General features: G+C 39.3%; 1 protein-coding gene, 1 long non-coding RNA gene and 1 pseudogene across 14 annotated transcripts; 2 read left to right on the top strand and 1 right to left on the bottom strand.

The window, feature by feature from the left end:
- The first annotated feature begins 23,309 nt into the window (after nucleotides 1-23,309).
- Nucleotides 23,310-23,805, top strand: LOC132357685 (N-alpha-acetyltransferase 50-like; annotated as a pseudogene).
- Nucleotides 23,806-65,128: 41,323 nt separating this feature from the next.
- Nucleotides 65,129-65,635, bottom strand: ZCCHC13 (zinc finger CCHC-type containing 13). Its single transcript, XM_059911417.1, is given in 3 exon segments — nucleotides 65,129-65,181; nucleotides 65,184-65,232; nucleotides 65,234-65,635. Coding segments are annotated over 3 exon segments (504 nt in total).
- A 5,834-nt stretch (nucleotides 65,636-71,469) lies between these two features.
- LOC132357813 (uncharacterized) lies at nucleotides 71,470-133,771 on the top strand. Of its 13 annotated transcripts, none has more exons than XR_009500339.1 (7): nucleotides 71,470-71,689; nucleotides 81,602-81,742; nucleotides 82,175-82,329; nucleotides 82,753-82,855; nucleotides 122,560-122,688; nucleotides 129,602-129,737; nucleotides 131,700-133,771. It is a non-coding gene; the product is annotated as an uncharacterized LOC132357813 (long non-coding RNA). The 13 variants fall into 13 exon arrangements; XR_009500338.1 differs by lacking the exons at nucleotides 122,560-122,688; nucleotides 129,602-129,737 and adding exons at nucleotides 108,910-109,004; nucleotides 109,654-109,773 and having other exon boundaries at nucleotides 131,700-133,770; XR_009500336.1 differs by lacking the exons at nucleotides 71,470-71,689; nucleotides 122,560-122,688; nucleotides 129,602-129,737; nucleotides 131,700-133,771 and adding exons at nucleotides 72,744-72,791; nucleotides 77,974-78,072; nucleotides 108,910-109,004; nucleotides 109,654-110,619.
- The last annotated feature ends 10,408 nt before the right edge of the window (nucleotides 133,772-144,179 follow it).

The following is a 144,179-nucleotide window of genomic DNA, read 5'->3' as shown; positions in this document are numbered from 1 at the left end:
ATTATATAATAACTATAAATGGAGTACAACCTTTAAAAATTATGAATTGTTTTATTGTACACCTGTAACATATAATATTTTACAGCAACTATACTTCAATAAAAACTTTTTATAAATTTTTTTAAATTGTTAAAAATAAAGTTTATGGAAAACTATGACCACCCAATTCAGGCCCAAACCCTCCATGAGTGAATGTTTGGGACATACCACCAGGCAAAGAATTATAATTAACAGAGGAAAAAAGAACTATGGAATGGGTAGTAGAAGAAGTTAGTTATAAATACCAGCTATGACCATGTGACCAGTTACAGAAATGAGAACTACTATAGTTAGGAATATTTTTCCTTCATAACCTCCCAGGTTAGCTTCACTATGAGGCTTCTCATTATTGTCTCTATGTGCTGCGAGCGTAGGTGCTTACCTTTTTAAAGGAGTGGTCAGAGAAGTAGCACTGCATGGCAATTTCTCTCAAATTTCTTTCCCAAGTCTTTACTAATGGTGGTCTTTGTGGGTCTGGCAAATTGTGTAATAGCTATAAGCAAGTAGTTGTCAATTTGGGTGGAGAAAGTCCCATGCGAAAAGAGGTTAGATTTCTCCATAAGATCAAATGTGTTTTTTATATGAACTGTCTTTTCTTTAACACTCAAGAGCTATGATTGTTTATTGTGAGCAACCAGTGTTGTAACTGTTGTAGAGCCCACTTCCACTGAATGTTATATAAAGCTTGCAGTTGGTATTGTGAGTGGTTAGGTTAGGGAAGAACTTGCAAACTGGTTGCAATCTCTGATTTTTTAGACATGTCTTGGTACAGGAAACATCATGTAGTATACATTGCCTTCCTTATATATATTGGTGGCCAGGGAGAGTGTATTAGCCAGGGTTCTCCAGAGAAGCAGAACCAACAGGAGATAGATAGAGATACAGAAGAGAGAGAGAGAGAGAGAGAGAAAATTATTTTAAGGTATTGGCTCACTTAATTATGGAGGCTTGGCAAGTCCAAAACCTAATGGGGTAGGATGGAAGGCTGGAGACTCAGGGAAGAGTTGCAGCTCTACTCCAGACAGTCTGCTGGCAGAATTCTTCCTTGCCCAAGGGAAGATCAGTCTTTGTTGTGTTAAGGTCTTCAACCGATTGGATGTGACTCACATTGTGGAGGGTAATCTACTTTACTTGATGTTCACTGTTAAATGTCAATGTCATCCCCCAAAATACACCTTCGTAGAAACACCTAAAATGTTTGAGAAAATATCCGGGTGCTGTGGCTCAGTCAAGTTGACACATAAAATGAACCATCACAGAGGAGGTTCATGGTAAGGTGCCAATTTCTTTCCACCTCAATAAGTGGGGCTTGCATTAGAGGAGGAAAGAGATCATTATAATTAAAAGGAAAAGAAACCAATAGCTGCAAGAGTATACATTGTTAGCAGAGTTTATACTTATCATTATCCCAGATATTACTAGAAGCTATAATTTTATCTCTGTAATCCCATAGGGTGTGTTAGTGTTGGTTCTTGATTACAACATCTCTAATTTAATTGTACAATCATGAGCATCCTAGTTGTAATATTGGGTACATACTGTTTCTGTGCATTCTTTTTTTTTTTATAAACCACTTTATTGAGATAATATATCAAACAATTCTCCCATTTAAAGTACACAATTCAATGGTTTTTAGTATATTCACAGACTTGTGCAACCAACACCAGAACCAATTTTAGAACATTTTCATCAACACAAGAGATAATCCCACCCCCCCATAAGCAGTTATTCCTCATTCCTGTCACCCCAGTCCCTGGTCACCACTGCTCTACTTTCTGTCTCCATGGATTTACCTCTTTGGGTCATTTCATAGAAATTGAATCATTCAATATGTGGCCTGTCATGTCTGGCTTCTTTCAGTGAGACCATGTTTTCAAGGTTCAGCCATGCTGTAGTGTGTGTCAGTATTTCATTCCTTTTTTTTTTTTTTAGTATTAGTTGTTTTTTTATTTGTTTGTTTGTTTGTTTGTACTGCAGGTTCTTATCAGTCATCAATTTTATACATATCAGTGTACACATGTCGATCCCAATCGCCCAATTCAGCACACCACCATCCCCACCCCACCGCAGTTTTCCCCCCTTGGTGTCCATACGTTTGTTCTCTACATCTGTGTCTCAACTTCTGCCCTGCAAACCGGTTCATCTGTATCATTTTTCTGGGTTCCACATACATGCGTTAATGTACGATATTTGTTTTTCTCTTTCTGACTTACTTCACTCTGTATGACAGTCTCTAGATCCATCCACGTCTCAACAAATGACTCAATTTCGTTCCTTTTTATGGCTGAGTAATATTCCATTGTATATATGTACCACATCTTCTTTATCCATTCGTCTGTCGATGGGCATTTAGGTTGCTTCCATGACCTGGCTATTGTAAATAGTGCTGCAGTGAACATTGGGGTGCATGTGTCTTTTTGAATTACGGTTTTCTCTGGGTATATGCCCAGTAGTGGGATTGCTGGATCATATGGTAATTCTATTTTTAATTTTTGAAGGAACCTCCATATTGTTCTCCACAGTGGCTGTATCAATTTACATTCCGATCAACAGTGCAAGAGGGTTCCCTTTTCTCCACACCCTCTCCAGCATTTCTTGTTTGTAGATTTTCTGATGATGCCCATTCTAACTGGTGTGAGGTGATACCTCATTGTAGTTTTGATTTGCATTTCTCTAATAATTAGTGATGTTGAGAATCTTTTCATGTGCTTCTTGGCCATCTGTATGTCTTCTTTGGAGAAATGTCTATTTAGGTCTTCTGCCCATTTTTGGATTGGGTTTTTTGTTTCTTTAATATTGAGCTGAATGAGCTGTTTATATACTTTGGAGATTAATCCTTTGTCCGTTGACTCGCTTGCAAATATTTTCTCCCATTCTGAGGGTTGTCTTTTCGTCTTGTTTATGGTTTCCTTTGCTGTGCAAAAGCTTTGAAGGTTCATTAGGTCCCATTTGTTTATTTTTGTTCTTATTTCCATTACTCTAGGAGGTGGATCAAAAAAGATCTTGCTGTGATTTAGGTCAAAGAGTGTTCTTCCTATGTTTTCCTCTAAGAGTTTTATAGTGTCCAGTCTTACATTTAGGTCTCGAATCCATTTTGAGTTTATTTTTGTGTATGGTGTCAGGGAGTATTCTAATTTCATTCTTTTACATGTAGCTGTCCAGTTTTCCCAGCACCACTTATTGACGAGACTGTCTTTTCTCCATTGTATATCTTTGCCTCCTTTGTCACAGATTAGTTGACCATAGGTGCGTGGGTTTATCTCTGGGCTTTCTATCTTGTTCCATTGATCTATGTTTCTGTTTTTGTGCCAGTACCATATTGTCTTGATTACTGTAGCTTTATAGTATAGTCTGAAGTCAGGGAGTCTGATTCCTCCAGCTCTGTTTTTTTCCCTCAAGAGTGCTTTGGCTATTCAGGGTCTTTTGTGTCTCCATACAAATTTTTAGATGATTTGCTCTAGTTCCGTAAAAAATGCCATTGGTAATTTTATAGGGATTGCACTGAATCTGTAGATTGCTTTGGGTAGTATAGTCATTTTCACAATATTGATTCTTCCAATCCAAGAACATGGTATATCTCTCCATCTGTTGGTATCATCTTTAATTTCTTTCATCAGTGTCTTATAGTTTTCTGCATACAGGTCTTTTGTCTCCCTAGGTAGGTTTATTCCTAGGTATTTTATTCTTTTTGTTGCCATGGTAAATGGGAGTTTTTCCATAATTTCTCTTTCAGATTTTTCATCATTAGTGTATAGGAATGCAAGAGATTTCTGTGCATTAATTTTGTGTCCTGCCACTTTACCAAAATCATTGATTAGCTCTAGTAGTTTTCTCGTGGCATTTTTAGGATTCTCTATGTATAGTATCACGTCATCTGCAAACAGTGACAGTTTTACTTCTTCTTTTCCAATTTGTATTCCCTTTATTTCTTTTTCTTCTCTGATTACCATGGCGAGGACTTCCAAAACTATGTTGAATAATATTGGTGAGAGTGGACATCCTTGTCTCGTTCCTGATCTTAGAGGAAATGCTTTCAGTTTTTCACCGTTGAGAATGATGTTTGCTGTGGGTTTGTCATATATGGACTTTATTATGTTGAGGTAGGTTCCCTCTATGCCCACTTTCTGGAGAGTTTTTATCATAAATGGGTGTTGAATTTTGTCAAAAGCTTTTTCTGCATCTATTGAGATGATCATATGGTTTTTATTCTTCAATTTGTTAATATGGTGTATCACATTGATTGATTTGCATATATTGAAGAATCCTTGCATCCCTGGGATAAATCCCACTTGACCATGGTGTATGATCCTTTTAATGAGTTGTTGGATTCTGTTTGCTAGTATTTTGTTGAGGATTTTTGCATCTATATTTATCAGAGATATTGGTCTGTAATTTTCTTTTTTTTGTAGTATCTTTGTCTGGTTTTGGTATCAGGGTGATGGTGGCCTCATAGAATGAGTTTGGGAGTGATCCTTCCTCTGCAATTTTCTGGAAGAGTTTGAGAAGGATGGGTGTTAGCTCTTCTCTAAATGTTTGATAGAATTCACCTGTGAAGCCATCTGGTCCTGGACTTTTGTTTGTTGGAAGATTTTTAATCACAGTTTCAATTTCATTACTTGTGATTGGTCTGTTCATATTTTATGTTTCTTCCTGGTTCAGTCTTGGAAGGTTACACCTTTCTAAGAATTTGTCCATTTCTTCCAGGTTGTCCATTTTATTGGCATAGAGTTGCTTGTAGTAGTCTTTTAGGATGCTTTGTATTTCTGCGGTGTCTGTTGTAACCTCTCCTTTTTCATTTCTGATTTTATTGATTTGAGTCCTCTCCCTCTTTTTCTTGATGAGTCTGGCTAATGGTTTATCAATTTTGTTTATCTTCTCAAAAAACCAGCTTTTAGTTTTATTGATCTTTGCTATTGTTTTTTTTTGTTTGTTTGTTTCTATTTCATTTATTTCTGCTCTGATCTTTATGATTTCTTTCCTTCTGCTAACTTTGGGTTTTGTTTGTTCTTCTTTCTCTAGTTCCTTTAGGTGTAAGGTTAGATTGTTTACTTGAGATTTTTCTTGTTTCTTGAGGTAGGCTTGTATAGCTATAAACTTCCCTCTTAGAACTGCTTTTGCTGCATCCCATAGGTTTTTGGTCATCGTGTTTTCATTGTCATTTGTCTCTAGGTATTTTTTGATTTCCTCTTTGATTTCTTCAGTGATCTCTTGGGTATTTAGTAACGTATTGTTTAGCCTCCATGTGTTTGTGTTTTTTACGATTTTTTCCCTGTAATTCATTTCTAATCTCATAGCATTGTGGTCAGAAAAGATGCTTGACATGATTTCAATTTTCTTAAATTTACTGAGGCTTGATTTGTGACCCAAGATGTGATCTATCCTGGAGAATGTTCCATGCACACTTGAGAAGAAAGTGTAATCTGCTGTTTTGGGATGGAATGCCCTATAAATATCAATTAAATCTGTCTGGTCTATTGTGTCATTTCGATGATCTGTCCATTGGTGTAAGTGAGGTGTTAAAGTCCCCCACTATTATTGTGTTACTGTCGATTTCCTCTTTTACAGCTGTTAGCAGTTGCCTTATGTATTGAGGTGCTCCTATGTTGGGTGTATATATATTTATAATTGTTATATCTTCTTCTTGGATTGATCCCTTGATCATTATGTAGTGTCCTTCCTTGTCTCTTGTAGCATTCTTTATTTTAAAGTCTATTTTATCTGATATGAGTATACCTAGTCCAGCTTTCTTTTGATTTCCATTTGCCTGGAATATCTTTTTCCATCCCCTCACTTTCAGTCTGTATGTGTCCCTAGGTCTGAAGTGGGTCTCTTGTAGACAGCATATATATGGGTCTTGTTTTTGTATCCATTCAGCGAGCCTGTGTCTTTTGGTTGGAGCATTTAATCCATTCACGTTTAAGGTAATTATCGATATGTATGTTCCTATGACCATTTTCTTAATTGTTTTGGGTTTGTTTTTGTAGGTCCTTTTCTTCTCTTGTGTTTCCCACTTAGAGAAGTTCCTTTAGCATTTGTTGTAGAGCTGTTTTGGTGGTGCTGAATTCTCTTAGCTTTTGCTTGTCTGTAAAGCTTTTGATTTCTCCATCAAATGTAAATGAGATCCTTGCCGGGTAGAGTAATCTTGGTTGTAGGTTCTTCCCTTTCATCACTTTAAGTATATCATGCCACTCCCTTCTGGCTTGTAGAGTTTCTGCTGAGAAATCAGCTGTTAACCTTATGGGAGTTCCCTTGTATGCTATTTGTCGTTTTTCCCTTGCTGCTTTCAATAATTTTTCTTTGTCTTTAATTTTTGCCAATTTGATTACTATGTGTCTCGGCGTGTTTCTCCTTGGGTTTGTCCTGTATGGGACTCTCTGCGCTTCCTGGACTTAGGTGGCTATTTCCTTTCCCATGTTAGGGAAGCTTTCGACTATAATCTCTTCAAATATTTTCCCTGGTCCTTTCTCTCTCTCTTCTCCTTCTGGGACCCCTATAATACGAATGTTGTTGCGTTTAATGTTGTCCCAGAGGTCTCTTAGGCTGTCTTCATTTCTTTTCATTCTTTTTTCTCTAGTTTATTCCCCAGCAGTGAATTCCACCATTCTGTCTTCCAGGTCTCTTATCCGTTCTTCTGCCTCAGTTATTCTGCTATTGATTCCTTCTAGTGTAGTTTTCATTTCAGTTATTGTATTGGTCACCTCTGTTTGTTTGTTCTTTAATTCTTCTAGGTCTTTGTTAAACATTTCTTGCATCTTCTCGATCTTTGCCTCCATTCTTATTCTGAGGTCCTGGATCATCTTCACTATCATTATTCTGAATTCTTTTTCTGGAAGGTTGCCTATCTCCACTTCATTTAGTTGTTTTTCTGGGGTTTTATCTTGTTCCTTCATCTGGTATACAGCCCTCTTCCTTTTCATCTTGTCTATCTTTCTGTGAATGTGGTTTTTGTTCCACAGGGTGCAGGATTATAGTTTTTCTTGCATCTGCTGTCTGCCCTCTGGTGGTTGAGGCTATCTAAGAGCCTGGATGGGAGGCTCTGGTGGTGGGTAGAGCTGACTCTCTGTGCATTCTTTAAATAAGACTTGATAGATAGTGGCCTATTGCTCTACTTACTTGATGGCATTAGTTAATAATAGTGGATTTCATTTCGTTTGAGGTAGAAATTGGCCCATAGCGCTTAGAAGGCACCTGGAGTCACCAACAGCATTATGGAGTCTGGCTTAGGAAGGAGGGGTGTTGCTAGTAGTAGTAGAGATAGGAGGTAGAGTACTAGTCTCAGTGTTGACGCCTGTGGTCATGTTAGTAGGATTGACCAATCTGAATAACCAACAAAGTGATTCCCATTATCCTCAATCTGACCAGTGTGATATGAATGTGGCATGCTAAGGTGATCCACCAATGGGCATGTAGTCTACACTGGTAAATGTAGGAACTTTTCAAGTAAGGAAAGGCCACAGCAATGGAGTAGGGGTTAAAGTCAGAGGTCATCTGCAGCCATCAGTAGTGGATCTAATTGTCCACTGTATATCTCTCAGGGACAATTAATTCCACCTCTTGGATGCCAGAATCTGATCCAGATTTGTTCCACAGTGCCTTTAGTAGAGCAAAGTATGTGATGACATATGGATGCCTCTCTCTCCAGATAGTGGTGAGTGGTTTGCTCTGCTTATGCTGGAAGATGAACAGACACAGGCTGAGGATGGTTCCAGAGCCAATAGTCCACATCAGATCCTCATCAGGATTGAGGAGGAAATAGCTAGGATCTAGATTTTCTATGAGGGAGAAAGGAAAAGTTAAAGTATCAGGTGGTTATTCCTCTGCTGTGAGCAATAATGTCAGGGTTACCATGTTCGTGAAAACTGTTAATTGTGTTGTATCCAGTGTGGGTATATACAACAGCAGTGGTTGCAGCATCTCTGTTGGTGGTCTCCTTATTTTCTGTGGATTTAAATATGGCGTAGTTATGCCATGGTAGGGGAGGCAGTGTGAATTTAACGTAAATGGGACTATCGACGGTATCAACCACTTGGGGGACAATTGTCTTCCAAATTCTCTTGATAGTCCTTATTTTAAAAGCCCGTTATGTCTTTCTATGGTATCTGCTGGCGTAGGATGATAGGGTAGGTGAAAAACACAAGCAATGTTATTTTGTAATGCCCATTGTTGCATATGCTTTGCAGTGAAGTGGGAGCTTTGATCTGAGTGTGTAACACTCCCAAAGGCTGCAAAAGCTGTTTTGTTAACCTCTCAGTAACATTAGGAAAGACTGGTGCCTTACACAAGTAAGCCAATAGAAGGTCTGTGTGGGTTTTTACCATTGTTAAGGCATATTTAATGACTCTTGCTGCTACAGGAAGAGGCCCAGTGAAGTTGATTTGCCAGTTCTGTTGTGGCCCTTCTCCTCTAAAAATTTCTCCAGCGTTTAGATTTTGGGCACTTGGTACAGTCTCTAATGGCTTTGTGTAAATGTCTTTCCAGTAGGTCAACTCTTCTATTAACAATCCATTTTCATAACCCCATGATACTCAAATACCCTGGCCTCTTGGGTGCATACCAGTAGAAGGCATAGGGTGACTAGTCCCAAAGTTCTGGGGACTCTCTGTCCTTCAAGAAGCTTATCTGTTTCAATGGTCTGGTTAGTTAATCAGCTTTGGTATTGTATCATCCCTCCTCCATGCCTTGTTTGGTATGAGGTGAGATATGGTATACCAAGATGGGCAGAGTAAGAGCTAATGTGGCAATTTTTTCCCATATCTCTTTACCCCAAATGTCTCAACCTTGTATTTTCCAGCTGTGATTTTGTTGAAGTCCTGATGAAGTTAGTTGTTAGCCCATTAGCCATCAACCAGGAGTTGGTAAACGTAGAACCTTAGGAAAATGTTTGTCAAAGGCATGCTTTAGTGCTAATGGTATTACATGCAGCTCAGGCCATTGGGTACTTTATCTATCCCCCTTATGGAAATTGGAGTGTTTGGATAGGGATGATAAGCTGTGGTTGTCCATTGTCTGACTCCCTTATACTCCATGCTCACTTCATTGGTAAATACAGACCATTGTTTTTCTCATTTTGAGAGTACTGACCATCCTCCTACCAGTCCCCATTGAGCAAGAAGTGGGGACATTTCTTGGAACTTTGGCAAGTTATCCTCAGTGGCAGAGTATATGGCTATTTCCTCTTGGAGTTGTGAAACTCCTATAAGGCTAGATTTCTCTTGATCCTTACTTGGCTCTGCCCCAGTAAGGCCTTAAGTTTCAATAAGTGCCCAGTATGTCACCAGGAGTTGTTTCTCTACTGGTGAATACCTTTGACCTGAGTCTGGGGGCTTCTTATACCAAAAGCTTATGCATAGCCATTTACATGTCCTTTTGGTCCAGAGGCTCCAGAAAGCAATTTTTGGATTGGCCCAAACTTCTAATTATAAGTTGTGTCCTCGAAGCACTAGTGGGACTGCCAAAGTAATAGCCTCCTTTAGTTTATTAGCCTCCTTAGTGCCTGTTTTTGCTCAGGTCTTCACTGAAAAGTGAAAGACTTGTAGGTTTCTTGATAAACAAAGACCAACATTGGAGGTGAGGAACGTGTTGGCACCAAAATCCAAATATTCTTTCCAAATCTTGGGCCTCCTTTACCAATGTGGGAGGCTTGAGTGCTAGGTTCTTATCTTTTATCGAATTGGGAATAGCTCCCCTTCTAAGTTCCAAATATAGCTCCCAAATTTAGCAGAGAGGGGCCTTGTATCTTATGTGGGGCAACTGTCCATTCCCTCTCAGTGAGGTGCTTGCTCACAGTTTTAATGACCTGTGAGACAGAGTCTTAGTCAGGTCCGATGAGAAGGGTGTCATTGATATAATGCCAAAGCTGGGTTTCTAGTGCAAGTGGGTCAGGCATTTAGGTCGTGCTTACGAAGATGGTGCAGGACTATTTAAATACCCCATAGGCAACTGGAAAAAAAGTGTACAGTTGACCTTCAAAGGTGAAGGTAAGTTATGGTTGACTCCTGTGAAATGTTTATAGAATAGAACATGTTAGCTAAGCCTATAACTGCAAACCATTTTACCCATATTGTTTTAAATGTCATCCATTAAGATGACAATATCTAGTAGAGGTGCTCTAATAAAAGGAATATCTTTGTTAACTCTCTATAGTCTATAGTTATCCTTTACTCATTAGTTGTGGCTTTAAGCACAGGCGACACCAGAGAATTCAAACGTAGTAAGAATCAGTGCCCCTTCTTTAACTAAGTCAGCTATGAGAAGCCGTAATCTTTCAGTGCCTCGCCTTAGCTGGTACTGTGGTAACTTCACCACCCATACCAGTAGAAGAAGGTTAACTGGTTCTTACTGGGTGGTGCCCAACAACAGTGTAAAAGCCTTAGGCTTGTTCCATGAGGTTAACTGCTGACTAAAAAGGTCCATTCCCATAGTGGGGAAAAAAAGATGGTGGTGGTGGGATGGGGAATAACTAGGAGAGAAGCATCTTTTAGCAATAACAGAACCAATTTTAATAGTTAATCAGGTAACTTCCCTTTTAATTAATCTTCCTCCCAAGCTGGTCACCTCCTGGGGAGAGGAGGTCCCTTTAAAACATGACTGCTTCCTGGGGTTAGGGAGATATGGGTACTCATGTCCAACAGAGCCAGCCCAGCCAGTATTGATTATATTTTGGAACTGAAACCACAGTTAATGTGGTAAAAGGGTAATTTTCTGCCAGAAGGGGGCACTTCCATGACCACTAGATCCCTGTGTAGCAGGTCCCTGTCACTGGCAGAGATTAGGAGCAAGTACGGAGGTAAAGCTACCCCCAACGGGGAAGCCAGTAATCGGTTGTAATCTAACTCTAGTAAGGATTGTAATTGTTGCACCTATTTACCAGAGGTTATTCAATTTGGGACCCTCCTGTCCCTTGGGTTGCAGTATAACCTCTCTTGTTTACCTCAAAGCTCATGCTCAAACAAAGGCCTAGCTGTAGATGGTCTGTTTGGCCTAGGAGGAAGGTGATCTCACTGTTGACAGTAATTTTGATTTGGACCCAATGGGGTGTTGTTTGTAACAGGCAACACTTGATTCTGAGTTAGTCTTTCTTGAGTTTCTATTAAATCCAGGGCAGCACTTCCCTGGTGGTCCAGTGGTTAAGAATCCATCTTGCAATGCAGGGGATGCCTGTTCGATCTCTGGTAGGGGAACTAAGATCCCACATGCTGCGGGACAACTAAGCCTGCACACCACAACTACTGAGCCCACGCACCACAACAAGAGAGCCCACTTGCCACAACTACAGAGCCCACATGCTCTGGAACCCGCACGCCACAACTAGAGAGAAGCCCGTGCGCCAAAACGAAGAGCCACAAAAGATCCTGCATGCCGCAACTAAGACCTGACACAGCCAGAAATAAATAAATAAATAATAAAACCTGATATTTTTAAATAAATAAATAATCAATCAATCAATCAATCAGTCCAGGGCACCTATGTCCTCTTTAATGCTTTAGCATTAGTCATCATTGCCACTAAAGAAGACTTATATTTGTCAAGAGTCTTCCTGAGAAACAACTGGGCAGATTTAGGACTCAGTTCAGCCTCCTCTGGACTTGCCATGTCATCATGCGGCACACCACGTATTGCCTGGTAAGCCCACTCCAACATCCCCAACTGGTGGAGGAGAGGGTTAACCTTGGCTAACATTTTCCACTGATAGTTGGCCCAGGCCACTATAGGTCTAACATAGAGTGCGAAGCCTTCCAAGCCATAAAAATTCACATCAACAAAGTATAAATTTGGACCAGGGTTCAAAGTTTCACCTGGGACCATTACAACCTTCTACACTAATTGTGCAGGATCCTTTAACAAGGATACCATTTTTTTCATCTCATACTACAGCAGCCAGTTGTTTAGTTCCAGCTCCCATTAGGTGGAAATTGCTCCTTACCAGAAACATCCTATGTACCCAGGCAGCACTTTTTCATCTGGTTCCTGAGCTAGGTCATTAAGAAGAGACTAGGCCTCAGGGTGAGAGAGAGGATGTACCTCCTACACCAAGTGAAAACCAGTTTCTGGTTTTTGGCCCTCCCATTTTGTCTTTTTTTTTTTTTATTACTTTGTGAGTTGTCACCAGTAAAGCAGAGGGCAAATTATCCCAGTCACTATTATGGTGACATCATGCTGCCTTTTCTTCTAGAGAGCACTAGTCCTCCTCCCCAGGGTCTTCCCCTCCATCTAGTCTCTCTAGAAAGTTTGGGCTTCTACCTCCTTTTCAGGTGGCATGCTGGTGAGAAGCTGCCTAGAGCAAGGCTTAGCATGAGACTTGTGGTTTAGAACACCTGTTCAGCAGGACAATGACCTTTTTCAGAGTCCTGGAAGGGGCAGGATTATATATTTCCTTGTCTTTAGGCATTTTAAGAAATGCTTTAGCCAGCTCACTCCAAGGGTTGGGATCTCCATATCCCTCTGGGGAAGGACTAGAATGACAATACCTGCAACATCATAATTGAGTGTCACAACAGCAAAGGCATGCTAGTTATTTGCAAAAGCTCTCCCCTAACTGTGCTTAAGAGAACAGCCTTGGCCTAATGTCTGCCTTATCAGCTCCTTTGCTTGCCATAACAGTCCCCATGACAAGGATATCCTCTCAATTCAGAGTACCCCAAATCACCAGCCTGGCTAAGGAGAGCTCTTCTTATGATAGCCTGTTAAGGGGACACAGGCAGCTCACCCTTAGTCCAGAAGCACGAACTCCTCCCCTTTTCCTACTCAGGCCCACAGGTCTTACAACTTCCAGTACCTGCCTAGTGAGGGACCCAGGTGTGTGGGCTGATATCCTCTGGCTGATTGACACCTCTGACCACAAAAGTCAGTTTTAATGTTATGCGTTCACTCAACTCCTGGTGCTACTGCTTGGCCAAGCTAATGAGATAAAAGGGAAAATCACAAAAAAATATAGAGTGAAGTACAACAAAGAGCAATGCCATGCCAAAAAGACTTAGAGTTATTCCAATTTTGAGTCCCAATTACTTAAGGCTTTCAATGAACTATTTGATAATTGACTGTCTTACTGATAGGCTAGGGCCCATGTCAATTCCTTGATCATCATGGGAATCCTGTCCTTATCACCACATATAGTGAGCTCAAGGATTTTGAGATAAGACCATGAGGTGATGGTAGCACATAACAAGCTTAATTTGGGTGGCAATTGAACAGGTTGTATGAGAGAAGAAGTCCTTCACAGCACATGACCTTCCAGAGAGAGCCACACCAGGCCACTACCCAGAAAGGGAAGAAGGCAAAGGAACACTCAGGGGAGAGCAGAATCAAAGAAGGGGTTATGTACCTAGGCAAAGTCACTCAGCAGTAAGATGGGGAGTCTCTGGGTCAGAAAGCCTCAATAGGTAGCATCAGCTTGAGTTCTTTTATAGCTACAGGGTTAGTTTTTGTCTACATCTAACAGATGTTGGATGCAGTTTTGTGAGGTATATGAAGTAGGAAGTCTCTTAATGGCTAAAAATCTGCTTAGTTGCTCTATATTTTTAAAAATTGGAAGTGGTGGAGTCAAGATGGTGGAGTAGAAGGACTTGAGCTCACCTCCTCACAAAAACACAAAACTCACAACTAACTGCTGAGCAACCATCAACAAAAAAGACTGGAATCTACCAAAAAAGATATCCTACATTCAAAGACAAAGAAGTCACAGTGAGATGGTAGGAGGGGAGCATGTGCGATACAATCAAATCTCATATCTGCTAAGTGAGCCACCCACAAACTGGAAAATAATTATATAGCAGAGGTTCTCCCACAGGAGTGAGAGTTCTGAGCCCCAGGTAAGACTCCCCAGCCTGGGGGTCTGGCATCAGGCGGAGGAGCCCCCAGAGCATTTGGTTTTGAAGGCCAGTGGGACTTTAATGCAGGAGCTCCACAAGACTGGGGGGAAAGAGAGACTGCACTCTTGGAGGGTGCACACAAGGTTTCACATGCACTGGGAACCAGGGCAAAGCAGTGACTCCATAAGAGTTTGGGCCAGACCTACCTGTGGGTCTTAGAGGGTCTCCTGGGGAGGTGGGGGTCAGCTGTGGCTTACTGTTGGGACAAGGACACTGGTGGCAGGGAATATTCACTGGAGTGAGCTCTCCCAGAGGTCACCACTTTGGCACCAGACTTGGCCCCACCCAGCAGCCTGCAGGCTCCAGTGTTGGGACGCCTCAGGCCAAACAAACAGGGTGGGAACACAGCCACACCCATCAGCAGACAGGCTGCCTAAAGTCATCCTGAGGCCACAGCCACTTCTAAACACACTCCTTGATACAGCTCTGCCCACCAGAGGGACAAGACCGAGCTCCACCCACTAATGGGCAGACCCCAGTCCTTCCCACCAGGAAGCCTGCACAAGCCTCAACCTCACCTACCAGGGGACAAACATCAGAAGCAACAGGAACTACAAACCTGGAGCCTGTGGAACAAAGACCACAAACACGGAAAGTTAGAAAAAAATGAGATGGCAGAGAAATATGTTCCAGACGAAGGAACAAGACAAAACTGCAGGAAAACTAAGTGAAGTGCAGATAGGTAACCTACCTGAAAAAGAATTCAGAGTAATGATAGTAAAGATGATACAAGATCTCGGAAAAAGAACAGAGGTACAGACTGAGAAGATACAAGAAATATTTAACAAAGACCTAGAAGAAATAAAGAACAAACAGAGATGAACAATGCAATACCTGAAATGAAAAATACACTAGAAGGAATCAATAGCAGTAAAAATGAGGCAGAAGAATGAATAAGAGAGCTGGAAGACAGATTAGTGGAAATCACTGCCACAGAACAGAATAAAGAAAAAAGAATGAAAAGAAATGAGGACAGTCAGAGACCTCTGGGACAACATTAAATGCACCAACATTTGCATTATAGGGGTCCCAGAAGGATAAGAGAGAGAGAAAGGGCCTGAGAAAATATTTGAAGAGATAATAGCCAAAAAATTCCCTGACATGGGAAAGGAAACACTCAAGTCCAGGAAGCACAGAGAGTCCCATACAGGACAAACCCAAGGAGGAACACGCCAAGACACATATTGGTAAAACTGACAAAAATTAAAGACAAAGAGAAAATATTAAAAGCAACAGGGGGGAATTCCCTGGTGGTCCAGTGGTTAGGACTTGGTGCTATCAATGCCAGGGCCCGGGTTCAATCCTTGGTCAGGTAACTAAGATCCGGCAAGCCACATAGTGCAGCCAAAAAAAATAAAAAATAAAATAAAATAAAAGCAACAAGGGAGAAGCAACAAATAACATGCAAGGGAATCCCCATAAGGTTATCAGCTGATTTTTCAGCAGAAATTCTGCAGGAAAGAAGGGAGTGGCATGATACATTTAAAGGGATAAAAGGGAAAAACCTACAACCAAGAATATTCTACCCAGCAAAGCTCTCATTCAGATTCAATGGAGAAATCAAAAGCTTTACAGACAAGCAAAATCTAAGAGAATTTAGCACCACTAAACCAGCTTTAGAACAAGTGCTAAAGGAACTACTATAGGCAGAAAGAAAAGGCCACAAATAGAAACAAGAAGTTACGAATGGGAAAGCTCACTGGTAAAAGCAAATGTACAGTAAAGGTAGGAAATCATCCACATACAGATATGATGTCAAAACCAGCAATTCTGAGAAGAAGAGAATACAAAAGTAGGGCATGGGAAATGCATATGAAATTAAGAGACCAGCAACTTCAAAAAATCTTGTATATATGTATATGTGGGTATATATATATATATATATATATATATATATATATATATATATATACACACACACTGCTATATCAAAAGCTCATGGTAACCACAAACCAAAACTCTGCAATAGATACACACACAAAAAAGGAAGAACAATCCAAACACAACACAAAAGATATTCATCAAATCACAAGAGGAGAGAACAAAAGAGGAAGGGAAGAAAAAGACCTATAAAAACAAATCTGAAACAATTAACAAAATGCCAATAGGAACATACATATCAATAATTACCTTAAATGTAAATGGATTAAATGCTCCAACCAAAGACATAGACTGGCTGAATGGGTACAAAAACAAGACCTGTATATATGCTGTCTACAAGAGACCCATTTCATATCTACGAACACATACAGACTGAAAGTGAGGGGATGGAAAAAGGTATTCCATGCAAAAGGAAATCAAAAGAAAGCTGGAGTAGCAATACTCATATCAGACAAAATAGACTTTAAAATGAAGACTGCTACAGGAGACAAAAAAGGGCGCTACATAATGATCAAAGGATCAATCCAAGAAGAAGATATAAGAATTGTAAATATATATATGCACCCAACATAGGAGCACCTCAATATATAAGGCAAATGCTAACAGTCATAAAAGGAGAAGTTGACAGGAACACAATAATAATGGGGTAGTTTAACACCCCACTTACCCAAATGGACAGATCATCCAGACAGAAAATCAATAAGGAAACACAGACCTTAAATCACACATTAGACCAGATGGACTTAATTGATATTTATAGAGCATTCCATCCAAAAGCAGCAGAATACATATTCTTCTCAAGTGCACATGGAATATTCTCCAGGATTGACCACATGCTGGGCCACAAAGCGAGCCTCGGTTAATTTAAGAAAATTGGAAATCATATCAAGCATCTTTTCCAACCATAACTCTATGAGATTAGAAATCAACTAAAAGAAAAAAAAACTTTAAAAAACACAAACATGTGGAGGCTAAACAATATGTTACTAAACAACCAATGGATCACTGAAGAAATCAACAAGGAAGTCAAAAAAATACCTAGAGACAAATGAAAATGAAAAAGTGATGATCCAAAACCTATGGAACCCAGCAAAAGCAGTTCTAAGAGGGAAGTTTATAGTAATACAATCTTACCTCAGGAAACAAGAAAAATCTCAAATAAATAACCCAACCTTACACTTAAAGCAACTAAAGAAAAAAGAATGAATAAAACCCAAAGTTAGTAGAAGGAAATTTCAAAGATCAGAGCAGAAATACATGAAATAGAGATGAAGAAAACAATACAAAAGATCAATGAAACTAAAAGCTTGTTCTTTGAAAAGATAAACAAAATTGATAAACCTTTAGCCAGACTCATCAAGAAAAAGAGGAAGAGGGCTCAACTCAATAAAATTAGAAATAGAGAATCCCCGGTGGTCCAGTGGTTAGAACTCTGTGCTCTTAATGCTGAGGGCCTGGGTTGGATCCCTGGTCAGGGAACTAAGCTCCTCCAAGCCATGCAGCATGGCATAAAAAAATAAAATTAAAATAAAATAAATAAGATAAAATATAATAAAATAAAATAAAAAGGAGAAGCTACAACTGAAACCACAGAAATACAAAGGATCATAAGAGACTACTACAAGCAACTATATGCCAAGAAAATGGACAACCTAACAGAAATGTACAAATTCTTAGAAAGGTAGAATCTTCCAAGACTGAAGAGGAAGAAATAGAAATTATAAACAGACCAATAACAAGTACTGAAATTGAAACTGTGATTTAAAAACTCCAAACAAACTAAAGTCCAGGACCAGACTGCTTCACAGGCAATTTCTATCATACATTTAGAGAAGAGTTAACACCTATCTTTCTGAAACTATTCCCAAAAAATGCAGAGGAAGGAACACTCCCAAACTCATTCTATGAGGCCACAATTACCCTGATACCAAAACCAGACAAAGATACTACAAAAAAAGAAAACCTGATGATCATAAATGCAAAAATCCTTAACAAAATAGTAGTAAACTAAATCCAACAATACATTAAGAGGATCATACACCATGATCGAGTGGGATTTATCTCAGGTATGCAAGGATTTTTCAATATCTGCAAATCAATCAGTGTGATACACCACATTAACAAATTGAAGAATAAAAATCATATGATCATCTCAATAGATGCAGAATAAGCTTTTGACAAAATTCAACACCCATTTACAATAAAAACTCTCTAGAAAGTGGGCGTAGAGGGAACATACCTCAACAAAATAAAGGCCATATATGACAAACCCACAACTAACATCATACTCAATGGTGAAAAGCTGAAAGCATTTCCTCTAAGATCAGGAACAAGACAAGGATGTCCACTCTCACCACTTTTATTCAACATAGTTTTGGAAGTCCTAGCGACAGCAGTCAGAGAAGAAAAAGAAATAAAAGGAATCCAAATTGGAGAAGAAGTAAAACTGTCACTGTTTGCAGTTGACATGATTCTATACATAGAAAATCCTAAAGATGCTACCAGAAAACTACTAGAGCTCATCAATGAATCTGGTAAAGTTGCAGGATACAAAATGAATACACAGAAATCTCTTGCATTCCTATACACTAACAATGAAATATCAGAAAGGGAAATTAAGGAAACAATCCCATTTACCATGGCATCAAAAAGAATAAAATACATAGGAATAAATCTACCTAAGGAGGCAAAAGACCTGTATTCAGAAAACTATAAGATACCGATGAAACAAATCAAAGATGAAACAAACAGATGGAAAGATATACCATGTTCTTAAATTGGAAGAATCAATATTGTCAAAATGACTATACTACCCAAGGCAATCTACAGATTCAATGCAATCGCCATCAAATTACCAATGGCATTTTTCACAGAACTAGAACAAAAAATTTTTAAATTTGTTTGTACACACAAAAGACCCCAGATAGCTGAAACAATCCTGAGAAAGAAGAATGGAGCTGGAGCAATCAGGCTCCCTGACTTCAGACTATACTACAAAGCTACAATCATCAAACCGGTATGGTGCTGACACAAAAACAGAAATATAGATCAACGGAACAGGATAGAAAGCCCAGAGGTAAACCCATGCACCTATGGTCACCTAATCTGTGACAAAGGAGGCCAGAATACACAATGGAGAAAAGACAGTCTTTTCAATAAGTGGTGCTGGGAAAACTGGACAGCTACATGTAAAAGAATGAAATTAGAACATTCTATAACACCACACACAAAAATAAACTCAAAATGGATTAAACACCTAAATGTAAGACTGCATCCTATAAAACTCTTAGAGGAAAACATAGGCAGAACACTTTCTGACATAAATCACAGCAGTATCTTTTTGGATCCACCGACTAGAGTAATGAAAATAAAAACAAAAATAAACAAAATGGACCTAATTAAACTTAAAAACTTTTGCACAGCAAAGGCAACCATATACAAAACCAAAAGACAACCCACAAGATGGGAGAAATTATTTGCAAGTGAAGCAACAGACAAGGGATTGATCTCCAATATATACAAACAGCTCATGTGGCTCAGTATGAAAAACAAACAACCCAATCAAAAAATGGGCAGAAGACCTAAACAGACATTTCTCCAAAGAAGACATACAAAATATAGGGGTGGGGGAGTGGGAGGTACAAACTAATGGGTGTAAGATAGGCTACAAGGATGTATTGTACAATACAGGGAATATAGCCAATATATTATAATAACTAAATGGAGTGCAACCTTTAAACACTGTATAAAATTTTTTAAATTAATTTTAGAGTCATTGTTTAACATTCTTAGCAATACAGTGTAACATCAGATTTTATATTTCTTCAAATAAAATGGATGAGATATCTCAAAAAACATTTTTTTAAAGGCATACAGATAGCCAAAAGGCACATGAATAGATGCTCAACTTCGCTAATTATTAGAGAAATGCAAATCAAAACTACAATGAGGTTATCACCTCACACCAGTCAGAATGGCCATCATCAAAAAGTCTAGGGCCTCCCTGGTGGCGCAGTGGTTAAGAATCCGCCTGCCAATGCAGGGGACATGGGTTCGAGCCCTGGTCCGGGAAGATCCCACATGCTGCAGAGCAACTAAGCCCATGCGCCACAACTACTGAGCCTGCGCTCTAGAGCCCGCGGGCCACAACTACTGAAGCCCACGTGCCTAGAGCCCATGCTCCCCAAGAGAAGCCACCGCAATGAGAAGCCCACGCACCGCAACGAAGAGTAGGCACCGTTCGCTGCAACTAGAGAAAGCCCGCATGCAGCAACGAAGACCCAACGCAGCCAAAAATAAATACATAAATAAAATAAATTTTAAAAAAAAGTCTAGAAACAATAAATGCTGGAGAGGGTGTGGAGAAAAGGGAACCCTCCTACACTGTTGGCAGGAATGTAAATTGGTGCAGCCACTATGGAAAGCAGTATGGAGGTTCCTGAAAAAACTAAAACTAGAGCTACCATATGATGCAGCAATCTCATTCCTGGACATATATCTGGAGAAAACCATACTTCAAAAAGATACATGCACCGCAATGTTCATTGCAGCACTATTTACAATAGCCAAGACATTGGAAGCAACCTAAATGTCCATCTACAGAAGAATGGATAAAGAAGATATGGTACAGGGACTTCCCTGGTGGTCCAGTGGTTAAGACTCCACGTTTCCCATGCAGGGGGCACAGGTTCCATCACTGGTCAGGGAACTAAGATCCCCCCATGCCATAAGTTGTGGTCAAAAATATAAAATTAGGCAGCTCGATGCTTTATGACGACCTAGAGGGGTGGGATAGGGAGGGTGGGAGGGAGGCTCAAGAGGGAGGGGATATGGGGATATATGTATACATATAGCTGATTCACTTTGTTGTACAGCAGAAACTAACACAACATTATAAAGCAATTATACTCCAATAAAGATTAAAAGAATATATCTTTAAAAAAAAATATGGGACACATATACAATGGAAGGTTACTCAGCCATTAAAAAGAATGAAATAATGCCATTTGCAGTAGCATGGATGGACCTAGAAAGAAGTACATCAGACAGAGACAGATATCATATGATATCACTTATATGTGGAATCTTCAAAATGATACGAATGAATTTATTTACAAAACAGAAACAGACTCATAGACTTAGAAAACAAACTTATGGTTACCAAAGGGAAACGGTGAGTGGGAGGAATAAATTAGGAGTTTGGGATTAACATAGACACACTACTATATATAAAATAGATAATCAACAAGAATCTACTGCATAGCACAGGGAACTTTACTCAAAATTCCATAATAGCCTATATGGGAAAGGAATTTGAAAAAGAATGGATATATGTATACATATAACTGAACCAATTTGCTGTACACCTGAACATAACACAACATTATAAAACAACTATATTCCAGCATAAAATAAAAATTAAATTTAAAAAGTCCCAACACTCTAAATAAAATGAAATAAAAATTGGATGTGTAAAATTTGAGTTTGGTACTGGTAGGCTTTTGAGCTTACAGTCCAAGCCTGCTGTGAATAAGTAAATATAGGGGCCATCTTTAGCTTATTTACATAACAGTTGTGACAATCCTTTTTCTGATATAGACTTTATTTCCTGGTCAATATCAATGGCACACCTCTTCAGGGGAATTCTTCCAGCATCTGGCCACACACACTAGTGTAATGTGGCCAGAAAAACAGCAAGCCCTCTAAGTTTTACACTTGATCATGAGTTTTTTCCATTATATCAGATAAGGGATTATACTTAAACTCTAAGTTCATAAATCTTCCAAACAATAACTCAAAGGGAGAAATATCATGCCTGCCAGAGGAAGTTGACCTTATTTTTAATAAAACCAAAGGTGAAGCTCTGGGCCATTGTAAGCTGATGGCTTGATATTATTTAGTCAAAGAATTCTTTATAGTTCATTTGTTCTTCTCGTCCAGAAGACTGAGTATGATAAAGAGTATAGCAAATTATTGGTTTAGTGTTTACAGAGCTCCTACAAAACCATAGAAATGAAATGACTTTCCCTATCCGACTCCAGATATTCAGAAATTCCAAAGGTTGGGATGTTATAATTCAGTAAGTCCTTGAAACACTGAGCATCTGCTTTAGCTGCTAGGAACACTTCTGGCAATCCAGACATCATACACAACATTACTGATCAATCTCTTCTACCTTCTGAAGGTGAAAGCTCTATGCTATCAACGGAATGTGTTCTCCCAAAATTCCTATGTTGAAACCTAATCACCAATGTGATGGTATTTGGAAGAGGGTCTTTAGGAGATAAATAGGGCATGAGGGTGGAGACATCATGAATGAAATTAGTGTCCTTATAAAAGAGACCCCATAGAGCTCTCTTGCCCCTTATGCCACGTGAGGACACAGCAAGAGGAAAGCCGTTTATGAAAAAAGAAGTGGACCATCACCTGACATTGAATCTGCCAGCACCTTGATCTTGGACTTCTCAGACTCCAGACCCATGAGAAATAAGTTTATGTTGTTTATAAGCCACCCAGTCTGTGCAGTATTCTGTTATAGCAGCCCAAATGGATTAGGACACTCTATAAAGTCTATTTGCCACCAGATCCCAGGTAACAATGTCCTCAGTAGACTTCTTTGCCTTACCTTAAGTGTTTCCTGTAAATAATTTTTCTGGCAAGCAGCGCACCTTTGTATTATTTCTTGAATTATTTGACCCTTATTCCAAATGTGGTACGATTCCAAGGTTTTCAGTATATTCCTTTTGTTTGAATAAGGTTGCTGGTGTCATGAAAAAGCCATCCAAGCATATAATAAGTGAGATACACAAATTCTCCTATAGTGTAATTCCCATATTCCTATGATATTCTTCATAGCTCTCCTTGGTTTCCAATTTTCTAAATCTTGTGGAGTTGTGTATTTCTGAAATTGTAAATAAGAGTTCTTGGATAGAAGTAATGGGGCTTCAATTTTCCCAGTCAAGACCTAAGTAGCCCTTTCTGTGGCTTGGTGTGCAAATTAATTTCCTTTAGATATGTCATCTTGTTGTCTGTTATGAGTTCTACAATGAATTTCAGAAATCTGTTGGAGAAGCGGGGGTGACTAATAAATCAGCAATTACGTTTCTAGGGTGATATTTCAGTTACTACTGCTATGAGAAAGTTCCCTCTATTCCTCCACATTTGTTCCATAGCATGACAGATACCAAATGCATATTTACTATCAGTATAGATATTCACCTTAAGATTGGTGGCTAATTTAAAAGTTTGTATAAGAGCTAGGAGTTCCGGTGAAAGTTCACAGCGCAGCGGCGGGTCTGGCTGGCGGCGGCGGCGGGCGGGAGGCGAGTGCCCCGTGTGCGTTTGTGGAGACAGAGGCGCGCTCGACTCTCGAGGCCTCCGTCACCCGCTCAGCTCCCTGCCCTAGGCGAGGAGGGCAGCTTGTGGGGTTGAGTGGCCCGAGCTGAGGGTGCGGAGAGCTCAGGGCGGCGACGGCAACGGCGTTGATATCGGTGGTAACAACTGCCTCAGCAAGCCGGGAAGATGAAAGGGCGGATCGAGCTGGGAGATGTGACACCACACAATATTAAACAGTTGAAGAGATTAAACCAGGTCATCTTTCCAGTCAGCTACAATGACAAGTTCTATAAGGATGTGCTGGAGGTTGGCGAGCTAGCAAAATTTGCCTATTTCAATGATATTGCAGCAGGAGCAGTATGTTGTAGGGTGAATCATTCACAGAATCAGAAGAGACTTTACATCATGACACTAGGGTGTCTGGCACCATACCGAAGGCTAGGAATAGGAACTAAAATGTTAAATCATGTCTTAAACATCTGTGAAAAAGTTGGCACTTTTGACAACATCTATCTGCATGTCCAGATCAGCAATGAGTCTGCAATTGACTTCTACAGAAAGTTTGGCTTTGAGATTATTGAGACAAATAAGAATTACTATAAGAGGATAGAGCCCGCAGATGCAGAAAAACCTCAAAGTCCCTTCTGGCCAGAACACACATGTGCAAAAGACAGACAACTGAACAAATTACAGATGAACTTTCTTGCACTTGCTTGAAGCCAAATAAAAGAGATGCCCATTGATTCCCCACCCCCCTCTTTCTTTTAAAGCTTTCCCCCTTCCTTGTTCTTGTTTTTCCTCCTTTCAAAACTTCCCTCGCTTTCCTCTAAAGGTTTTAAACTTTTAAGGACATATTAATCATGTTTGGATTGTTTTAGTTTTCTTACTTGACTGTAGGAAGGAGAAGGTATAAATAGATCTGTCTAGTTTCACAGATAAAATATATGGTCCCAAAAACTTGTGTCAATTTCATTTTTTTTTAATGTCCTGCTTTCACATTGAAGGGCAGAGCCTACAAAATACTGTATAATTCAAAGGAAAAAAAGAAGCAGCAGCAATATCTTGTTCTCTAACTCATAGACAAGTTTAGTGTGTTTGTGGTACTTTGGGTTTTTCAAGATTTTGTGGGATACCAATCCCTATACATTGCCTTCACTCCACCTTTTGTCCTTCTGAGTATTATCTCAGAGGTTGGACCATTGTTATCCTTGTAAGAAATACTAAGCTTATTTTGTTCTGTTATGCAGTTATTTCTTCCTTCCTCGCTGGTGGCTGAGGGTAGGTGGGACAGTTTGAGTAGGTAGTATTATACTTTGGTCTCAGCATTTGAGTTAAACTGCTTTTTGCTAATGAGTGGGCTGGTTGTTAGCAGGTTTATTTTTCTTGCTGTTGATTGTTAGAAGTGGCATTAACTTTTAGAGTGTGGGCTGGTGAGATTTTTTTTTAATATCCCAGCTAGAGATATGGTCTTTAACTGACCCAAAGAGGTTTGCTGTGATTTGCTTTTTTTTCTCCTGTCCTCTTTCTTCAGTAAACCCACAATAGTTAGTCAAACCTTAAAAATGGAGTTGATGTCCTTATAGGTCAGTGCCCCTAAATAAACCTGAAGCAGGCATTGTCTCTTGGACATATTAAAAAATACCTAAAAGGAAGCTTAGATAGACTTGTGGCACAACAAATGCATTTAATGTCAGCTAATGCAGACTGTTAGAAGTGTGGCCACTGAGCATTTGATTTTAGAGGAAAGAATATCTAGACAGTATTTTTGAGAATAACATAGCTGTGCTATTGCTTATCTGTTGGAGAACATCCCAGATTTGCTTACATTCTGTGCCTGTGATACTGAGTTTAAGGATTTGGGTGTGGGGGAATTGTTAAACATATTGCTTCTATTCTTGGAAAAAGTAGAAGTCTAGAAGCATTAATAACGCAAATGTCACTGTGACCTCCTCTACTGACAGGACTGGTTTATGCCAGATCGTTTTCTGGCACATAATGAGTGACTTTGACGGGTCGATAACTTTTTGTAAGATAGAAGACATCTGAAATTTTCATGTTTTCCTCCATAATCCCATCTCCAATATTTAAAATTTTCTACATTGCCAATACTGGTCGCCCAAGAAATGTTTTCATTAGACTTTAAAACAATGCACAGGGCTTGAATTTTCTGTCACTTGACTTTAAAAGGAATGTTGATTCATAATATTTATCCTCTTATGTAAATTCTGGCATAAAAGTTTCATCTCTTCATATATGTTGAATGACAAAATTATTTTACACAGTGTTTATGCACATTTTATAATCTTAAGTTCTTATTTGAGAATGTAAAAATACAAGGTACAGTAGACTTCAACAGTCTTAGCTGAGTGCCAAGAATAATATAGAAAAGGAAGATAGTTGATAAATGAGTTTATAGGGTTATAATCTTAAGATAGTAAAAATGTAGAAAGACCATGCTGGTTTCTTGGGTATCAGTTTCTTAAGCAGTCCAAATCTAAGCTTAGAAGAAAAGTTTAGCATTAAGCACCTTTACCTTCACGGATAAGCTTCAGCTTGCTCTTGCCAAGAGAAGAGTGCCTGAGTTACAGAAGGCATAATTAGTTTGAAAATTCAGACTTTTTGTAAACTTCAGATATCAAAATAGATTTTGATATATAAATGAGTTTTGTGAGATGACACTGCCTCTATTTCTATAACCATTTCATCTGGACTATCTAAATCAGTCCTATGAATGTATCCCTGAATGTGGTTAATGAAAACCGAATAGCTGCCTCATGACAATTAAGTACATATTATTTATGGAGGAAAAAATATTAAATTTTGAACTGTGTAGGCTCCGTATCATTTTAGTGTTTCTTTTTCCACACTAGTCACTGACTTTAACCTAAATTGTATTTGTAAAGGGTGAATTGTCCTACATCAAACTTACATGAAATAATTCCATCCACCTGTGGAAGAGGAGGATGTAGAAGAGGTAGAAGCTGGGCACTAGTTCATGTGCCTATGAGTCAGTAAAGACTGAAATAATGTCCCATGTTCAGTTGGTTATTTTGATAAAAATTATCATTGAGGTAAAACAATTCTATTAACTGGAAGATCACAGGATATATCCATTATATTTTTCAGGGCAGATAGTTTTTCTGTGGGGCAAATAGGTAAAAATTATATTGTATGGAAATTGCATTAGGTTCTAAAGAAAAGAATCTGCAGAGAAATCTATGCAATATATAATTGGTCCAGATAAGTTTTCATTTGGGGAAAGAAGTTCAGAACTATCCCCAAAGCAGTTTATTCATCAACTGAAAGTCCTCCAAAAATAGAACTATTGGGAAACCATGGTATATGGGGTGGAAAAGAAAAACTCCCTCAGTTTTTTGTAGGGAATAACTTTAAAAATACTTAAATAGCTGAGTTTACTTGGTGCAGTTAAGATTTAAACTTGTTGATTTTAACGTTGCTGTTGCATCTGAAATAAACTTACCTGATGTTCTGGTAAAAAAAAAAAAAAAAAAAAAAAAAGGAAAGAGAGAGAGAGCTAGGAATTCTACTTCTTGGGCTGACTTTATATTTGGGAGAGGATAAGCCTCTAAAACCTCATGAGGACTGACTACTGTATATGATGCTTTTCTGTTTCCCTGTGTGTCTCTCACTCAAATTCTATCAGTGAACAATATTAAATCAAGATTAGGAATAGGAATATCAGATAAGTCAGGCAAACTTTAAATATCTTCTGCTATAACTGTGAGGGAATCATTGTCTGCTATTTGGTCAGGATTTGGCAACAGAGTAGCTGGGTTCAAAAGGTTACACCTTCTTAGAATAACATTAGGATTAGACAATAAGACTTGTTCATAATTAGTCCAGTGGCACAGTGACAATGTTGTATCTTATGAATTTATAAAATAGCAGTAACAGCATGAGGTGCATATAAGTAAGTTAAATGTTCCAGAGTCAAAGCCTGAGACTTTTCAACTAGAATACCAACTGCTGCTAAGGCTTATAAACATCCTGGCATCTCTAGAACAAAAGAATCCAACAACACATAAAAGTAAGCAATAAGCCTATGATCAGAGCCTAACTTTTTTTTTAAATTTTATTTATTTTTATTTTCATTTATGGCTGTGTTGGGTCTTCGCTTCTGTGCAAGGGCTTTCTCTAGTTGTGGCAAGTGGGGGCCACTCCTCATCGCAGTGCGCAGGCCTCCCACCATCGCGGCCTCTCCCGTTGCAGAGCACAGGATCCAGACTCGAGAGACTAACTTTTAAGAAAGTACACCACTTTCTTAAGTGCTCCCTTATTATCATTACAAAAAAGGTGGACTATTTTGTCAAAGTTAGGAACTCCTAATACCATTGGGCTACTCTAAGTGTTTAAAAGGCTTCTCTAGCTTCTTTGGACTACTGTAAAGGTTCTGGTGATGCATCATGTGACATCTCAAACAGGTGGTTAGTATTTTCAGAAAACGCAGAGATACATTGCCTGCAATACCCAACCAACCCCCCAAATTGGTGGAGTGGTTTCTTTTTCATGGTAGTTTACTTCATTTATAAATAGGCTGAATTTGGGATGGAACTACCTTCTGTCTATTGACTAATATGAAATGTCCCAAATATTTGACTTCAATTTGATGATACTACAATTTATCTAGGAAGGTTTTATGTTCTTCAGCAGCTAAAAATATTAAGAAAGCCAAAGCATTTTCTTTATAGGCATTTAAAGTCTTAGCAATTATCAATAAATCATTCACGTATTGAACTAGCATGGGCCACGAAGGAACTTCTTCAAGTTCTTTTATAAATATCTAGAGAATATATAATAGGCAAATCTCTGAGAGATTCATTGCCACAAATATTGAAAGCCTCCATAGGTAAACACAAAGAAGAACCATGATTCCTCAGCTAAAGATGAGAAAAGAAAGCTAAAAATAAGTCCCCTAAAGAAAATATTTAGCAGATGCAGGTATAGAGGTTAAGATAGTAGCAGGGGGACTTCCCTGGTGGCTCAGTGGTTAAGAATCTGCTTGCCAATGCAGGGGACACAGGTTCGATCCCTGGTCCGGGAAGATCCCACATGCCACAGAGCAACTAAGCCCGTGAGCCACAACTACTGAGCCTGCATGCCACACTACTGAAGCCTGCGCGCCTAGAACCCGTGCTCTGCAGCAAGAGAAGCCACCGCAATGAGAAGCCCGTGCACCGCAATGAAGAGTAGCCCCTGCTCGCCGCAACTAGAGAAAACCTGCGCGCACAACAAAGACCCAACGCAGCCAAATAAATAATTAAATAAATAAATTTATTTTTAAAAAAAGATAGTAGCAGGGATGGATATAAAAGATGTCAGAGAAATGACTAACTTCTTGTACAAATTTATAAGTTGAACTTTCATGTCAAATTTTCCTTCCTCTTTATAGGTACATGGCAAATGCCCCCTCCCTTTTTTTTATTATGTCCCATCTTTCTAGTTATGTAATTGCAGGTTCTAGTTCTTGTATTTGAGCTAGAGAGAGAGGATATTGTGACCATGGCCATGGTTTTCATTTGTTGTAAGCTATAACATTAGTATTAATCCTTTTTATTAAAGGTGTCATTTGTTCCTAGGATTCCTAAATCCTAATTCCTAAAGATGAATCTATTTCCTATAATTCAGAGTGCTTTTCCAGCACTTTTTTAGGTGAGACTGACACTCTATCCTGTCCTTCTTTTGTTTCAGAAGGACATATTTACCAAAATCTCCATCTAGAGTATAGAATATGGTAGCCCTTAGTTTACAGATCAGGTCCCCTCCCATCAGATTAAGAGGCACAACAAGAGACAAAAGAAAAGCATGTTCCTCTAACAGATGACTTATTTGCACAGGAACCTTAGAGGAGAAGAACAGGTAAAATGTTGTGCAGAGGTACCCACAACTTGAATATTTTTATGGGTAAAGGAAAAATGAGAAAGATCATTAGAAAATACAGAACATGTGCCTCCAGTATCCATAAGAACAGCCAGGGAAAGATTAAGGCAGGGAAAAGAAACAGACATATAAGTATTTCCCATTCTCAGCTCCAAGTTTCCCCCACTATGCCAATTTTGCTCATTAGTTTGCACCACTTGCCAGTTATTTCCTGTGTGATTTCCTGGGGGGTAGTCTCTTTGACACAATTGTAAAGCTTCAGAGTTGGTTTCCATCCCTTGCATATTCTTCAGTCTCTTCTGGCATCCATTTCTCCAGGGCCCCATCTTCTTATAATAGTGACATATTGACTTTACATTAGGGGACTCCCTCTTATGAGTTGATGACTTCAGATAAGTGTCTCTTTCCTTTGTGAATAACTCTAACTGAAAAGCTAACACTGAGGTCTTAAATTTCTTTTTGTCTTCTTTATCTTTCTCCATATTTTCCCAAAACTGAGTTGGTGTTGCTGCCAATATCTGAGAAACTGTCCTTGCCATCCACCTACTTTTTCTCTTACTTGTGCTTGATTTCTAGGCAAAAAGGCTGCCACAAAAGTAGAGAGGACCAAGGGCTTTTACTAATTTGCCCCTGGACCCAACCTTGTAAATTTAGATAATGCCCAGTAAACTATTGGTGAAAATCAGAGAGGATTTATCCAGCTTCCTGAGTGCGGCATCGTAGTTTCTTCCAGCTCACCTTCTGCAGAAAGGCTTCAAGGATTGCCAACATCAATCCCTTGTGCTGAGTTTCCAAGGTATGAAAAGCAACCTGAGTTGTTGGAGGAGGCAAACTGTAGACTTCCTGAGGCATGGTACTCCCTGATAATAGGAGTTATTATTTGGTCCCTGTTATGAGTTATATTGTGTCCTCCAAAAAGATATGTTGAAGTCCTAACCCCAGGTAACCTGTAAATGTGACCTTATTAGGAATTAGGGTCTTTGCAAATGTCAACAAGCAAAGGGCGGGCTCTTATCCAATGTAACTGGTGTCCTTTTAAGAAGATGAAAACACTGTGTGATGACAGAGACACACAGGGAGAATGCCATGTGAGGACAGAGGCAGAAATTAAAATGATGCAGCTGCAAGCCAAGAGTACCAAGGATTGGCAGTCACCAGCAGAAGCTAGGAAGAGGCAAAGAAAGATTCTATTCAGTCTCAGAGAGAGCATGACCCTGCTAACACCTTTATTTCAGACTTCTAGCCTCCAGAACTGTGAAAGAATAAATTTCTGTTGTTTTAAGTCACCCAATTTGTGGTACTTTGTTATAGCATCCCTAGGAACCTAATAGAGCCTCATCATGCTTGTTCCTTTAGTCGACCAAGTCAACCAATAGCAATAGTTTATGCAGCAGCCAGTATACATCCCATGCATAGGGCTGTAGGTTGAAAACACTCCATGGAGCACCTCAGAAAAAAGTTACAGATCTTCCTGGAGCACTGGAAAAGAGCTCTCTTAAAATAGTAATATCAGCTGGCAAAAGGGCATATGGACTCTTACCGTTTCTGGTGTTCCCAGTAGTCCTGTATAACTTCTAAAGAAGCATTTGAGCTTTGGAGCTCCAGAAGGGTAGGATAGATTTTCTTCATGCAGAGATTAAAAAATAGGGAGGTTTGGAAGCCATTCTAGTTTCCATTCTCATTTTGCCATTTATACTGCTTTTTAAAATTATTTTTCTTGCAAGTTACCAGGGCAACCAGTTACCAATCCAATGCCTTTATTCTAAGGCACAGTCTCTTATTCAAATTCTAAATTACTCCTTGCTCTTTCCTTTAATCATTTTTGCTTCCCTAACTATGTTTTGCATGTTTGGTTTTCTGAGAATCTCAGAGGTGAAATTGAGACTTGGGCAACCCATATCAGGACATTTGAATAAGGCTGGCAATTCTCCCTCTTCTAAAAGGAAGTCATCTCTGGGTCTCAGAGCCACTAGGAACCATCCAACCAAGAGGTCATTACCCACCTTATCCCAGGTCCTAGATTGAAACAAGGAAAGGTAAAAGGAAACAGAAGGAGCAGAAGGGGCAAAAGTAGGGAAGAATTGTGAACTTGGAGAAAGTGAAAGAGTTTTCCATTTCTTAATATCTTCCTCCAATATATTGATTAATTGTTTATGGCTACCCAATTCATTCTTGCATTTACTTCCTGAGAAATATTCATCTCAGAGATTTATCAATAATCCATTTGGTTGGGTGGGGTTTTCCTAAAAATTCCTGTAAGTACACCAATTTGTCTACCCCAAAAAAGCCTTCCTCTGGCCGTTGAAATACAGTAAGTCCCCTACATATGAACATTCAAGTTGCAAACTTTCAAAGATGCGAACGTGCATTTGCATGTCCAACCACGTAAGTTAGTTCACGTGTCTGGCTTCCATTGTCACGTGCATTCATCCTCTACAAGTGGTTGAGCTTTTGTGTACTTTACTGTAAAGTACTGTATAGAGTACAGTAGTACAGTATCTTTATTTCAAGCCCAGGATGTCCGGAAGCAAGCATAAAAGCAGCGGTGATGTAGCTGGTAATGCTAAGAAGCGCCAGGAATTGGAGGCCCAGAGAAAGAACGAAGAGAGACCAGGGAAAGAAGAAGTAACTGAAGAACCAAAGAGATTCACGATGCAGGAAATGGCAAGGGGATTTTCTTTATTTGAGGAGGCACTGTTAGCTTTTGAGGCACAGGACCCGAACATAGAATGGTACACGAAGGTTGCAGCAGCCGTTCACAATGCAATCCAGTGCTACCGTGTCATCTATGATGAGAGAAAAAGAGCTACTACCCAGACATTGCTGGATTATTTTTTTCAAGAGGGTAGATAGAATTGAATCCAGCAAGGAACCAGAACCTGTCCCATCAACGTCAGGCATGAGTGAAATTGCAGCTTGCCCTCCATCTGCTATTGCTGACGATCCTTCAGCTCTATCGTCTCCCACCTCCTCTCCCTCCTCCAGTCAGTAACTCTTCTTGCCTGTTCACTCCATGCCAGCCCCTGTATGCCAGCTGTTGTACTGTACTACTGTACTTTTCAAGGTACTGTACTCTAAGATTAAAAATGTTTTCTTTATTTTTTTGTTTTTTATGTATTATTTGTGTGAAAAGTATTATAAACCTATTACAGTACAGTACTATATAGCTGACTGTGTTAGTTGGGTACCTAGGCTAATTTTGTTGAACTTATGAACAAATTGGACTTATGAACTCATTCGTATGTAGGGGACTTACTGTATAGGGTTTTAATAAGTATCCCCATCACAAACATGATAGAGTGAAATCAGTCTTTTAAGAGAGAGACCTACCAGCAACATTCTGGGCTTCCCATATTTTTCTACCATTGAAGCTAATAGTGAACCAAATGGATTCTTAGAACCTGTATTACCTATTTTGCTCAGTACTTTTGGTAAACAGTCAGCCCATATTCACTTTATATCAGTTGTTACACTGAACTTATTTGGAAGTCCTATTTTTCATAATTCATCTTCAGGCTTAGTCTGGCATTCTGCTCTCTCATAATTGTTTATCAGGCTTATTCTGCCATTTTGTTTTCCATAATTCCCATGGTTGCCCCTGACAGTATATCTTGTATGTATAATTCATCACATCCTTCAACATTCTTCCATAAAGTTAAATTCAGTTTCCCAAAAAGCACTTTTTTAATGGTTGCATGATATTCTATCACATGGCCATGCCATAATTTATTTTAATACCATTTTCCTCTTGTTGGAAATTCATATGATTTCAAATACTTTCCCATTATAAACAATGTCATGACAAAGATCCTTATGCATAAAACATGATGCACATTTCTAATATTTTCTTTATGCTATCCAGAAGTGGATGCTCACGAGGATGAATACTTTTAAAGTTTTAAAATTTATTTATTTATTTATTTTTGGCTGCGTTGGGTCTTCGTTGCTGTGCGTGAGCTTTCTCTAGTTGTGGCAAGCGGGGGCCACTCTTCATCGCGGTGCGTGGGCCTCCCACTATCATGGCCTCTCTTGTTGCGGAGCACAGGCTCCAGACGCGCAGGCTCAGTAGTTGTGGCTCACGGGCCCAGTTGCTCCGCGGCATGTGGGATCCTCCCAGACCAGGGCTCGAACCCGTGTCCCCTGCATTGGCAGGCGGATTCTTAACCACTGCGCCACCAGGGAAGCCCAGGATGAATACTTTTAAGCTTTAGTACATATTGATATACCACCTTTGGGAAAAACCATACTAATTTATGCTCCCATGGGCAGTGAATGAGAGAGAACTTATCTTGTCAAAGATATACATAGCCTCATGTTGCACAAAGGAATAGACTGGTAATCTTGATAGGAGAGAATGAAAGAATGAGATCTTGCTGATCGCAACTAATGCAGATGAAAATATTTGGCGTATAGTATGAACTTGTCTGTTTCAACATAACAACTTGACATGGGCAAGTTATGTTATCTGTGATAATTAAATATAGACTGCCTAAAAGAATGGCAGTTAGGAGATCACATGACATAGGCCTATATAACTAGGGTCAAGTTGACAAACAGTAGTACCTGAGGTTGTTGGAGATGATTCAGTAAGTTGGCTTTTATTTTTGAGGTTTAAAAATTGTCTCTAAGCTTTAAATTTTTAATAAAAACATTTAAGTAATACATGTTAATGGTACAAAATTCAAAAGGCACAAAAGGGTACATCATGAGAAATATGTATCCTATGCCTGTTCTTTCAGTGACCCAACTCTCCTGCCATGGTTACCAAGTCTCTTGTTTATCTTCTCAATGACAACCTGGGAATTTACAAAATAAAATCCTTTTTTATACACTTTTGCTCTTCCACACAAAGGGTACCATATGATACATACTGTTCTGTACCTTGCTTCGTTTTCTTTTTATTTTGTTTTAATTTTTTGGCTGCACAACGCGGCATGCGGGATCTTAATTCCCCGACCAGGGATTGAACCCATGCTCCCTGGAGTGGAAGCACAGAGTCTTAACCACTGGACCACCAGGAAGTCCCCTCCTTGCTTCTTTTAGTCAGCAATTCAGCTTGGATATCATGCCATATGAATACATAAAGAGCTTATCTATATGTGTAAGCATATATTGATTATTTAACATATATTTGTTGAGGACCTACTAGGTGTCAGGCCTATTCTACACACTGAGATATGGCAAATGAAACACAGAATCTCAACCCTCATTGAACTTATATCAAAATGGGGAGAAACAGAAAAACAAAATAATAAGTAACACATATGTTATATGATAGAAAGTGTTATAGAGAAAAAGAAAATGTTTGTTGAGCACCAGCTGAATGTGCCCTTGATCGCTGAGGGGACACCGGCATGGGGAGGTGGTCTGCCAGTCAGATTGAAATAACAAAGCCCAGGCAGGCCCAAGTCCAGGGAGCAGCCCTGCTCAGGAAGCAGGAGCTGAGGCCTGAAGATATTCAGGATCAGGGCACAGATACCGAGCAGGGAGAAGACACATTGCTCTCCTCCTCTGACCAGAGCCAGTTCTTCCTAAAACAGAAACCCTAGCAGAGAGAGAAAAAACTGCACACTGACTGATGAAGTCCTGGGACAGGAGGTCTCTGCCTGAGCAGAATAGTGGGAGAAGCCTGGACTCTGGGGCAGGAATTGGATCCAGGACCTCTTTGTAAATTTGTCCATCCTAGTGGCTTCTTCCTTAAGGAGGCTAAAGACCAGGCTGGGGGTGGGGGATCAGAGGGCACCAAGTCATGGTGAGGCCCCACCCATTCTGTCCCTTGAGTAGCGGCAAGAGGTAGGAGGTGGGCCTCACAGAAGAGAGAGGCTACATGTCCCGACAGCAGGGCAGATTGGGATGACTCCCTCGGCTCCTGCGGGAAAGAGCCACAGGAAGACAGACTTGGGCCATGTGGGGCAAAAGCACTCTCTGTGGAAAAGATACGGAAAGGGCTGTTGCAGGAGGAAGTGCGCTCCCTGTCATCTGGGGGTTATTATCTAAGCGGAGGGCAGCGGGCAGCGTGTCGAGGGGCCTCTGTCATTCAACAAGAGGTAGGACCCCAGGACTGTTGGGGGCCCGTGGACCCTAAAATGCTCTGATCGTCCCATCTTTGGAGGACAAACCTTGCCCAATCCTGTCTGGCCTGGTCAGGTGGCTCAGAAACACCCCAGGGACTGCAGGCCTTTTCTGGGGTTTCAAAAAGGAGCAGCATTAGCATTCATTAGTGCTCTAATTGGCATCTCAATTGGCAGTTTCACTCTGGTCTTTTGGTCTTTATAATGGATATCTGGTGCCTAGCCCTCCCCCAGCCACCCCACCCCCAACCTTCTCCCTAGAGATCAGCCCCCAGCTGCACCTCACCTTCCCTTCACCTCCACCCGCTGGCACCGCATGCACCGACAAAGGTTGGAGGCAGGGATGAGCTTCCCCAGGGCATCTGCATTGTACCTCCTCTCCCTCCCCCTTTCAGTGAGCTCAGGAAATTGGTTTTAATCCACCAGGCTCCAGTTGCTTAGCAACGGAAGAGCCTGCTCCTAACAACCAGGAGCCACAAAGATGCTGCAGAGAAAGGGGGCTGTCTGGGCCCTGCTCCGGCTCAGCTCCTGACTACTGCCTCCCTGATGTTTTTTTTTTTTTTTCTCATTGAGTACAGCCAGCCTTCCTCTCTCAGGTGCTGGGTCTTGAAAGGCTGATCTCTGGGGCAGCTGCCTGACCTCACCCCCTATCCTGCCTGCCTAGAGCTTCTCTGAATCCCACCTCCCAGGCCAGCAGGAGGTAGTTCATGATCATAGCAGGGAGGCTCTAGGAAGGGCCCTCACTCTGTCTCTCCGAGGTCGCTGGCTATGTTGCTTCTTCCAGTCTGGCCTGGTGGGTGGGAGTAGAGTTGATCTCGCTCGGGTGGCCTCGGCCTGCAGAGGCTTGAAGCAGGGTTTCGGTTCCCAGCCAGAGACTGAAGTCGGGCCGCAGCAGTGAGAGCGCTGAATCCTAGCCACTAGGCCACCAGGGACCAGTGGCCAGTAACGAGGCCCTGGCCCATCAGCTGTGTAGAAGTGAATTTCCACAGAGAGGCAGAAAGTAGTGAAACAAGTGTTTATTAGCAGGAAGAAGAGTACGTGTGAATAGGCACACACGGGTGGGCTCAGAGAGAGCCACGCCCTCGTGGTAGTTTGAATCGCTTATATGGGGCATTTCTTCCGGGTTTCCTTTGGCCCATCATCTTGCTTTGCCTGGCTCTGGGTCCGTATTTGGCTTATCTCAGGGTCCTCCCATGCGTGCACACGCATCTCTTAGCCAAGATGGATTCTAGGGAAGAGGCCTATGGGTAGGTTGACATCACTCCCTTTTTGACCTCCAAGGAGCCTCTCTGCACATGTGTAGTCGGGAAGGTCTCCTTGACCTCGAGAACGAGAAATATGTGGTCTCTGTCTCTCTTTACCTGGGCAGGGCTCAGCTCCTCCTCCTCTTCCTCTTGGAGTATCTGTCCTCAGGGGACCAACTCCAGCTGCTCAGCCTGGGGCCCATCTACCTCCTGCCTCAGAGTGGGCCAGGCTCCTTTTACCCTGGATGAGAGCAATTCCTGCCCAGGGTCGGGGGGTGGGGCGTGCACTGTAACCCCAGCCCACCTGAGCCTGAAGGGAGGCAAGGCACCACACTCCCCGGGCTTCTAGAGGTCAGGAAATTGCGAGTCAGACGTGGGCTCAGGCCCACACAGCCTTCCAGTGAGAGCTGGGTCTGAAGCAACGCCAGAGCACGGGCTCCCCAACACAGTCAGCGGCCGTGAGACTGCCAGGCCGCTGCGCAGCACCGGAGGCTTCCGCCTTCCCTCCCCAAAGGACGGCGGGGACGGAACTCTGCACCCCCGGGGGGAAGCCTGCTGCCCTCCTGCCTTCTGGAATGGCCCCAGCAAAGGGTGATCACCAGTGGAGAAGTTCCATTTGACGAGCTGCCTTCCCAGAATTGTTTTGAACTCAATAAGAGCTCAGGAGCGTCCCCCAGGGGAGGCCTGTCCGAAATTCTGACTCTGAGTGGGTGCTAGTTGGTGTCTTAACTTAATCGCAGACCTCACTGGTCTTCGCAGGAGGGAGGTGCACACGTGTGCACCCCCACCCCGCTCCTTCGGTGGGGCCTCAAGCTCTGGCAATGAGGCTGCCCCCAGGAATAACCCATGGAAAGTGGGGGCTGTAGGAAACCAGCGTCCAACAAGGGACCCCGCCACCGCATCTATCCCCCTGGGCCAGGCCGCTAGGCAGGGACAAGCCTTCCTCTGGGCAGCTTCTTTCTGCCCTCCCCCCTCCTGGCTTCTCTCCCTCCCTTTCCCCCTTTCTCCCTCCCAAGTAAAGGGCTTCTGGCTTCTGGCTTCCATTGCCTGGCAACCAAACTGGGCTGCCACAGGCTGAGAGGAGCAGCACAGATGCTGCCTAATGAGGGGGCTGAAATGAGGGGGCGAAATCACCGTCTCTAGTCATATGTCGCTGTTGCTCACAAAACAGATACCAGGCTTTTCTTAAATTTGCGACTGCTGTTCTCTGTAATGAAGAGTCTTCCAAAGGCAGACAGCTAAGCCACATTTGGGTAAACATCTCCTTGATCCACCCTTTTCTATTTCATATTAAAAACTTTTTGTTGTGGAAAATTTCAAGCCTATATACAAGGAGAATAGCATAATGAGGCTCCTGTGGACATCACCCAGCATCAACAATTATCAACCCCTGGCCAGATATCACATCATTGTTAACTGCATTTCCGTATCTAGCTTTGAAACATGAGAACTCTCTTCTTAACAGAACTACCGTGTCATTAGAACACCTAAAGTAATCATCAGTAATTCCATAATCTCATCAAACATCCAGGCAGTGTTCAAACTTCAAATGCCTCATCAATATCATGAAGTGCTGATTGTTTTTTGGTTTTTGTTCTGATTTCACGGTGTATTTGAGTCAAGGTCTAAATAAAGGCCACACGGTAATGTAGAGGTTCCCCTTTCTGAACACTTTGGGGGAGAAAAAACTTTTCTCCTACTCTCTCAGGTTCAGTACCTAGGGCCTGCGAATGAAACTGACAAAAGACAGACTAACGGGAGAAAGAAACAGAGTGTATTTACATGTGCAACTTCCATATACGCAGAAGAACTCAGTGATGGCAACTCAAAGGAGTGGTTGCAATTTGGGGCTTATATACCATCTTAATAGATGAAGTGGGGGAGAAAGGCACTTGCCAGGAGTGTAAATGACTTTTTGGAAAGATACACGGATTTTCAGGAGAACCAACACTTGATGAGAGAGGCTGTAATGTTTGTCTATACAGGTGTGAGTGGCCTTTCTATCTTTTCAGGGCCACAAACTCACTTGGGGAAAAGATTTGGCGTAGACTTTATTCACAGTCTACCTTCCGGGAGTAGATCCGCCCTGAGAAGGAATTTTTGGCAGCCTCATTTCCCAGAAGTTGCTGTTTTTAGTCAGATAAGGGAAGCTACAAAAGAGGCTTTTTTCCCTGTTGTCTACCAAAGCTCAAATGTCTTCAGCTAAAATAATCTTTATACCAGCTCTGGGTCCCAAGTGTGTCCCTACAGTATACCGAAATCCCAAGACACCGAAATTACCCTGCAAACCACTAACCCCCGGGCTCTTCCTGAGGCCTCCTGTGGGCCCTGCCTTGAGTTATGTGAGGCATTGTTAATTCCCAAATCTTGAGATGAGGAGACTGAGATTCAGAGCAATGAAATGAAGAGCTCAAGGCCACCCAGCTACTGAGGCACGGGGCCAGGCCGGGAACTCATGTCAGGAGCCTAAACTCCTGGTAAACACACTCTGCCACCTCCACCTGTCCTGCCTCCAGAAAGGCGGGGGAAGGCTTTAGGGAGGAGGCAGGGAAGGCCTCCACCCTGTCCCCGCCTCCCAGTCCAGGTCCTACCTAGCCTCTGTCAAAGACCCACCCACGCGTTCCCACCTCCTCTGACCACCCTGGCCCATTTCTCTCTATTCCCAAGTGTCTGCCCTTGGGTGCATGTACCCCAGTCTCTCCCTCACCCAGAAGCACCCCAAGTGCGGGGACGGGACCTTGTTTCTGGATATCTGTGACCTGCCCCAGCTGAGCCTCACCCAGAGTCACTTGGAAGGTGCTCCCCAAAGGGCAGCTGACTAACTGACTGACTGCCCGAGTGAGGGGCCTTCCGGAGGGTGAGTGGGCTCAATGTACGGTCAAGGCTTTGAGGAGAGATCCCGGACCCCAGGCAGGAAGAGCCATCAGACACTCCAGAGTGATGGGGGTCTCTCTTGCCCCCAGAGAAGGCAAGGGATTGCCCAGGGAGCAGCCTGGGCTTGGGCATCCTGAGGACAGGGGCCTCTGGCCTCTGGCCTCAGCCCTCCCTCCCATAGCTCATTTACCCTCCGAGAGCCTCAGGGAGTCTTCATCCGTGCAGCGAAGACACTGCAGAGAATCGCCTGGGCTGCCCTGTGGTTGAAGGAGGCCTCTCAGCTTGGAGTAATGGAATCAACTCTGGCCCGAGAGCCCTGGTGGCAGGTCTGGGTCTCTGCTCTTCCATTACACTGCTCTGTGACCCTGGGCGGGCTACTTCCTCCCTGTAGGTCTCGGTTTCCTCATCTATACAATGAGGGGGCTGCACCAGTCGATCTCCAGGGGCCCGTTAGCTTCCACGTTTCTGTGATCTCCAGGAAAGGGAGACCCACAACATTCCTTGGTAAACGATTGCTGGTTTCATTTACCTTTACAGTCAGGAGGGTCTTCCTTCCTGCCTGTGTCCCACTGTCTCTGAGCCTCATTTCCTCTGGCCGAGGCCTGGGTCTGTCTAAGATTCTCGGCTGACCCAGAAGTACCTGGGTGGGTGACAGCCATTTTCATCACCACAACTCAAGTCACAGTGGTGGCAGAGTGGGCTCTAGAGCCCTCAAGTCCCTGCTCCCAATCCCCGAGGCGTTCAGGAGGCAGCAGTGTTCAGACATCATGGAGATGAGCAATTGGGGCACCGATTGGCTCCTTGCCCTCCATGTAGCCCAACACCCTCACTTTCCAGACAAGGAAACAGGGACTCGTCCAAGGTTACACAGAGCTGGGACAGGGAGGAGCTTGGGGTAGGAAAGAGCTGGAGACCTCCTCAGGAGGGATCTTGCCTGGGCAGGGCGGGTGATGGTGAAGTGGAGAGCCAGCCCCCTAAGGAGCAGAGTTGTGGCATGAACTAAAACCAGTTTATGAAACCCACCCTCAGGGAGCTCCTGGGTTCTCCTGGGCGGATACAGGCCACACGCACACACTCATGCACACACGTACAGGCACACATGCACACATGCATGCACGCCACAGGGAGAAAGGTCACAAGCACGTCTGACTACCAAGTGCCTGAGCTGGGACTCTTATCTTGACCACCCACCACGAGCCACTGAGTATCCTAGCTACTTCTTTTACTCAGCAAACAGTGACCGAGTGACTGGGAACCCAACAGTGAACAAGTGGGATGTGGTCCCCGCCCTCTCACAGCCTAGCTAGGCAGGCAAGTGCTCGAGAGGTGAGTGCAACCCAGGGAGCTACCCCCGGGCTAAAGGAAGCCAGGGGCTGTGGGAACCCAGCGGAGCCCATCTCAGGGGCTCAGGAACCATCCTGTGCTGCAGGCACTTTCCTGGCTGTCCGTGCCCATTTCTGGAGGAGTCGGTTCTAGCTGGTTGGGAAGGTATCCTTGGGGAGCCATCGGTCTCCCCTCTTCAGGCCAGGCAGACACGGTCAAGGGTGCGGATGACCTTCCGGAACTTTTTGTCACGTCACTGATAACTGGGCAACTTCTGGGGCTTGGAGGAGAGGTGAGGCTCCCCTCCATCACACCAGGGGTTCCCAAAGTAGTGGTTTGGGACCCCAGAGCTCACTGTTGAGTCTTCAGTGGCTCTTCTGAGCAGAAGTTGAATATGAACCGGGTGCCCTTTCTCTTGCTGGCTCGTGTGATGCAAAGCGTGGGTTGCGAGGCCTCCAAAAACGGCAACAGTTCAATTGTTCTGAGAAGCAGTTTTCTTTTCTCCCCACTCATGCAGAGGGCCAAGATATTGCCTTCTTCAAACCTGTGTTTGTGATTTAGCTTCCATTGACCTTGACAATTAACATAAAGGGCAGGGAGTAAGGCTGCCCCTTTTCTCCATCCCTGCTACTCTTCTCCTATGTATGTGGGGGTGGGGGTGGAGGAGTGGCACAGGAAAGAAGGGGGGAAAAGCATGGGAAAGTGTCCTCTGGATTCTTTACTTACTGAGCTCAGTGACACACAGAGATGTTTAAGTGAAAGTTTCAGGGAAGAAATAAGGAAATGCCTTATTTTCCCCGCCTGGTCACTCCTGTTGTTTGGCTTCTGAGACTTCTGGTTTCCAGGCTGTTTCATAAGTACTGACGTATTGAGAAGCTGTATGTGTCCTTGGAACAGAAAGGGAAGGGCCCTCTGGTCCCTGGGGCCCCCACCCACAGACTCTGTCCATATGGTCTCTCTTTGCCACTGGCCCTGGGGGGTGGGGCCTGCGCCCATGAAAAGCAATGATCCCAGTGGGCCTCCAGTCCTTTGGGGGCCACACTTCCTTTCTCGCCCCCATGCCATACCCACCCCTGTCAGACTTTGGATGAGAGAGGAAGCACAGGTGTGGTGGTGTCCAGCCCCTTCTTTCTCAGAGCTGGGGACTGAGACCCAGAGAACACCGGGCTCTTGTCCTTGTTCCAAGAAACACAGGTAACTCCTAATGAATTTAACGATAAGCTAGGATATTTTGGAAAGAGATAATGTAATGCTACTCTTCCATTCCATTTATTCACTGAAAATATTTCAGCTGAATGGTTGCTATGTGCCAGATACTGTTCCAGGTACTGGAGTACAACAATAAACAACAATAGGCAAAATCTTCTGCCCACATGGATCTTGCATTCAAATGGAAATAAACACTAAAAACCTTAATAGGAATATATAATATGTTGCAGTATATATAGTATGGACATTTATCTTTTATAGGGCCATAAAGAGCGGCCTCCTCGAGGAAGCGACATTTGAGAAGGGACTTAATGTGAGGGAACATGCCATGTGATTATCTGGGGGAAAATATTCAGGTAGGAGGAATAACAAGTATAAGTCCCTGAGATATGTTTGAGGAACAGCAAGAAGACTAGTTTGCCTGTAATGAGAGTGAGGTAGTTCCAGTGTTGGGAGATGATGGCAAAGAATTGAAGTGAGAGAGTCAGATTATATACAGCCTTGCAGGCTGTGATAAGAACTTTGGCTTTTATTCACAGTGAGGTGGGAAGGCATTATATTATCAGGAGAGGAGCAAAATTATCAGTACATCCTCTAGTCATTAACTGGGTCACTGTGGTAATTGTGCCAAGAATGGACTGTTTGCAGGCAAGATCAAAGTAATGAGACCACCCAGAATGTTATTGTCATGAGACCCCTTGTTGATGTTCCCCTGCCATTAGAGATAAACTTGGCAACTTCCATTTCAGGATAATTTAGCCCTCTTCATTAGTGTTGGCATCAAGGGCAGTACTGGAAGTTGGATTAGGCTCCAAGCCCTGTGGTCTTTCTATTGTCCTACGTAGCCTTTCATTGACATTGGCAATAAGGTGAGAAAAAATGATGGAATAAGGAACATTGAAGGACTGGCTCTGGAGGTTGTAGGAATAATACTTTAAAAAAAGGAAGAGGGTAAATGGCATGAAAAAGCCTCTAAAAAATAGTGGTGATTTTTATTACTGTTTGCTGAGAGATATTGGACTTGTTGATCAGTAACCATTTCTGGAAAACTATTATGGATAAATGATAGTGTTAAAAGATTTTACGAATACGTCTTTAGGGATTAGGACGTCCTGGTCAGGAACAAAAAGGATTCCTTGGCACCTGATTTCTTACAATTTAAAGTTGGAAATGGGGAAGAGAAAAAAGTTACACATAGATTTTGACCTAATGTTGGAGGTTAGTGTGTATTCTTTGCTTATATAAAGAAAGCAGAATTTGTCAATTGTTAGTGACAAAAACTCTGACCAAACTTTAGTCAGCTTCCTCTGAGCACTCTTCTCAACTAGGCCTCGAACTTTGGACTTCTGTGTCCATCTTTGCATTGCCCAGTTTTAGCAGAAATCCTGCTAAAATGAATTAGCAAGGATCCCCACACTCAATATATGATCATCCTTGATATCTGATTAAATTCTTCATCCCTCACCCTTGGTATCTGGTCAACCAGGCCTGCCTTCAGCAAGAATCCTGTCAAGTCAGAATCCCCTCATCACCCCTGATGTTTCCTCTTAGTAATTTTCTGCCCACTGACTCCCACCCTGCTCCTTGGCTATAAATCCCTACTTATCCTTGCTGTATTCAGAGTTGAGCCCAATCTCTCCCTCCAGCTGCAAACCCCCATTGCAGTAGTCCCTTGAATAAAGTCTTCATTACTATTCCTTAACAAGTGTCAGAATAATTCTTCTTTGACAGTAATGTGAAAGACAAAATGCACTGGACATTAAGGAGATGCTTTTTTTTTTTTTTTTTTAATTTATGGCTGTGTTGGGTCTTCGTTTCTGTGCGAGGGCTTTCTCTCTAGTTGTGGCAAGTGGGGGCCACTCTTCATCGCGGTGCGCGGGCCTCTCAGTATCGCGGCCTCTCTTGTTGCGGAGCACAGGCTCCAGACGCATAGGCTCAGTAATTGTGGCTCACGGGCCTAGTTGCTCCGCGGCATGTGAGATCTTCCCAGACCAGGGCTCGAACCCATGTCCCCTGCATTGGCAGGCAGATTCTCAACCACTGCGCCACCAGGGAAGCCCAAGAAGATGCTTTTATTCATGCTATTGCTATAGGGAGAATGTTAATTTCTGTGGAAGAATGTTTCAGAGAAATGGAAGGGGGCCTAAATTTACAGAGGCAGATAAACAAGGGAGCCATGAGGAAAGGTGAACAGCAAATTTTATCTAACTTATGAAGAAGAGTGGAGGGGAATATAGGAGGGCAGGGGTGCCCTTTGTAGTTAGCCATTTCTCAGAACACAAAAAGGTGAGGGGATTTCTCAACCATCTCTGCTCTTCCAAAGCACAAGGCTCAAATATAGTTAAACACTAGCTTTATAGTTAAACTAGCTTTCTCCTATCATCTTGATTTAGGAAAAGAATTTTCAGGCTGCATTATTGTCTGGAGTTTTTGAGATGATACTATAGAGTACACACATGCTAGCATATTCATAAACATGTTTCTGGAAGAATACACAAGAAACTGTTATTAGTTCCTTTACCTTTGAGGAGGAAAATTGGGGAGCACGATGATGAAGGTAAACATTTCTTTTTACACTCTTCTATTTTGTGTGAATTTTCTGGCCTTATGTATATATTCATTGTATTATTAAAAATACTGTCATTGGGAGTTTATCTGGACAGTGAATTATAGGTCTTTTGTTTCTTCTTTATATTTTTCTGCTTTTCAAACCTAATAATCTTTTAAAGAGGAAAATTTTTACTGCAAGCTTGGTTATTAAAAGCAGCCCCAAGGGGGAAAGAGACTGCCTGGAGGAATTATTTGGGTTGTCCTAGGGACTGGTCCCTGGATGTGTTTTTTCCTATTGCCTAAGTGAAAGGGCAAAAAATTAATAAGGTGTGAACGTTCTCAATCTATTCTCTCTCCCCCAAGGAAGTAAAGAGATGTAGTCTTTCCAGTTTAGCAGCCCCAACCAGGAGACCAATTCCCTACCTGGTGAGTTCTTGGACCTTTTGTGATGCAGAAATGGAAAATGAACTGAGGAAAACCATATCTCAAAGGTGAGCAAAGAAAAGGAAGCATGTAAAGAGAAGAAGCTAAACTCATCTACATAATAAAGAAACAAAAGATATTGGGGAGAAAGAGAGGGGAAAAAGAGTATTTGAAGGCATTTTTGCAGATGAGAGGCTCCAGAGATATTAGGGTGGGAGGTGTAAGAAAATTGAAAGATAAGAGAGGGTATAAAAAGTATTGCTGGTATAAATTGGATCCTATGTCATATTCTGAAAGGGACATAAGATAAAAATGGAAAAATTTATGTATATCTATACCTATGTATCAATATGTACCTAAGACAAATTAATGTGTCAAGTATTTAGCTCAAAAGATAAAAATAAAAGAACAGAGTAAAAAAAAAAAAAAAGGAAAACATTTTTTAATTATTTAAACTGTTCTGAACATATGTCTTTGAATATAACTCCTTGCAGTAATTGGACCATATGGGTCCAGTATTCATATTGGTTACCTTTTGGGGGCTTTTCCATGATAATGGAACTATGAAGTCATGTTCGACTCTATCCAAGTCTAAACATGCCTTAGGTCTGAGCCAAGAAATGTCCATTTCTGGCATCCAGATTGTTAGAAAAATCATGCAAAGACATTTAGATAAACTCAGCATAAGCAGTAACGGTGTTTGAAATATTCTCTCAAGTGGAGAGGGATATGAGAGAGCTGAATTCTTTCCCTTAGAGTTACTGGGTGAAGTGACCTTCAAGAGGCAGTGCTTCAAGTGGAAATTTGGAACTGTGCTTGCTGAACAGTTTCTAAATAAGATCCCAAAAGGAGGTGGGCCACATAGGGCTGTGTGTACACATGTGTTGTCTAACACAATATATTTTACCTTTCGTCTATATTTTGTAAAACTTGTAAGTTTTCTTGTAAATGTAAATGTTAATGTAATGTAAATACAAAACATTTAAGTTTTCTGTAGAAAAGTTGCAATAAAAGTACAGGGAAGTCCTGTATATCTTATCCCATTATTATTGTTGTAGTTGTTATTACTTTACTATTATTATTATTACCAAACCATTTGAGAATAAATTATAGATGTCATGGCTGTTGCTTCTTAAATATTTAATTATGATGCAAATTTTTAAAAGAAAGTTAAATTGCTTCTAGAGACGTAAGTCACATACACAAAGCAGTTTAGTAGAGGTAGGAAGACCCTGGCACACACCAGATCTGCAGGCGGCTCAGGATTTTGCTAATGTGATCAAGTGGGTCCCAGAGGAGGAAGACTGAACTATGGAATAAATATGCTAAGGAAATGTTAGAGAAATGGAATGTTTAGATTTCTTTGTTGCCCTTTCCATGAATGGTCTCTGTTTCCTCCAAAGTACTTCCTCTGTTCATTGATTTTGGTCTCTGTCTTTCATATTATTCATATTTGTATTTCCTCAAATGCATGGTGATCCTTGGTTGTCTAATTGTATTTAAGATTTGAGTACTAGAAAGCTGAAAGCTCTGTGCCTGTGGGTGGGACTTAAAGACTAATTTACTCCATAGGGTGTTCTGATTGCTCCATTTCTTTGGACAACTACCCATATCAGTATCTTTTAGTCTTTTCTGTTGGGGTGTTCAGATTCCCCACAAAAGAGTCTTCCAATCTTTCCCCTGTAGTAAGTCTAAATGACAGTAATCTCAGAGAGCAGGATGAGGTGACTGTCAATATTGAGTATGTAAACTTTCATTTAAATGAATTATATTGTTTTAAGTATAGTACTCTTCACTTCAACTGTGCCAGTGTTCCCTGGTCCAGAAATTGTATTAGTCTCTCCAGGGAATGAATCTCCAATTTTTAGCCAAAGAGGAAGAAAGGCAGTTGACTGGCTGTGCTCAGTGGGGTGGGGTCCAGGGATCTAACTGATAAAATTTAGGCAATCAACCCTTCAGCTGTTCTCACCATCTTCATTCCCACTTTTAGAAGTACTCAGTGCTGCCAATTCCTTACCGTTTGGGGGGTTTCTCAGGGTGAATTGGATTACTTTTCAGTTTTCTCCATGCTTGAGATTCAGCTTTCTCATGTGTGCAAAGTCAGTTTCATTGTTTCCTTCCTCCAAAATTAAATTGCTGTTGCCTCCCTTCCTCTAGGTCCTAGGAGATTTATACCTTCATAATATCCCATCAATGTCATTTTTGTGAGTTTTCTGGAGTATTCAGTCCACAATCTTTAACTGAAATCCTCAGATACTATCTATCATTTTTCAATCATTCTATGAATGGCATCTGTCCCCTTCCAAAATGTACTAGAATTCGGAGTTTGTGGCATAAGTGCAGATAACTTGGGGTTAAGGTGTAGAAGGGGTTATTTAGGGGAGAACAGGTGTGGACATTTCTTTAGTGGGCAGCTTAGTCTCCACAGGCTGAACAGGACATGCTGCATTCACTGGGGACATTTTCAAACTCATTAGTATTTTGGTTCATTTTGACACCTGCACCTTCAGAGCTATATTTAGTTGCATTCTGTATACTCCATGAATTAACTCCAGCATGAGGCAGTTTCTAATATGCCCAGCCAGGAAACTCTTGGAGGAGGGGGTAGGGAAAGGCTGACAAAGAACTGAGTTTAGAAAACTTTGATGTTACTGATTATTCATCAAACATATGTAAACACAGAGAGAATATCAAGATGAACCCCATTACCTAGCTTTAGCAATTATCAAGTTATGGCCAATCTTCTTTCTTCTATATCTCTATTCATCCTCCTCATCCCCTCTGCCCCACTCCAACCTTTGGGTTATTTTGAAGCAAATTCAAAAAATTTTATAATTTTATCTGTAAATATTTTGGTATGTATCCATATGTACAGAAAGCAAGGATTCCCCTTTTAAAACATAATCACGATACTATCATCACACACACACATCTCAAGATCAACAATAAGTGAAATAATTTTAAAAGGTAAGATATGAGCTAGAAGTAAGTTTTGCTCCATCTATTAATAGAATTTAGAACAGTATTAAATAATATTACATGCTCCTTACCTTTTCAGGAACATTCAAGAGGAATTAGTCATTTAAGTGAGCATATTTTTAAAGTTTTTATTTAGGGCATTATATTCAAGTCTTCAAGTCCTTATGCATTCTTTATTTTATTTTATTTTATTTATTTATTTATTTATTTTTCCCTTATGCATTCTTGATTTAACAACAATGCATAGAAAACTTGGAGAAAGTAAGCTATGAGTGGAATATTATACACTAAACAAATAGCCTAAGGTTGATCAACATACCATTGTTTTTGTTCAGTAAGTAGTAGATTGGAAGAAAGCCAGGGGTTTTCAGTTTTATATCTAAGGAGCGGGTATCATGCATAGCAAAGGAAAATAAGGAGACATCATCTTCTCTAGTAGGATTTTTTTCCAGTTTGAGAATGTACCTCATTTCATCTCTGGGACCCAGCCAACCTTTCAACAATGTGGAAGAGGTTGGCTTCCATCCCCTTGTTACTACTCAGGACAGGCTAGATTATTCTATTGTAACAAATACTTAAGCCCCAAGTTTAGTATCTTAGTATAACGAAAGTTTATTTCTTGCTCATGCTCTACCAAAGGAAATGCTCACCAAAGGATTTTGTTCATTGTAGACACTCAGTAAACCAGGATGATGAAAGTTTCATCCCTTCATGTGCTTCTGTGATTACCACAGAAATGTGAAAGGGAGGGACAAATTATACACTGGCTCTTGAAGTTTCCTATTGGATGTGGTATGCATGTTACTTTTGCCTACATTTCATAGGATAAAGCAAGTCATGTGGCCATGTCTTACCTCCAAGGGGCAGGGAAGTTCAACCTTGCCTTGTGCCTGAGAAACATATAGCAGAAAATGTTTGATAAACAGCAATAATGCCTAGCATACTCCCTCATAACACACACAAAAAACTTACAAGTTTTATATTGAGGGATACTACTGGGCTGATGTTATTTGCATCCTAAAATGTAAAGTTATATTTGAGGGGACTCATCTGGTATACAGTAATTTGTGAGTCTTGGTACAACTCATTTGTATCATGGTCATATTAATACCCTTAAATGAGATTCAGGCCTTTCCCTACTATTTCCCTTCATTTTATTTCAGGTGACTGCTAAATCACTAGAATAGTTACTCAACAGGCATTCCTTCCCTCCACACCTTCTTCTTTGGTAATATAACCCCTATTTTGTACATTTTATCAGTGGCCATAAGCTTCAGGAGAAGTGGGGTCCCTTCTCAGCCATGGGTGTGGTAGTGAGGAGGAATAAATCTTCCTTAGTCTAAACTAATCATGGTGACTCCATTTCCTTGGCCAGTGATTGGCTTAGGAAAGTGCCTTCTGGGTACAATTTCTCTGGCCTTACAAAGACTGAGGAAAAAGACCTTTTTCTGCTTTGGGATATTGCCATCTACATGCTGTGCCTATGATGGTAGCAGTCATTATGGGTCATGATGAAAGTCAGTTTTGGAAGACAAACCAACAGAATAAGAATAACATAGCAGAAACATGGAAATAATTTGGGTCTTTGATAATGTCATAAATCACTCATTTAACCAGTTCTGAAACCATCCTATCTCTGAAGCCCTTGATATGTGAGATAGTAACTGTCCTCATCATGCAAGGCATTTGAGTTGGTCTTCTGTTTTCAACTGAAAGTATCTTAACTGATACAAAGTGGAGTAGAAATTAATCCATCTCATGCTATAATTTGTTGTTGGTGATGGTGGTGGTACTCACTGGTTGTGACTAAGGTAACAAGAAAGCTGGAGACACTCAAAGAATTAGAGCCTTTGCATATTTTGAGGAGAAGGAGAGAGAAATGCGTGGTGTGGGGTTTGATGAACAGTCAGGAGGGTGAGACTTTCTTTTGTTTGAGGTGTCCAGGATTATTAATTACATAAAATAGTTCCCTGGGAAGTTGCTGGTGACAGAGACCTATGAAAGCTGATCTATAAACTCATATAACAGCATTAAATTAAAAATCCTCATTCCTTGAGGGAATGGCCAGGATCCTAGTTGGATTTAGCAAATTCAGTTGAGTGTTACTCCTTAGTTTCAGAAGACACCTTAGAAATTCCAAAAATTATCTTGGACATGAGAACAAATATTGTTGATATTATCCACACCATTACTGAGGGCATTCATTGTCATAGTTGTGATAATTCTCAGTTGAGTACTAACCCAACACCAGGGAAAGATGCCTGCATGGACTTACTTATAGGAATGCTCTAGAGTGACAGGTATCAGAGGCAGAAAAATTATAAAAATGGTTAGCATGTTTTAGGGTCAAGGCTGGCTACATAATTTGCAGGGCCCAGTGCAAAAGGAAAATGGGAGGTTCATTGTTCAAAAATTATTAAGAATTTCAGGTGTTAGAGAAAATGGAAAAGTAGGAGGCTTCAAGTGCCTATCACTTCTTGGAATCCCCAAAATGAAAACTGAGCAAAACTGTCTGAATCAACTTTGTCAGAACTCTGGAAAACAGTCAAAGGATTATAGTAACCAACTGAATGATGAATCAGGAAAAAGTCCACTTTAACATGATAGGAGAACTTTATATAGTTTTAACTTAGCCTTGCCCCAAACTCCTCCCAGGTGCAGTGGCTGTCTTAATGATGACAGCCTGTGTTCCTGTTGTGGGTACCTGGTTCTGGAAGGAACAGAGCAGACTTTGTTTCTAAGGAATTGTGTTTGTCTCATTTGACCTGTTGGAGGTATTCTGAAGGACTGATGTATGGCATTTGCCTTTATTTCACCTAACTCGGAACACTCTCAGGTTGGAAAAGTGGCTAAATGGAGGTCATTCCTGGAAAATATTGAAAGGTAAATGAACAAGTTGTTGTTATCTGTGGCAAAAGAGTACAGTCCCATCAGACAATGGGGACTAAAAGCCTGGGAGGAAAAGCTGGGGAGAGAACAACTTTGGGAAATAGGGGCTTTCAAAAGAACCCACATATCATGGGGAAGATGGAAAGCCGTACACATGCCCAGGGCTGGTCACATCTCAGAAAAGACCTGAGAAAGCCCTGAGCATTTACTTCCTGCTGAAATTTAGGCTCACTGAAAGGGGGAAGTAAAGACTAAGCCAGAGTTGTAAACGGACTGGCTAAGCATTAAAGGAGGGTCCTAACACAGAAACAAGCTGTAAAGACCAGGATAGATTTTTTTCTTTTCTCCTTTTACTTTCTTCTTTTCAACTCCGAGAGTTTAAGGACATCTCTGTCAAATCACTAGCTGACCACAAGCTAACAGAACAGAGACTTCAGAGAGCACACTCAACTAAGAATATACAGGAAGCAGGAAACAAATCCTGAGGAGGGAAATATTTTGATTTCCAAAGTTACCACATTATAATATTCAAAATATCCAGTATTCAACAACAAAAAAATTACAAGTCATGGAAAGAAACAATGAAGTAGGTCACATTCATAGGGGGAAAAAAAAAGAAATTAACAGCACTATCACTGAGGAAGTACATACATTGGACTTACTAGACAAGGATTCTAAATTAATTTATATATATTCAAATAGCTAAAGGAAACCATAAACAAAGAACTAGAGAAACCCAGGGGAATTATGTGTCACCAGATAGAGAATATCAATAGAGAGACTGAAATTATAAAAATAAACCAAATAGAGATCTGGAGCTAAAAAGTACAATAACTAAAATGAAAAATTCACCAGAAGATTTAAAAGCAGATTTGAGCAGGTGGAAGAAAACTCATCAAACTTGAAGGTAGGACAATTGAAATTATAAGTCTGAAAAGCAGAAAGAAAAAAGAATAAACAAAAAATAAATGCAGTCTAAGAGACCAGTGGAACACCATAAAACATAGTAAAATATGCATAATAGGAGTACCAGAAGGAGTGGCGAAAGTAAAAGGGGAGAGAGAATATTTGAAGAAAAAATGGCTGTAAACTTGCAAATTAGATGACATCCAAGAATCTCAAAGAAACCCAAATTGGATAAATTCAAAGAGACTCACACTGAGACAAATTATAATCAAACTGTTGAAAGACAAAGACGAAGAGAATACTGAAAACAGCAAAAGAGAAGTGACTCAGCATGTACAAGGGATCCTCAATGAGACTAACCACTGATTTTTCATCAGAAACTGTGGAAGCCAGAAGGCAGTGAGAGAACATATTTAAAGTGCTGAAGGAAAAAATGCCCACCAAGGATTCTATATCCAGCAAACTATCCTTAAAAAATGAAAAAGAAAATAGACATTCCATGATAAACAAAAGCTGAGAGAATTGTCACTAGCACACCTGCACTATGAGAAATGCTAAAGGGAGTCATACAGTCTGAAAAAAAAAAAAAGATAGTAACCTAAGACCATACAAAGAGATAAAGAACACTGGTAAAGGTATGATATAAGTAAAAATAAGAGTCAGCATTGTATTTTTGGCTTGAACCTTGTCTTTTTTCCCCTATATCCTTTAAAAGACAAATGCATAGGGCAAATTACTTGACTAGACATTCCTCTAAAGAAGATATACTAATGGCCAAATAAACAAATGAAAACATACTCAACATCACTAATCATTAGAGAAGAGCAAATCAAAACCACAATGAGATACCACTTCATAACAATTAAGATGGATATTGTTTTATAATAATAAATAAGAACAGAAATTAACAAGTGTCAATGAGGAGGTGGAGAAATTGGAATCCTTGTGTATTGCTGGTGGGCATGTAAAGTGGTGCAGGAAAATATAATAGTATGCCAGTTCCTAAGAAAATCGAATATAGAATGACCATATGATCCAGCAGTTCCACTTCTAGTTACAAATCCAAAAAGATTGAAAGCAGAGATTCAGACACTTGTATACCAATGTTCATAGCAGCATTATTCACAATAGCCAAAAGGTGGAAACATCTCAAATTTCCATTGACCAATCAATAGATAAACAAAAATGTGGTATGTACATATGATGAAATAATAGTCAGCCTTAAAAAAGAATGAAATTCTTACAAATGGCCAGTAAGCACATGAAAAGATGCTCAACATCACTAATTATTAGAGAAATGCAAATCAAAACTACAATGAGGTACCACCTCACACCTGTCAGAATGGCCATCATTAAAAAGTCTACAAATAACAAATGCTGGAGAGGGTGTGGAGAAAAGGGAACCCTCCTGCACTGTTGGTGGGAATGTAAATTGATACAGCCACTACAGAAAACAGTATGGAGGTTCCTCAGAAAGCTAAAAAGAGAATTACCATATGATCCAGCAATCCCACTCCTGACAATATACCCAGACAAAACTATAATTCAAGAAGATACATGCACCCTTATGTTCATAGCAGCACTGTTCAAAATAGCCAAAACATGGAAACAACCTAAATGTCCATCAACAGATGAATGAATAAAGATGTGGTACATATATACAATGGAATACTACTCAGCCATAAAAAAGAACAAAATAATGCCATATGCAGCAACATGGATGCAACTGGAGATTATCATACTAAGTAAGTCAGAAAGAGACAGATACTGGATGATATCACTTATATATGGAATCTAAAATATGGCACAAATGAACATATCTACAAAACAGAAACAGACTCATAGACATAGAGAACTGACTTGTGGTTGCCAAGGGGCAGGGGGAGGGAGAGGGATGGACTGGGAGTTTGGGGTTGGTAGATGCGGAGTATTACATTTAGAATGGATAAACAGCAAGGTCTTAATGTATAACACAGGGAACTATATTCACTATCCTGTGATAAACCATAATGGAAAATAATATTTTAAAAAAGAATGTATGGGGGCTTCCCTGGTGGAGCAGTAGTTAAGAATCTGCCTGCCAATGCAGGAGACACAGGTTCGATCCCTGGTCTGGGAAGATCCCACACGCCGTGGGGCAACTAAGCCTGTGTGCCACAACTACTGAGCCTGTGCTCTAGAGCCCACGAGCCACAACTACTGAGTCCCTGCACCGCAACTACTGAAGCCCACGCGCCTAGAACCTGTTCTCTGCAACAAGAGAGGCCACTGCAATGAGAAGCCTGCGCACCATGATGAAGAGTAGCTTCTGTTCGCCGCAACTAGAGAAAGCCCGCATACAGCAATGAAGACCCAATGCAGCCAAAAATAACTAAAATAAATAAATTTTTAAAAAGAATGTATGTATGTGTATAACTGAGTCACTTTTCTGTACAGTAGAGATTGGCACAACATTGTAAATCAACTATACTTCAATAAAAAATTTTCTAAAAAGGAATGAAATTCTGATACACACTGCATCATGGATAAACCTTGACTATGTTATGCTAAGTGAAATAATCCAGACACAAAAGGACAAATACTGTCTGATTTCACTTATGTGATGTACCTAGAAAAATTAAATTCATAGAGACAGAAAGTAAAATAATTGTTACCAGGAGCTGAGGAAAGGGGGAATGGGGAGTTATTGTTTAATGGGCAGAGTTTCAGTTTGGGAATATGAAACAAAGTAGGCTTTAAGAAAAAAAATTACGAGACAAAAAGAGTCATTATATATTGATAAAATAGTCAATTTATTGAGAAGATATAACAATGATAAACATATATACACCAAATAACAAAGCCCCCCCGAAAAAACACAAAGCAAAAATTGACAGACTTAAAAGGAGAAATAGACTCTTCTACAAAAATAGTTGGAGAAGTCAATAATTCACTCTTTTTTTTTTTTTAATATTTATTTATTTATTTGGTTGCGCTGGGTCTTAGTTGAGGCTCGAGGGCTCCTTAGCTGCAGCATGTGAACTCTTAGCTGCAGCATGCATGTGGGACCTAGTTCCCTGACCAGGGATTGAACCCGGGCCCCCTACATTGGGAGTGCAGAGTCTTAACCACTGCGCCACCAGGGAAGTCCCAATAATTCACTCTTAATAATGGCTGGACCAACTGATAAATTATAAAGATACAGAGGACTTTAACAACACTTTAAACCAACTAGACCTGGACTTCCCTGGTGGCATGGTGGTTAAGAATCCGCCTGCCAATGCAGGGGACATGGGTTCGAGCCCTGGTCCGGGAAGATCCCACATGCCGCAGAGCAACTAAGCCTGTGCGCCACAACTGCTGAGCCCGCGTGCCACAACTACTGAAGCCTGTGTGCCTAGAGCCCGTGCTCCGCAACAAGAGAAGCCACCACAATGAGAAGCCCCCTCACCACAACGAAGAGTAGCCCCCGCTCATCACAACTAGAGAAAGCCCGCATGCAGCAACCAAGACCCAACACAGCCATAAATAAATAAATAAATAAATTTAAACCAACTAGACCTAAAAAAATATACAGAACATTGTTCCCAGCAACACCAGAATACACATTCTTCCCAAGTGTACATGGGACATTTTCCAGGATAGACATGTTAGGCCACAAAACAAGTCTTATAAATTTAAAAAGATTAAGATCATTCAAAATATCTTCTCTATCCACAATAGTATGAAACTAGAAATCAATAACAGAAATAAAATTGGAAATTCACAACTATGTGGAAATTAACATCACACTCTTAAACAATCAAGGATTCAAAGAAGAAATTAGAAAATACTTTGCTGAATAAAAAACCACAGCAAAACTTATGAGATTTAGTGAAAGTAGTGCTCAGGGGAAATTTTATAGCTGTGAATGCCTATGTTAAAAAGGAAGAAAGGTCTCAAATTCATTACTTGATTTTAAGGAACTAGAATGAGAATAGAAAACTAAATCCAAAGATAGCAGAAGGAAGGTAATAATAAAGATTAGAGTAGAGATAAATGAAAGAGAGAATGGAGAAAATCAACAGACATTGAAGTTGTTTTTTTGAAAAAAAATCAATAAAATTGACAAAATATTAGCTAGACTGACTATGAAAAATGAAAGCATACTCAAATTACTAAAAAATCAGAAATGAAAGTGGAGACATTAGTATTGACATTACAGAAATAAAAAGAATTATAAGGGAATACTATGAACAATTGTATGCCAACAAAATAGATAACTTAGATGAAATAGACAAATTCCTAGAAACACACAAACTATAGATACTGACTCAAGAAGCATGGAATATCTGAACAGTCCTATAACAATAAAGAGATAGAATTTGTAATAAAAACCTCCCAACAGAGAAAAGTCCAGGACCAGATGGCTGCACTAGTGAATCCTACCAAACATTTAAAGCAGAATTAACTCCAATCCTTTTCAAATCGTTCCAAAAATAGAAGAGGAAGGAACATTTTGGAACTCATTCTATGAGGCTAGCATTATCCCAATACTAAAGCCAGACAAAAATATCACGAGAAACAAAAACAACAGATCAACATCCCATACAAATATAGATCCAAAAATCCTCAGCAAAATAACAGCAAACTAATCCGGTAGTGTATTAAAATGATTATACCTATGACCAAGTAGGAAATATCCCAGAAATGCAAGAGTGGTTCAACACACAAAAACAAATTAATATAATTTATATTAAGATAATTAAAGGGAAAAAAACCACATGATTATCTCAATTGATGCGTAAAACCATTTGACAAAGTCCAACACCATTTAACATTAAAAACACTGAGCAAAAATTTCCTCCTAGTTGCTTTTCTTTTTCAGAGATTTTCTGTGTCTTTTTACATGTATATTTTCCCATATGAACTAAGGAATCAGGTTGTCTACTTCAAAAAACAATCAAATAAAGAAACCATGTGGTTACATTTGTTGGGATCCTGTTAAATTTATAAATTAGGGAAAATTGGCATCTTTATAAATTATTAGTTTTCTGAAAATTGTTATCATGAAGTATATCATACATAAAACATATTTTTAATATGTATAGTTTAAGTAATAATAACAAATCAATATTTACTCACTACTAGAGATACAACTAGAAGTATTACTTTTATTATTATTATTTATTTTTAAGTGTGGTAGTATGCATATAAAATAATATTTACTATCTTAACCATTTTTCCCGGCTTTACTGAGGTATAATGGACAAATAAAATTATATATATTTAAAGTATACAACTTGGTGATTTAATATATACACACATTGTGAAATGATTGCCACAATCAAGTTATTAACACATCACCTCACAGTTACCTTTTTTGTGTGTAAGAATGCTTAAGATCTACTCTCTTAGCAAATTCAAGTATACAATGCAGTAGTATTAACTATAGTTACCATGCTGTATGTTAGATCCTCAGAACTTACCCATCTTATGACCAAATGTTTGTACACTTTGTCCAACATCTTCCCCTATCCCCCACCTCCTAGCCCCTGGTAACAGATATTCTACTCTCTATTTCTATTAGCTCAGCTTTTCTTTTCTTTTTTTTAGATTTCACATTTGGGTGATACCATCCAGTATTTGTCTTTCTCTATCTGGCTTTTCTCACTTAGCATAATGACTTCCAGGTTCATCCTTGTTGACCCAAACAGCAGAATTTCCTTCTTTTTCATGGCTGAATAATATTCCATTTTATATATAGGTTGTTTCCATAAATTGGCTATTGTGAATAATGCTGCAATGGACATGGGGGTGCAGATATCTCTTTGAGATCCTGTTTTTATTTCCCTTGGATATATATCCAGAAGTGGGATTTCTGGATCATATAGTAGCTCTATTTTTAATTTTTTAAGGAAACTCCACAGTGTATCCATAACGGCTGTACCAATTTACATTTCCAACAGTGTACAAGGGTACCATTCTCTCACCAACACTTGTTTTCTTTTGTCTTTTTTATATTGGTCATTCTAACAGATGTGAGATGATATCTCACTGTGGTTTTGATTTGCATTTCCCTGATGATTAGTGATGTTGAGCACCTTTTCATATACTTGTTAGCCATTTGTATATCTTCTTTGGAAAAATGTCTATTCAAGTCTTTTGCCCATTTTTTAATCAGGTTATTCTTTTTGCTATTGAATTAATTGTATAAGTTCCTTATATACTTTATTTTTATTTTTATTTTTTTATAAATTTATTTATTTTATTTATTTATTTTTGGCTGCACTGGGTCTTCGTTGCTGCGCATGGGCTTTCTCTAGTTGCGGCGAGCGAGGGCTACTCTTTGTTGTGGTGCATGGACTTCTCATTGCAGTGGCTTCTCTTGTTGCAGACCACGGGCTCTAGGTGTGCGGGCTTCAGTAGTTGTGGCACGCGGGCTCAGTAGTTGTGGCACATGGGCTTAGTTACTCCGCAGCATGTGGGATCTTCCCAGACCAGGGCTCGAACCTGTGTCCCCTGCATTGGCAGGCGGATTCTTAGCCACTGCACCACCAGGGAAGTCCCTTATATACTTTATTAACCCCTTATCAGATATACAGTTTACAAATATTTTCTCCCATTCTGTAGGTTGCCTTTTCATACTGTGGAATCATACAATATTTGTCCATAATATCTTTAAGGTTCATTCATGTTATAGTGTCAGAATTTCCTTCCTTTTTATGGCTGAATAATATTTCATAGCATGTATGTGCCACATTTTGTTTATCCATTCATCTGCCAATGGACACTTTGGTTGCTTCTACCTCTTGGCTAATGTGAATAACCCAGCTATGAATTATACATGCTATGTACAAATATGTCTTCAGGACCCTACTTTCAATTCTTTTAGATATATACCCAAAAGTGGAATTGCTGGATCATATGGTAATATTTTTAATTTTTTGAGGAGCTGCCATACGATACTTTTACTTTTATTTTAGCATTGAAAAGTTTTCATCTTCATCCTAAAAGCCTGGGCAATCACAACCTTTAGAGCACAAAGATTTTTCATCACCAGCATATGTAGAGAACTTTCTTCATTTTAGGCATTCATTGAATTAAAAACTGGGTCATTTCTACCCTCAAATAATACATTATGCTCATCTCTAGTATCAGTGACATTATTATTTCCACAACAGCATACATCATTTACACTGCTCTTCATTACTTCCTGTATAGTTGACCTATTATCTGGTATCGTTTTCCCTCTTCCAGAACATCTGGTGGCAAAATCTTTCAGCTTTTGTTTGCCTGAAAATGTCTATTTTTATTTACTATTTCTGTTTTGCCTAATCATTTAATAACTTTTTATTTATCTTTTTATGATGAAAAATTTCACAGAAGAAAGTTGAAAAAAATAGTACAATGTACTCTGTATTTACACCATGTGGATTCAACAAATGTTAACATCTTCTCATATTTGATTTAATGTCTGCATTTATGTGCGTGCACACGTGTGCGCACATAAAATCTCTGGAGAATTCACAGAAACAGAAAGTAAAATGGTGGTCACTAGGGGCTGAGGGGAGGGGGGAAATGGAAAGTTCTTGTTTAAGGGGTATGGAGTTTCAGTTTTCTAAGATGAAAAAGTTCTGAAGATCTGTTGTACAACAAAGTGAATATACTTAACATTACTGAACTATACAGTTAAAATATACCTTTAAAATGGTTAAGATGGTAAATTTTATGTTGTGTTTTTTTTTTTAATATTTTATTTATTTATTTATTTATTTTTGGCTGTGTTGGGTCTTCGTTTCTGTGTGAGGGCTTTCTCCAGTTGCGGCAAGCGGGGGCCACTCCTCATCGCGGTGCGCGGGCCTCTCACTGTCACGGCCTCTCGTTCCGGAGCGCAGGCTCAGTAATTGTGGCTCACGGGCCCAGTCGCCCCGCGGCATGTGGGATCCTCCCAGACCAGGGCGCGAACCCGTGTCCCCTGCATTGGCAGGCAGACTCTCAACCACTGCGCCACCAGGGAAGCCCTGTTGTGTGTTTTTTTTAAATTTTATTTATTTTTGCCTGCGTTGGGTCTTTGTTCCTGTGCACGGGCTTTCTCTAGTTGTGGCGAGTGGGGGCTACACTTCGTTGCAGTGCATGGGCTTCTCATTGCAGTGGTTTCTCTTGTGGTGCTCGGGCTCTAGGCGTGCAGGCTTCAGTAGTTGCAACACACGGGCTCAGTAGTTGCGGCATGTGGGCTCAGTAGCTGTGGCTTGCGGGGTTTTAAGTGCAGGCTCAGTAGTTGTGGCACACAGGCTTAGTTGCTCCGTGGCATGTGGGATCTTCCCGAACCAGGGATCGAACCCGTGTCCCCTGCATTAGCAGGCGGATTCTTAACCACTGTGCCACCAGGGAAGTCCCTATGTTGTGTGTTTTTTATTGTAACTTTAAAAAACCCTGAGAAATTTTTTCTATGGATATCTAAGATGCAACATAGTAAATATACGGCTCTATGAATATACAGTCAGGAGCAAAGGTGGGGAAAATGTGTGATACTGGGCCAGTCATCTCATCAATCACAAAGCTATGTCTTCTAACATAGTTCCAGATGTTCTAACTTGTATTCTGCTATGAATATAGTGACTTGATGCCTTGAGTCATCTGCATTTAAAATGGAACAGTAGTTTAATAAGCTATAATGGAAGGGGATGCTTTAGTTCTGGTTCATTCTCATCCCTGGGGTGCAGCTTTTGGGGTCTGTGGTCTCCTGGCCATGTTTGCCTTCAGAACTTTTCTTCTACCTTTCCTGGCTCCCAGCCTCTTGGAGAAAAGCCTCCATGGTTGGGAGGAAGAAAGAGGCCGGGGCATTTCTGCTTTGGGCAGCTTCTCTGGCAGTGGCTCCATTTTCTCTGTGGCTCCAACTGGACAGGCCTGCTACAGTTCTAGCTTCCACTAGGTGACCCCTGAGCTCCAGTGACATTGCCTCTTACTTCTGTATCTCCAACCCAGAAAAGATTGTGGCATCTTGCTCTTATTAATCTATGGTATCCCATTTGGATTTCAGATCCTCCGTCACCAGTGTGCCAGTTCCCTGCAATATGTTCCTCCTGTTGTAAATACGTGAAGTGGTTTCTGCCTTCCTGGCAAAACAAATGGGCTATAGTTTACCAGAGTTCTCATCCTCAGTGTGCCCTGAACTCCAACATTTGTCCTGTTTGTCCCCCAACCTCAAAAGGCACAGTCCAGCATCTTAGGTACGGTACCTCTTTGCTTTGGCAAATGTAAGCAGAACAGAGGTAAACCTAATTGATAGGTCCACCTCCACTTTTCAGGATTCCTGTCTTTTCACAGAATTTCATTCCAGCAGTTCCTCACTATCTTGTTAGCTCTGTGATACTTTTACAGTGACGGTGCTTTATATTTTGACCAGCTTTTAAAGTTGTCTATAGTAAGCAGCTTGGTTTGAATTACCTATTCAGCTTTTACTCAATGCATGAGTATAACTGAGAGATGGAGAAACAGAAAAACTGATCCTGACAGTTTGAATTTCTGTTTTTAGTCGTGCCCGAAGCCTCACCTACCCCTACTTCATTACATGCAACCCTGAATCCTCCTTCTGCTTAAGCCAGGTTTTAGTATTATAGAATTGTATGCAACTTATAACTAAGAAATTTCTAACTTGTACTCTAGTAATTTTATTTAGGATTTTTGTACTAGTATTCATAAATAAGATTAGTCTGCAGAGTTTTTAAAATTTTTCTACTAGCATTTGCTAAAATTTTCTATGCTAGCTTTATAGATATACTAGCTTTATAGAAAATTAGTGTGCTGTCTCTCTTATGCTCTGGAATAGTCAATAATTTGCTGGTAATGATTTTTTTCTTATGAAATAACCCTAAAACCATCTGAGCTATATCATTTTAATAGTGGCAATAATCAACTTAGTAGTAATACTCACACTATTTGCATAATTTGCCATTTTTAGTAATGTATATTCATTGATATTAAAGTGCATTAAGAGTAAAATTATAATCACTGCTCTCTTATAATTTTAAAAGCAGTCTGCTACATATAATAGCAGTTTTTGTGTGTTGAATTTTTACCATGTACCAGACATTGTGCCAAGCATTTGACATATAAAATCTCAAGTAACTCTTAAAATGACCCTTTGATGTGTTATTTATTTTACAGATAAGAATATAGTCTCACAGGGATTGAGACTTGCCTAAGGTCACAGAGTAGAGCAAGGACTTAATTCAGGTCTGTATAATTCCAAAGTCTATGCTCTTTTACAATTATGATAAACTACCTCTCTGGCTCTGGCTTTTTTTCCCTAAATACCTTTTCACATTCTTAATTTGTATATTTATGCATTCCTTCCCTTTAAAAAAGTACACGTGCCTCAGGTTTTTCTATTTTAAATATATTTATTTTGTTCAAAGACGCTGACTTTTTGTTTATCAATTGTTTTGTCTAATTCACTTGTTTTTTGAACTTTTTGGTTTTAATCTTGTTTTTCATTTCTCTAATTTCTGCAGCTTTGTCTAAGTTTTTAAAAAGTCTTCCTGAATTATAATGTAATAAAATATTTGGCTTCTGAATACTATTTTTGACTGGAGTCCATCAATTTTGTTTCCATCTTCTAAATTGCTGGCAATTGTAATTGTAATTACCTTTTGGAACCTACAGTTATTTAGTAAATGATTTATAAATTTTAAAATAGCTGGAGAGTTTAAATTTTTAAATTTATTTTTGGTGTTTACTCTTGTTTTAGAAAGTACAATGTGCTCAGAGCTTTTACAATAGGAAGAACTACCTATGTTACACTGTGTGTATTATTTGGTAGCCTGATCATTTCTCTGTGTCGATAAACATTCTGCTATAATATGATTTTTAGTGGCAGCAAGGTATTTTATCTTATACATGTGTCATATTTTAAATTCCCTACCCTTTGAAGATAAATGTTTCTTATGTATCACTGCAATAATGTTGAGGTGAACACTATTTTTAATATATATTTGAGTATATATCCATGATCAGTCTCTTAAATTTCTAGAAGTTTAATTTCTATTTCAAAGGATAAGGACTTTTTAAAGGTTTTTGATCTATAATGCCAAATTGCCTTCCAGAAATGTTATACAAATTTTCTGCTTCCAATAGCAGTGTATGGGGTTCTCATCTCTCCATATCCTGGCCAATAAGGTATAACTATTGAACCTTTTATTAATACATAATGTCCTTCTTTGACTCTCGTAAACTTTTTTGATTTAAAGTCTATTTTGGCTGATATTAGTATAGCCACCTCTGCTCTCTTTTGGTTACAATTTGCGTGGAATTTTTTTCCCCATTCTTTCGCTTTCAATGTATTTGTGGTTTTGGACCTAAAATGAGTCTCTTATAGAAAAGGCAATTTACAGTTGGATCATGTGTTTTTATCCATTCTTTCAATATCTGTCTTTTCATTGGAGAATCTAATCCATTTACAGTTGAAGTAATTACTGATAAGGAAGGACTTCTGTCATTTTGCAATTTGTTTTCTGTATGCCTTATAGCTTTGTCCCTCATTTCCCTGCATTACTGTTTTCTTTTGTGTGTAGTTGATTTTTTTGTAGTAAAATGTTTAAATTCCTTCCTCATTTTCTTTTAAGTTAAAGAGGGAACTTTTGACTTGTCTAGGGAGAAAGTACTACTCACCTCCAGCTGAAAGTTTCCACACAGAAATTGGTGCCTATTGCTTCCTGATCTTTCATTTTATTCCAGAAAGAAGAAAAAGAATTTCCACTGGAAATGTTCCAATTTTTAAATGTTGGCATCTAATTAATGAATGTTGTTAAACAATGTTCAGGTCAAACTAAACATATTGTGGACCTGATTCAGTAAGAGGGCTACCATTTTGTAACTTCTGGCACAGGGTACAGGTGAGTCAAAATAAGACTTCCTTTCATCTAGACTAGAAAAAATGCCTAAAGGGAATGTAAAGAGGACTTCAATGCTGTGTGTGTCCTTAATAAAGGGACATAGCCTCTTTTCCCCCTCCAACTCTGGGCCAAACTCCTGAGGGCATGGGAAACGAAATGCCAGATGGTTTGGGGGGATTCAAAAGCAGATTCCTGTGGTCCTCCTTTCCTAAATAGAGTTCAGCACTATGATGAGACTCAAGAATTTGTTTGGCTCAGTGTGATATAGGAGTTTCCAGCTGTGTCTTGGCAGACTGGACTGAGATTGCCCCGTTTAGGGGCTGGGAGTGTGGCTGAGTTTATCTTGTTGAGATAGCACAGAGTGACAGAATCAATTTCTAGGAGCCCAAGAGGGTCACAGAAGTTGAAACGCAGCTGAATTGAAAGGGTCTTTCAGATGGGGATGAAGGGTCACACATCAAGTCTTATGGAGGTTCATAAAAGAATGCGTCTTCAGTTATAAAACCAGTTACATTTCTTTTACCGGGTTTGAGTTTATGGATCAAAAACTATACCCTCTACACTATCTTTTCTGCTATAAATTCTATCACATCCTAGGTTTGATATGTAGTATTGTCATTACTGTTATTTTGTAAATCATTTTTCATTACAACTTCAATTTTCTCTTGACACAACAGTTACCTCTCCCCATCCCAGGTTTTATTTAGAATTTAGAATTTAAATTGCCTTTTCTATTTTATAGAACTTCAGTTGTTTTTCAGATCTGATTTTTTTAAATGGGTCGCAGCATATGAAATTGAATGTATTCATATCTGGGAAAACACATTTTTCGGAAATTCCTAAACATAAATATAATTTTCATACCTGTGAAAATGTGTGTTTTTGAAATTATAAAAGCCTCTATCTATGTTTAATCTTAATGTTTATACCTGTTTTCTTAGATTTTTTAAAATATGTAAGTCCAAACTTTATCACCAATATCTTTATGTCCACAATTTGCTGCTAAGGTTTTTTTGTTTGGTTGTTTTCTCATTGCTCTCTGTCAAAGCTACTTGTACACGTTATACATATTTTTCTGTTTTATTTTCATAAACTATACACTCTCTGTAAGACCAGATAGAGATGTCTTTCAATGTTATTTAAGAGGTAATGAGGTCAAATAAATCAAAGCAATCGATATATAATAAAGTTACTTTGGCAAAGTCACAGACATTTCTAGAATCAGCTTTATTTTTGCAATGAATCTCTGAGGAGATGTCGCCTACTCAGGGTGCCTTGTGTATCTAAGACAGAAACGTAGGTCCCCCCCACACACATTCTCTATCCTTTTACCTGGTGTTCTTTTTTTTCTCTAGCAATTTATCTTTATCTGACACACTATTTTACTTGTTAATAGATTCTAGGCTTGTGTTTGCAAACTTGGTCTGATTTGTTCACAGATATTTCTCCAGCTTTTCTGGCAGTGGCTGGCACACAGTAGCTCTTAATTAAATGTTAAATCAAAATGCCTCCAAAGAATCTAGAAACTGCTTAATGCTCAGGATGTTCAATGACCGGAGTTATCAGCGGTGCAGAAACACATTAATTATAAGACATCTACAAGTGAATAACTTTTTCTGAGATTTTTTTCCCAGCCCTTTCCTCTTTTACCTTTGTAATTAAAGCTCACTGGCCTGAGAGTAGCCTCAGTCTATCAACCTTTGGTCAGAGAAGAGGTTTCAGAGAAAATAACACAATTATCACGCAGCAAAAGGAGTAGGGGTGGTGGGGAACAAAGGGAAAAGTTAAGCGGTAGCCTCAATGGGGCATTCCCGGGCTAGATGTCCAAGTCCGCCCAACGGTAGCAGTTGACCTCGCTCCTCTTGCTGCAGTTGATGGCAGTTGAAGGCCATGTGGCTGGTCTAGCCACAACGGTAGCACTTGACTCGGGCGCAGTGTTTCTGAATGTGGCCATATTCGGCACAAGAGTAGCACTTCTGCCCCTCCTGATGGTCACAATCACGGGCCAGATGCCCTGGTCTGCCACAGGTGTAACAGCACTGCTGTCTCTCTCGCTTAGGCTTAACACAGTCTTTGGCGATGTGGCCACTTGTCCCACAGTTGTAACAGATGTCATCGAGAAGGTTACAGTTCTTAGCATGATGACCAGGCTCACTGCAGCAGTAACAGATGACAGGTAGGGTGGCAGAACTGCACTGAGCACCTCGGCCACCACCTCTAGCTCCGCGCCTTCGAGCTCCTCCTCCTTTAGGGCCAGAGTGTCCACACTTGAAGCATTCCTTACTGTTCATGGCTGCAGTGAGATCTTCAGGTGAGTGGTCCCACTGCTGCCCCGGAAGCCCCGACAAAACTCCCCTTACGGAGGTTTAGACAGAAGTGGCTGTTTTTCTCGAGGGGCCTCAGCGATGTCACACAGGGTTTGCGCACGGCCCCATTCTTGTGTCACAGGCGTTCTAGCAGTCAGCTCCTTCCCGCCTGACTTTCCTTCTGTCCTTGAAGCCCAAAGCCCATAGCAGGGGCGTTTTCCGTTTTTTGTTTGTTTATTTTTGTTTTTGTGTGTTAAATGAACACTTCTTGGGTCGTTAAGTTTGAGTTTGAATCCGTTCTTGTTCAGAAAATGTGCCTTGTAGGATTTCTTATAATTAAGGCTTAGGCCTTCTTTGTGGTCTAGTAGATGACCAGTTTTTATATATGCACTTTGGACATAGGAAAGATATGTGTGAGATGTATCTAATCCAGTAAATGAAAGAAATTCAACGAATTAGAGTAACCCATTTGGGGAGGGTGGGTTAAAAAATAAAATACAAACATCCATAAAGATATGAGATACATAAGATAGAAAAAATCTGTAAAATGCTACAGGGAGATTTACTCACAATTTAGCCTGTTTTATTTCAGGAATCGTAGTTTTCAACATAATCACCACCATTTAAGTTGTAAAACAACATAATTGAAGCACTCAGTATAAAGAATATGTTGTTCTTTGCAAAATAAATTACAAAATCTTAATTTAAATATTGGACAGATTTCCTCTCTGTTTTCTAAATTATTTATTATATAAAGCTCATAAGGATTTCTGGACATGTCCACTTATATAGATATAGAAATATGTATGGAAAACTAGACACTAAAATATCCAACTGTAGCTATTTTGGGGCTATAAGATTGAACAGGACTTTTTTCTCCTTATTTTCCTTCTTTGTATTTTGCAGTTTTTGAAATGACTTTAGGTGGTGTAATTTTAAAAATCCACAATAAATATTTTTCTTTAAGTTACTAGCTAGCTATATGCTTTGCATGTGAATTTTTTTCAGGAAGCCAGTACAACTGTATTTGGTAAAACATAGACGTGAGAATAATGAATGTAGCAATTGCCCTTTATTTTTTATTTTTTTATTTTTTTTTAACATCTTTATTGGAGTATAATTGCTTTACAATGGTGTGCTAGTTTCTGCTCCACAACAAAGTGAATGCCCTTTATTTTCAATATGACTTGATTGGAATGTGCAACTGGTTTCATAAATGCAACCACAAAGAAAAATGTTTTCAAAAATTAATAAAAGTTATAGCCAAAGAGGATGAGCAGTTGCCACATATAGAATAGTGGAATGAGTTTTATTCCTAAACAAATAAATGATGCAGCATAAATGGTTTCAAATGGCAAAAATTCTGTGTTTTAAACTTTGATATATGTTTATTAAATTAGCTGTATTAACTATCATATTTAGACCCCTGTTTAGATTTATAGTTTTATTAAAGTAATACATGCCCATAGTTTAAAGCATTGATTTTCAAACAGGTTTAATTGAGACATGAAGGAAGAAATGCATTTTACATCACAATAGAGGATATGTGTGTGTGTGTGTGTGTGTGTGTGAGTGTGTGCTATAACTCACATAAGGTTAAGAAAAAAATAATTACCCTTAATGTCTGTAATGCACTTTTTAAATTTGATATGTATATATATATTTATATATATGTGTGTATATATATATATATATATATTTTTTTTTTTTTTTTGGCCTCGCTGCACAGGCTGTGGGATCTTAGTTCCCTATCCAGGGATTGAACCCGGGCCCTCCACAGTGACAGCACAGAGTCTTAACCATTGGACTGCCAGAGAATTCCCTGCAATGCACTTTCATGCTTTCTAGTCATGTTGTAAAAAATGCTGGTAGTGACCCATTAAATTAATCTTTCAATTCACTAAATTATTTTTACTCATAGTTTGATTGATAACTATAAATAATGCTTATGCTTATGCTATGACTTCTTGATGTTTCAATTTTAGACATTATCTATGATTTTCCATTTCAGAGAATGAACATTTATCCCTCTTTTACCTACACCATCTTTTGGTACACTTCATGTGCTTGCATTCCACTCACCCTCCCGCCCTTGCACCTTTCTCCTAATATTGATTGGGTCAATAGCCAACATTTACATAATTATAACTATGTAAATGCTACTCATGGCTGAGCCATGTTGAATTTTGTCAAATGCTTTTTTTGCATCTCTTGAGTTTGCCTTGACTTCTTGCATTTGCTAGAATCACCAGTAGATTGTTGAATATAAGTTGTGAAAGTGCACATCCTTGTCTTGTTCCTGATCTTAAGGGGAAAGCTTTCAGTCTCATCATTAAGTATGATGTCAGCTGTGGGCTTTTGGTAGATACCCTTTATCAGGTTGAGGAAGTTCCTTCCTATTCCTAATTTATTAAGCACTTTTTAAAAACATGTAAGTGCATTGGATTTTGTCAAATTCTTCTGTGGCTATTCAGATGATCATGTGGTTTTGCCCTGTATTACTATTGTATTTGGTTTGCTAGTACTTTGTTGAGGATTTTGGCAACTACACTGATAAGGAATATTAATCTGTAGAAGTTTTAAAATTTTTATTCCCGTGATATCTCTGTCTGGTTGTCATTTCAAAGTAATACTGACCTCAAAGGATGATTTTGGAGGGCTTCCCATCTCTGCTATTTTTTGGAATAATTTGTAAAGAATTTATACTATTTCTCCTTTAAATGTTTGCAAGATTTCACTAGTGAAGCTATTTTAGCCTGGGCTTTTCTTGTGGGAAGTTTTAAAATTACTAATTTAGTCTCTTAACTTGTTATAGGTATATTCAGATTTTCTGTTTCTTCTTGAGGCACTTTGGGCACTTTGTGTCTTTCTGAGAATTTGTCTATTTCATCTAGGTTATTTAATTTATTGGCATACAGTTGTTCATAATATTCCCTTATACTTCTTTTATTTCTGTAAAGTCAATACTGATGAACCCTCTTGCATTCCTGATTTTAGAAATTTGATTCTTACCTCTTTTTTTCTTCATCAGTCCAGCTGAATGGTTTTTTTTCAATTTTGCTGATCTTTTCAAAGAACCAACTTTTGGTTTTGTTGACTTTCTCTATTGTTTTTCTATTCTCTATTTCATTTATTTTCACTCTTATTTCCTCAGTTTTATATCCTTGTAATGCTAGCTATTACAGAATTAAGGCCAGTCCCATGCCAGATTTAGTCAATGTACACTTTGGCAAGGCAAAGCTGTATTCAAGGGACTGATAGAGTATTCTTGACTATTTTTCATTCCTGTACCCCAACCTCAATTCAGGGTGTTCACAGGTTTGAGGAGATCCTCTGTATTTGGATTCTTCACAGGAACAAAACCAACATGATATCTCTATATCTATCTATCTATTGAGAGAGATTATCTATCTATCTATGGATGTATGTATATATATCTTTTATATAATATATAAATAAATATTCATTTACTAATTTTAAGGAATTGGTTCACTTGATTATGGAGGCTGGGTAGTCCAAAATCTGCAGGGTGGGCTAGCAGGCTGAAGACCTAGGGAACAGCCAGTGTTGTAGTTCAAGTCCAAAGGCTGTCCACTGGCAGAATTCTCTCTTGCTCAGGGAAGGTTAGTCTTTTGTTCTATTCAGGCCTTCAACTGATGGATGAGGCCCACCCACATTATGGCAAACAATCTGCTTTACTCAAAGTCCACTGATTTAAATGTTAATTTCATCTAAAAACACCCTCACAGAAATATCCAGAATAATATTTGGCCATGTGTCTGGGCACCATGACCCAGCCAAGCTGGCACATAAAATTAACTATCATATTTTCTAAAGAGGGTCATTCTCCTAACAAATGTATTGGGTGGGGAATAAAAGGGAATCAGAGCCTCAGAGTGTTAGTGTGGAGGTAGTAGAGGTCTCCAGATATTTTCTTTACCACTCCTGAGGAAATGCAAAGTTCAGACAAATGCATAGGTCCAGGACCCAAAGTATTTATAGCATTCAAGACTTACAAGCTGTGCCTCTTTCTTGAATTTCTCTTCAGATTGGACATAGTAGATTAGGGAAGTTTTGTCAAACAGAAGAGAAGTGGAAAGAGCAAGTAACTGCATCTGCAATTATTATTACGTACTGACATCAATTTTAGAATACTTTAAAAAGTGGAATGTTGTCCATTTGTTAAAATGATAAAGATGATAATTAGGACCATGTTAAAATATTTAAAACAACACTATATCTATTAAAATGTTGAGGTTAAAACATTACATATTTAAGCAAAAATTGAAAGAACACAAAGATATGATAATGGACATGAGGTTTCATTTTGGGGTGATGAAAAATTCTAAAATTGTGGCGATGGCCATACAGCTGTGAATACACTAAAATCCATTGCACTGTACACGTTAAGCTGGTGAATTGTATGACATGTGAATTATATCTCAATAGAACTGTTATAACAAAAAAAAGTACACAAAGAAATAAAAGCATTTGTTATAGTGCTGTAGAATCGTGGGCAAAATTCCCTTTTATTATTATTATTTGGCCACGCTGTGTCAGCTTGTAGGATCTTAGTTCCCCAACCAGGGACAAAAACCATGCCCCCTGCAGTGGAAGTGCAGAGTCCTAACCACTGGACTGTCAGGGAATTCCCAAAATTCCCTTTTAACTTTTGTGCAATAATAAATGATTCTTTTAATTTAGGAGTGAGGTTCTTTATACTACTATAACTTCAAGCATTTCTATTTTTCCTCTTTTTTTTCTTTCTGCATATTGCACATTGTTGTATATAACCTTTTTGTGCATATTAGGCAAAAAAAAAAAATCTTCCATTATGTCTCCAAATAATGTTAATATGACATTCTTAACAATTAGAGAGGATGATAATGTACACATTTTATGGGTCTCAGAATTTATAGAATTGTGGGTTCTTAGTTTTTGGTATTTCCAAACTGGCTTTCTTAGAAAGCAAGAACCAGCCACCAAAGTAAAACATCATAATGAGAAACAAAATGTTATTTTGTATTCTCTCCTCCTCACATCCGAAAAGGAATCTATTTCAGAACCTGTTGAATAAATGATGCCACTTCTCTTAAAATTAATATGTGAATTTCTCACAGAAGACAGGAACAAGCCTTGCATCTAGCACCAAAGGACACTGAACAGTATTTTTAATGTTCAGACAATACCAGGGTTGTGAAGAGAAAGAAAAAGGTGTTGCATACTCCTTCTTACCCCCAAACTGATTGAACACCCTTTCCCTTTTTGCTCTGTGCATAGGGTCTTTTGGTCCCCTGCCTCTGGGTCTCCTCTGTGGGTTCATCACTAACCAGGCATTGTTTGCCCAACACTAGCTAGTTGGGCTCAGCTTGAGAGCTTCTTTGGAGAAGATTGTGTGGATACAATATCTTTTAAACAGCATTTTTTGCCGTATTTTTTACAATTTGCAACATCAGACACACAAGGGGAGGAGTAAGAGGCCCAATAGGGCTGCAGACCAGGCAAGGCCAAGAATACACGGGTAGGCCACTAAGGATAACAGAGCGAATAAAGGCAGCCAACAGGGAGACTGGCAATGAAATGGTGGGCTAAGAACAGAAGAGGGATTGACGAAGGAAGATGGGCTGAGGGAAGGATGGTGGTGAAGACCGGTGTAACCAAGAGGAAGAAAGGTTGAGGAAGCAGGATGGGCCAAGGACCTGGGCGAGGGGGAACACCGGAGGCTCAGCCTCGGGGAAAGCTGGGGCTGGGTGGAGGGGTGGGGAGAAGAGGGCGGGCTCAGCGCATGCGCCTGAAGCACACTGCGGCGATCCTGGAGAGGCGGCGCTGTCTGGGCATCGGCGCTGTCTGGGCATCGGCGCTGTCTGGGCATCTGAGCTGCGGCTGGAGGTACGGCTGGTCCTCTGCCTGCTGTCCACTGCCACCTTGGCCTGCTCTTGCCGCCCTGGCGCCGCGAACTCTGTGCCGCCTCTCCCTTCACCCTGTCTTGGGACGGCCGGCGCTAAGAATTCATGCTATGACCTTCGATGCAGCCAGGAGGTAAAGGAACGACATAGGGGAAGAACATGGAGGGCGGCGGAGGGAACTCGGCCCAGGGGGATCCTTAATTTGTGTGTTCTCCCGGTTCACGAGAGGAAAAAATGGGGGACAGTACGCGCCTCAGACCTACAAAAGGATGTTGAGCATTTACTTCCCATTGTGAAAGTAATACAGACTTCTTTCCATTAATCAGGGTTGAGGCACCTGGGCGTCGGCATTTTCCATAACGTTCCTTGCTTTAAAATTTTTTGGAGTTCTTCATATGCAGTAGAAGGTGTATTTAAAGGTCGGGGTTGTAGGACTAGGAGATTATGAGAGCTTTCTTTGCCTTTGTTCAGGGTGGTGGCTCTTATTACGGAATCCGAGGGTACTCTAAGCCCCTCCCTGAGGGTCGGGGCGGATTCTATCTAGATCTGGCATCTGCTCTGCAAGCAATGACGTCTTTCCCGTATTCCACTTCCTAGTTTATCACACCTACCCCCATTAGGGAAGGCTGGTAATGGCTCTCCTTGATTGAGCACTGGGGCACAACTATAGCGAGAAACACATCCAGATATCATCAGGCACTTTTATATAAAAAACTGAGGTGGGAGGATAGACGCGGTGCGCACGTGTATTTGAGAGTGTGGGGATGCGCGGCGCGGTAGCGTGCAGGTATGCAGTCGTCCTTTGGTAAACGCGGAGGATTGGTTGCAGGACCCCCGCGGATACCAAAATCCGCGGATGCTCAAGTCTCCTATATAGAACGGCATAGTATGGTCAGTCCTCCGTATCCGCGGAGGGTCCACTGTATTTGAGGTCTGATGTCTGTTGGGGGGGTGGGGGGTGGGGGGGCTTCCATTGGGGAGAGCGGGAGGTACGCACGCGTAAGGCTTGGGGCAGGGGGGTGGGTCGAATGCGTATTTAGGAAAGCAAAGTTGCTGGTAGTTGATAGGCGCGGAAGGGACGAGTGAAGGTGCGCATGCGCACTCGAGACGACTTTGTGACGGTTGGCTTTAACGGGAGGAGGGGAGGGGCGCGCATGCGTATTTCAAACGGAATGACGGGGAGGGGAGGCGCGCAGCGTACGTGTAATTAAGATTGCAAAATGGCGAGGGGGGAGGTAAGTTGTCTTTTTGCTTGGCCATCTTGGGCTAGGAGGGCCTGCAGAGGAGCAGATCGACCTTTCTAGTTGGGTGAGGGGGGTTAGCCTGAGTTGGAGTTGTCTTAGGCTGTGGCCAGATCCACCAGATAATAACCCAGAATCCTAGCCCCTCTCTGGCCTATAGATAATGTGGGTTTAAAAATGCGGAGGCGATGATGACTTTACAAAAGGTTACGGCAGCAGGCTGTGTGTAGGAAATGCGTAAAACGGGAGCACTTGGAGACAAGGCCACATTCGGGCAGTACGCCTCTGGAGGGCTCTCTGCCGGACTTGCAGATCGTGGGCTGGTGTCCTTGGCTCTGGACACATTCTCTCATTCCATCAGAGTAGCAGAACCCAGCGGTTGCAATATTGTGAGAACCTACTGATGGTCAGAAGCCCTTGGTTTTCTCCCCTTGAGGTTGTAGGGGTGAGGATTTGGCTGTTTCCCAGTGCTTGTTCCACTTTGCTTTAAACCTAGGATTTAGGCAAATGATAATGGTGGTATGAAGGTGACCTGGGTTCACATCCTTTCTTCTAAATTATTTTTTTCTGTAGAACTTTGAGCACGGTTTCGTTTAGGGGGACTATTTTTTTTTTTAGGCAGCAGCACTGTCATGGCTCTTAGAGGGCTGTCAGTGAGGGTCTACTGTTAATCGCTAAAACTAGTAATTTAGCAGTTAGATATGTAGAAGAAAGGGCACAGGATTCAAAATTGAGACAGCTCTTTTCAGTAATCCTAGCTGTGATCTCATACGGTCATTTTCCTTCTCTGGGCCTGTTTCCCTATCTATAATAATAATTATGCTTAAACGTCTTTGGAGCTTAAACTGTGTGCCAAGTACTGGGTCTACATGCTTTTACACATGCCTTAACTAATTTAGTACTCTGGACAGTCTTATGAAATAGCAGTACCGTTATTCATCTTTTACAAATGAGAAATTTCAGGGACACAGGTAAAGTAAATCCAAGGCTTTATATCCGTCTGAATGACTGAGACTGGATTTTTATCCAGGTACTGTGGCTTCGGAATCCTGTGCTCTTAAACATTATATTTATCCACCAAAATGATGGGGCAAATTTAAAGGACCCTTCTTTTATGGTTTCAAATTTTATTTGTAACTTATCTATGCTGTTTAAGAAAGGAGACCTGTTTGCTGATTTTTACTCAGTGCATTGTACAGGGTTACATATGTTGAAGACAAAAAGTAAAGAATTGGTTTGGAGCCTAATGGGGTGGCCATCCTTACCTACCCTTGTCTTCTGTGCTTTTTGTTCTGCAGAGGGTTTAAAATGGCCGACTGCGGCAGGCTGGACACACCCTTCTTGTTTTGCATGATTTGAGATCTGGTCTGACGCTTTGAGACAACCAGTCATTTACCGCAGTAGAGATTTTTTCCTTACCAATTATTAATATTTTGGTGTGTTAATACCAAGGTTCAATAGTAAAGGAGAGGGTACTGCTTTTCTTTCTCATAATAAAAGACAGAGAATACATGGATTTCTTTTATTATTTGGTTGGGATAGATTCATTGAAGGGGAATTACTGTGTCAAAGGGTATGAACATTTTTAACACTTAATATGTATTGCCAAGTTTCTTCATGAAAAGGTTGTACCAATTTTTACCCACACAAGCATTGAGTAGTATTTATTAAAAACATTATTTTAATGGATAAAGAAAACAGTATTTAATTTTGCATTTCTCTGGTTGTAAGTTTGGATTCTGTTTTCCTCTATATGTTTCTTAGCAGTTTTATTTTCTTCCATGTGATGTTAGTTCATGTCTTATACTGATTTATCTGTTGGAGTTTTTAGTTTAGCGTTTATTATTGTTATCTATTTGAATGTGTTTTGTAAATAAAGGCTCTTACTCAGATTTCTGTAATGTTAGAAATATGTACTACAGGTTATTGTTTGCCTTTTAATTTTTGTTTCTAAACTTTTGGTTAGTAGAAATTTGAAATTGTGGTCAAATCACTCTATCTTCTGTTTTGTGATTTTTCTTCCATTAAGTTTGAATAGTTCCCTCAATGTAGAAATTTGGTAAATACCCATTGTAGCTTCATCTGAAGATAACCATCAAGTATGAGGGAAAAAGATCCATAATTTCACCACCCAGAGATAACCAGTGTTAATAAATGTGTTCACTTTTTTTCATTCTTCATTTTTCTACAGTGATCACATATTTGTACTATTTTATATGGTGTTTTGTGTTTATAATGTGCATTTTTCCACGTTAAACATTTCTGTGATTGTCATTGAATGGTTTCATGATATTTTGTTGTATGGAAGTAGCTTAAGATTTTCAGTATTTTAAATTATGTAATGTCTTTTCATTTAGTTTTTATTGTTTATCTATTTTGAGTTATTTCTTTATAGAACAGAGTTCAGAATTAGCATTATTCATCAAAAAATTTGAACATTGTAAAGACCTGCCATAATAGCATTCCAAACGTTGTCAATTTTTGTACCCAGTCATTTAGGTACATAAAAATTTTTTTTACTTACTTTATATGTAAAAGAATGGTATCTTTGATTTATGGTACATTTCTCTGATTATTGGCGAGGCTGGACTCTTAAATGTTAATTGTTAGCTCCTATTTCCTTTTGTGAACTATTCGACTTGGGTCTGAATGTTATCTATTTGTAAGAGCTCTATATTATGTGTTCTGTGTGAGAATCTATTACCCCTTGTCATTTGTTGCAAATGACAAACCTCATTTGTTGCACATACACTCCTGGTATATGTTTGTTGCCATTGAGTATGAAGAAATGTTTGTGATTCCAAAGACAACTGCTGCATGGAATACATGTCAAATTCTTGGTAGCCATTTTGAGATAACATTTATTTGTTCTTTAAATAGATAGCCATTTCTTTTCATCTAAAAGGAAAGCACTGTTTGCTGCACAGCAGTGATGCTCCCTCGTTATGGGTGTGGGGAGAAGACATGGCAACATTTTGTCCTTAATAAGACATGGCAACCAAGTAGACAAGACACAAAACAGTAGTCCCCTTCCCCCCATCCATTCGGGGACTGATGTTCTTTTGAATATTTATGAGTGATCTGGGGGAGGATATGGACATAGTGGAATGTTCACATTTGTAGATAACACGGAACTCTTTGGAGATGTAAAGTGGTAATAGGAACAAACCGCAACACCTGAGAAGACACTGTGCGTGTGGGCTAACAATTGGCAGAATGGAACAGGGTAGATAAGAGCAGTGTAATGACTTTAGGGGAAAATAGTATGTTAAGCATACAAAATAGTGGCCTCAGAGACATTGGGTCCCAAGACAGGGATCTCAGTGTAAGCAGAAACAATTTATTGATGTCATCAGCTCAATTTGCTGTTGCAGAGACAGAAGACCCATTAAAAACCTAGGCCTCATTAAGAACAGTATGTGACACACAAAAATTCCATCCTATCTTTGTATAAAATGATCTGAACCAAATGACCAGTTAACACTAGTAATCTCTCCTCAAGGAGTCTCTTACTACCTCTCACCGAATTTTGAGAAGGTGGTGGGAAGAGTGTGTTACCTCTGTGTTTCATTTTTCTTATTTATAATATGGAGGTGATTTAGATTATATATTCTCAAAGGTTTTGGGAGGGGATAAGGTATCTTATTTTGGTTTCCTGAAACTGAGTCTGTTATTTGTGGTTCAGAGAATCTGTTTAATTATATTTATTAGTTAAACCTTTCTAAATTATTATTCCCACTCCATGAGCTATATACTATCTTTTATATTAGTAACAGTCTAATTTTTATTTTGTCAGTGAAGGGGGGATTATTGGATTTGGAGGTGTCAAGTGAGCCGTTACTTGCTGCCTTTTGTTATCCAGTTATACTGGGTTAATTCAGTTAGTTGTAAGCTTCCAGTTTTCAGCATTTTGCTAGTTGCAGATGTTAAACTAGGCTTATGCGTGTGGTGGGGAGGTTGACAGACGTATAATAAGCAAAATGAAACAAAACAATGAAACAAAGCAACAACAACAGAGCTTGTGTTGTAGAGGAAGTGATTGGGAAGGTCCTTTACTGGAGGTCTGTGCCTATCTTAAGGACGGGGGTCCCATTTTACATCATGCCAGTGTCTAGTTCCCAAATCCATTTATGATCAGGAGTTAGGGAGAGCGTGGATATTAGAAATAGCCTGAAAGCATTTAACCTTTGGTTTCTACAATTTGTTCCTCCCCTCTCTTGATGTTACAGCCAGCAGCAGCCTGGAGCAGCACCCCCTGGAAAGAAATTTTACATCGGCCATTATAATACAACCTGATAAGTGTTACAGCACTTATCAGGTTGTATTGTAATTGTCTGTGTATATGCCTGTCTCCCTTCCTATGTTATCAGTTAGACTGTGAGCTCCTTGAGGGCAGGGACAGTGTCTTCATCTCCAGAGCCCAGCCTGGCACATTAGTAGGCCTCAGTAAATGTTTATTGGATGAATAAATGAATGACTCATCAACAAACATTTATTGTGTGCCTGCTAACGTGATCTCCACAGGCTCTGGACTGTCAACTGTTTTCTTCAAAATGCGTGTGGTCAGAAACTTGCTGTTTCTTTCTAGTTATGTATATACCTTCTTAAGAGTTTCTCATGAGATAATGCTATTTTTGTGTTTGGATTTCAATCCTTGGTATTTACAGATGTTGCTACTATTGCTACTGCTGACAGTCTCTTCCTTGGTGGAACCTGGGTGAAAGCTGCCAGATCAGGAGCTTCATCCTCACTGTCTAGTGTTTGCTAAATGGTTTCTATTTGTAGACTCATCCCCTTTTCACTCCTCCTCAGGTCATCCTCCAAATGGTATTCCCACGTGGGCTCCACATTCTAGATCAGGGGTGGGCAAATACAGCCCATGGGCTGCCTGGTTTTGCAAATAAAGTTCTGTTGGAAAACAGCCATGCTCATTTGTTGATGTGTTGTCTGTGGCCTCTTTGACCTACAACAGCAGAGTTGAGTAGCCACATCAGAGACATGCTGACCCACAAAGGCTGGCCCTAGAAAAAGATTGCCTACCCTTTTTGGAGTATCACTCAACAGTCATAGTTTCATTCCCCTCTCCATTCACCGGAGATAACTTTTAGCATCTCAGAAACTCATTTATTTACTTCATTCATTATTACTTATGACGAGTCTTTTTCCTGTTTTACAGATGGGCCAGCCAGGACACACTTCAAACTAGGAGACTGATTATAAGACCTCCCCCAGGGTCCTGCAGTCAGTCAGTTATATGGTGTCCTTCAGCATCAAGGTTCGAGCTTCAACCCTAGAAATTAAAATTCCTTTTGTTATATCCTAACTTGAAGCATATGGACATTTCATGCTTTGGTGCCTTATCCCTTGCCCCCCCATCTTCCTACACAGCTCTTTGCAATGAGAATATGGAAAATAAGGAATTAATATGAGATAAAGCAGAAAAGTAGACTGAGGCAAATGTTTAGAGGGTCTGAGTGCTAATTTTTAAACTGAGAAATGGGATTTCTGGAACATTCACTTATTCAGACTTATACAGGTAGTGAGCCTGCGCTTCCAAGAGCTTAGGGCCCTCCCCTCAACCCTCTCTAACCCACCGCATGTTGTCTTGGTAACCTGTCTGTGAGTATATTGTCATTCATTTCACTTCATTAAAAAGTTGGAGAGCTCCAAGTCTGATGCAAGAAATGTAGATCTAAAAAAGCAAAAGGGAGAGAATATCAGATAGTCTCATTCTAGGAGTAAAATGGAGGGAAAGGCCTTACAGCGTTATTTTCAAGCCGCTTGCTGGATTTTTCCCAGGACTTTATTATGAAAATTTCATACAGAAAAATTGAAAGAATTGTACAGTGAAAACCCATATACTCACCACCTAGATGGTACAATTAACATTTTGCTGTATCTGCTTTATTGCATATTCGTCCATCTTTGTTGGGTGGGTTTTTAAAGTACTTGTGTTGTCATCCATTTTGATTTCATCTGTATCTGGCCCATTATGGTGCAGAAAAATAATCTCTTTGGATTCTTATCTGTATTTTCCAAGATGGTATGGAAACTGCAGCCTAACTACCTACAAGCAGATCTGCCTGGGAATAAGAGTCCTAGGGAGAGAAGACATTTTGTTTCTGAAAGAAAATGGCTGCAGCTCACTGTTGTTTACTGGAAATAATAGGAGAAGGAAAAATGGAAGTCCAGATCCAGTGTCAGTAAATCCTTGCAATAATATACTGCCCTGCACTTCATTCACTTCACTGGCTTTGGGGGGTGGGGGGCAGCTGGTTTTCTGAGCTGCTTCTGCTTGGTTCTTTCCTTTAAGAATTGATGAAGGAGAAACAACAAAGTGATATCGAAGTGCCACTGATGTGATAGTCAGCATTAACACAACTCCTTGGAATTTTAGTAAATGGATTTTTAATTTGGACTACTGTCTAATAATATTCTTTTGGACCTTTTCTGTTAGCAATAGCCACAGAGTCAAAGGAAGCACCATGAACTGAAATCTTATTTATCTTTATCATGAATATGATAATGTTACCTGTTTGTGTCTATCTCCCTTCATTTAAGTTCAAGGGCAGAGGCCATATCTTACTCATCTTTGTAATTCTCCTAGTAAAAAATGTCTGTATTCATAAAAAATGCAGTATTACATTTAACACCTATCACATGGGCAAAGATTAAAAAATGTTATACTAGTGTTGGTGGGATATGTCCAATTTTAGTGTAATCCTTTGTAGGAGCAATTTGGCAATATATATTAGTGGGCAGAATAAATATTGCATGCCCTTTGACCCAGCAATTTCATTTCTAGGGATATACCCCTAAATATTCTAAATAAATTCTAAATATTTTTTTAAAATGTTCTAAGGATATTTTAAAAGATTTAGGTATGGGAATGTTCACAATGTTCATAGCAGTAAAAAAAAATAGAAAAACTTACCTATCCCTAAATAAGAATTTGAATAAATAAATTTTGGTGTATTCATATAATAATACAACTTAGGCATTAAAAATAAAAATAGTCTTGTAGATGAGTATATGGCTTGGAAAGATGTACCCAGTATATTAATTGAAAGAAAGGCTATGGTTTCATCTAATTTTTGTTAAATAAAAATTCATGTTTGTACATGTACATAAAAGTAATTGGAAGCATATACCCCAAGTGTTAAACTTTCTGGGATTTTGTGATTTTTACTTTCTATGTATTCTTAATGTATTTCTGGAATTTTTTTTTCACAGCGTGTGTTTATGACTTTGAAAGTTAAGACAAACATTGAAACGGTTTCCATTTTGAAATATGCTGACCTGAACAGAAGTGGAATAAATGGGTTGGTTGAGGGGGCTGGAAACTGGAGCAGTTTAGTTTGGAAAAGAGCTGGGCCGGGTGGGAGTAGGGCATGGTGGAAATAAGATCTCTGTCTTTAGAGAAAGGCACTAGCTTAACTACTAACTGTTCTTGGCTCCTTAGTGCAGGCATTTCACGCATCAGGCTTTACACTTACTGTTTATTCCCCAATTAGACCCTGTACACATTCCTTTCCCACCCATGTCCCTCTGGGCTTTCATAAGCTAAATAATTGCTGGTGGCAGCAGCTGCTTATGGGTGTGCAGATCTTGCTCTAGTAACGGCTGCTTTACTTTATCCAATAAAGAGAAGGCTCAAACCCATCAAGGCTGCCTCCTCACCTCCCCCGCCCCCAACATATACCACTTGGCATTATGAATCTTCCCCACCTATGGTGGGAGAGCTTTCTCCTGGGTCTCATGATTACTAGTAGATTATAAGACACTATTATATTTCACTGTGGGTGAAACAGTTAAAAATGAGCCCTGAGAAACTGCTCCTTGGGTCTTCCTGGGGTTTGAGGGTTGCCTGCATCTCACTGCAATAACAGGAAACCTAGTTGCACTAGTTGGTGCTGCCAGCATCTAATGATAATAATTAATAGCCTGGGCTTTGGGCCGTCACTGAATTGCTAGATTTCTGGGTTGCTTTTCATGCTAAGCAGCTAGGGACTGGGAAACTTAGAGGCAGAAGGCTGCTTCCTTAGGAAGAAAGGACCCTTTGGGGTCTTTGGCTTGTCCTGTGTGGGTCTTAGGTCTCAGAGCCCCATTCCTCCTCGTGGTTGAGTCTTGGAGGTAGGGGACTAGCCACGGGCCTACCTAGCTCCTTGTGATCCTTTTGGTAACCCACACAGCTGATAAGGGACAAGATATGTTCTATTCCTTTTCAGGTATGTGTAAAGTGAGTCCTGGTGGGAGTTGAGATTGTAAATGACAGGCCTTGGTCCAGAGCCCAGGGTTTTGTTACCTTTCCTCATCAGTGTGAACTAAATGCCATATGATGAGTAAATGAAGATTTAGTTCACTTTTAGGGGGGCCTTTTAGTCAGGAGTATGGAATAAAGGGTCATAATTGCCAGACATAGAAGGGCCCCTAAGATACCAAGTTTACCTCCATTCAAAGATAGGATATTGATTGAGGTCTAAAGAGGGTAGGTAGCTAGGAGGATCAGCATTAGTTCAGATCTGAGTTCTAACACTTTGGAATAGTTACTTGGTGCCTCTGTCCCCAAGTTATCTCATTTAAAATAGAGGCAAGAATCCTTATTAAATAATAATTGTTTGCGTTGCGACAGTCTTTGCCAGATAAAGATAGTTGTGATGCTAATAATAGTGCTTAGCAAGAGTGTAATCTGAGGTCCATGGTGTGGACTGGATGACTTGACTATGGTAAAGTAAAATTAAAGCTAGATCTCATACCTTAACTGTTCTTACATTTGTTTCTTCTTCCTTCTCCCTATCCTACAGGTGACACCAAACTCGATCAGAAACCATGCCACTGATGAAGAGGTATATTGAGCCCTGCCTGGCCCAGTGAGGTTACTAGAGAATTGGAAGAGACTCAAATCAGCATCCTGCACATGGTTATCAAACCATTGTGAAGTCTTAGTAAGTGGTCAGTGGCTCTGGTGGGCTTGCCCAGTTAGTGGGAAGGGCCAGGAAAGGTAGTCTTACTAGGCCTTTCCCATTATGATATGATAAAAGGTCTTAAAATATTCAGACTACACTAGAGAGTACTGAGCCTAACCTCTCCTTTTCCCATTCTCCCATTTTTGCAGATGATATCTTGCCCAGATCATAGCTAGTTGGTATAGGAAATGGATTTGAATCCAAGCCCAATACTGTGTCTTCCACCCAGTGCTTCCTCTAGATTCCATCTAAGTCCAAGGAGGCCATGTGAGACAGAAACATTTTTATTCCATACTGTGAAAGATTTTTATAATAGCCTCTGAGATTGCGCTCCTCTGATGAAGAAAATGTCCATGGTGTGATTTTTTTTATTATGCATAAAATCACCTGGGGTGCTTGTTAAAAATGCAGATTCCTGGGCAGCCTGAAACCTTGTCATTGGTCAAGAGCAACACTAAGACCTACCTGTCACTTACCCTGAGGCTTCCTGCCCAGTGGGTTCACCAGCAAGCCAGAATGAAGTATCATTGCCCTGGATGTCCTTGTGAAGCCGTTAGGAAGTCTTGGTAAGTTGGTGGTGGTTTCGGTGGGGTTCCCCAGTTGGTGGCAGAGAAGAGATGGTTGTGACGTGGCACTTCCCCCCTTCCTTCAACAGACAGTTATTAGGTGCTTACTAAGTGCCAGAGACTGTTCTAGATATTAACAAAGTCCTGCCATCATGGACTTTCATTCCTATGAGAGTAGACAAAAGAATAAATAACCAATAAATAAGTAAATGTGTATCATAAATGTTATATCAGAAGTTTCTCCATTTTGGTGTGAAAATGGTTGGGTTGGACTCAGCAATACTGTGTGTTTTTCTCCCCCCTTCCCATTCTCCCTTTTCATACATTCCACTGTCTATCAGTGCAGTGGAGGCTGACAAGCTGAGTATGGGAGGGTCATAGATAATGAAAGCAATCTTTTTCCTTTTTGTAACCCCTCACTAGGCTGAATTTTGAAGGATATCTTTGAAAAGTGTTTTAGAGAGTCTACCAGATTTTCCATGTGAGTGTACGTGCAGCAGAAGAGGGGGTCTTCTCAGTGATTAAGGTAACACAGTGATTAAGGTAAGTAGGGGGGAGGAAAGACTGACATTGCCTTGACTCCTGTCAGGGAGGCTCTTAGAAATGTCATTTCCAGGGGCCAGTACTTTTAAAGCCTGCAGTTTATTCTATGATATATCCTTCTCAAAACAATTGGGGTGGATTTTATGCTTACCCAGTCTGAGAACACCCCTGCAGAGGGTCACGAGAACTGAAATCGTTCCCAAGTAAACTCGGTGGCATAAGCTGCATGTCATAAATAATGTCAACATGACACTGATTACACTCCCCTTAGGGGAGAGTCTAATCTTTCAAACCAGACTTGTTGAGAGTTTTTCTTTGTCAGACTATGGAGCTACATACATCTTGTCAAAAGCCAGCTCATTAGCAGAGGCTTGTTGTTTCAGCAGCCGCCAAGTATATAGCACTTTGGATTAGTAATTTCAGAGGCAGCAGCGTCTTCTTGTGCACTCCATTTAAACCAATTGGACCAGCATTCATTTTTGGCTCCTCAGGGATCAGCCCCCTAATAGGCTTTAAGGAATAATGAAATGGTTCATAATTAAACTGGGCAGCATCTATAAAATGGCCATTCTTGGGAGATCTCTGCAGAAGCCACCCCTATCTTAAGCTAGTAGCTCCTCCATCCAGAGTTAATACCCGAGGGCCATATCATTCCTTGGTATCTGCCATTTTTTATGGAAGCAATAAAAGTCACCTTTTCTCATAAGGATGGTCTTGAGATGGTGCCTTCATAACATAATGTTCTTGGTATAGTCTCTGGTGTGTTTGGATAATTCCTGTTGGCAGAATTAGGTAGATTAGCCTGCACTGGGAACCTGAATGATAGAAACATGGTCTTTTCCCTACAGAGAAGTCTGGAATAGTCGTTGATACAAAGAGAGTCCCTGCATTCTTTATCCTTCACCAGAACTTATTTTAAAATGACATTGTTCATGTGTAACGATATGAATGTTAGCATGCAGTTAAAGTCTTCTGTCACTTTCTCTATCTGGGCCAAAGTGGGATGTATATATAAATTTGGCTTTTGCTGTCTGAATGCCATTTCTTGCCCTAGGACTCCCCTAGCCTTGTTATCCATCCTCCTTTCCTTTTGTGACAGCAGGTCTGTTGTTTTTTCTTTTTCTTTTCTCTTTAGGCTAGTCATCTAGCACCCACATACAACATTTGAAAATTTCCTTTCTAAGGTCATATAATATTAATAATAGTGCCTATCAGTTATAAGTGCCTTTTATGTTCTAGGTTAGTGCTTTACACCTATTTGCTATCTCATTTTAAATTAACATTACCTCTGGGAAGTAGGATTTGTTCCTCCTTTACAGATAATAAAACTGAGGATCAGAGAAGTGTTGTCACCCATGTAACACGGAGCCAGTGGTGGAGCTGTGTGAGTCACACTCCAAATATCTCAGCTACCTTACTTGAAGCACTAGAATGTTTTGAGCACGTTCTTAGTTGTTGGGACTTCCTGACTCCTTGTGGGCTCTTCATCACTGTCGTCTTCCAGGATATAGGGGCACATGTGAGTGGTTCATTCTTGAAGGGAGATACAGATGCACAAGAGAGATGGTGCAAGGGTTGTGTAGGCCCCTCTAACTTTTAGAGATGACCACTTTGGATGGATGAGCATTTATTTATTTCCCACACCACCATTCACTATTTCTCTTTGTCTTCTCACCTTTTGTTATTACCCCCACTCTCCAGCATGATGTTTATGTTGTATAGTTTCTATGAGGTTATACTTCCTTTTACACAAACAAAAAGGAATCACAAAAGTCAGACTTACAACTGAAAATCCCATCGCTTGCAGAATGTTAACTCAGGTGTAGGTGTATCGGGTTGGAGCAGCCTGCTGTGTAGATCAGCATGTCCAAGCCCGAATTCCGCATAAACATTGCCTTCCGTTAGAAGACAATGCTGATAAAATTATTTTCTGTTCATATCAAGTGGAAAACAACAAGAATACCTAACAATTAATACTTTCATAAATTTTATTGCTGGTAAGGTGACAGTGTCCAGATAGTTAACATAGACTATAGGGCTTGGCAAGCTATGGCCCACATGCCAGCTGCCCATTTTTGTAAATAAAGTTTTGTTGGAACACAGTCATGCTCATTCACTATTGTCCATGGCTGCCTTTCACACTACAGTAGAGTTGAGTAGTTGCAACGGAGACCATATGATCCACAGAGACTGAAGCATTACCACCTGGCCCTTCACAGAAAGTTTGCAAACCACTGGCATAGGTTAAATGTACTATGACTACAGATGTTCCCCTCCCAACCCATTTTCTTTTCTGTGGGACTTAGATTTACAGCTGATCCTACAAAGTATGGAATCTTATAGTAGTCAGTTTGCCTCTGAATTTCTTCCCACTCAAATTAAGCTCACCAAGAAAGCACATTCACAAATTTGCTATGTATGCAGAAACAACTATGTTTTATATGCCTCACTGTAGCTATTCGTTTATCCTATATGGTTCCCTTATTTTTTTCTTTTTTCTTTTCAGGGATGACTTAAATTTTAGCCATTCTCAAGTATCAATAAAGTACTACTCATGTTTCCTAATTATGAGTTTATCCTAATTTTTCATGCATCTTTCCCTTCCTGTAGCATGAAAGCAGCCATAGACAATATGGAAACAAGTGGGCAGGACTGTGGTCCGATAAAACTTCATTTACAAAAACAGGTGGCAGCCCGGATTCAGCCCATGGGCCATAGCATGCTATCCTTGTTCTATACTGTATATACACGAAGACTTTAAAACAAGAAGACTTGAGGTGATACGTTAAAGCAAATATTCAGGGTGATCTTTATTCAAAATACTTGTAATACAGTGACAGTAACACAGCTCTACTTGAATTAGCACTGGAAAGTGTCTCATGATCTGTGCATTATGTGCATGACTTAGCAGTCACCTAGATATTGGCCTGAGTTCTTGGTAGAGTGATAGAATCCTCATGGGCCACGTTATTATCATCCCTTAGAGGATCTTCTTCCTTGTCACAGGTCTTTTCTTTGCATGGCTTAGAAATGACTTTGTCTTTATGTCTGTTATTTGTTCTTATTCTTACATTATCAGCTCTAGTGTTTACCTTCTTCACCAGCATGTCTTCTACCCTACGTAGGCCCAAAAGTGAATCTGATACAGAGGTTACTTTGGATGTAATCACTCTCCTAGCAGTCAACGTAGGGGGCTGTGGTTTTGGTAATTTGCTATATCAAACCCTAAATGGCTTTCAGGATTAGGAGGAATTAATCCTTCCATTGATGTCTCAAAATGTGATCTGAACAAAGTAACAGGGATCTCAGTCTAGTAAGTGTTGAACATGGAAGTAAATCTTTTTCTTTGCCCTTTTTGTTGTATTTGTTATATTTAATAGCTTTCCTTATAATGAACCTACCTTATATTTCCAGAAGAAATTTTCCTAGTTTTCAAGAGTATTGAATTAGGTCTGCTAAGTTCGCTATTTTTAAATTTTATTTTCTATTTTATTTTTTTACTACTTTGTTTCTGTGTTCAAAAGTGAGTTTTTGGTTGGAGTGACAGTCTTTGTCAGTTGTTGACGTTAGGGTCATTAATGAAACCTTGTTGCCTGAGCTTTTAAATTTAGCAGATCTCAAACTGTCCCATGCCATCTGAAACATCTGTTTAATAAAAAAAATTTTTTAATAATAAAACAATTAAACATCTGTTTTAATTGGCATTATAATATAAAAAATAATTTGTATCTGATATTTGGGCCCTCGTTCAATTGCTGCCCTTCTAAGTTTGTGTAAATAATGCTTAATGTGCACATCCCTGTAAATAAGTTTTTGCACATATCCATGTTTGTTTCCTAAGGTTGGATTAAATGTACAATTCCATCTAGTGTATGAGAATGCCTGTTTTTTCATATCCTCAGTAATATACTATATTGTGGTTTTAAAAAATCTGCCAGTTGCAAAGGTGAAAAGTGGTCTCCCTTGATGTTTTAATTTATTTGATTCCTAATGAGATGGAACAGTTAAAAATCTTTCTTGGGTCTTATTTTTAAGTTTCTTTTTCACACTGATTTTTGATCTACCATATATGTCACAGATGTTTCCCTCAATTTGACATAGAAGTTCATTTTTATGTAGCTCAAATATGTTTTTTCTTTATGGTTTATTCTCCCCTTGCATTTCACAGTGAAGATAAATATAGTTTATCTTCACTTTATAGTTTAATATAGTTCATGCTTTATTTACTTTTAAATATAAATCTTTTTCCCTTGGGGATCCTCTCTTTATGTGTGGCATATAACTAATTTTTCTATAACTGTTCTGTCCTCTGACGGGTTGGCAAACTTGTTCTGTAAAGGGCCTGATAGTAAATATTTTAGGCTTTGTGGACCATATGGTTTTTGCCACTGTAGCATGAAAGCAGCCAGAGGCAGTACATAAACAGACAAACGTGGCTGTGTTCCAACAAAACCATATTTATTAAAAAAAAAAAAAAGATGGTGCTGGATTTGGCCTGTGGGCTGTGGTTTGCCAACATCTGCTCTGTGATATTTTGCTTTATAACTTTTGCTCTCATAGTTTCTACTTAGTCGTGGTGGACTTCCTCATGTTCATGCCTCTCATCTCCCCTCATAACCTCTTAGAGCACTCTTTCACCTCCAGTCTCTGCTACTGATTACCTGTTTCTGTACATATTTCACAATTCTAAGTTTCTGAGAGCACAGGTGGTAGCCAGACTGGGTGCTTTGTATGTCATTAGTATTATGTTCTGGGATGTAAAAGTGATTTGCTTGGCTGTCTACCTTGCTGCTTCAATATAACCAATTCCATATTTATTACATTCCTTTTCAGGGTCTGTTCCTTGCAATCCAAATTTTATTGCAAGAAATGGGCTCATTTGGATCAGTTTAAGAAGTTTACAGAACTTGACTCCACTGTGGCATTATTAACGTGATTCAGTTTATTTCTCTGGCTTTCTGCATGTCGTCTTGCTTCTACTTCCAACTGGTTTCCTCATACTCTGTCTTCCTCTACCTCCTAGCTACTGAATACTTATGTTTTTTTCTCATTCATAACTTGAGCTTGTGCAGCCTCTGTAGGCGTGGCCTCCATTCTACCTCATCTTTCTCTCTGCAAACTATCTGTTTCTGCTCTTGTTCTCCATGCTGCCCAGTTGTCATTAAATTGAGACTCTGATTGCCTGTGGGTTAAGTTTCCTGAGACTGTAGAGGTAGCAGTTGTTATTTGGCAGGTCTAGGACATTTCCCCTATTGATTGCTATGTGGAAATGTTTTTCTTTCCCTTTTTATAATCCCGAAGTGCTTTAGACTAACACAACTCATCTATCATAGGTATATCCAGAGTCATTTAATTGCTCTAAAACTAGAAGGCATCCCGGTCATGGGACATCCAAAAGATGCCATACCTAACCATCTTTGGAAGCGACAGTTTCACAAATGACTACACGACCCTACTTTCTCTATATCCTTGAGTCTCTTCCTGCTGCTATCTGGTTTCCTTATCCTCTGTTATTTATCCTATTGCTGATGGAGTTTTTGCTTATTTTTAGCTTCTGATTTCTGTGCTTACAGTTGATCTTACTTAAATCCTTCATGATTCTTACATAGGCTGTGGTATGTTCTTTTATCGCATATCCATTCATTTCAGGTGCAGAGGTTTTGTCCCTCTGTTTTTCCTCAGTTGTAAGTTGAATCTAATTTTCTTACCTCATCCTTGTTTGGGAACAGCTTTCATGTCACAGCAAGTCATAGGCTGTTGACCGGCTTGTGGATGTCTGTCCTCGGTCTGATCCTTACTTCCCCTTGATCTGAACAGCCGTGGATTCAGAGGAGGGATTCTTGGTCACAAGAATGCTTTCTTAGCTAGACTTGTTTGCAGTACAGTTTCCTTTAGCAGAATTTTGGGCATGGGTGACACTATGACATGTCTACTTTATTCTCTCTGGTTTAGCTCCCTAACACTGCTTATTTGCAGCATCTAGCAAGTCTCTCAAAGTCTCACCTTCTAAAGTGGGTATAAAATGTAAATTCCATGTCACAAGCTGGTTTGCACAGCATCTTTAAAACAAGGGATTTTCTGGAAGATCATAGCCAATTCCCTAAATTGCATTCTTCTTGAGGGGCTATTCTGCTTCTTACTATTGGTTAGGTACTTCTGTTTGCTAGAAACAAATTCACCAGTGAGCTAATGACAGGTTATTGGCTGGTGACTTGTGGGGAGATAATGGTGACTGGGATCACGTGAAATGCCAATTATAGGGGGACCTTAACATGGTCATGCCCATTAGGGATGGGATCTGGGTCCAAAGAAGCTCTGGGAAACTCAGCAGCAGGAGTTTGCGGATCTTCATGTTAGGATTGTGCCATTTATGTAACTGAGTTACTCTGTCTTCTTAAGTCTTGTGTCTTATTTCTCCCATTGCCTATTGGCTTACCTATTCACTTTGTTTTCGTTTTTTTCTCTGCCTCATATTTTTAGCTTATTCATAGGTTCTGCTTACTTAGGGCTTCACCTTTTTTTGCCCCCACTGAATTGTATACTTTATTTATTTTTTTAATTGGAGTATAGTTGATTTACAGTGTTCTGAGGGCTTCACCTTTATCATAAGTTTTGCTTGTTTGTGGCCCTCGTGGCCTCACCTCTCTGCACTGTGTTGGCTTGCTGTCTATCCTTTCAGCTTCAGTTCCCTTTGCTAACTATGATTACTACTTTTGATAGCCCAATTCTAATTCCTGAGAATACAAATGTACTAGGCCTGACTTATCCCAGTTTAGTTAGATATTTATATACCAACAGCAGCAGTTTGTGGGTCTTTTTTTTTTTTTTTTTTAAGATTTTGTGCAAGTTGATAAAAAATCTACAATCTACAATACTTCTGGGTAGATATGGAATTCTATGAACACATATAATAGCTCTCATACTGTAATTGATGGATGTTTCCTTATGCCTAAGAATACTATTCCTTACTGTGAATCTCTCTTAAATCCTAGAACAAACAGGGTTCAGTCTTTTTTTTCTCGTGTTTCCCTCTCACTTGAAAAATGGTCAACAGCTCTCCGCTCTCACCAGACTCCACTTCGTCATTCACTATGACGACATCGTAGAAGCCACCCTGGGTGTCTCCCCAAAGATAGGTTAAAATCCTAAGCCCTGGTACCTGAGAACGCGACTTTATTTGGAAATATGTTTGTGGGTCTTTACTTTTGTGTTCTGCAGTTAATATGATTATTACACTTAGTCTCTGTTTCTTTTACTTTTCTTCATTTCTTCTAGCTTCCAATGCATCCATTAACAACTGGCTTCTCCGTCCTTTATTTCAGGGGTTGCAATTGCAAATGCATGCAGGGTCCGGATGGGGTAAATGTGTAAGATGGTTCTGATATTTATTTTCTTATTTATTTCTTGAAACACTGCTTTGTTTTTGTTTTGTTTTGTTTTTTCAGCTTTTCTTTTGTTGCTCTACTTTTGATACAGACATTGGAAAAGAGAATTCTCTCAAAGTAAAATAAAGATTTCAAATGCAATGGTAAAGAGCAGTTGATGCTTCTAAGAGGGAGTGTTTAGGTTTGTGGTCCAGTGGAACATGAACCTTTCATCCAAAGGAGAAGGCTGTTACTCCTTGGCTCCTGTTGATTGTTGCCCAGTAAAAATGCTGCCCAACATTGAGAGGATTTCCAGCTCTCTGCAAGGAGCCTGAGTTTGAGCTGTTAGCTTAAATTTGTTTAAATGCTGCAGGCCAACACAGTGTGTTTATTTTATTTTTTAAAATATTTATTTATTTATTTTGGCTGCCCTGGGTCTTAGTTGTGGCACGCGGGATCTTATTTGCAGCATGTGGGCTTCTTAGTTGCAGCATGCGTGTGGGATCTAGTTCCCCAACCAGGGACTGAACCCGGGCCCCCTGCATTGGGAGCACGGAGTCTTACCCACTGGACCACCAGGGAAGTCCCGAACGCAGTGTGTTTATAAATGCTCTTATAACCCCATAGCTTCTGCTTCTTTATAATTTTGACTTGTTTGTAGTGTTACCTTTTTCCCATGTGGTATGAAACATGAATGTGTAGCACTACCCGTTCAGCTTGGCCTGGGGTTGGCAGTTTTCCTTGGGTAGTGTTTAAAACTAGGTTGCAGTTTTGAATGGAATTGTATGGATTAGAATAGATTAGGAAGGAACAGGTGAAGATAGAATATTTAAAAATGAGAAAATACTAGCCTCCATCTGGCAAAGGGTGAGTACTTTGTGAAATTTTTGTTCCAGCTATATGTTTGTATGTATGTGTATCTTTGTTCTAATGTAATTGTTTCTTACTGTGGATTAAGCAACTTTATAAGGCACCGAGTGAAATAGTGTGAGTAAGCTGGCATCCTCTGAGCTAAATCCTTCCTGTAGACAGGTCTCCTTTGGCTCACACAGTGTTTCTTGAAAATCTGGTGATTGCCAGGGGCTTGAGGGGAGGGGGAGAATGAGGAGTTGTTGTTTAGTGGGTATAGAGTTTGAATTTTGCAAGATGAAAAATTTCTGGAGATTTGTTGCTCAGCAACATGAATATGATTAATGCTACTGAACTGTGCACTTAAAAATGGTTAAGACGGTTTAAAAAAAAGAACAGGAGTAGCCCATTAAACAGAAAGTTTACACAGTCATCAGAATATCCTTGAGTATGTCAAATATAATCAAGTTAAAAAATACTTGCATGACCGTCTTTGATAAAACCTTCCATTTCTATATATCAAGCTATGGCCCACGGGCCAAACGTGGCCCACCGCTTTTTTTTTTTTTTTTTTTTTTTTTTCGCTTTTTTTTTATATATATATATATACAGCCTATGAGTGGAGAATGGTGTTTACATTTTTTAATGGTTGAAAAAAATCAAAAGGAGAATAATGTTATAACCTGTGAAAATTATACAAAAATCAGATTTCAGTTTTATTGGAACACAGCCACACATTCATTTATGTATTGTCTATGGCTGCTTTTATGCTACAGTGGCAAAGTAGTTGTGACACAGACCATATGGCCTGCAAAACCTAAAATATTTACTACCTGGCCATTAAAGAAAAACTTGGAAAGTTGCTGTATTGCAACAGTTGCCAGATCCCTCACAGCATCATCTTTGATGGCTTTAAATGCCTAATTAGCAGCTCTGTCATGGCCTCCTAGTGGCTATTATCATTCTGTTCTAATATGTGGGGGGATTCTCACTTCCTTATCCCCTACTGTGACACCCTAACCAAATCGAGCAAACTCACATTCTTGGTGAGCTTCAGTTATGCCTGGAATTCTGTTAGCAATTTCTGGTATTGTAGGTTCTTTTATTTTCAAGAAAGGGACCTCTCTTGGGTCAGCCAGGCAATTTGGACCACCCATGGCTATGCATGGCCAGCCTCTAAGGTAGACAAAGGTTTCATAAGAGTCCAAATAAAGAAAATCCAGTATTTGAATAAGACAGTTAAAAAATAAAGAAAATGAAATTCAGTTTCCTCTCTGAGGAAAATGGTTTGAGGATTGGAAACGGTTCCAAGATAGATGCAAGCAACAGGGGTTTGTATCATTCATCTAGTATGCCACCTTTAACATCTTTTTTTAAAATAAAAATTCTATATATTTAAGGTATACAACTTGATGATTTGATATACATAGTGAAATGATTACTATAGTCAACCGTCAAACTAATTAACTTTCTTCTCACCTAGTTACCTATTTTTTTTGTGATGAGAGTACCTGCAATCTATTCTCTTAGCAAATTTTCAGTATTCACTATAGTATTATTAACTGACCTTATGCCATATATCACATGTCTTCATTCCTCCTTTTCTCTGCTTTTTTGCCTTCCTCATTATCTACTCAAGCTTTAGTTTACTTCCTAGCTTTGTTTATATTCTGCTTCCTCATAAATTTTCAGTTATTCATCACTAAACCTTGCTTATTGCTCTGGTGTCCTTGACTGTATCTCATGTTTCCCAGCGCTGTCATTTAATATTCAGCTCCCTCTGCTATGGGCCTCACTCTTTTTGTATTTCACAAACTTTATTCCTCAATGCAAGGATTTAAATGGCTTAGCTCACCCCCTGCTGGGGTAGTCAGTTTCTGAGTCGTGCAATGACACAGCACTTAGGTAGTGTGTCCCACACCTGGTACATTCAGCTTTGCGTGACAGGACAGGTCATATTCTAAAATTCATTGCTGTCTCAGACTGCCTCATCTCCAGAACTATGAGTGGGACAGTTTACCTTAGGTGAGACTGTGAGTGTAGCCACGATTTGATTCAGGTGTGTTTGTATTGCATTTCTACATCTTGACCACTAATCACATATGCCCCTCATCTCATTTTCTCATTTCTAAAGATGCTTCTGTTTATACTTTTCCAGCTCTTACTTAAGCAGAAATGTTGGAGAGTAACTAAGTCACGGCCAGATGCTATAGTCTGATGTCATGAGGCCACTTTAGAAATTTCCCTGCCAATTTTAGAAGCATCCACTTGTCTGATCTTCTTGGCCACTTCAGTTTTCTCTGTTGCGATTGTGCCACAAGTTACCTTCATTGGATGTGTGGTCCTGTGACAGTAACTTGGCTGCAGTTCCTGTAGGCCCTTAACCTTCTAGCCTCGGTTGTGGTGGGGTGTGTCTGTTCTCTGCCCCACCACCAAGTCATAACCAGGTCTAAATATTTTACTTCCTGCCAAAGTTCTGTTTATGTAGCCCAACTCTACATTATTTTCTAAATTACATAGGTTTTCTGGTTTCAAGAAATAAGACACAGGATTAGCTCAAGAAATAGACATTTATCAAATAGATACACATAGTAAGATACACACAGTGAGGAAGATAGGATTTCATAGAAATCTTAAGAACAGTGTGGTATGGAATTGCATCTGTGGTGGCTCTGGGGCTTAAGCACATCTAGGCCTTTTCCATTGTGCCGTTGACTTGAATTAAATCAGTTATTTGTTCAGCTATTCTCTTCCTCTCTACTTTTTTTTTTCTTCCTCATGACTGGCTTTGCCACTACTTCAATGAGGCTTTCAGCTTCAGCTTTTACTGGTAATGACCTAGTTTTCATTGTTTCTACTCAAATTACAAAGAGTGAGAATCTAATTGGCCTAGTTTATCTTTACTTGTGCAGTGCTTTTTCATGCTTAGACATGCTGGCAATGTATGGATTGGTCCCGACAATCATGCTCATTGGAGAGGATGTAGTACTAGATAATGTGAAACAAAAGCTGGTCATTAAGGGCTGTGCTACAGCTGTGACAATAGATAGGGTGGTGATCTTTAGAAGGATGCGGGTGTACATTTATAGGAACCTGAACACTGGACACATTTAGTCCAGTGGTTCTCAAGCTTGGGAACCTATGGTCTGATCCATGTTATTCCATGCCTGTTGGAATGGTAACTGAGCACCATGTCTAGCTATAAGAGAGATAAAATCATGCTTTCCAGGGTCAGCACCTCATGGTTATGTTGGAATTTGCACATCATTGTCAGAAGAGAAATAACTGCCAAACCCTGCTCTGCTTATTTTTTTGTTGTTGCTATAATACAACCACTACCAATAGCCTCAGTGCTTCACCTTAAGTGGCTGTATGTATCAGTCACAAAGGCAATTGTGTAATTAGTGGCTTTGCCACAACATAACCTGGACTTGTAAAAATAACTTTGCATCCTGGTATCTGGAGGGGATTGTATATGATTTTCTACCCTACAGTCTTACCCTAACAATTCCAAATGTTTTATATTTCTCCTGGGGGTCTGTTTTCATGCAACTGTATTTCTGATACAAATTTCTATACAAAATTGGCTCTTTTGGTCTCAAGAAATGAAGAATCACTCAGCCTGCCTCATTAATAGGGGTTTATTTTATATAAATATGTTGAACAATGTGGAAAATGGGGCTATAATGGGAATCTAAATATAGGAACAATATTGAGTATGGGAACTGGATTTGAGCAGCTCTGGGCACCTTAACAGCAGGTATTTTTGGTTCATTACTCTTGTGCTACACCACTGACATCACTCAGCCACTGTGCATTTGCTGTTCCTTCTAGCTCAGTGGCTCTCTATCAGAGCTGTACATTAGAATCAACTGAGGAACTTTAAAAATAAACCAGGGTGAGCTATTGTGATTTAATCGCCACAGGCATCAGTATTTTTAAAGTTCCTTCATGCTTCTTTTGCTTTTATTTTTTTTTTTTGGCTGCACTGCATGTGGGATCTTAGTTCCCCGACCAGGGATCGAACCCGTGCCCCCTGCAGTGGAAGTGCAGAGTCTTAACCACTGGACTGCCAGGGAAGTCCTCCTTTGCTCTTAACTGGCTTCCCCAACCTTTATTTCTCTACCTGCCAGCTTCTGCTTACTTGTGATATTCATGGATTGTATTACCTCGTAAATTTGCCTTCTCGTGGTCTTAATGAGCTCCCTTAGAGAAGAGGCTATGGCATGACACCAAAATTAAAGTGTCTATTGCAAGGGTTGGCAAACATTTTCTGTAAAATTCCAGATAGCAAATATATGAGGCTTGTAGGCCACAGAGTCTCTGTTGCAACTATTCACTCAGGGAGTCAACCAGAGACAGTGAATGCAAGATCTGTCTGCAGCCAGATTTGACCCATTGGCTGTAGTTTGCTGACCCCTGGTCTGTTCCTTCCTTGTTCATAGTAAAATTTCTTGTTTATTCTTTCTCAATATCTTCTTAGCTACTGTTCTCCAATTCATCATTAACTTGAATATAAGAATTACTTTGGGGACTTCCCTGGTGGCGCAGTGGTTAAGAATCCGCCTGCCAATGCAGGGGACACGGGTTCAAGGCCTAGTCCGGGAAGATCCCACATACCGCGGAGCAGCTAAGCCCGTGCGCCACAACTACTGAGCCTGCGCTCTAGAGCCCGCGAGCCCCAACTACTGAGTCCGTGTGTTACAACTACTGAAGCCCACGCGCCTAGAGCCCGTACTCCGCAACAAGAGAAGCCACCGCAATGAGAAGCCCGCGCACCACAACGAAGAGTAGCCCCTGCTCGGCGCAACTAGAGAAAGCCCGCACGCAGCAATGAAGACCCAATGCAGCCCAAAAAAATAATAAATTAATTAAAAAATTAAAAAAACATTACTTTGTAAAATTCTACTTCATCTAAAAAAATTCATTTCGGGATATTTATCATAGTAGCATTTGATTTATAAATTCATTTGGTCAGAATTAACTTGCTTGTAACATTTCTTCTCCTCTTCTAGAGATATTTAGTCAAGTCTTTTTATGTCCTAATAATCATAATTTTCATCATGTAGATCCCCCCAGTATTTATGTTACTCCTTAGGTATTTTATGCCATATGTAGCCACAATTTTCTATTAATTTTAATAACTTTATTTTTCCTAGCTTATTTCAAAATGGAAGTGCTATTTTTCCTGGTTATAAAGAGGTACTTATAATAAGCAATTCAAATAATACAAGGATATAAAGAGTGCAGTCAAGATAAACTATAATCCCATCATTCATCTAAAACCACTGTTAATGGTGTATAGACTTCAGTGTTGGGCTGTCTTTGTCATTGAGCATTTATTTTATCTAAATGTGCCACCTGTTCAGATTCTGTGCTGATTAAGCAATTTCATGATTACAATTTGGCTACAAGAAAAGCATATGCTCCTCATGTGGAAACAAGTATTCTGGTTACATAGATGGGTATGTTTCTTGTAGTAAATTAAATTGGCATGTTGAAGATTATTTACCTCTCATTATATGTCAGCTATGATGAATGCCCTTGTAATTTATCTTTGCACAGTTGACTCATCATTTCCTTACCAACCATAATTTTTAGTCACAGAAGCTGCAGTGAATGCTCTCAGGGCCCTTAAGCCTGGTTTGTTTCCATGGAAAAGAGCCTAACAAAAGACTGATAGTGTTGACATGTTCCTGGCAGCAGGCATGAGCATAAGTATGCATTTGAAGAAATATTAGAGAATATGATAAAAATCAGTGGTTACAGTTTGTTAGGAGAAACTCCCTCATTTTCTAATTTACCTAGAGAATTACTTTAGTCAGTTCAGAGATAGCAGCATGTATATGTTTTGTCTTGTTCCTGAGGCACAGTTGTTGGAAGTTGGCTACAATGGGCCACCAAAGGATTTTTACACTCCTTGAATACATCCAACTAGGGAGAATTGCATGAAGTATTTGTAATTGAAAAGTGTGCGTGCCTGCTTTTAGTAGCCTGGAACTTGATAGAAATGTCATTAACTAAAGGTAGGATATAAAATATTTTAACTCAGAGTAACAGCTTAATATCTAAAAAGAACTTCTGCATCACTAAGAAGAAAAATTTCTTGCTGGGAACAAGTTTGGGAAACAAATGTACTTTTTTTTCTTTTTGGGGGGAGTAAAGTGCCCTCTCCAAAAAAAAAACAACCTTGCCTAGTTCAGAAAATGCATTGTTTTGGTTAAAAACCAGCTTAACATTTTGTTCTAGGTCAGAAGTAGTTACTAAGTTGTAAGTTTTATGATAGTTGTAACCTCATTTATTGACAGTTCTAATCCAGTGATTTAAAAAATGTGACAGTAAGGATAATTATAACCAAAACCATCTAATTGTTATAATGTAAATATATATTTAAGTGTGGTTGTAAAAATGCATTTTGAAACTTCAAGGAAAACAAAGGTGGCCTGTATGATTTGGCTACTTAATATCAAAAAATGGATGGTATGTGGGGGTGTCACTGGATCACAGGACTCAGCATATAGTTTTACTTAAGGCTAACATAGTAAGGATACATAGCCTTTCTAAAGTTAGCATAAAGAAAAAGACACATGTGGAGTTTGGAGAAGTCCCTGTGCAGGCTTCCATCTGCTTTCTCCTTCCCACGAGCGTTCGCACAGAGCATCCCCTTGCAATAAAAATACAGCAGCACGTGTGCAATGTTTCTGCCAGGGAAACCTGTTAAGAGACTCAGCAACCAAGGCTTTTATTGTGGGCTGGTCATGTAGGCACTTTCTGCTTAGCACATACCAAGATATCAGACTTCCAGAAGGAAAGTAGGTATTCAACGTGATCCACATTATTTATATAAGCAATTTAGGCACAGTGAGCCACCCTTATCAGTTAGGGAAAGTTTTCTATCAGTGCAGGGAACTGTTTACCAGTAAAGTTTCCTGATGCCAGCCAAGGGCCAACCTTGCAAGCAGGTCTTTATGAGGATAGTAGTCTTAGGCCTGCTATGTTAACTCTTTCCTGTGTACATGGGTTGAATGTATAATAATAGATCAAAATTATAGCATTCTATGATTGATCACATTCAGGTCCTGCTTAAGGTGATAAGAGAGTTTAAATACATGATTTCTGTTCTGTTTGGGGCATGTAAAAAATTTTTGGGGAGCCTTTTAGGTTATGTCAAAGAGTGACTTAAGCTTAACTTGTAAAGTATTTTTAACAAAATCTTTGATATACTGGCTATTTTTTCCTTTTTTCCTCCTTACACTGTTGCAAATAGTTAACTGAGAGAAGTGTGTTAATTTAAAATTTTGGGTGTCATTCCTTCCCCACACATTAATTAGGAAATTGACCTTCAAGGAACCATTCTTTAAGAAAGAAGTCCAAGGGAATATTAAAGTTTTGTTCTACGGTTTCACATGAATTTAATTAAAAAACTGAAAGTTAGTTTAAAGTAACAGGCCTCTCCATTTGAGAAGATTTAAAAGCAGATTGATTGTACTATCTGGGCATAATTCGATTCAGGTAATACTATTTTTCTCCCTTATCAGAAATTGAAGAAATTGCTGTAACCCCTTTGATGCATTTTCCTGCATCAAAAGTAAAAATGTGGAAGTCTATTAAGACACCAAAATGTTCACATTGGTTATCTTTTGAGACAGGTTTACATAAGTAATTATTATTTTTATGGGGTGTTTTGGTTTGATTTTTTTTCTTAGTGAAAATATACTATGTTGGAAAAAATAAATAGTTGGTAGGTTGACAGTGAGAGATTGATACTGTTAAGACACCTGGTCTCTGACACCACCTGGCTTCAATTCAATTCTGATGCTAACTACCCCAGGTTAATACCAGATCCCACAAGTTAAGGGCAACATCTTCCTGAAGACTGCCTTCCCTTTAGTAAATCTTAGGGCAACCTATACTGACCAATCAGCTAAATTCAGGGATTCCTGTGACCATCTTGGGTTTGTTAATTTGCTAGAATAATTTCTAGAACTCCCTGAAAGTGCTATACTTACCATTACAGTTTTATTATAAAGGATACAACTCAGGAGCAGCCAAATGAAAAAGATACATAGGACAAAGTCTGGGAGGACCCTGGATAAGGAGCTTCCATTCTCTCACCCCTTGGACTCAGGATATGTCACCTTCCTGGCACATCAAAGTGTTCACCAACCAGGAAGCTCCTTGAGCTCTGGGTTTCTAGAGTTTTATTGGGGTTTTATCATTGGTCACTTGGTTAAGTTCAGTCTCCAGCCCCTCTCCTCTCTCTGAAGGTCTAGAGGATAGGGCTGAAAGTTCCAATCTTCTACTAATATGCTTGGTCTTTCTGGCAACTAAGCCTATCTTGAGTCATGTCGTTAGCATAAACTCAAGTATGCTCAAAATGGACTTCTTGTAAATAACAAAAGCACACTCCATCACACACGCTTTTGAGATCTGTGCTTCCAACAGAGGACAAAGACCAAATTCATATTATACATTTTTATATTTTATCTCTAGTTTTGTAAAGTGTTTTGTTATGAAGAGCGCAAATGATAGATCCAATGAGGGGATGATAATTTGCAAGGTTACAAGGGATCGTGAGCAGTAAGGGAGGTAAGAATTTTACTGGAAACCCACCAAAGGAACTGGTGAGTGGCTGTGCCTCTGGCATGGTAACTAGAAGGCCACCAGGAAATGGAGGCATCAGGAGAAACCCTTTATGGGTTTGTTTTTATTTATGGGCCATGTTCTGCTCTTTTTTTTTTTTTTTTTGGTGGCTTGTGGGTGGGATCTTAGTTCCCCGACCAGGGATCAAACCCAGGCCCTCGGCAGTGAAAGCGTGGAGTCCTGACCACTGGACCGCCAGGGATTTCCCCTGTTCTGCATTTCTGCTCTATCATTACCTTACCTCTGATTGTTTTGCTCTTTCCTTTGACCTTTTATATCCGTCTCTACACTGGAGCTTCTGCTTACTCATAGTTTATGCTTCTGCATGAATCCTTAGAGATCCAGTTCTAGCTCTCACTTCGTTATGCATATTTAAAACTTGAGCGCATGTAAATTGTCAGCCTGTCGTCCTGACTGGCTCTTTCCTAGGCTAGGTTGGGAATTAACAGTAGTAGACTCAGAAGACTACTACTGCAGAGAAGTTTCACTTAGGAGCCAAGGGAAGAGAGGCTTATTACAATGGAAAGCACTTCTAAAACAACATTAAAATGTTTCTCTTTAAAGAGTGCTTAAAATATTAAGGATATCAATGCTTTTCCTAATACCAAAATCAAAATTCTTAATATGGAAGATTGATAAATGTCATGATATAAAATTTAATCGAGTTTAATGTATTAAAAAATGTTTGACTTTGGATTTACTTTTAGAAAGGAATTCTAAATCTCAAGACTAAATCAGTATATTTGTTTATGTATTTTTTCTTATTCTGTCAAAATCTTGCAATCCTTAATTAATCTTTTTTTTTTTTTAAGTGGAAAGGATTTACTTTTTTCTCTCTCCCAATTGTTTGGTTATTCTATTTGTTAGTTAATCCATTCTTTGCTCACTGATTTGTAAAAACATCTTTATCTTTCTGTGTCTTCAAACATAGAAGCCATAAAATGATTCATAAGCGCAGCTAACATAATAAAATACTCATGTCAAAAACACTAAATGAAGTCAAAAGAAAATGAGAAACTTGGAAAATATATGCAACATGTATTACTTAGTGCTAATCTCCATTAATGTATAAAAAGATTCTAAATAAAGAAAACCAAAAGACCACAGTTTAAAATGAGCAGTGGGCATGAACAGAGACAGTTCACAGAAAAACGACATTTAAACCTATGAAAGAATGCTCAAGCTCACTTATAAGAGAAATGCAAAACAAAACTACAGAGAAAGTTAATACTTGAGAACTTTACTGGAAGGACTATGGGAAAACTGACATTTATAGAATGTTTGTTAGAGTACAAAATAGTATAATACTTATGGAGGGCACTTTGGAGGTATTTATCAAAACTATAGTTGCCTTTATTCTTTGATCCAGTGATCCTGTGTATCTGCACATGTGAAACAAATTGCATATGTAACATTGCAGACGGTTTTATAATAGTAAAAGATTGGAAACAACCCAGGAGCCCATGAGTGTGGAATACTAGGTTCCTGTAAAAACACATGAGGAAGCAGTCTCTGCAGTGATATATTGTTAAGTGAAAAAGTGAAATGTACAATGTTCACTTATGTTAAAAAAAATAACAGATTATATAAAAGTGGTTACCTGTAGGTGTTGGGAGAATGGGGCAGGTGTATCCAGGGATGAGAGCAAGAATTTTCTATATATAATTTTTTATATAGAGGGGGGGAAGGTAGCAGAATTGATAGGTTTGGAAGGTTCTGGTGACAAGATACACCTTTAATTTTCACTGTAATGTTGTATATATTGTGTATATTTCTAAGGTATATTGTGTTCGCTGATCCGTTGATTTCTTTTACATGCTGGTCTTTAAACTATGTTTTTAGTTTTTTTTTTGTTTTTTTTTAAATCTTTTTTTTTAACATCTTTATTGGAGTATAATTGCTTTACATTGGTGTGTTAGTTTCTGCTTTATAACAAAGTGAATCAGTTATATATATACATATGTTCCCATATCCCCTCCCTCTTGCATCTCCCTCCCACCCTCTTTCTCCCACCCCTCTAGGTGGTCACAAAGCACCGAGCTGATCTCCCTGTGCTATGCGGCTGCTTCCCACTAGCTATCTATTTTACGTTTGGTAGTGTATATATGTCCATGCCACTCTCTCACTTTGTCACAGCTTACCCTTCCCCCTCTGTCATACAGAGTGAAGTAAGTCAGAAAGAGAAAAACAAATACCGTATGCTAACACATATATATGGAATCTAAGAAGAAAAAAAAAAGGTCATGAAGAATCTAGGGGCAAGATGGGAATAAAGACACAGACCTACTAGAGAATGGACTTGAGGACAAACTGTTTTAATAAGAGGTTTTCTTTTTTTTTTTAAAAAAAGCTCTGTTCACTCATTTTTCCTCTTGATAAGCTTTTTATTCAACTTGTACACATTAAATGCCTCCTGTACCGTGCATGGATACTGTACATAATTTATACATGCAGTAGGTTCTAGGTTTTCTCTGGGAGATCAATAAGCTAGGGGAAATATAATAGAGTTAAGTACAAGGTACGTAGGAAGGAAGGTTACCTAACAGTAGAGGTGATGATAGGAGGGGAGAGGAGGAGGACTTTGCAACATTGGATTTCAGGGGAATTTCATCACCAAAGTTGCACCCTAAGGCAGAACCCATATTTGGGGCCAAGTAACCAAGCTAACGTTGGTAGATCTTGTCCTCTGAAGGACTTTTGGTATTTTTGCAGTGTGGACTTAACCACCATATATATCAATATATTGCCACCAAGGGGCTTAAATTCCAATTATTAGAGGTTCCAAGGGACCTACTTTTGTCCATTAGGTGTTCTTGCTAAAATTTTTGTAATTCTGTGTCAGGAATCATGTCAGTCATAAATGCAGCCTTTTTCATGATGTCTCTAGATAAATTTTGTCATTTTTAAATTTCATGTTGTTGATCATCACCCATTCCTTTCTCTTGGAATCATGATACCTTGGCAGCCTGGCATAATTTCCAGTTTATTTTCACTTTGTAGAAACTTAAAAATCTGTTGAAGTAGTGTTAAGTGTCTGGCTTAAGTTCTGCTTGGGGGGTTCCTTTGACCCAGAATGTTCCCTCTGATGTTAGACCAAATATTGTGATCCAAGCCCAAGGGGTCAGTATATCTTATAGTAACTTTAGTGACTGATCTATAATTGGTAGTTTGATACTTTCGGCTCTGTTATTTTCTAGTTGAGAGATTACATGATATGTCTGTCAGTACCTGGGATTGAACAGTTGATATATCATATTATACAAGCATTGCACCCTGGGTCTGAAATTACATTGTAATGTAGGGTGTAGATATATCTACTTCCAACAGGTTGTATGAACATCTTTAAAACCAGTGAATTTCTACCAAAGTCATGGAACTCAAAGGTATATTGTAGAATTTGTAGGAGTCTGCTAAGCATTAATACTTTCAACTCAGGTTAGGTTGAATATCATAAGGTGGCCTGCCATCTTGCATTGGTATATTTCCCTATAATCCCTGACTGATTGGCAGCCTAGTGGCAATTTGGTTGTTGCTGCTGATAAGTAAGCTCTTTGCTGATATATACAGGGTTTGTGTCTTTGTAGACCAAGCATTTTTGTCCTTTTAGAATGCTGTGATTCCATCTCTTAAAACTGCCTGGCACTTAGTAGGTGCTCATTAAATGTTGAATAAACATTGGTATGAATATAATACCAGTATGTCTACAATACCGTATGTGTCATCTCCTAAATGCAAACAGTGTGTTACATGTCATTTATATTTTTCTGTATCTTGTACACTTGTTTTGGGGTACTTGCACTAGTAATTCTGTATGATAATTTGAGTAAAGAGAATATGCACATTTAATAATTTGATTCATTAGGTTGCTAGATTGCCCTTTGAAAATGTTCCAGTTTTACTGTCACTCACAGATTATAATAGTTTTTTTCAAAAAACAATGATACATGCAAATAGTAAATAGTTCAGTTTGTACTAAAGTGGATGTAGTTAAAAGTTGCCTTTCCACCCCTGGTTTCTAATCCTCAATCTTCCTTCTTCCCAGATACAAGTACTGTTACTGATTTCATGTGTAATTTTTCAGAGATAGTCTCTGCATATATAAGTTGATACTCTTGTTATAAAGTCAGCATATTGTAGAAACAATAGCCTGATAAAAATAGATCTGTGGACCAGTCTCTGACAGTGATATACAGTTGATCCTTGAACAACAGGGGTTTGAACTGCCAGGGCCCACTTATATACGAGTATTTAGTTTTTCAATAAATACGTTCTATACTACACAATCCCCGGTTGGTTGAATCCTTCGATGCGGAACCCCAGGTATGGAGGGCTGACTGTAAAGTTGTGTGTGGAGTTTTGACTGCATGGGGGGGTCAGTACCCCTAACCCTAGCGGTGTTCAAGGGTCAAGTGTATAAGCAAATAACCTAAATATAAACTTGGTGAGAAGAATCCAGGAGCAAATTCATGACTAGTATACAAGCAAGTAGTGTTCATGCCAGCCATGCAAGGATGATTCAATTTTAGGAAATCTGTGAATATAAGTACCACATGGTTAGGCCAGAGGACAAAAACATCACATGAGCAGCCCTACAAGTTGAACTTTTTAGTATTTTTATAATTTAATCAAAATCATTGTTCCATTTAGATCTTATTTTGATGTCAGTAGTCATATAATGATCTCACATTCTATTTTAAAAGGCTAGCCAGTTGCCCAGTACTATGTATTGAAAATTCATCTTTTGCTCACTCATTTAAAATTACATCTTGTCAAATACTAAATTTCATAATTTATTTGGGTCTGCTTCTGGACTCACTGGTGTGTGAGTCCATTAACTGTCTTTTCTGTGACAGTATGGAATTATTTTGATTGTGTAAGTATTATGTTACTGTTTGCTGTGCCCACTTGCTGCCTGTCCATATTTAGATTCATTTATTTGACACCATTCCATATACTCTGAATTTCTTGGTTCTACATAATATTTGTGTCAATGACTGTTCATCATGGCTCTTGACTTTCCCACTTTAACAATTTACTAGAGTAGTCTCCATCTGAATTTTTTTCATTATTCTATTTTGTGTCAGTTCTACCCAGGGTTTTTGTTTTTCCCAGCTGCTTTTATACTTTTTTTTCCTGCCAGGTGTACCGTAAAGATGTTGTATGGTGTATATATATATACATGGGCTTTATAACAGGAAATTTTACATGTTAAAATTAATATGCAGGGTGATTTTAATCAGCGTACACATAGCATAATAGAAGAGCTAAAGCAGAAAAAGTACTATAATATTTCATGATCTGTGCTTTCTTGCATGCCTATTGCTGCACATTGCTATTGTTCTTGGTTGAGATAGTCTTATCAAGGTAATATTTATGGTATGTTTCATGACTGCCATATTCATAGAGTCCTCTGTCTTGCCTTGAGTCTTTGCATGCCTTAAACAGGACCCCTTGTCATACACAAGTCATTCAATTTTATGTTCTAAAAATTATCAATTTTGGCACTTAACATGTGACTCTGGACTATACATCAGAATATTTGGCTGTTAGTTTGAAATTAAAATTTATGCATAATATAATTTATTTAACAGATTACTTTAAAGCCTTTTGTTCCTTTCACAAATAATGGTGAAGTGAAAACATGATCCATATTTCCTTGTGTGAGTATTTTTATATGATTTCTATATGATGGTATCTTTGCAAAAGTTGGTAAAAATATGAACAATTTTTATTAAAGTTCTTCTCAGTTGCCCATCCAGAAATGTTTTACTTAACCATTTTTATAGTTGCTTAATTAATTTTCTTCAAAATACAAGGCTGTGGATTGTTTAACCTGTATTTTAGCTCAACATCACAAAACAGGTTATCCCCAAATTTTCCTTGCACATCAGGGGCCTCAACAAGGATATTATAAACTTGATTCAATTTCCTTTATTGAATTTGTAGTAAGTCTAATTTTTAGTGCATGGAAAGATCAAAATGTGTGGTGACCTATTTATAGAGTAAAATTTGGGGGGAGGTGGATATCATCATTCTTGTTATTTTTTTTTAAATAAACTTTGTTTTTAGAACAGTTTTTGGTGTACACAAAGTTACAAAGAGTTCTCATGTATGCCCCACTCAAGGTCCCCTATATTAACATTTTATATCAGTTACTATGGTACATTTGTCACATTCCCTCTCTCCTTAACCCCTGGTAACCTCTAAGTATACTTTTGGTCTCTGTGAATTTGCCTATTATGGGTACCTCATATAATTGGAGCAGTATAATATTTGTCCTTTTGTGTGTGGTTTATTTTACTTAGCATATCTTCAAGGTTCATCAGTGTTGCATGTACCAGAACTTCATTGCTTTTTTTTAATGGCCAAATGATATTTTTCATTGTGTGTGTATGTATATATCACACTTTATTTATGCATTCAGTTTGTTTATATGACATGTTTTGTTTTTATACAACATATATTAGTATATATTTGTTTATATATACACTTTGTTTATAAAACACATTTTGTTTACTGTCTAATGGATAGCCCTGCTCTACAACATGCATGTAATGTTTTTGGTTAATTGTTTCTACATTTTATTAAGCTAATTAAATTGCTCATAGTAAACTGTACAGTAGAGAATTATTTAACTCTTGCAATAAAAATCTTGAAATTGGCTCTGTAGTATTAAGGTAAAACTTTGGTCTGCTGAAATTATTAGGCATCTATATTAATATCAGCACAGGCTATCCAAAAATTAACAAAAATATTTTCCTATTTTAGTTGAGATACCTTTGGCATCAGTGTCTATTTTCCTTGATTAAAATTGAACAGTAATACTAACTGGGTAAATAGTTTTATGTGATTTTAAATATATTTTTCTTTTAGCTATAATTTTTAATATAGGTCAGTATTTTGTGTAGAATTGCTATCTATTTCGTGAACATTTGCTCTTTACTTTCCTTTTCTCCTTATTCTCTTCATATTTTCTGAGGACGTTTAGTCAATTTCTTTAGGGAGGAATAAGTTCAAATCTATGTATCTATCACTCAAAGAATCATTTTCTTTCCCCCATTATACAATGTATTAAAAAATTATAAAAGGCATAGGTAGTCAATTGTAAAAAATTGAAGTAAAAAAGCATAGCACAATTAAAAGAAGAATATCCAGAACCACTCAGATTTCTGGTACATTTCTTTTTAGTATATGTATGTATACTGATAACATTTTTAGGTGGCTCTTAAATTAACAAAAACATTTTCCTGTCTTTAAATATGAATACACACTAATCTCATTTGGACCATGATATTTTGGTATAACATCTACCTCTTTTTTAGACATTAGAATTATTTTAAGTTTTTTTAAAAATAAAATTTGAACATATCAGTACAGTTAACATACTTACAGAAACATCTTTGTGTATGTATCTCCCTGATAATTTCTTTTATTATAAACTTGTTAGAGACCCAATTATTTTTTGTTTGTTTTGCACCTCTTGATTAGCTTATGTGAAGACAGTCAAGTGTAAAGTAATTAGACCCACATTCAAGAAGCAAACGTTGTCCATACATCCCTACATCCCTTCACACTTAATTTAGTCTCACCTCTGACAGACATACTCATTCTGTGCCCTGCTGTCATCCACCATCCTTTGCCTTCCTCTTTCAGTCCTATGTTATGAGATGCCTCTGTTCCTTTCACTTTCACTAGTTGATAACACTTTTAATGGTTGAAAGATTATTTTAACCTTTCAATCTGTTTTCCTAGCACTTTCTACCAAATACAACTATTCCTTCTCATTTAAATACCTCTTAATCATATCTATTTGTTCTATTACAGACAGCAGTCGGTTTTATACAATATCCTTTTTCTTTTATAATAGTCTTTTGATAACAATAGTTCACATTAACTGAGCACATAGTAAGTGTTACACACTGTTCTGTGTGTGCTTTGACCCAGTTTTAATGGTCAGGAAGTAAATTCTAATATTATCCCTTGTTTTTTTCAGCTGCCGTAATTGAGGTCAGTTAAACTCAGTAACGTTGCTCCCCAAATGTCACAGAGCGACTCAAGCAGTTCATCCTCAGAGTCTCTGCTCTGTAGGTTCTCTCTCATTATCTTTATCAATGATGCTTTAGTTGGAGGTAAATTGAGGTCCTTTTCAATGTCCAGGGGTAACTGTGCTCCTAGGAAGATCAGGAACTCTTTAAGATTTGCCCTTTTTTTTAAGTTTAAATGCTGGACCAGCAAAGTAGAGGCAATCAGAAGAGTATATAGGATAGGTGTGTTAGGATTAACTGGGGTACCTTTCTAATAGAACACCTGGATATGACACTTATCTCCACATCTGGTTTTCAAACACACAATGAACCATACAGAAAAGACCTTTAATAAAGGCCATTTCCTCCCAAGGTTGGTTCATTTTAGAGATAGCCAAACCTAGAATTGTTCTAATTACTTCTACTTGATGTAATAATCTCACCAACTCTGGTGTTAGTATCATTTTTATTACATTTCAAAGACAGGTTATCAAACCAAGAGAAGTTCAAAACTCATCCAAGAATGGCCAGACAGTAAATTGTAGACTCCCTTTTTGAACTCAGGTCTTATGATGGAAGAGCCTAAGCTCTTAATTGCCCCAGGATACTGCAGTGTCATCTTTGGACGTTCTTAATTACCCTTGACCTCTCTGGTATTTCCTCTTGTGATGTCTCCATCCTAACAACCTTTATTATACACACATTTTCATAATTTAACCACACTCCATGGAAGAAGTATTTTTTAAAAAAATTTTTATTGGAGTATAGTTGATTTACAATGTTGTGTTAGTTTCAGGTGTACAGCAGAGTGACTCAATTATACATATGCATATATCCACTCTTTTTTAGATTCTTTTTCCATATAGGCCATTACAAGAGTATTGAGTAGAGTTCCCTGTGCTGTACAGTAGGTCCTTATTAGTTCTCTATTTTATGTATAGTAGCGTGTATATGTCAATCCCAATCTCCCAATTTATCTCTCCCCCCCCCCCACCCCAAAGAAGCACTTCAGAATGAGACTTGTTCCAAATTACTCAATTGATTTCCCAAGTAGAGATCTGCCTTTTGGTCCCTTTATCTGGCTACCCGGACAGAGAGATTCCTGGGAGCCAACCTGCTTTCAAGTCAACTGTTTTACCCCAGATGTTTCTGTCCAGGTTCAACTTTGGAAATTCAGGCTCCTCTATCTTCAGGTCTTCAGCCTCCGTTTGACTTTCCATCTCGTCCACGGAGGATCGCTGAGTTAAGTCAGGTGAGCAATCATTCCATCTCATTATCTTTAATGTTGTTGGGACAAGGGCTGTCTTTCTGTCAGAGGGGGAAAGTTTTATTCCTTTAAACTACAGAATAATTTATAAACTATAATGCATAGTCCAATTGGTTGGTTTAAAGAAAATCCATTAAAAACAGAGCTTTGCTGTGCCTAAACTGAATATCTCTGTCTGTGTTCCTATTGATTATTACCTACCATGGGCCTTGCAGATATGCTCTTCCCCACATCCTCTGATAAGTAAATTATAATTGGTGTTAATATCATGTACATTGTACAGATAATCAGAGTGTGAATTGGAGAGAAAATAATTTTAACAAGATCAGAATGCTTTTTAAGTTACAGTTTGAATTTGAAGCCTCCGTTTGTGGCATTTTACATTCCAAGGAAAGCTTTGAATCGTTTGGGATTCAGTTAGCTCACATTTCTCAAAGGAAAAGAAGCATGGCTAACCTTCACACCTGTGAAAATTTCCCCATATTTGCTTGGGAACAGATGACCCGTATGCACTTATGTATTTGTCTAAGGGATATATGTGGTTTCTCAGCAGTTAAACCTTCAATTCAACTGAAGTGCAGTTAGCCTTCCCCAACAGGACAGTTTTTTCTCAATAAGTTTTCTTTTTTAATAGGAAAGAAAACGGCCGTGCACAGAGGGAGAACTGATCACCGTCTGTTCTTCAAAGACACTTCTGTGGCAGTGGTTGGGGCTACTAGTGCTCACTGCCCTGACAGAGACCTGCTTCGACAGGGTAGGAGGAGGGTGGGCTTTGGGTGTCAGACCTGCATCTCCACTGTTAACTACAGCCCTTTTGAAAGTCAGGCTTTACTCCTTTTCCAGGGACTCCTTTGGGATTGCGAAGCTTTCTTTCTATTTATTGGCCTTCAGCCTTGACTTGGCCTTGAAGTTTCTGAATTTCTAGGTCACAAGTTTTTTCAGGTTGAAGTTAAATATACTTAATTCACGTACGTGTGAGTCACTTCAGTTGTAATGTGCGCAAGTCCTTAGACCAGGCACAGTTTCTTACCTGGCCACATGGCCCTAGTGAGAATAGCATCCCTGTGTCAGGGCTGAAACAGCAAAGCAAAGTGACTGATAGACCCGGATTGCTTTAGCCCAGATTTAGAAGCAACTAACATTTATTGGGTAATTCCTGTGTGTTAGACACTGTTCATGTATTAAAGCATTTAATACAGTAACCCTTTCCTTTAGGTGCTGTGAGTAGTCTTACCCAAATTTTACAGATGGGATAATTACAGCTTACACAGTCTAGATGACCTGTCAAGGATCACACAGCAAGTCATTTGCAAAGCAGGGATTTGTACCCAGGTGATCATACTGCAGGGTCTACACTCTTAGCCCCTACATTCAAGGCCCCTCATAGATTGCTGTTTCACTCTCCTTCCCCTGGCATGTGCAGTTATTCCTTCTTGCCCCCTTTCATTTATCTGAGTCTAATACTCTCTTTTTTTTTTTTTAAATCGTCCTTCTCACCTCCACCTTCTCCAACCCTTCATATTCAGAGTTTAACCACCTGGCTGGGAAAGCTGGCAGGCTTATACAATAAATAAATCCTCATAAAATTCTCAGCAAAGCAGATGGGGGTGAGTGTGGGGTCATTTATCCTTCTTTTGGAATATAAATGGGGTATGGGGTGTAGGGATCATGGTCTCTGGGCATCATTGTCTCCTGGGAGCTCGGGAGCATCAGTGATTCAGCTATAGTGGTGTGCTGGCTTTTTGGGGTCCGTGTTGAGCCAGACAAGTGAGGGGCTTTGTGGAGTCACTGAAGAATGAGTGGTGCCTCTTGGTGTCTTTCATTTGTCTCATTTTAAGACTTCTCCTTTTACCTTTAAAATGGTGGTTGTGCGTGGTGGGCTTACTTGTTGAAGGCTTCTGTTTTTAGACTCTAGCTTATTCTCTGTGCCTTACCTCCCTGCTTCTGCCTATGAGGCTTTAACCCCAGGTGACTGAGCTAGTTTGGTAGCAGCTTGGCTGTTAAGTAAATGAGTGTTCACAACAGGAGGAATTTTGAACTGACCTACTAAGAGGGTGAGCAGGGCAATTTAGGGAGTCCTTTGTAGGTTTCCCCCCATTAATCTTTAGCCTTGTACCATATCACTAGTGAGCTCTCATTTCACAGTGCCTATGAGTTAGTTTAGTCTGTCTAGGAAGTCACTTATTTTACCCTGGCCCCCAAGGAATGCCAAATATCAGGAACTGTAATCACTTACACTTACCCTGCTGTTGGATGCCTAATGTCCCCTCACACCAAACTGTAACATAGCTTGGGGCAGAATCTGGGAGGTGCCTTTAGGTCCAAGGAGCAGGGTGGTAGGATGAAGACTCACTTGGCATTATTAGACTTGGCCATGGTTGACAACCTGCTGCTGCATCAGAAGAACTGGTGCATCTCAGAAGATGTTTGAGATTGAGTTCTTTGGGGCCACTGCTAACACCAGAGCTGTCCTGGGGTGGACAGTGCCCCTCCCCAGCCTCAAGGAAAGGGGTGCGTGGTTAAGAGAGGGAATACAAATCCATATTCTATAGAGTATTAGAGCTGAATAGACTAATTGCCTGATTAGGCCCTATCAGTTTCTGTGTGTGAACACTGAGATCCATGGGTTGGGTGTGGGTGGCTTGTCTGGCCCAGGATAGATTGAAAACTCAAGCAAACTGCATGAGCCCTTCTAGTACTTTTGCTTTTGGTATTTAAGGGATTTTAGAGTCTTGGCCTCTCATGTATTAAGAAACAATTAAGAGGGAAATAGGGAGTAAGGTGTGGGATAGTCAGCATTTCCTGTCATACAAGTTGATGCTATTAGGAGTTCTGTTTGAGAGTTATTAGGTAAGGGAGACAGGTAGGGGTGAGGGCCTGAGGGCTTGGGGCAAGAAGGGAAGAAGGGAAGGGATGGAAGATCCATCTGGAATCGGTTTCAAAGAAGAAAGACTGCATAGTGCTTTGAAGAAATCAAGCATCAGTCCAAGAAGACCTGTGATCTCAGCAGCTATCTTCACATCACCCCATCTCCTTGGCAGGGCTCAGCCTCACCTCTGCCCGCTTAATGCCCATCCTGGTCCTGTGTGTTTTGGGGCCCAGCGATTGTTTATGCTCTGGGTGAGCTCAAGCACTGGGAGAGGGACCACTTGTGGCTGTCATTTAGGCCACGAAAGCAGCAGGGAAGGGATGGTTTCCTGTGGAATGGGGATGTGGTGTCAAGCTGATGAGCAGCAGAGGAGGTATTTGGGGCAGCATGGAGGGAAGGATGCATATCCTGTAGGAATCAGGGGACACAGGTTTTTGTCACCTATCAAGTGCCCTCAGTCGGGGATGGCTGCAGCTCTATTACACAACCCTATCAAGCAGGCACTGTAGTTATTAGCAGTGACTTTGAAAAAAATTATTCTTTTGCCTCTTCTCTCTTTCACTCCCAAGCTGCTCAATATGTTGAAAATGGAGTCAGGGACCATCGTCTTTATATAGAAAGTTCCAACTTGAGATGCCTTTATTATTACATCCAAGAATCCTCTCCACTCTTTCCCTGGCTTCTCATGCCTGTGGGATTGATGGGCCAGCCTGTGTCCTACCAGTGTTTCCTGAGTATTTATCACTGTTCAATTTGGGGGTTAATGGGAGAGGGATGGGGGGACTACGATGGATAATCGAGTGTGTTAAGATCTTAAAGATTTTCTGTGGATTTCGACATGCCTCAAAGAATCTTCCTGTCCGGTAAGTACAGGATAGTTGAGCAACATACATAACTACAGACATTAGATTGTAGGCCATCTGATTCAGTAATTTGACTTGAAGCACTTCCTAGTTTGCATGTTTTACACTTGAGGATAAGGTTAAGAGAAGTTAACCTGTTGGGAAGTTTTAGTTGCTACTGGAACTATGTTCACTTAATACAGGAAGCCAGTATTCTTCAAAGATGAGAGTTCCTCTATAGGACAATAGGAAGAACACGCAACATTTGTTCCCCAGGGAATAGTACACCATGGTAGACAAGGTTCTGGGTCCCCTGAGGGGTCTCCAATCATAGTATTGCTGAAATTCCAGCTGTCCTTTGGGATGGGATGTCTTTGGCTTAGCTGTACTTTTTACTGGCTTCTGCTTATCAGGGCCAGAAGGCTGTCCAGACAGATGCTGCTATGATGAACTCTTGGTGTTCATCTCAGGAACTCACTGCCCTTACAGCCTTTTAACTAAGTGCAGTAGTTCAGCATGTACTCTAGAGTTAGGAGGTCTTAGATGAAACTCCAAAATAAAAGATTTAAGAAATCCCATACCTTATGTTAGGACCAGAGCACGTGTTCAAGGATGTAGTGAGATGGTTTTTAACCAGAAGGATGGTTGCGGGTATTGACCTCAAGAATAATCTGGAACAGGTTTGCAATGAAGAGAACAAAGATTACCCCTGCTTTCATCGGGAGATGGTTTTTAACCAGAAGGATGGTTGCGGGTATTGACCTCAAGAATAATCTGGAACAGGTTTGCAATGAAGAGAACAAAGATTACCCCTGCTTTCATCGGGAGGAGGAATGAGCCTGATGTCTTTTGTTTGTGGTATACTTAGCCCGTAGAGCTTTGTGATGCCTACATTGATACAGGTAATCTTTGATCACTGCCAGAATGGCCAGTGCACTTTGCATTTATTACCCTGTATTGAGTTACCCATCCTTTGGATGAGTTGCTATCTGTGCTTAGTTTCTGAGCTTCCTTTGCACTTCCTGATTCACATCTCAAACGCATATTAAGAGCAGTCAAGAAAGGAAAGATTTTGTTTATTTCAACCGTTAAAAGTGACATACTGGCAGAGATGGGAATACAACCAGCTTCTGAATCATCAGTTTCAGATTCCAGCACAAAAAGATTAGCATTTTTAAGTGAAAAGGATATGGTTTTATACATGTGGGAACTACAAACTGGGCATGCTTTCCACAAGAGGGGGGGAATAAATACTTTTTAATGTGTCCTTGGAGTATGGGTGGGACTCATGAATATACTTCCCTGCTTGGCTGTTTTATTGATTTGAAGGAGTCCCATGCGGCGGCACCAAAGATCTCATCGTTGGAAGTTAAGGTTAGTTCACCTTTGCTGCTCCCTCTCTACATTGCACTGGAGTGTGTGAACTAGAAATGTAGGTCTCCTTATAGTTTGTCCTAGACCCCATCCATACAAAGGCCCTTTTCTAGAACCTCTCAGCATATTGTGAAGTGCCTCGCATCATGCACCCCCAGTACTAAGAAGAAATCAGAATTGCCTAATGACAGCATTGGTCAAAGTGTCCCTGAAAGTGAACTAGGAGGCAAAACTTCAGATGGGAGTTTGCCATCGCTGTCAGCAAATATGCAACAATCTTTTAGGTGGTGAAATTCTTTAATGCCTAGTTAGTAATAGTGCCTATCTTCAACGAACTTGCCATCTGAAAATATTCTAATATAATTTTGTCACCCGTAGTGCCCCCCTGCTCTTTGGGAATCATGTTTGCAATAGATTCGCCACTCATTGGCTTTAAGGGCAGTTTTCCTGTAAGCGGACAAGAAGCTGTTGTATACTGCTAGCACTTTTTGTCCTAGCCACCTGGGGTTCTGCGACTTTGTGGTCCTCAACTATCCCCTGATGGCCTGGGTTGTATTTTCCCAGATAATCTCTGTTAATACTATTAGTAGACATTACTATTCCTTTCAAGCATTCTACTGCCTAGGACATGTTACTTGAATTTTCATTAAGGTTATTCGGACAATTCCCTACATTGGTAGTGCAGGTGAGCTTTCTTAGTTTTTCAAGAAATGCCTTTAAAATATTTGGTTCTTTGAAAGCATATAAGTGCCTAACTCCTTTTCTAGTTGTCTGTCTCCTAAGTGTGCTCCTGTAGGCTGCTTTGTTGCATTATAGACAGCCACTGCTGGAGAATTGGCTGTCCTGAGACAGGATAAACGTCTTAGACACGGTGCTACTCTCTTTTTCTAGTTTGATTCTTCAGATGGAATGTAACACTCAATTGGCAGCTTAAGCTCAGCAAATCTTCCCATGATATGGTTGTAATGAACTTCCAATTTTGGTTTCTCTATGGACAAATTAGCAAGAAAATCAAATGTAATTGCATGACTTATCCTTTGGAAATCTCTGCTGCAGAGCACTGTGTTCCAAAGTTTAGACCTAGTAAAAATTTTAGTAAAATTTTGCTGCTTATTGAAAAACTCATTGTATCTTAAGGTCCTTTATTTCTAGTAACTATATATTCATGCTTACGTGTATGATAAACCAGTCACTGTTTTTTAGGTGCAATGTTAATTTACCTGGGCTGCTTCCATCTTGTGCAAACCGGCAATGCAATCAAGTTGTCCAATAAAGTCACAGGTTTGGCATCCGTCTTTGAAATATTGAGCCACTAATTGGAATTTGTAGTGCAATAATGTAGCCATTTGCTATTGGATGTCAGTTTTCTATGGGAAGTTTGGTCTTGTCATCACTTTATGGCAGATAATACTGCAAACCTGGATAGCTATAGTTTTCCATATTTGTGTCTTTACATTAAGTAGCGTTACTACTGTCATATACCTATAACGTCAGTCACCTACTTTTTATTCGTTGACGCTGCCAGAGGCTTGCAATGGAGTTCCCCAGTTGTCCACTCTGCTTTGCCTCTGCAGAGGTGACATTACAAGTCAACGTCTCAGGGTCTCTTCCAGTTGCATTTCATTAGGATCCCTTGATTCTGTACCAATACGATAAGGCTTTTTAAAAAAGAAAGTTTGCTAGGTATCCTTAGGTGCCTATTTACTTTTTTAGGGAGTCAATTTTGTCTGAATATTTGGCAACGTTAAGTAAGATCCCACTGCCAATCATATCTTTCACGAGCCTTGACAAATCTGGTGCTGTGTTTTGGGCAAAAGACCCATTACCGTGGATCTTATGTATATTTCATTTGTCTTTACAGTGTTGTCTTTTATAAGCTATTAGATGAATTTTAAGAAAATACTCTTAGTAATGCACTGCTTGCAGCCTTGGGAACCAGCAAGTCAGTAATAAAGGCATTTGGTGGCGAAACATTTTTAATGAAACTGTATGTCTGCCCTTGGTCCTTTATGCTGAACGTTTCATGAACGTATTTGATTTATCACCATTATCATTTGCAAATAATTTTACAATACCGCTCTCTCTAACGCACTGATAGCATGTGTTTATCCGGGCATATTTCTAAATGTTAGATTTGGCACTGTCTCAGAGTTAGGTGATGCTCTGTACTAAATTTACCCACACTGCTATTTAACAGGTGACGAGCTTGCATTCTAAGTTTGGTTCTTGACAGGCCAAAGTATACGTAGGTAAATTTAGTCGTAAATATATGCGTCATTCTCTGGGCTCCAATATTTTATGGCCATTGTTTCATTATTAATTCCACTGCCTATTAAATCTGAGGTAATAGTGTGGCGTTTTCATAGGTTGTAATGGGTGTTTTCACATTTGTAACTGAACTGTAGAGAAGTTGGAGCTAATCCGAACTTGTATCCAATTGGTACATGCATCATTACCCTTTGAGAATTTAGATGGTTTGATGTTCATGTGAATGTAGGAAATTAGTGTCATCAGCAGTGCAGTTTAATACCTCTGCTACATAATCAAATATTGAGATTGGTAGGAATTTGGCGCCATCTTGTGGATACAAGATAACCACTATGTTAGCTTTTATGTTGTACCTCATTTGTCCACAGGGCAGCACCCTTTGCGAAATCACTGCAGATCAGAAATGGCTCCCCAATTTTCCGGTAACATTACAATCTGGTTCCTCCATTTTGAGTCACTAATATATTTCAGGGTTGCTGTTGAGTGTCTTTTATTGTTAGACATTTAAATACTTTTAAAGAGTAATAGGGTTTTAAGGCCCAATAGTTTGTGTTGTTTGGTTGTTAAAGGTATTAATAAGGCTATTTACTGGTACATTTAGTGTCTTATTCAACCATTTACAGTATACCTCCAAAGTTTGTGCATTTCTGAGAACAATTAGCAATGATTGTGGAAATTTTCCACAGCTTGTATTAGTGGTATTGGTTGCATAGTTCCCTTCAGGGATTATTACTCTAAATGTAAATGCTCCAGTGATGGTAAGACAACAATAATGTTGTAAGGTTTTTGAGGACATTGAGATTGTCAACTATTGTAGGTTATATATGGCATGTATATCATCTATAGTGTGATTTTCTTGTTTATAGATCACTTTGATCATGCGATATGTTAAGTAGTAGTCTTGCCAATTACTGTAGATCCTCCATAACATGATAGGAGTGAGGTTTTCACTCATAAAAACTCCAAGAAAAGTTCATCCAGATTTTGCATAGTTTAGTGGACAAAGAGGAAACATACAGAAATTGTGTTACTCAATTTACCCATAATATGATGCCTTTTGGATATGTTAGGTTCATCACTCTCACAGAAATTTGGTCTCTTCAGTCTCTTCCAGAAATGGAAGTTTGTTAATGGAAACTTCCATTAACATCACAGTCTAATAGTACTAAAGAGCAAAAAATATTTTAGTGTTGATAAAAGCTGTTTATTTGCTTGTAATATTAACTTTATCTCCACATTCACTGAGGTGTGTGACATTCTTAAAGTAGGTCAGTGTAATTATTACGTATATTACAGTGGCTGTTTTTCTTTAATTTTAGGTGTCTTGCCTCCAAATTTATGGAGGGTTTTGTGCCCCTTGTCAGGAAATATTTCAAGGTTTGTTGCCACCTTGTGGACACAAAGTTTTTTTTCCCCCCAAGACTCTAGTACTGCATTAGTCCACAACGTGTCGCCCTTTTGAGTGATATTGCACTGCTTGCATCACAAGTATGGTTCTGATTGAGAGTACAGTAACCTGATGACTGTGCAGTGAGCCAAAAATACATTTGAGGAATTTCAAGGGTGTTTGTTTCATTTCTTGATTTTGCCCAGTTACAGGTTCTGGCTTATAAAATTTGACATTGGTGTTTGTGTGCAGTATAGTGTAGTGCTGATGTACAGTTGGTTAAATTCAGTATTCCTACTTATTAGCTTTGTTCTGGTTTATCACTAGCAATTCAAAAATTTCACTAGCAAGTTAAAAACACATGGATGATGTCTTTATATCAGATAACAAGGACCGTGTTTCTCCTAAAACCAGTTGACCTCACTGTAGTACATTACTCCATATATGAAAAAATGCCTGAGGGAGTGTATTGTTAAAGACTTAATGTGCTATTCTGAAATTTCCAAGTGTTGTTATTTGATATACTTTTATTGTACTATTGTTGCAGTAACTTCAGCTGACTTTTGTCAAACATAACATTGCCCTAGTAAGCACATGCCCTGTGATAATCTGATATGATACCAAAAAGCATAGTATGTGTTAATGTATTACTGGTTATAATTGTGCTCTGTTTTCCAAATTATTTTAAAAATTATCTAGCATGCATATGTATAATGCAGTGATGAGTGGTGGTTTAATTTTGCTGGTGTTCTCTAGCAACCACTATTGTTTGTTAAATAGTACTTTGAGCTGCATCTCACTTGGTTTCAAAAATTTTTGCTTTTTTTGTCATGGCAAAACTTGTTTAGGTGGTGTGCTTTGGTGTTGTCACCTAGGTTGCTCAGTACGTTATAGTGCTTTACATGGAGAACTTTTAATGAAAAGTTAGTTACTTTTAGTTCAGTGTTGCTATTTAGATTGGGGTATTCTAATATTGTTAACCATTTAGCCTTTCTTTGCTCCTCCACTTGACTGCCTGGAATTTTGTTAATTAGCAAAACGTTAGGTGTTAGGATCTGCCAACCATGGACTGAGTGGTTCTGGAGGGCCTGTTACTTGCTGTATTATGAAACCATAGATCCGTGATTTGTTATACTGCCAATGTTAATTTAATCATGCGATCAACAAATGTGTCCCAGAATTTTATCATGGTGAGTGGTCATTGTTTCTGTCTGCTGTCGTTATTTGTTGAATAGCATTAATCTAAACCATAGTCACCAAGGTGATTGAAATATATTTGGTAGGTCTTAGGCTTTTTCCACCATTAAGAAAATTTTGGCTTTTTTACTGCCTTGTGTTGGTACTGAATTGTCATATTTTCCTATCTGTTACTAAAAATAAATGTCTGGTTGTTGGCTCAGCAATCCCTTTGTATTATAGATGTGGTCCTGCTAAGATTTTTCACCACCTGTGGTCAAATGTGGTACTTTTCTGTTTTTGAGGTTCTTTAGTGACTGTTCTTTACAGTCTTGCCTCTGCTACTTCTCTGCTAGATCATTATTTAGCCCAGCTGTATTACGGGATCATCTTTTGACTTCATGGTGTCACTGGAAAGCTTACATGTCCTAGTGGATGAAAATATTTCAATGGTAAGACTAATCTCCATGTGGTATTTTATTTTATCTCTAATCTTTGCTTATATGTTTATGGGTTATGCCTACACAGATTGGGCAGTTTGATGCTGGCATAATGTTGAAGGACATTTCAGGTTTTGTGTGGACATATTTTCATTTCCTTGGGTATCTACTTAGCATTGCAGTTGCTTTGTAATATGGCAACTCTACATTTAATGTTTTGAGTAATTGACAAACTGCTAAAGTAACTGCACCATTTTACATTCTCACCAAGAAATTTATGAGGATGTTAATTTAACTCCATTCTCACTTATTTTCTATCTTTTATAATAGCCATCCTAGTAGATGTTAAGTACAGTTGACTCTTGAACAGCACAGGGGGTTGGGGGCGCTCATCCTCCTCACAGTGGAAAATCCACGTGTAACTTACAGTCAGCCTTCCATACATGCAGTTCCTCCTATCCGAGGTTCCGCATATGCACAGATTGTGTAGTACTGCAGTATTTACTACTGAAAAAAAAATCCACCTGTAAGTGGACCCATGCAGTTCCAGCCCATGTTGTTCAAGGGTCATTTGTTTCTTGTATCTCGTAGTTTTGCCTAGTATATCTGTGTTGAGCAACTTTTCATATGCTGATGATTGGCCATTTGTATTTCTTTGGAGAAATGTCTATTCAAATCCTATGTTCACTGGAATTGAGTTATATATCTTTTTATATGTTGTTTAGATTTTTATTCAAAATAAATTCTTTTTGTGATTTCTTCTTTGACCCATGGGTTATTTAGGAGTTTGTTGTTTAATATGCATATATTTGTGAATTTCCCAAATTTCATTCTGTTATTGATTTATAATTTCATCATGGGAGAACATACTTTGTATGATTTCAATTCTCTTAAGTTTGTTGAGACTTGTTTCATTTCTTAGCATCTAGTCTATTCTGGAGAATGTTCCATGTGCATTTGAGAATAATGTGTATTCTGCAGTTGTGTGGATGTTTTGTAGATGTTTAATAGATCAAGTGGTTATTTATAGAGTTGTTCAGGTCTTCTCTTTTCTTGTAGATCTTCTACCTAGTTGTTCTATTACTGAAACTTATTGCTGAATTATCTATTTTTTTTTTCTGTTTCCACCATTTTCTCCTTATTTTTGGTGCTATGTTGTTAGGTACATATATGTTTATAATTATACTTTCCTGATGGATTGATCCTTTGATTGTAATAAAATATCCTTATTCATGTCTAGTAATAGTCTTTTCTTAATTGTGTGTTTTATTAGTATAGCTAACTCTAGCTCTCTTTTGGTTAGTGTTTTTGCCTGGTACGTCTTTTTCTATTCTTTTACTTGCAAACTTTTTGTGTCTTTGAATTTAAACTGTGTCTTGTAGATAAGATATAGGTAGATTATATTTTTTAAATCTGTTTTTCCAAGCTCTGTCTTTTGAATGCATTATTTAAAATTTTTTTATCTTTAATGTAATTACTGACAAGGTAGGATTGTTTTGCTACTTGTTTTCCATGAGTCTTATGTCTTTTTGTTCCTCTGTTCCTGTATTACTACCTTCTTTTATTTTTGTTAAATATTTTAAGCATTTTCTTGTACCATTTAAATTCCCTTTTTTCTTTTATTATATTTTTTGAGTTGCTTTTCTCATGGTTGCTCTGATCTTTCTTTTTTTAAAAAATAAATTTATTTATTTATTTATTTTTGGCTGTGTTGGGTCTTCGTTTCTGTGCGAGGGCTTTCTCTAGTTGCAGCGAGCGGGGGCCACTCTTCATTGCAGTGCGCGGGCCTCTCACTATCGCGGCCCCTCTTGTTGCGGAGCACAGGCTCCAGATGCGCAGGCTCAGTAGCTGTGGCCCACGGGCCCAGTTGCTCCGTGGCATGTGGGATCTTCCCAGACCAGGGCTCGAACCCGTGTCCCCTGCACTGGCAGGCAGACAGACCCTCAACCACTGTGCCACCAGGGAAGCCCCGCTCTGATCTTTCAATTAACAACTTACCTTAAAAAATTGATTTCAGATTAATACCAACTTAATTTCAATTGTGTATACAATTTGTTCTACTATGTCTTTGTTCCCTCTCTTTTCCTTTGTGATGTTATTATTATGTAAATTACATCTGTACATGATGTAAGCATATCAACACAATTTTCTAGTTATTCCTTTATGCTATTGTCTTTAAGTCAGAAATGAGAAGAAAAGTGTTACAAATAAATACAGATTTTTTTTTTTGTCTGTTATATTTATGGAGTTATCTTATTGGTGTTCTTTATTTTTCATGTGCATGTGAGTTACTGTCTAATGTCTTTTCATTTCTGCCTGAAGGACTTGATTTTGTATCTCTTGTAGATGGCATGTCTGCTAGCACTGAATTATTTTAATTTTTGTTTATCTGGTAATGTTACAATTCTTAATTTATCAAGGATAGTTTTGCTGAACATAGAATTCTCAGTTTACATTCGTTTTCCTTCAGCAGTTTGAATATATCACCCACTGTTTTTTGGTCTCCATGGTTTATGATGAGAAGTCAGCTATAACTTACTGAGGAGCCATTGTACATGATGAGTTGTTTTTCTCTTGCTGCATTCAAGATTCTGAAGTCAGTCATGAGTCTAGATTTGAGTGTCTTTGACTTTATCCTTTTGGGCATACATTGATCTTCTTGCATGTATAGATTAATATTTTTTTCATCAAATTTGGCAAGTTTTGGGCTATTATTTATTCACATATTCTTTCTGTCCCCTATTCTTCTCCTTTGTTTGACTCTCATTTTGTTTGTTATCTTTACTGAAAGTAATTCTTTTTCATTACCTTATAATAAGAGGATGTAAGGCTATGTATAGTATTGGCTTTATGTTATAGTGTTCCTTTTTTACTTGCTAAATTGGCTTGATTGTAATTTACATTTCTTTTTTGACCCAATTGTTATTTACTGTGATGCTTCATGTTGAGGTTTTCTGGTTTGAACACATATTTCATATCTATATGAAGTATATAATATATGTTGAAATATATACATATAATGAAATGTATACATGTATATATGGTTTTATTGCATTGTGATTAGACAATGTGACTGCTGTATGTTCCTACATGTCTAGTTTTAAATAACAGCTTTATCTAGTAGGGAAAGACCCTCATTCGTTTTTTTAAAAATTTCTTTATTTTCATATACTTGTTCTTCCAGGAGCCCTTTAGAAAGAACATGTCAAGTTCTCACCACAAATAGCATTGGAGTTACAGTTGGAATGGCATTGAATTATAGAATAATTTTTGGAGAGCTGTCATCTTTATAATTTTCTCATACATGAATGTGGTATGTTTCTCCTTTTATTCAGGTCTTCATCATTGTATGCTTGTCTTTTCCACTTATTATTTTCAATATTTTTTTCCTAGTTTCTGGAAGAAGTAGGCAGATGTCTTAGGAACTGAGATTCTGGTGGGAAAAGTACAGAAGGTGTCATCTGCATAGACTAGACTCTATTAGTATAAAAGGTCATATAAAATGTATTTTTGAATATGATGTTACCATTTCTTCCACAAGGCCCTAGGAGCCTGCATTATTTATAATGTTCCATATCCCTGTTCTGCATAAGTACAGAGGTGGTTGCTAATATTAGGGGAAATTATGTAGTAAGCCATTTGTTTTTAATACTGTCAACATCCCTTTGACCCTCCCCTTTCCCATTTCGAAGTGCTTCTTCCATCCTGCAAGCTTTTGGGGACTCTGCTTATTGTTTATAGCATATGTACCCATTGAAGACCTTCAAACCCTCCAATATAGAGCTAACTGGTTGTGTTTTCACTACAAAAGTTTAGAGTTTCGGAGAGGTAAGAATCCCGTTCCACTTGATGGTTTTGTTTCAATTTTAAGAGCAACTCTCTGAGAGGGAGCTAAAGGAGAACATCCAGGATACAGAGAGATATTTGAACTTAGATCCTATGAGAAGCATTATAGGAATTAGAGCCGTTTAGATTGTGGGAGACAACTGCAAAATGGAGAGCTTGCTGGTCTGAAGTCAGGGATAGTTGGTTTTGTTGTGTAAAGGCAGTTCTAGTTAATGGAGTAACAGATTCAAGAATGTCCAAAGATGAAAATACTCTTGGAAATAATAACCTAGTGGAATTTGAGAATCTCCCTGCATGGAGTGAAAGTTGGATTACATGCACTTTAAGGTCACATTTATAACTGAGATTCTGTCTCAGTCAGGGCAGATGAAACAGATTTTTATTGTGTGCCTACTTCACATGTTCCCATTTAATCATCACAACCCTCTGAGGCATCCCAGAGAGGTAGAATAAGTTTGCTCAGGTAACTAATCTCATTAATGGCAGAACATACTTCTTCTACCTCTCTCCTCCTATATATCTTAATTTGCAATAGTAATTCCTTACATTTGTATCGCAGTTTATCGTTTAGAAGCCTTTCAGAAACATAGTTTTATTTGACCCTTATAAAAATCTGGTGAAGTTGGAAGAACCGATTCCACTTGTCTATTTTATGGGTGAAGAACATATATTTCTCTGGGGTAAAAGGGATCTGAGAGACTATTCAATACAATGTCCATATTTTGCAGTTGAAGAAACAGTACCAGAATTAAAAATCAGGATATTTTGTAAGCATTCTTTGATTTGTGTTGGGTGGAGGGGAAGGTGAGACTAGATGATTTCATGAGGTACAGAAGGTTGTATTGTTTTTATCCATCCTATAGTATACACTTGATTGGTGCAAGCTCGCCATATTAGATTAAGTGGCATTTTTAACAAGCTGATCAAAGGCACTAAAGGTTTAAGGAAGAAATGTAAGGCTTCAGGTAGCAGGTTGTGGAAGATATTTGGGGTCATGAGGTTCTACTTGGTGGCCTTTAAAGCATTTAAAGTATTTCCTGCTCCAGGTTCAAGGGTCACCAGGGAATCAGGCCACCAGAAAATGAGTTATGTTGTACAATCAGTCTGCTAATGGATGGGAATGAGATGAAGCCTCAACAGTTGTCCACAACTCTGGGAGCCACCATTCACTGTGACATGGGCTCAGAGTGATGGCTCTTTTGATTATAGCATAGGTTGTAGATTTAGAACCTCAAGGATAGAAGGACCTTAAAAAAAATCTCATATCTAAAACAGCTTATTTTAATTTGACCCTAATTCAAGTCCTTTTATAATATACCCAACAAATGGTCTTTTTGCCTCCAAGTAAGTGTACTTAGTGATGGGGAACTCCTCCCTGAGTTAACTTATCTCTTCTTTCAAGAGCTCTATGCAATACTGAGCTGAAATAATATTTTTCTATAGCTTCAACTCATTCATCATATTTGTATTATGCCTCAATTCAAGAATATTGCTTTATTGTTCTCTCTCCTGCATCTTCAGCTTCTCTCTGCTGCTTTTTGTGCTGCCAGGCACTGTGCTTGGTGATGGGGATATGGAGATGAATTAGACACGATTCCTGCCCTCAAGGAGTTCTCAGTCTAGTGAGAGAGTTCGACATGTACACAGATACTTACAACAGTATGGTATGCTCTACAATGGAGGTATGTACAAGATACTATGGGGTTCAGAAGAGAAATCATTTGACTGAGTCTGGAGATGCAGAGGTTGGAGGAACTGATGCTTCAGTTGATTCTTTAAAAAAGTAAAGGTTGACTAGGCAGAAAACAGAGGGAAATACCTTCTAAGCAAAGGTATGGGGATTAGAAATAGAATGATGAATTGGGAAACTACAAGTAGTTCATGAAATTAGATGGAAATGTGCCATGAAATTTGGATTTCATTTTGAGTGTTTTAAGGAGATGCTTTTGATGGTCACTCTGGTAGTATGGAAGATTTTCAAATCTGGACAGGGAGATCAGTTAGAAGGATACTGTAGTAGCTAAGATGATAAGTGATCTAAGGCTAGAAGGAGTGGGAGTGAAGAAGAGGGGATAACCTCTCAAATAAGAGTTTATACAAAATACAGATATAATTAGAACATGGGAAAATTGAGGCTTTCAGACTTTGGCAAGTGTGTATCCCCCATCCCCACCCCTGGCCTTCATGAAAGATTCTCACATGTTCTTTAGATGGGTGAACATCTAAAGATGTTCCTTCTAGACCAGGGCTTTGCTGCACAGATTTTGCAAGTTTCTTTGGTTTGGGGGGCAGCCATATATGAAATGTTGACTCTTGGGAAGACATCTGAACAGCTGCAGACTTCTCATAGTATTACTAAGTTCCTGGTCCTTCTCATCAATAGCACGGCTAATCTCACTGTCATATATCTCCCAAAATATTTTTTACCAAAAATGGAGGCTTTTGTATTTAAAACCCACTCAGGGAAGAAATGGCCTTAGTTATTGTCTCAATTGCTTTATTTTGCTTAGGGATTTTTAAATGTTTATGGTTATATCTCTTGGTAAAAAAATACATTCAATAATTAAAAATCTAAATATATCCAGTGTTTATTTTCTCTTTTCTCAAAGCAATATAAACAGAATATTTGGGAAATTCTCCCCTTAAGGCTCAGAGTGGTGACCCTGGGGATTCAGAGAATGGCTTTCTGTGACTGGAATGATTAATAGGAGATTATGTTTAAGTAGACCTTATGTATTTTCAGTGGACCTTATGTCACTAGCCATCCTGGAGGGCAGTAGGGGGAAGAAGGTTTGGGACAGGAAGCCCTGAGCAGGACAGCAAAGTAGTACAGTGACAGTTTGGGCCTTGGACTCAAATCTAGTCTCACACTTACCAATGTGGTTTTGAGCATGGTTTTTCACCTCTCTGGTACTTCTTATGTAAAATAGAATTAATATCTTTTTGCAATGATGAGTGAGGGTGGGAATATAAGTATTTAATGGGATTATTTCTGTAAATTGCTTGGAACTGGTGTGGAATATGCTAAATGCTATATGAACTGTAGTTGCTGCAGATAATGATGTTGACCTTGACGAGGATTAAAAGAAGATAGTTAACTAGAGGTACTTATATTTTATATTGTCAATAAGGATGTTGGGGTTTGCAAAAAAAGTAAAACTAACTGACCTCAAGGTTTTCAATGGCATGCTAGTGTGAAGTCACTTCTCTGCCTTTTTTTTTCCCTCTGCCAAATAGGTTGGGAAAACAGATGACTTTTGTCCATGCCCTGATCACTAATCTATTGCATTTGCTCTTATTTCCAAATATAAAGTTGTTGAAAATTTGTACAGTACCCAAACTGAATAAAAGTATCCTAAAAAATGTAGTAAAATGCTTTGGAATTGGTCAAAACTGGATTTGAAACCTGGCTCAACTACTTACTAACTGTGTGATCTAAGGCATGTTACTTAACCTCATTGAACCTCAATTTCTTCATCTATTATAATAATTAATTTGCAGGGTTTTCATGAGGATATTGTAAAGTGTATGTTATAAGCACGCTATAAATTGCAGGTATCATTGTTAGTTCTTGGGACATTCACCGCGTGACAGAAACAACAGCAGGCCCTGGTGGCTGGGAGGACTTCATGGATCCAACAGCAACCTGAAGAAATCCTACTCGGATGGATATAATACAACCTGCTAAGTGTCCTAGCACTTATCAGGTTGTATTATCATTGTCCGTGTCTATGGCTCTCGTCTACCAGACTCTAAATTCCTAACGGGCAAGGACAGTGCCTTATTCATCTTTGTATTCGCAGTGCCTAATCCGGTGCACATTGTAGGCCTCATTAAATGTTTGTTGAATGAAAAAATGAATCATCAACAGACATTAATTGGGCGCCTGCTCTGTGATCTCCATGGGCTCAGCTTGTCCCCGCCAGTTGCCTACAACGTCCAAGCTGTCTTCAGTGTGCTTTCTCCTGAAGCTTACTCCTATCTTCTAATTCTTTTGCCAAGGACTTTTCTGTGTAGTGCAAAAATAGCAAATATACTTCATCATCTCAAGTACCATCTCCAATTGATTGATAGTACATGTCTTGATTATGTTTTATAAAAAGGATTCTGAAGCCAGATCTCAGCTCAGTATGAAAGAGGATTATAACTAATTAGTGATGTTTGCTGGGGGTGGGAGAAGGGGAGTACAAGTGCCACATATATGTGGCAGCACAAGTGCCACATATATGTCATATTTAATGTATTTTCCATGAAATACTCTGTTTCTATGCCTGTATTTTAGTCTTGGCTACTTGCAGATGTTGCATTGTTGCTGCTGCCACTACTACACTTGCTGCCAGTTGCTCCTTGGGTAGGACCAGAGTGATCATTGATCAGAAACTTCATCCTCACAGTCTGGGGTTTGCTCCTGTGGCTGGTATTCACAGTTTTCCCCTTTCAACTATACCTCAGCTATCCCCTTACCTACATTAACAGGTAGGCCTCCAGATTATGTTCACCACTCAACAGGCTCATACTTCCTTTTTCTTATTTAGTGTGATTAATCATTATTGCTTCATGAGAAGCCTTCTTTCTGTTAGAAGATGTGACAACTAGAATACAAGTTAACCAATTCCATCAGGGCCCTACAGTGAGTCATAAAAGCTCCCTTTTAATGTAGGAGAAAATTGAGCATGCTCACAGACTACAGGGCAGGGAAAAGGGAGGCACTGTACATGTGGAAGAGAGATGATAACTTTTGGCTCTTAGAACACGGGTGGAGGGTTAGCCTTAGATGAAAGGAGTTACCTCTTCACTGGGGCATAGTGATAAGAATAAGAGTTAAGAAGAGTACCTGATAAGGGTGTTGAAGATTTGTAATTGGAGAGGTGGATGATAGAGAGGAAGCTGACCAGGGACAGGATTATGGAGACAAGAGTCTAAGGAATATCCAGGCCAAAAGGCTGGATTGAGAGCTTATGACATATCAAAGTGAACAACTAGTTTGAAACTTGATAATAGACTCAGGAAAAAAATATAAAGTGGTCTTGGGCCATTGTTACAAGTAACATTTGGTTGCCTGGAACTGATCTTGATTGATTGAGGGATGGACAGCTAGCAAGAGAGGAGTTACACAGAAATGGATTTGAGGATCCAGACTGTATATGGAAGGAAGCTCAGAGTCTGTAAAGAAAAAGAGGCTTTAGTGCAATCAAGATGGGTGCTGAATAGTTGGAAAACTAGAATGATAGGACCTGTATCAGAGGCTGAACTTTGGAATGTGAAAATTTTAAAATTGGAGTGATCAAGATACCTGTGATGGTAGGATGTCAGATGGTTGTTTACCTGGATACTGAAGTGACCCAGAATTATAGCAAAAGCTGGGCTAGGAATGAACACTGTGGGCTAGACAAAATAGGCTTCAGTGACTGAGGAATGATCTGGAGGTTGGCACATGACAATTGTGCAGATGCAAGAGAAGAGAGGATGTAGTGGGATGGATAGTAGTATGAGCCTCAGAAGAGTGGTGGGGATTACTAGAAGATGCAAAAACTGTGGTTTGCCCATTGCACTGAGGTTTTGGCTGGCAGAATGCACATGTAAAATGATCCCCTCCTTTATTAAGTGCTTGTTCTATAACCCGACACTTTGCTGTGTGCCATCTGTTTATCCCTTTTGGGTCTGTCAACATTTCATGTGTGAAAATGAGCAGCAATCCCAGGCAAGGATAGCTAGGCTGCTGGCCCTTAGCACTGGTGGAATCCTGTGGCCATCTCCTAACTCTTTGAAAGAGCAGCAAGGCTGGTCATCTGGAAGTATGATAAAAAGATTTGTTTAGGATTAAAATTTTCCCTTGACCTTGATGTAACTTCATTACATGGTACAGGCTTTTGTTGGCTGTGTTCCATAATGTGCTTTGGCTTCTGAGCCTCTGAGTTGAGGAGTGAACTAGAACTGCCCTTTGAAAAAGACAGGCACAGTACTTTAAAAACACATGTTGATTAGAACAAGACACGGTCCTATTATCTAACTGAGCTTTTAAGATAAAGAGTAGACAAAAGAAAGCCCACATCAGTGTGTGAATAACAAAAACCACTTTGTAAAAGCCATTTAGGGTCAGGATACATCCAGTCTGGTGGCCATATTGTAGATGTTCCCTGTGCTGTTGGGAAGGATGGCTGGAAATTGATGCAAAGAGATGGCCCTTAGGACTTGGAAGGTAAAGTTTAGGAAGAGAGTCTCTGTGAACCCTCTGAAATTGCATGCAGTCATTTTTCTTTTGTTATAGTCTTCAAATGAGCTAATATTCCAATAAAGGTTTAGAGCCACTGTGTTAGAGTGACCAGGCCCTCAGACAGCCCATCCCCTCCCGTGGGGGCTGCTCTATATTTATTCCTCAGGAGGAGCTGGTAGAAGACTTCATGAAGGAGAAGAAAAGGAAAAAATCAGAGGATGACTACAGCCTCTCTTCATCCCAGCTTTGCAAAGCATGACTCAATAGATAGATCACTCTTCTGAAGACTCTCCAGACCACAGGTTGCTCTTTTCAATTGCATGCTTAGCCCTCTTGGCTCCTTTCAGAAGTTGTACTCTATGTATATATATGAACTATCACTTCCCATAAAGAGGACACCATGTAGTCAAAAATTGCCAGATCCCCAATGCTGGAATATAGGCCACCAGAGATGAGTTTGAGTTTCAGCAACATAAGACCCCAACTTCATGGAAGGAAGGTAGTCAATTGACTTGAAAATAACCCCAATCCCTGCATTCATATTCTTTTTCCTTCAGTCCCATGACTGAGATATCACTGATTAAAGCAAACAAAAGCCATGACTTTCTCCTTCCACTGGCACTTCTCTGTCCCATGTATATGCCACTGTGGGTCACTGTCTTTCATTAGCACTTCTTTCCATCTCTTAAAACCCAAGGAGGTATGAAAACTAAGGTTGGTGTTGAATTTGTCATAATTACTCTGCAGTTGGAGAATACTCATGTTAATCACCCTGAAACCAACTCCCACCTTATCTCCTGGGGCAGCCACAGGAGACACTAGCCACAGCCGGCAACTGGACCCCAGCCCCAGGGTTTACTCCTGATGTCTCAACTGATTATGAAATACCAGTAGGAGGGCTTGTATCCCTTTCTAACTTGGTCATCAGAGATTAGGATTTGCATACATATGGTATATAAGGACACACATCTTATGGGTTAATAGTAAACAGTGTCAGGTTACTTTTTGTCTCTTGGGGATGGGCAAGATAGGGTATGGGGGAAGTGGACAGTCTTGAACCTTTCAAATATTTCCAGTGATTGTTCAGGACACCCCTAGTCACATCTTCTGGTGCCTTATCCTGTGCCTTGCCTCTCCTTTCTTCATAATCCTTCTAGTGCACTCCTTGCTCTCTCTAGCCACCTTTCATCTCCTGCCCCACCATCATGGGTTTCAGCAGGTGTTTTTTTTTTTCTTTTCCTTCCCCCAGGCCATCTGTCTGTAACAGGCCCCAGATGGAAAGAGCCTTACTGTGAATGAGTGAATGAAGATTCAGGGAGTGTTGGTAGTGACACCATGTTTCTCTCTGGATTTAAGGAGAGAAGGAGTGCAGTGCAGAGGGGAAGGAGAGGGAAGCTATGAAATCCCATTATGGAGTAACAAATGCTTGACATTTTAGTGGGTATTAGACCTAGAAGCCTACATGATTGAAGGAAGCAAACCTGAGATTTCTGATATTTGAGTGAAGATAGGAGTTAACTCCTTATTGCCATTAAGAATGAAGGGAGGAGAGAAAAGTGAAGGTCATAAAATCCTTTACCTCAGTGGAGAAGGCACTGAGACTCGCTTCATGAACCTGTTATTTTTAGAGGTAGAGTGAAGATAAGTTGTTGTGCTGCACTTTGTTTTTTTACTCATGAGAGTCACTGTCAGCCACTTTTCTTAGGTAGGTCTGCCCTTGTGGAGGTTTCTGTTGACCTGTATAAAAAAAACAACCCAGAAAAAAGTTTGCAACTTAGAAGAACTCTCCAGTTCAATGACAGGGTGTTAAAGGGGTTGAGGACAGAGGAAATAGCACAAGTAGTACCAAATAGCTCAGTTTTTTGTTTTTCTTTTTAATAGGATGAATGGGCCAGAGACAGTGGGCAGAATGGCTTCAGGCAACCCCAAACACCAGATAGGACATAAGGAAACAGTACAATGAAAGGTCAATATTTGGACCTTTGTCATTCCCCAGAGAATGATGGAATATCTAAAATAAAATTAGGAGCTGCTTTTGAGAAGGAGAAGGGTTTTAAAAGATTATTTCATAGAAGAAAGAGATTTAGAAGAAGGGAAACTTCCAATTATATAAGATGGGCATTATAGCTTTTAAAGACATCTGTTCCCTGTATAGGTCATAGAGATTGATACCAGTATCAACCTGTGGCTGATCAGGCCAGTTTAACTAAGCAGTTTCATGTTCCTGGAGAGATGCTGCCACTCTCTGTCTCTCACTTTGGCAGGTATTCATTCATCTGCAATGAGTCCAGTACCTGAAGGAGCAAGACAACAACAAGCATCCAGGGGGACAACAGTGTGGCCTTCTGAGTGAAGATAGCAACTGAAAAGATCATGGGATTGGCTGCATTAGGCTGGGCTTGTTTCTTTTTTGAAAATAAAAAATGTTTTCTTTTTGATGACAAAAGTAACAAGTGGTCATTGTTAAAAAATAAAGTGAAAGGTATAAATTAAAAAGTAAATAATACCTATAATCTTATAACCCAGAAAATAATTCATAACATTTCCATGTATTTCCTTTTACTCTTTAAAAAAAGTGTATATAACACAGTTTAAAAATAAAATTGACATTGTATATGTTATTCTTTAACTTTTCTCATTTGAGAATAAACAAGCATTCTCCTATATCATTAGCATTATTTAAAAATACAGTATTAAGTGTCACATAATATTTCATATGGTTCTAACAAAGTTCATTTACAGTAAGCCCCCTTACATATGAACCTTCAAGTTGCAAACTTTCAAAGATGCGAACGTGTGTTCACATGTCCAGTCATGTAAGTTAGTTCATGAGTCTGGTGTACATTGTCACGTGCATGCATCCTCTACAAGTGGTTGTGCTTTTGTGTACTTTACTGTACCGTACTGTATAGAGCATAGTAGTACAGTATCTTTATTTCAGGCCCAGAATGTGAGTGAAACAGAAGCTTACCCAGCCGCAAAGCACAGGGAGATCAGCTCAGTGCTTTGTGACCACCTAGAGGGGTGGGATAGGTAGGATGGAAGGGAGAAGCAAGAGGGAGGAGATATGGGGATATATGTATATGTATAGCTGATTCACTTTGTTATAAAGCAGAAACTAACACACCATTGTAAAGCAATTATACTCCAATAAAGATGTTAAATAAAAAAAGTATTTTTAAATTAAGGTAAAAAAAAATTGAAGCTTACCTATTGCTGATGATCCTTCAGCTCTACCGTCTCCCACCTCCTCTACCTCCAGTCAGTAACTCTTCTTGCCTGTTCACTTGATGCCAGCCCCTGTATGCCAGCTGTTGTACTGTACTACTGTACTTTTCAGGGTACTGTACTTTAAGATTAAAAATGTTTTATTTCTCGTGTTTGTTTTTTATGTATTATTTGTGTGAAAAATATTATAAACCTATTACAGTACAGTACTATATAGCCGATTGTGTTAGTTGGGTACCTAGGCTAACTTTGTTGGACTTACGAACAAATTGGACTTATGAACATGCTCTTGGAATGGAACTTGTTTGTATATAGGGGGCTTACTGTGGATGATCCCATGATGCAGACATTTTGGATATTATCAATTTTGCCTATAAAATTAACATATAATGAACATAATTGTATATTAACCTTTATGTGCATCTCTATTTCTTTAGAATAAATTTCTAGAATTGGAATTACTGAGTTTGATGAGAGCGTTATTAGGGCACCTGAAAGGTGTTGTTGAATTGTCCTCAATATAGTTGTACAAATAACATTCCCATCAGGGGTGCATAAATGTGCATCAAAATATGCCCTTTCCTTTTATAAATCTCTCATCATTTGACAGGCAAAAATATCCATTTGTTTGAGATTTTTATTTCTAATTTGCATACACTAAAATTCACTCTTATCATGTATAGTTCTATAGTTTTGACAAGTATAGAGTCATGTATCCTTCTACTCCAGTACCATACAGAATGGTTTTAGCATAATAATTTCTCTTGATTGCTCTTTTTGTTGTAAACCCCTTTCCCTCAATCCCTGGAAACCACCTATTTGTTCTCCATCCCTATAGTTTTGCCTTTTCCAGAAGGTCATATGAATGGAGTCGTGCAATATGTAGACCTTTTGATCTGGCTTCTTTCACTTAGTAAAACGCATTTAAGTATCATCTATATTGTTATGTAAATCAATATTCATTATTTTTATTGTTGTACTTCACTGTATGGATGTACCAGCTTTTAATCCATTCACTAATTGATGGACATGAGATATATTTCCAGTTTAGGCCATTATGAATAAAGTTGCTATAAACTCTCAGATACCAGTTTTGTGTAAATATAAATGTTCACTTCTATAGGGTAAATGCCTAAGAGTGAGAGTGTGTGTTAAACTTTTCCAAAGTTTCTGTATCACTTTACATTCCTACCACAAATATGAGTTCCAGTTGCTCCACTTCTTCCACATCTTAACCAGCACTTGGCATTATCATATGTTTTTAAAAATTTTACCCATTGGGTGTGTGGTGATCGCTCATTGTGGTTTTAATTTGCAGTGCCCTAATGGCATATGAGTTTGAACATCTTTTCATATGCTTATTTGCCATTTGAATATCTTCTTTGGTGCAGTCTCTGTTCAAATCTTTTGCCCCCTGCCCTTCTTATTAGGTTGTTCTTTTTCTTACTGTTGAGTGTTCAGACTTATATATTCTTGATACAAGTTCTTTGTCAGATAGATTATTTGGAATTGGATTCTCCAAGTCTGTGGCTTGTCTTTCTATTAGCAGTGCCTTTTTCAGAGTAAAAGTGTTTAATTTGACAAAGTCCACTTTGTCAAATACATGACAATGTAATTTGGGGTGGGTATAAATGAAATTAAAATGTTCAAAGCCACTTAAATTATCCAGGTGGTGTTTAATACAATAAATGTTTATTGTTGAAGTGAGACTCTAAGGATAAATCTAAAAGATCTGTCCTAGTCGTTACACTGTGTAATCTCCTCGCCTTCAATGTGGGCAGGATCTGTTTCTTGCTTCTAACCAACAGGATATGGCAAAGGTCATCATTTTCATTAAAATGTTACATAATATTACATTTCCATGTAAAAATAGCCTCAAAATATACAGAGCATTAATTAATAGAAGTCCACAGAGAAATCGAAAAATCCGCCAAGCAACTGAGAGAATTAAACAGCTCTTTTTCAATTGTTGAGAAATCCCATATACAAATCAACAGCATACAGAAAATTTAAACAACACTAATTACAAGCCTTACCAAATGGGAGTGGAAATACAAACACTTCTGCCTTGAAGAGTTACAGAAAACAATTCATTTGAAGCACACTTGGAACAGTTACAAGAATTGATTCTAGGGAGAGAGAGCAAGATGGCAGAGTAGCATGACGTGAAGCTCACCCTCTCCCACAAATACAGCAAAAATACATCTACATGTGGAGTGATTCTCACAGAATATCTACTAGATGCTGGCAGAAGACCTCAGACTTCTGAAAAGGCAAGAAAATCTCAACGTTACTGGGTAGGAAAAAAGAAAAAAAAATGCGAGAAAGGAATCAGGATGAGACCTGCGCCCCTGGGAGGGAGCTGTGAAAGAGGAAAGCTTCCTGTGCCCTGGGAAGCCTCCTCACCAGCAGGGAGATTGGCCAAGACAGAAAGGGAGCTTCAGAGCCTCAGAGGAGAATGCAGCAGCCAGTTTGCTGCACCCAGAGCAGAGGGAGAACTGCACAGGTGGTCAGTGCTGCTGTCCAGCACTCCGCAGCCTGACATGCACGTCCACCAGTGCTGGTGGAGGCTGGTTGCTGGAACTCGGGCTTCAGAGATCAGAACCAGGAGAGGACTGGGGTTGGCTGTGTGTAGACAGACTGGGGTGGGGTCGGGGGGCTGGAATCCAGTGCGACTGTGGCTGGGTGTGTAAGCAGAGGAAGCCTGGGCCACCTTAGAGGCCAGTCACCATTGTTTGCAGGGTGCATGAGGGGAGGGGTGGGACCAGATTGTAGACTTTATCCTCTGTGTACACTCGCAGAGGGCAGGACACTGCCTGAATGGGCTCCAGAGGCAGTGGCAAGCCTCCACTGTTGCCTCCCCAGACGCTAGGAGCAGTTGTGGGACCCCGCCACCTCCCACTCAGACACCAGGAGTGGTTGTGGGCCCCTGCTGACTCCCTCCCAGACCCTAGGAGTGGTCACGAACCCACCCAAATTCCAGTCGTCATTGCAAGCTGCCTCCACTCCCATCACATGTCCCAAGTGCACGCCTGAGCTGCCTGCCTGAGCTGAGAACCCCAAGACTGGGCACGAGCCACTGCATCTGCACACCCCCTATCAAGGGGAAAACAACCAGCACGTGCTGGGGAAAGAGGCGACAGGCATCCATACTAAAAACAGCCCTCACACCAAAAATATTAAACCCACACAAGCTACACAGGGACAACCCCACATATAAATAGCCATCCAAGACCACAGTAGATAACTTTCCCCTAAACTCACAGAGTAAGAGAAATATAAGTAAAATGAAGGAACAGAGGGACAACTCCCAGTTAAAATATCAAGAGCATTCCCCTGAAAGAATTAACAATGAAACAGGTCTCTGACACTGAGTTCAAAAAGGAGATAATGAAAATAATGAAGGAATTAAGAAAGGCTATCAAAAGAAATGCAGAACACTGTAAAAAGGAACTAGAAACTATAAAGAGAAACCAAGAAAAATTAGAAAACTCATTTACAGAGATGAAAGCTGAGCTAAAGGCAATGAATAGCAGAATGAATAATGCAGAAGAATGAATAAGTGACCTGGAAGACAGAATAATGGAAATCACCCAATCAGGACGGCAGACAGCCAAATAAAAAAAGAAAGAAAGAAAATAGTATGAGACCGATGGGATAATATAAAGTGTGCCAACCCACACATAATAGGGATTCCAGGAAAAGAAACAGAAAAGGGGACCAAAAATATATTTGAAGAAATTATGACTGAAAACTTCCCAAACCTAAAGAAGGAAACAGATATCCAGGTACAGGAAGCACAGAGGGTCCCAAGCAGGATAAACTGGAACAGACCTACACCAAGACATATTATAATAAAAATGGCAAAAGTTAAAGATAAAGGGAATTCTAAAGGCAGCAAGAGAAAAACAAAGAGTAATTACAAGGGAACCCCCATTAGGCTATCAGCTGATTTCTCTACAGAAACATTGCAGGCCAGAAGGGAGTGGCAACATATATTTGAAGTCCTGAAAGGGAAAAATCTACAAACTAGGTTACTCTACCCAGCAAGATTATCATTTAGAATAGAAGGAGAGATAAAGAATCTCTCAGACAAGCAAAAAATAAGAATATAGCATTACTAAACCTATCCTAAAGGAAATATTGAAAGGTCTTCTCTAAGTAGAAAAGAAGTAAGAATCCATAGGGAAGAGAAAATCACAATTGGAAAATAAATCACTTAAATAAGCCAGTACACAGATTAAAAACAAAAAATTTTCTGTGAAAGTGATGATAACCACAATGAACAGCACAAGAATGAACATGAAGATGTAAAAGAGGACATTGAAATCATAAGACGTGGGGGAGGAGAGTAAGAAAACGTAGATATTTTCCCCCCTAGAAAGTGTTTGAGCCTATATGACTACTAGTCTAAGGCAAGTAGATATAAGAAGGGGTTAACATACTTGAAAAACAGGGTAGCCACAAATCAAAAACATACAGTACATTCACAAAAACCAAAAAGGAGAGAACACAAGTACAATACAAAAGAAAATCATCAAGTCACAAAAGGAAAAACAAAAAGAAAAAGAAAGGAAGAAGAAATACAGAATCAATGGGAAAAGAAGGTTCAAAATGGCAATAAATACATATCTATCAATAATTACCTTAAATGTCAGTGGACTAAATGCTCCAATCAAAAGACACAGAGTGGCAGATTGGATTAAAAAAAAAAACAGGAGCCTATGATATGCTGCCTACAGGAGACCCACTCTGGGGCAAAGGACACGCATAGATTGAAAGTGAGGGGATGGAAAAAGATATTTCATGCAAACGGAAATGACAAGAAAGCAGAGATCTCAGTACTCGTATCAGACAAAATAGACTTTAAAACAAAGGCCATAAAGAAAGATAAAGAAGGACACTATATAATGACAAAAAAGATCAATATAAGAAGAGGATTTTACACTCGTCAACATATATACACCTAATATAGGAGCACCCCCATAGATAAAACAAATACTAACAGACATAAAGGGAGAAACTGACAGGAATACAATAATAGTAGGAGACTTTAACACCCCACTCACATCAATGGACAGATCTTCCAGACAGAGAATCAATAAGGCAACAGAGATACTAAGTGATACAATAGAGCAGTTAGACTTAATTGATATTTTCAGGACATTACACTAAAAAAAACCTAGAATAGGGCTTCCCTGGTGGTGCAGTGGTTGAGAGTCTGCCTGCCAATGCAGGGGGCACGGGTTCGAGCCCTGGGCTGGGAAGATCCCACATGCCGCGGAGCAACTGGGCCCGTGAGCCACAACTACTGAGCCTGCGCGTCTGGAGCCTGTGCTCCGCAACAAGAGAGGCCGCGACAGTGAAAGGCCCGCGCACCGCGATGAAGAGTGGTCCCTGCTCACCGCAACTAGAGAAAGCCCACGCCCAGAAACGAAGACCCAACACAGCTAAAATAAATAAATAAATAAATAAAATTTAAAGAAAAAAAAAAAACAAAAAAAACCTAGAATACACATTATTTTCAAGTGTACATGCAACATTCTCTAGGACTGACAACATACTAGGGCACAAAACAAGCCTCCACAAATTTAAGAGTATAAAAGTTATCTCAAGCATCTTTTCTGACCGCAATGGCATGAAACTAGAAATTAACCACAGAAAAAGAAATGAGAATAAAAAGATTACATGGAGACTAAACAACATGCTACTACAAAACCAATGGGTGAATGATGAAATCAAAGAGGAAATTAAAAAATACCTTGATACAAATGACAATGAAAATATAACCATAAAAAATCTATGGGATGCAGCAAAAGCAGTTATTAGAGGGAAGTTCACAGTGATACAGGCCTTCCTCAAAAAATAAGAAAAATCTCAAACAACCTAACTTATCACTTAAAAGAATTAGAAAAAGAAGAACAAACAAAACCTAAAGTCAACAGAAGGAAGGAAATAATAAAGATCAGAGAGGAAATGAACAAAATAGAGAACTAAAAAACAATAGAAAAAGTCAATAAAACCAAGAGCTGGTTCTTTGAAAAGATAAACAAAATTGACAAACCTCTGCCCAGGCTCACCAAGAACCAAAGAGAGAATGTAAATATACAAAATAAGAAATGAAAAAGGAGGCATAACAACTGATACTGCAGAAATACAAAAAAACATAAGGGAACACTATGAATAATTATTAGCCAACAAATTCAACAACCTAGAAGAAGTGGACAAGTTTCTAGAAACATACAGCCCACCAAAATTGAATCAAGAAGAAATATGAACAGACTGATCACTAGAACTGAAATAGAATCTGTAATTTTAAAACTCCCTACAAACAGAAGTGCAGGACCAGATGGTCCCAGAGGCAAATTCTACCAAACATACAGAGAACTTATACCAATCCTTCTCAAACTCTTCCAGAAAATTGAACAAGAGGGAACACTCCCAAGGATATTCTATGAAGCCACCATCACCCTGATACCAAAACCAGAGAAAGACACCACCAAAAAAGAAAATTATGGGCCAATATCATTGATGAATATAGATGCAAAAATTCTCAACAATATATTAGTAAACTGAATCCAACAGCACATAAAAAAGATCATACACCACAACCAAGTGGGATTCATCCCAAGTTCACAAGGATGGTTCAACATACGCAAATCAATCAACGTGATACATCACATCAACAAAAGAAAAGACAAAAAATACATGATCATCTTAATAGATGTAGAAAAAGCATTTGACAAAATTCAACATCCATTCATGGTAAAAACTCTTACCAAAGTGGGTATAGAGGGAACATATCTGAAAATAGTAAAAGCTATTTATGACAAACCCACGGCCAATATAATACTCAATGTTGAAAAGTTGAAAACCTTCCCACTAAAATCTGGAACAAGACAAGGATGCCCATTCTCACCACTTCGCTTTAACATGGTGTTGGAAATCCTAGCCACAGAAACCAGAAAAGGAAAAGAAATAAAAAGTATCCAAGTTGGAAGGGAACAGGTGAAATTTTCATTATATGCAGATGATATGATACTATATATAGAAAACCCTAAAGATTCCACACAAAAGCTACTAGAATTGATCAGCGAATTCAGCAAGGTAGCAGAATACAAGATTAACATACAGAAAAAAAAGATTGCATTTCTTTACACCAACAATGAAATATCAGAAAGGGAAGGTAAAAACAAATACCTTTTAAAATTGCAGCTCCAAAAATAAAATACTGAGGAATAAACTTGACCAAGAAGGTGAAAGACTTATACACTGAGAACTATAAAACACTAATAAAGGAAACTGAAGATGATTCAAAGAAGTAGGAAGATATCTCATGCTCCTCAACTGGAAGAATTAATATTGTTAAAATGACCATACTACCCAAAGCAATCTACAGATTTAATGTGATCCCTATTAAATTACCCATGACATTTTTCACAGAAATAGAACAAATAATCCTAAAATTCATATGGAACCATAAAAGACACATAATTGCTAAAGCAATCCCGAAGAAAAAGAAAAAGCAGGAGGCATAACCATCCCAGACTTCAAACAATACTACAAAGCTACAGAAATCAAACAGCATGGTAATGGCACAAAAACAAACATATGGATCAATGGAAGAGAATAGAGAGCTCAGAAATAAACCTACACACCTATGGTCAATTAACCTTCAACAAAGGAGGCAAGAATATACAGTGGGAGAAGACAGTCTCTTCAAGTGTTGGTGGGAAAGGTGGACAGCCACATGTAAGTCAATAAAATTAGAACCTACCCTCTTGCCATACACAAAAATAAACTCAAGGGAGAGGAACCAAGATTGTGGAGTAGAAGGACATGCTCTCACTCCCTCTTGAGAGAACACCAGAATCACAACTAGCTGCTGGACAATCATCGACAGGAAGACACTGGAACTCACCAAAAAAGATACACCACATCCAAAGACAAAGGAGAAGCCACAATGAGACGGTAGGGGGGCGCAATCAGAGTAAAATCAAATCCCATAACTGGTGGGTGGGTGACTCACAGACTGGTGAACACTTATACCACAGAAGTCCACCCACTGGAGTGAAGGTTCTGAGCCCCACGTCAGGCTTCCCAAAACGGGGATCCGGCAACGGGAGGAGGAATTCATAGAGAATCAGACTTTGAAGCCTAGTGGGAATTGATTGCAGGACTTTGACAGGACTGGGGGAAACAGAGACCCCACTCTTGGAGGGCGCACACAAAAGAGTGTGTGCATCGGGACCCAGGGGAAGGAGCAGTGACCCTGGAGGAGACTGAACCAGACCTACCTGCTAGTGTTGGAAAGTCTCCTGCAGAGGAGGGGGTGGCTCTGTTTCACCATGGGGACAAGAGCACTGGCAGCAGAAGTTCTGGGAAGTACTCCTTGGCGTGAGCCCTCCCAGAGTCTGTCATTAGCCCCACCAAAGAGCCCAGGTAGGTTCCAGTGTTGGGTTGCCTCAGGCAAAACAACCAACAGGGAGGGAACCCAGCCCCACCCATCAACAGTCAAGTGGATTAAAGTTTTACAGAGCGCTGACCACCACAGCAACAGTCAGCTCTACCCACCACCAGAGCCTCCCATCAAGCCTCTTAGATAGCCTCAACCACCAGAGGGCAGACAGCAGAAGCAAGAAAAACTACAATCCTGCAGCCTGTGGAATAAAAACCACATTCACAGAAAGATAGACAAGATGAAAAGGCAGAGGGCTGTATACCAGATGAAGGAACAAGATAGAACCCCAGAAAAACAACTAAATGAAGTGGAGATAGGCAACCTTCCAGAAAAAGAATTCAGAATAATGATAGTGAAGATGATCCAGGACCTCGGAATAAGAATGCAGGCAAAGATCGAGAAGATGCAAGAAATGTTTAACAAAGACCTAGAAGAATTAAAGAACAAACAAACAGAGATGACCAATACAATAACTGAAATGAAAACTACACTAGAAGGAATCAATAGCAGAATAACTGAGGCAGAAGAACGGATAAGTGACCTGGAAGACAGAATGGTGGAATTTACTGCTGCGGAACAGACTAAGGAAAAAAGAATGAAAAGAAATGAAGACAGCCTAAGAGACGTCTGGGACAACATTAAACGCAACAACATTCGTATTATAGGGGTCCCAGAAGGAGAAGAGAGAGAGAAAGGACCAGAGAAAATATTTGAAGAGATTATAGTCAAAAACTTCCCTAACATGGGAAAGGAAATAGCCACCCAAGTCCAGGAAGGGCAGAGAGTCCCATACAGGATAAACCCAAGGAGAAACATGCTGAGACACATAGTAATCAAATTGGCAAAAATTAAAGATAAAGAAAAATTATTGAAAGCAGCAAGGGAAAAACGACAAATAACATACAAGGGGACTCCCATAAGGTTAACAGCTGATTCCTCAGCAGAAACTCTACAAGCCAGAAGGGAGTGGCATGATATACTTAAAGTGATGAAAGAGAAGAACCTACAACCAAGATTACTCTACCCGGCAAGGATCTCATTTACATTTGATGGAGAAATCAAAAGCTTTACAGACAAGCAAAAGCTAAGAGAATTCAGCACCACCAAACCAGCTCTACAACAAATGCTAAAGGAACTTCTCTAAGTGGGAAACACAAGAGAAGAAAAGGACCTACAAAAACAAACCCAAAACAATTAAGAAAATGGTCATAGGAACATACATATCGATAATTACTTTAAACGTGAATGGATTAAATGCTCCAACCAAAAGACACAGGCTTGCTGAATGGATACAAAAACAAGACCCATCTATATGCTGTCTACAAGAGACCGAATTTAGACCTAGGGACACATACAGACTGAAAGTTAGGGGATGGAAAAAGATACTCCATGCAAATGGAAATCAAAAGAAAGCTGGAGTAGCTATACTCTTATCAGATAAAATAGACTTTAAAATAAAGAATGTTACAAGAGACAAGGAAGGACACTACATAATGATCAAGGGAGCAATCCAAGAAGAAGATATAACAATTATAAATATATATGCACCCAACATAGGAGCACCTCAATACATAAGGCAACTGCTAACAGCTGTAAAAGAGGAAATCAACAGTAACACAATAATAGTGGGGAACTTTAACACCTCACTTACACCAATGGACAGATCATCCAAAATGAAAATAAATAAGGAAACAGAAGCTTTAAATGACACAATAGACCAGATAGATTTAATTGATATTTATAGGACATTCCATCCAAAAACAACAGATTACACTTTCTTCTCAAGGGCGCATGGAACATTCTCCAGGATAGATCACATCTTGGGTCACAAATCAAGGCTCAGTAAATTTAAGAAAATTGAAATCATATCAAGCATCTTTTCTGACCACAACGCTATGAAATTAGAAATGAATTACAGGGAAAAAAACATAAAAAACACAAACACATGGAGACTAAACAATACGTTACTAAATAACCAAGAGATCACTGAAGAAATCAAAGAGGAAATCAAAAAATACCTAGAGACAAAGGACAATGAAAACACGATGACCCAAAATCTATGGGATGCAGCAAAAGCAGTTCTAAGAGGGAAGTTTATAGCTATACAAGCCTACCTCAAGAAACAAGAAAAATCTCAAGTAAACAATCTAACCTTACACGTAAAGGAACTAGAGAAAGAAGAACAAACAAAACCCAAAGTTAGCAGAAGGAAAGAAATCATAAAGATCAGAGTGGAAATAAATGAAATAGAAACAAAAAAAAACAATAGCAAAGATCAATAAAACTAAAAGCTAGTTTTTTGAGAAGATAAACAAAACTGATAAACCATTAGCCAGACTCATCAAGAAAAGTGGGAGAGGACTCAAATCAATAAAATCAGAAATGAAAAAGGAGAAGTTACAACAGATACCGCAGAAATACAAAGCATCCTAAGAGACTACTACAAGCAACTCTATGCCAATAAAGTGGACAACCTGGAAGAAATGGACAAATTCTTAGAAAGGTATAACCTTCCAAGACTGAACCAGGAAGCAATAGAAAATATGAACAGACAAATCACAAGTAATGAAATTGAAACTGTGATTAAAAATCTTCCAACAAACAGAAGTCCAGGACCAGATGGCTTCACAGGTGAATTCTATCAAACATTTAGAGAGGAGCTAACACCCATCCTTCTCAAACTCTTCCAAAAAATTGCAGAGGAAGAAACACACCCATACTGATTCTATGAGGCCACCATCACCCTGATACCAAAACCAGACAAAGAAACTGCAAAAAAAGAAAATTACAGACCAATATCACTGATGAACATAGACGCAAAAATCCTCAACAAAATACTAGCAAACAGAATCCAACAGCACATTAAAAGGATCATACACCACGATCAAGTGGGATTTATCCCAGGGATGCAAGGATTCTTCAATATACGCAAATCAATCAATGTGATACACCATATTAACAAATTGAAGAAGAAAAACCATATGATCATCGCAATAGATGCAGAAAAAGCTTTTGACAAAATTCAACACCAATTTATGATAAAAACTCTCCAGAA

The sequence above is a fragment of the Balaenoptera ricei genome, chromosome X, assembly GCF_028023285.1.
Source record: "Balaenoptera ricei isolate mBalRic1 chromosome X, mBalRic1.hap2, whole genome shotgun sequence".
NCBI lineage: Eukaryota > Metazoa > Chordata > Mammalia > Artiodactyla > Balaenopteridae > Balaenoptera > Balaenoptera ricei.
This window is presented reverse-complemented; position numbering and strand designations above follow the sequence as displayed.